Here is a 121,896-nt window from a genome sequence, read left to right on the forward strand (position 1 = left end):
TCTATTAATATTCTCAACTGAACTGCAGTTAACTTTAGTTTCATATTTCACAAGTTTACTTTTTGTTCCTGTTATACTGACTATGTATACTTCAGTCACTGGCAACAGCAGTAAGTGCTGTTTATTCTGTATCGTGTTAAAGAATGTGTTTGAGAGGAGTGATACCTCACTCCCTGAATCTATAAATATGTTAACCTCGGAATTTTCCACTGTCTCTGCTATTATACGTTGTGGGTATTTTGTGTGTAAAATTAACATACTTGTATGGAACAAGACCTCCTAATATATCTCCACGACCTGGGCTCCAGCCCTTGATCCAGGTCGAACAATGTTTTCCTCATTACTACTGATTATGGATTGGTAACTGTAACATGGTACTAAATTCCCATTTTGTGTTTTTAGCTTACTCGGTACAAACTCTTGAGAAGTTACTGGATTTAAATTTGAATGTGGATGTTTCTTTTGATAATTATCCTTACAATTTTTCTTATTGTAGAGGTGTACTTTTGCTAAGTTTGTCTCATGCTTTTTAAAGTTATTCCTGCTACTTCTTTTATAGTTTGAACTTCCACCTTGGTGTAAAGTTTCTTTGCGGTCCTTATTTATTGCATCGAGTGCATCTACATAAGACAACAACTCTTCTATCGTTTTCCAACCATTACATAAGATGTTATTTCTCGCATAGATGGGGAATTGTCTAATTAAAATACGTACCAATCCCTTTTCTTCCAGTGGCTTATCTAAATACTTTGCTCGTATTAAATGTCAATAGAAATATTTCCACATAGTACCCCAGTATTTTTGTAATATTTTGGATCCCATAGATCTGATATCAACTTTTCTTGGGCACTGGCAGACAAGTATTTCTCTTTAAATTTCTTTTGAAAGTCCTCCCAAGAGGAAATGTTCTCAATATTTACCATTCCCCTAGAAGGTACCCCACAGCAAATTCGATTTTCTTAGAATCTTCCTAATTTTTTGGTAACACTTGGTTAAACCTTTACAAGAAATGGGTCGGATGTACATCTCTGTCCAGCTTAAATTTAGGGAATTGTCTAGATAACCCTGAATTAGCCCCCCATTGTAAATCAGTCACCGCTTCACTAGTTAACACCACATCACACATTAGCTGATGTTTCCCTTTATTCTTTTTTATCTTGGACACTCTTGAATCTCTCCACAAGTCGTTTATACCCTTCCTGGTATCACTAAGTTCGGAAGACAGAATAAGCGATACCTTTCTGGAAGTTATTCTCTCGGTAACTTTTCGATCTATAACTTTTTCAAATTGTTCCTCCAAGCTACTTACATTTATGACATCAGAGTTCATTATTTTCTCTTTGAAATTTCTTTCTACATTATGTACTTGTGTACAGACACCTGTAATTTGCAATTGAATAATTGCTATTAATTCATTATTCTTCTCTACACTCTCTTTAAAAGTATTCAGTCCCTGCTTCACAGCATTAAACTTAACATTGCACACATTTTCAAAAGATCTTAACTTTTCATTAATTTCGGATTCCACATTAATACATCTGTCCTCAATGTTAAATTCTAACCTCCTTGATAAATCTTGGAAATTGTCATTCTGTTTATGACTAAAGTCAGTAAACATTTGATTTACATGAATAGTCACAGAATTAGTCAATTCATTCTTTAAATCTATTTTTAAATGTTCTACTCTACTATTTAAGGTGTCCATTTCAGTCTTAAGTGCACCCATGCCTTCACATAGATTACTAAATTCTTTGTTTTGCGAGTTGACTTTAGCATTTAGCAAACCTAGATTTGTCGCTTGACTATTTAGTTTCACTCTGGGCATTTAGAGTTTCCCTCTGAGCATTCAAATCTTCATTCTGGGTATTTAATTGTGAATCTAATGAATTCGACTCTTGAGCATTTAATGCATCACTCTAGGTACTTAACTGAGAATTTACCAAGCCTAATTCTTTCCTTAGAGTCTCATTCTGAGCATTTGATTGCAGACTCTGAGCTTTAATTAAATTTATCAACTCAGCCCAGTCTGGCACTTCTTTACTAACTTTCATAGCCATAGGTGGTTCTTGAGTGTCCTCAACTCGTTGTTGTATACTGCCCATGCTTTTATATACTTTAGCCCTAGTAAGCATTTAAAACTAACTTTAAATACTATAATTACACAATAAATGTTCACTCAACAGTATGTACTACTTTGATCTAAAGTAATGAAGTTCTGTTTCATGCTCACTCAGTGTACAAGTCTCATTGTAGATGGTTAGCGGGTGTAGGGGCAGGTCAGCACCGGTGAACAGCATCTGGTGCCGGAGGTGTCAGATGTAGGTTGGCTTCCGCATCTACATCCACATTTATACTCCGCAAGCCACCCAATGGTGTGTGGCGGAGGGCACTTTACGTGCCACTGTCATTACCTCCCTTTCCTGTTCCAGTCGCGAATGGTTCGCGGGAAGACGACTGTCTGAAAGTCTCCGTGCGCACTCTAACCTCTCTAATTTTACATTCGTGATCTCCTCGGGAGGTATAAGTAGGGGGAAGCAATATATTTGATACCTCATCCAGAAACGCATCCTCTCGAAACCTGGCGAGCACCTCTCTTGCAGAGTCTGTCACTTGAGTTTGTTAAACATCTCCATAATGCTATCACGGTTTCCAAATAACCCTGTGACAAAACGCGCCGCTCTTCTTTGGATCTTCTCTATCTCCTCCGTCAACCTATCTGGTACGGATCCCACGCATCTTTGTCCCTGGGACGTGTGAAAGAGCTGTATACTCCCTGCACTGGATCTTCTTGGTTAAAGTGTTCTACGCATATTTCTTCTTAGATAAATGCGGCGAAATCTTCTTTGCTATTTTATAGTTGTGAATTTTCCATGTCTTCACCATTTTTCATTCAAATTTTGCTTCATTGGATACTTGAACATATTCCAGTGTCTCAGAGTAAATGGTTTGTCGTGTTATGTTTGGTTGCTAGGGCAACACATAACAACTTCTCTAGTTTTTGACTCGAAATTCCAGTTTTCTTGGTCCCTTTCACACAGGTTGCCACGTTCTAATGTTGTTGATGCTGATTTAAAGTTCATGAAGTAGACATACAAACTTCCCACTTCTCTTAATGACTTACTTGACATTCACAGCTGACCTTCTTTGCTAGCTAGCTGGCTGCTGGAAAACCCTCTTGACTACTTCTCCGCAGAATGATCCTAGGTACAGGAATATGTAAGCCTCTCTCTCTACTTGTGAAGTAAGTAGATACACGAACCATGATACATCAACCAACGGTATATTTGAACTCCATAGAGAATAAAATTCTCGCTTTCCACATATGTACACTCCTGGAAATGGAAAAAAGAACACATTGACACAGGTGTGTCAGACCCACCATACTTGCTCCGGACACTGCGAGAGGGCTGTACAAGCAATGATCACACGCACGGCACAGCGGACACACCAGGAACCGCGGTGTTGGCCGTCGAATGGCGCTAGCTGCGCAGCATTTGTGCACCGCCGCCGTCAGTGTCAGCCAGTTTGCCGTGGCATACGGAGCTCCATCGCAGTCTTTAACACTGGTAGCATGCCTCGACGGCGTGGACGTCAACCGTATGTGCAGTTGACGGACTTTGAGCGAGGGCGTATAGTGGGCATGCGGGAGGCCGGGTGGACATACCGCCGAATTGCTCAACACATGGGGCGTGAGGTCTCCACAGTACATCGATGTTGTCGTCAGTGGTCGTCGGAAGGTGTACGTGCCCGTCGACCTGGGACCGGACCGCACCGACGCACGGATGCACGTCAAGACCGTAGGATCCTACGCAGTGCCGTACGGGACCGCACCGCCACTTCCCAGCAAATTAGAGCACAGTAGCTCCTGGGGTATTGGCGAGGAGCATTCGCAACCGTCTCCATGAAGCTGGGCTACGGTCCCGCACACCGTTAGGCCGTCTTCCGCTCACGCCCCAAAATCGTGCAGCCCGCCTCCAGTGGTGTCGCGACAGGCGTGAATGCAGGGACGAATGGAGACGTGTCGTCTTCAGCGATGAGAGTCGCTTCTGCCTTGGTGCCAATGATGGTCGTATGCGTGTTTGGCGCCGTGCAGGTGAGCGCCACAATCAGGACTGCATACGACCGAGGCACACAGGGCCAACACCCGGCATCATGGTGTGGGGAGCAATCTCCTACACTGGCCGTACACCTCTGATGATCGTCGAGGGGACACTGAATAGTGCACGGTACATCCAAACCGTCATCGAACCCATCGTTCTACCATTCCTAGACCGGCAAGGGAACTTGCTGTTCCAACAGGACAATGCACGTCCGCATGTATCCCGTGCCACCCAACGTGCTCTAGAAGGTGTAAGTCAACTACCCTGGCCAGCAAGATCTCCGGATCTGTCCCCCATTGAGCATGTTTGGGACTGGATGAAGCGTCGTCTCACGCGGTCTGCACGTCCAGCACGAACGCTGGTCCAACTGAGGCGCCAGGTGGAAATGGCATGGCAAGCCGTTCCACAGGCCTACATCCAGCATCTCTACGATCATCTCCATGGGAGAATAGCAGCCTGCATTGCTGCGAAAGGTGGATACACACTGTACTAGTGCCGACATTGTGCATGCTCTGTTGCCTGTGTCTATGTGCCTGTGGTTCTGTCAGTGTGATCATGTGATGTATCTGACCCCAGGAATGTGTCAATAAAGTTTCCCCTTCCTGGGACAATGAATTCACGGTGTTCTTATTTCAATTTCCAGGAGTGTATATGACTTACAGTAATTCACTCGCTCCGTACAACGTCAGAAACAAATGTAGTTACATTTATAAAGAGTTGGCTTAAGAACCATGACTCTGCTCTACATGAATCATAAAATAGGTCTTCCCTATAACAAGGCTGGATTAAGAGTCCACAAGATTACTTTTTCAACTGCTCTTCTTTCACATAACAATAGTTAGTGGCACAATAGGCACAGAGCTGCATATAGACTCCATGGTTCTTCCATACACACTCACTAACACATCTGTGGATTGTCCGACAAGTACTTGTCGATGCTGTTCGACCACTCTGTCTACGTTCTTCTCGCGACTGACTTTAAACCTGCACACACAAACACGTAACGCGCAGTGGGTAGGATTCAACCATCCCACACTCATATCTAGAATATCATGTGTTCGAGACAGTAGAAGGCAGAGGTTCTAGAATTTACACAGAAATTCTCAAATCACTACACAATATCAGAACAACTTAGAACTATTGTTGCAAGTCAGATTACAAAAAGAAGGCCTATGGCCACCCATCCTCTTGGGTTGTTGTTGTTGTTGTTGTTGTTGTTGTGGTCTTCAGTCCTGAAACTGGTTTGATGCAGCTCTCCATGCTACTCTAGCCTGTGCAAGCTTCTTCATCTCGCAATATCTACTGCAACCTACGTCCTTCTGAATCTGCTTAGTGTAGTCATCTCTTGGTCTCCCTCTACGATTTTTACCCTCCACGCTGCCTTCCAATACTAAATTGGTGATCCCTTGATGCCTCAGAACATGTCCTACCAACCGATCTCTTCTTCTGGTCAAGTTGTGCCACAAACTTCTCTTCTCCCCAATCCTATTCAATACCTCCTCATTAGTTACGTGATCCACCCACCTAATCTTCAACAATCTTCTGTAATTTCAAAAGCTTCTATTCTCTTCTTGTCCAAACTATTCATTGTCCATGTTTCACTTCCATGCATGGCTACACTCCACACAAATACTTTCAGAAATGACTTCCTGACACTTAAATCTATACTCGATGTTAACAAACTTCTCTTCTTCAGAAACGCTTTCCTTGCCATTGCCAGTCTACATTTTATATCCTCTCTACTTCGACCATCATCAGTTATTTTGCTCCCCAAATAGCAAAACTCCTTTACTACTTTAAGTGTCTCACATCCTAATCTAACTCCCTCAGCATCACCCGACTTAATTCGACTACATTCCATTATCCTCGTTTTGCTTTTGTTGATGGTCATCTTATATCCTCTTGGGTAGGAAAAGAATTTTAGAACCTCACTCCCTAGCAACAAAGACAACTGGCTCTTTATAAGCTGGGCTCATAAGTTGACAGAACAAGGGTTAATCTTGTAGGATGGCGCAACACCAAAAAAACAAAAAACGTTCAGTATGATTGGTCAGAAGACAAAGACTGTTCAACATATGCTTCACTGTCCACTGTGTCCAGCCTACTGCACATGGAGAACCTTCACCAAGTGGCAGAAATATATTGGAAGTGACCTAGTTCTGGACCAAACATTGCAACACCAAAAAAATTATTAATGTAGAGCAATGAAGTCTCAGGAATACATTTGTCTAGATAACAATTTAATCAATTAACATCGCAAGATCACAAGTTAATGCAAGCACGAGATACGTCATTGCAAATGTGAAATGCTAGTACATTAATAACTTGTGCAAATGTCAGAATGTTGACTGTGAGCAAGCATTGTGTTGTACAGGTGCCGAAATGTCAGTTTTTGGGATGGAGCTCCATGGCGCCCATTGCACTTGGTCGGTCAATACAGTAATGGTTTAGATTGGTTGTGGATGATGCTGGAGATGTCATCCAATGATGTATCTTATCTTCTCCATTGGAGACATCCAGTGATCAAGCAGGCCAAGGCAACATGTCAACACTGTACAGTACATTGGGTTACAACAGAGGTATGTGGCCAAGTGTTGTCCTGTTAGAATACTCCCTGTGGAATGCTGTTCATGAATGACAGCACAACAGGTCGAATCATGGCATACAAGTTTGCTGTCAGGGTGTGTGGGACCACCATGAGAGTGCTCCTGCTGTCTTACATAACTGCATCCCAAACCATAATTCCAGATGTAGGTGCAGTGCATCTAGGATGCAGAGACGTCGGTTGCATGCCGTTAACTAGCCTGAGTTTAACCAAAACACAGCTATCAATGGCACCAAGGCAGGTACACATTTAATCAGAAAACACAATAGACCTACACTCTGCCCGCCAATGGACTGGAGCTTGACACCACTTAAGTTGTAAATGGTGGTGGTTTGTAGTCAGTGGAATGGATGCTACAGGGTGTCATGCTCGGAGCTGTACGTGAAGTAACCAGTTTATAACAGTTCATTGTGTCCCTGTGGTGCCAACTGCTGCTCAAATTGTTGCTGCAGATACAGAATGATCTTCCACAGCCATATGCTTAAGACAATAGTCTTCCCCCTCAATAGTGCCACATGGACATCTGGAGCCCTATTTCCTTGCATTCGTGCACTACGTTCCTGCCAAGTCTTTCTGCAATATCGTAGAAGGAACATCCAGCTTCTCGTAGCCCTATTACATGACCTTCATCAAACTCAGTGAGATACTGATAATGGTGTCTCTGTCACCTTATTTGCATTATTTACTAATATCAACTCACGACATCCAGCCTCAAAGGTAACTATTCACTGGTACAAAATCTGAATATAAATCTTACAGATGTAGAAATATGCCTATCAACTGTTGTTTATGTTGCACAGCTTTCTTGGTGTTGCAATTTTTTTTTTCTCAGCATTATGATTTTCTCCTCAACAGATTTTTACCTGTGTGCCTGAGAGATTTGTTATATTTGTGCTTCTGTATGGTAACAATGCAATTATAAGTTCTTGCTTCTTTGTTGGCTTTTGAAATTATCACCTGTATTTATAATGAATCCTCAAATGAACACGTTTCAAACCGCGGTCACTACAATGCAATGTAAGTAAGACTGATACAAGCCCACTGTGCTAAATTCATTGTCTGAAACAAACTGACATTTTGATTGCACGTATTGGGCATACAATTCCAATCCCTAGGTGTTCAGATGGATGGTAAGTTGTCGTGGAAAGCCAATGCTCCGGATCTTGTTCAAAAACTGAGTGCTGCTTCATTTACCATCAGAAAAGTGTCTGCAATCAATAAGTCCAACTCAAAAATTAGTCTACTTTGCTTATTTTCACTCATTTATGTCATACAGCATTGAGTTATGCAGTAATCTTCCCATTCATGAAGGGTACTTTTGGCTCAGAAATGGGCAGTTGGAGCAATATGTAGTGTAAGTTTGTGAAACTTTTGTCAATCCCAGTTCAGCAGTCTGGGAATTCTGACATTGGCCTCCCAATAATATTGTCTTTACAGTCATTCGTTTTAACAATATGAGCTTGTTTCCAAGAATTAGCAACTTTGACACAGTTAATTCTTGGCAGAAATTCAGTCGGCATCTGGATGGTACCTAACTTGACTTGCATGAAGAAAGGTGTAGAGTATTCTGCTGCATCCATTTTTAACAAGCTACCACAATTAAAAACTCTTAACATTAATCATCGTACTGTCAAACTGAAACTGAAGAACTTCCTCCTGGCTCATTCGTTCTATTCTGTCAGGGACCTCCTGGGAAGGAAATTACACTAATTCCTGTGCTATATATATATATATATATATATATATATATATATATATATATATATATATATATATATATATATAATTTTTTTATAACAAACGCTAATCAGCCAGAACCACACACAAGTCACCTCATTCACATAAATTCTCGGGGGGGGGACCAGCTCTGACGCCATGTTCAATCACATCCGTGATGTGTTCGATCAAGTTTAGATCTGGTGAGTTGAGAGGCCAGTACCTCTATTGGAACTTGCCACTGTGTTCCTCACATCACTCTATCACACTCCTGGCCTTATGACATGGCGCATTATCTTGCTGAAAAATGCCACTGCCATTGGGAGACATGATGATCATGAAGGGGTGTACATAGCCTGCAACCAGTATTCCTTGGCGTCATGATGTCCCGCAAGAGCTCCACTTGAACCATGGATGCTCCACGTAAATGTTTCCCAGAGCATAACTCCGTCCCACAATACAAGAGTCCAGGAGCTGTTTCCCTGGAAGATGACACATTTATGCCCTCCCATCAGCATGACGAACAAGGTATCAGGATTCATCACACCATGCAAAGCTCTACCAATGAGCCAACATCTGGCGCTGATGGTCACTTGCCCATATCCATCAAAGTTGCCAGTGTCATGATGGTAACGTTGGGTCATTGGATACGCAGGCTTATCATTAGGAGTGTCTGATGCACTGGGTGTTCAGACACACTTATACTCTGCCCAGCATTTAAGTCTAATGTTAGTACTGCCACATTTCGCCACCTGTCCTGTTTTACCCGTCTGCCCAGCCTACGACATATGACATCTGTAATGAGGGGTGGCCGCCCAACCCCATGACATCTGGACATGGTTTCAACTTGGTTTCACCATGTGTTGAAGACACTCACCACAGCACTCCTCAAACACTCAATAAATAGTGCAGTTTCCGAAATGCTCATGCCGAGCCTCTGGGCTATCACAGTCTGCACTTGGTCAAACTCCGATAGATCATGCGCCTTCCCCATTCTACACAGGGACAGCACGCTCACTGATACTACATGCACCGTGCATGTGTCTGACTAGCAGTCATTCCTATGCAGGTGACACTCCTATCACCTGGATGGGTTTATATCGATACTCTGTCAGTGGTGATAATGTTCTGGCTGATCAGTGTATACTCAGCAGCTTGTTCTCTGAATAGGATTTTTGTAATTTTTTCTATTAACTTTTATGATGTTAATTGCACATACTGACTAATTCCATGACCATGGAGATTTGCTCCTGTGGAACTAGATGTTTAAAATAATTCAAAAAAATAATAACAAAAGTTTCTACCTGGCACTGCAAGGTAAAACGAACACTCTTGAGAACTCCAGGTGTTACTGGCAAATTGCAAGCCTGTTCAGTATTTATAGAATTGTAAAGGAAGCAAAAGAAAGATGAATTTGCAGTTTTTCCCTGTAAGTATGGAGCAGAAGACTTATGTAACTCACTGTTTGATAGCTTGCTTACTTATCAATTGATTTACAGGAGTGCACCAATTTTATTTTTCAGAGAGATTGATGCATTACTACATGTTACATGGGACTTCTAACCAGCACACAGAACAATAATTTCTTAACCAAAAATTGAGTGTTTAGCAATCTAAGACTAATCCATAGCTGCTTTGCCACAAGGCATGGCATATAATCTATGTCTAATGGTGGTGGTAATACAAAAAGTGAAAAACTTTAAAAATCAAGACAACTTCTATGCCATAATAAACAACTATATTTGCATCATGCCAAGTTCAATATTGTTAAGAAGTTTTACTATTTTGATCACTTCTGGCAAATATATAATAGATAACAATGTGATATTTCTTACACAAAATGCCACAAATTGGAACTGAATTAATTCCATTTATATAGTAGAAGCTAAAATGTCATATCTCCAGGTGAAACCATGATTCAAACTTGTACTCCATAAACTCAAAAAAGAGCAATACATTTCTGAAACAGCTCAGCAGATTGTATCGGTATTGTCACAGACTTCATTTCACATTTCATCTAGAGCTTTAAAGTCTTTTTCCTATAATATTTGTATACTTTGACAATGACACTAACAAGCAGCATTGAGGTAAAAGTTTTTAATGACAGAGCATACTGTCTATAAATTTAAATTAAACTTAAAGAACTAGGAGATGGTACATGGACTAGATATTACAGAGTTACACATGAAATTAAGATTGTAATAAGGGCATGTGACTGTAACTACATGAAGCCCACTATTCACTTGATTTTCGTAACATTTTTACAGTGTTATCATTTTAGCCATAGCTTGATAATGAATTTTTTCACAAAACATTGTACTTTCTCTCATTACCAAAAAAACTGCATTACTTCATGCATTATAAATGCAAAACGGATGCATAAGAGCCAGAATATTAAAACAACTGCAAACTGTCACTACATAGCATTTATGGAAGTATTAGTTGTTTAATAACATACTGACAATTTTTTATCTTTGAAGTGATTGCACAACAACATAATGAACATATTCTGAACTGCAACTCCACAAAATATATACAACACATTTCAGGTACACTATATACAACCAAGTTCTTACATGTTTCCACATCAAATATCACAAAATTCATGTATGAGGAATCAATATTGACCATAAACAAATGGACAACCCATACAATATAAAGTAAATTAAATAGCTTCCTATTGTTTAAACAATCAGTGTTGCAAAGAATCTGCAAAGAAATAAAGAAAGATGAAGGCCTGCTACCAAAAGCATTATACTTCTGCATGTCCCTCTATTTTTACAATTTGGCTTTTGTTTAAAAGGTGAAATCACTGAAGCTCTTATGTACTTCTGTACATAATATTTTAATTAACGGCACTGATTTCTCTCTGCCTTATTTACGAAATTTCATTTGGTTTATTTACTGATAGTTGGTAATATTTATACGTTAGCTTTACACTGTACACTTACAGACAATATGCATATCAAAAATAACTATGAAAGAAATATTTGGTGCATTTCTCCCCCTAGCCATTGACTTAATAAGAATTGTACTACATGAGCTAATAAAAGGTAGCTGAGATCACCAAATGCTTCTGATTACATAGTTCATATATGTACACAGTAAATATATGTTCAGTGGTCTATGCATAAGCCAACAACAGTGGACATACGTTGAAAGGAAGAGAAAGATGGCCTACTTCACTTAATCACATTATGTTTTAGTTATGGTCCACAACTGTACCCTTATTAAACGAAGATTATTTAGCGGGCAGTGATCCAGCCACTATTAACAAGGTAATGTAAGATCTGGGTCTCTGGGCCAGAATTTTCACTAGATAAAAAGTCTTCCTTCTTTGCTCCCTTTCTCCCATGTTCCTGTGGATTAAAAACTTCCTTTAAAATTAAATAATTAAATATTGTCAAGTAATTTCAAGAGTCACAACAGAATAGTAACTAACAATACAGAATAAGTTACACATTTTAATAAAATTCTAGCAGCTTTTAACATAACACTTAAAATCTGCAGTATCTTTCAGGTATGTGTTTCTGTTTAGTACAGATTCACTATCACTTAATATTTAATGTGCAAAAGGTACTGTTACATGCAACCTTTTATGCACCTACTATAAAACAAAAAGTTAAAAGCAATTACTGTGCTGAATCATACATTACATTCTTCATCTTTAACTTTAGAACATGCTACACAAACTTCAATTTCCCGTGTATTATGATATGGATAATGAGTTACCATTAAATACAGCAAAAATCACGTCCACATGATTTAAGTACAATATGACGCACAGGAAGGGCAAATTATAGCATGTGTGAATATTAAGTTTTGGAAAATAAATTATTCTTTTTGGAGTCATCAAATCAAAGGATTACTACTATCTGCACTAATGATTTGTTTCACAACTTATGATGGATTTATACTCAAAAAGGGTCATCAGCTACAGTTACAAGTGATGCGTGGAAAGCAAATGAATATACAAGTAAAATTAAAGTTGTTCTCAACCTGAAGGTTGGCATGAACGCCAGTGTTTCGATACACATGATCATACTGATGTCCATATGTCCTTGCCTTCCTCTGGCCTTTCAACTTAGTAAAATCATTGTGAAAGAAGCAATAAATGACTGAAAAAATTCTTGGACCACTTGTGAATTGGACAATGTTGAGCCTTTGGACTTCTAGTCTTGAAACTTGCCCATCAAACCACATATCAATGTTCAAATAATAAATATATACTGCAGATGTCACAGGCCATTAAAGACAGAGTAGACATGTTTCAGATGCCTAAGATTTCAGCAGAAATCATGCATTATTGAAACCGTTTAGTAGGAAAAACAACGACGATGACAGAGCATCTTTTGGTTTACTTCCCTGCTATACTGCTAAATGAACAAGTATTCTGCACAGAAACGATTAATGGAACATGCATCTATATTTGTACTTCACCCCCACCCCCATTTAGCATGAGTTTCCACAGGATGCACTATAGGGCCACCACCACCCCTTTCAGATGGCATTCATTTAAGTTGTGCAGGAACAATAATCTTTGTATAAATTTGAAGATCTCAAATTTTACCAACGAGATTTATTTAAGGTAACAAAACTGTTTCTTGATTTGTACTTACTATTAAAAGTCTGAGAGACTCCTTACAGTATTTTCCACAGACTCTGTTAAATGGTTCTGCTGCACTATCACAGTGAATAAACAAACACATTACTCCATTAATATTCCAGACTGATAAACAAGTCAGACAAGGATTCTTTAAGTTATCCTAGTCCACAGAAAGCTTTGAGCATTATTCTGAAGCATCGGTTTGGACTCCTTGCAGCACTTGATGGTTTGCATTGCAAGTTTACCCACCAAGTTGAACAACCGTATAATAGAACTGGTAATATTGTATTACACAGTATATATTTTGTTCGAATTCCCTTGTCTGTGCCGGTTAAAAGTGTGACTATTAGTTTTATCATTTTCTCTTCTTTATATAGAATGTGTGTTTCAAAGATCAGCTTATTATCCAAACACCCTTCACAAATGAATTATGTTTCTTTAGAGTTTCCCCAATAAATCTGCTATCAGATACTGTGTTCCCCACACTTACAGTTTTATGTAGTTTGACTGTAATTTGTTTTGGATGGAGAGAGTGATGTCTCTATCACAGAGCTTGCACCATTTTGTTTTCTTTTTTTATTACTTCAGTTTAACAGTGCTTGTTACTTTATGCCTTTAGCACAATAGGTAGCATTTTATTCAAGAATGAGTGCAGGGAATGTTTTAGATGCACTGTCCCATTCATTCCCACATGCCCATGTGAGAGGTGCCTCAGTTCAGCAACAGGTGGCTGGCTGCAAGAGAACAGTGGAGTGAGGTGGCCACTGAAATGGGAAAATAAATATCTTCTAGTGTCACTATTAAAGGATACCAAGGTCAGCCCAAACTGTCAATACTTATTGCTTACTGCTGACTAAAGCAAATGACAATAAGAAGCATATCTCTGGCAATCACTTATTTGTTTATTAACTATACCACAGTGATATGCGAACTATTTCAGTATAAACTAAAACCAATGACTCTAATTTCTCACACTAGTTCTTGCCAGCAGGTCCATAATGATAATATTTTCTGATAGTGATGTGTAAGGCAATGAGCAATTCACTGTGCTTGGCAAAGTTATGTTTTTATGTGCTGAATGTTCTTTAAACTCGGGACATAGTGTTATGGTGTTATGCCAGATAAATGATATAATCTTAAAAATTGATCTATGTCTTTCTTATGTTAGTCACCCAAGTTCCTAGTAAAAGCTACATATCTGTTTGTTTTGACATGTAGCCATGCTGAAGAAAGCAACAGAGCTTATGCAGACTGCTAAGTAGTGAGAAGCTTTTTGTAGAGGTGACTGGACAAGAAAGAGCAAGACAGTTCTTTCTCAACCACAACTTCACACTTTTTCACTAGTTCACCCAGCCTAATTCAAGTCACTGATGGATGCATAAAAGCTTATTCCCTTAATTCTAGATAAATTTAGTGTTCCAGATTCCAAAGCACCAGCACTAGTTACCAGAACCATAAAGTACTGTGCGCTTAGTTTAGATTTTTTATACACTCTCATTTGGACGTAAGAAGCAACTGTAGTCTGAACAGCAAAAGAAGTTCCCTGACAGTTAAAGTGACCTTTGTACTCCTGTTTTGTTACATCTACTGTGAGCAGTTCCATAATGCGATTTAAATGTGTGTGTAACTGACGCATATTCATCCACACATATACAGACACAAGCAGACATATTTAAAGGCCTTTAAATATGTCTGCTCGTGTCTGTATGTGTGTGTGTGTGTGTGTGTGTGTGTGTGTGTGTGTGTGTGGGTGGGTGTATACCTATCCTTTTTTCCCCCTCAGGTAAGTCTTTCCGTTCCTGGGATTGGAACGACTCTTTACCCTCTCCCTTAAAACCCACATCCTTATCTTTCCCTCTCCTTCCCTCTTTCCTGACGAAGCAACCGCCGGTTGTGAAAGCTCGAAATTTTGTGTGTGTGTGTGTGTGTGTGTGTGTGTGTGTGTGTTTTAATTGTGCCTATCTACCGGCACTTTCCCGCTTGGTAAGTCATGGAATCTTTGTTTTTAATCTAATTTAAGTGGTCTGATAGATTTTATGTCAGTGTAGCTTGAGGTTTCCAGCTATAGCTGGTATGTATGTTGTTTCAGAAGAATTCAGCTTGTCAGAAAAAAGTGGTGACAGTATTATGGATTATCTATAATCCTAAATCAATGGGTATAAGGATCAACATAGAAATTTATCCCTTGTGGCTATCACATGGGAAATTTCCAATTTCTCTTATAACAGATAGGAACAGTGGCTTTTCACACAAAGACAATTCCATTGTGTAATAAGAGGACTGGCGGAAGTGATTAAAACTGCTCAGAGACACTATACATATAGACCTATCAGCACAGCCTCTTGCACTACCAGACAGGTCATTACTACAAGTTTAACCACTGAAGGGAAATTAAACCAAGTGGAGGTATGAAAGCGAATGGCAATATGCCTCGACATTGTCGAAAGGGTCAATATCAGAATGTGAGTCAGTTGAGTTGAGGTAGAATGACCAATCTGTTATAGATGGCTCATTGTAAATAATTTAGGAGTAAAGGCGGCCACTCACCAAGTTCTAGAAGCATTGAGTCACTGACAGGCACACAAGAAAAATGAAAATTTTGCTGGCTTTTCAATGAATCCTTTAATGAGCTTCAGTCCACAAACATATTGTGTCAGACGCATTCAGCCAGCACACTGTAGAGAGAGAGGAGGGGGGGGGGGGGGGGGGGGAGACTGTGTGTGTGTGTGTGTGTGTGTGTGTGTGTGTGTGTGTGTGTGTGTGTGTGTGTGTGTGTGTGTGTGAGGGGGGGGGGGGGGGCGTGTGTAGAGGCTCACTAAAGGGTTTGTATGAAAACTAGAGAAGTATTCATTCTTTTTTGTGTGACTGCTGACAGATCGATGCTTCTACTATTCAGTGAGTAGCCACCTTCAGTCCTAATCATTTAAACTCTGCCAGAACTTTGCTTGCCATATTTATAGATGACAGTTTGTCTCATATAGAACATGTAGATAAGATAGTGATGTACATATGGAGCTAGTGAATAGATGAGCATCATACACAGTGACAAACTGGTTCTGGATGCTGCAATGCGATCAGGGTATAGAATGATCATCATCTTGTCCACATGACCAAAGCACCATACGTCTTTGTGCACTGTTGAGTACTGCAGTGGACAAAGGGTATGTCTGGTGGCTTTGGGTATCATGCAAACGGAGTGAAACCTACATTCTTATTTATTGAGGGCAATCTGACAGGGATAGAGACCTTTACGGCAGTTCTACAGGATAGAGACCTTTACAGCAGTTCTGCATACCGTATTTCAAATATGATGAGGATTGTAAAAACCAACTTTAAGAAATGGCAGGTACCATTAACTCCAGCCTTGCATGTTCACTTGACAAACCACTTTCACACATGCCTCAAATACAATTAGTAACTTACTCATCACGGACCACCAGCAACCGCAATTGATGCCTGGATGAGACTCTTGAATACAGCATTGAGGGAGATTCCTATAAATGTATTTAGACCCTCACTGATCCCATGTTATGATGTTTAGGGGCTCTGACCACAGCATATGGAGGCTTCCCATCATACTGAATTCTGATATTATCGACAGTTCTCTGAACTTAATTCTATGTTCACTGTCATCTATCTAATATGTTGGTTAGTTGGTTGGTTTAAAAGAGGGAAGGGGAGGGGGGAGGAGGAAGGGACCAAACTGCAAGGTCATCGGTCCCTTGTTCCCAGTAAAATAATTACACAAGGGAAAGCCGGAAAAAAAGGAGACGTACAGCACAATAATAGGAGAATAGAAGAACCAGATGCACGACAGGAGGACAACCAACATTACCATAGACAAAACAGGAAAAGAAAACCAAAGAGAGAAGCAAAAAACTGGTAGAAGGGGTAAAAACAAGAGAGCGGATGACTGTGGCTGACTGGCCACGAGAATAAAAAGGAAAAGCCAGCCACTCTGCGACACATTAAAACATCCACCCTAAAAGCATCAGAGTGGAGAACACAAAGGGGCAACGGACATGCACTAAAACTTATATAGAATGATAAAACCAACTGTCATGTTATAAAAAGTAAAACTAAATTAGCTGATGAGGCATTATTAGCTAAAATAAGGGGAGCTAGTCCGGTAACTGAAGATTCCATCGCAAGGCAGCAAATGAAGGGCAGCTCAGCAAGATATGGGCTACTGTCAGCCGGGCGCTGCACAGACACTGAGGTGGGTCATCACGGCACAGGGGGCAGCCATGTGTCACCCAAGTGTGGCCAATGCAGAGCCGGCAGAGAAACACAGAGTCCCTTCGAGAGCCTGCCTGGAGGATTGCTACACATTCGTAGTCTCCTTAATGACACGCAATTTGTTGTGCATGCTGAGGTTATGCCATTTCTTCTATCAAAGCCGCAAAACCTTGCGGCGTAGTACTGAATGCAGGTCAGTTGCAGAGAAGCAGTTCTCTAGAGAACAGTTTCCGCGGAGTCTGTCGGCAAGTTCGTTGCCTGGGATTCCGACTTGAGCTGGGGGTCCGGACAAACACCACTTAATGACTGGACCGTTTCTGAGCATAGATGGACTCCTGGATGGTTGCTACCGAGGGATGACAAGGTTTATAGCTTGTAGACTGCTCAAGGAGTCAGTACACAGAAAAAACTACTCCTCAGGACATGAACGAACGTGTTCAAGAGCACGAGATATAGCCACCAGCTACGCAGTGAAAACACTGCAGCCATCAGGCAATGAATGATGTGAGCATCAGCCATCGAGCCGTCAATGTAAACACTTCGTGGCCTCGGTACATCTCAAGAATCGAGAGGAAATGGTGGTGGAGATCCTTGGGGTTAACTTAGTCCTTAGGGTCATGTGAAAGGCCCAGGCAAAGCTGGGGCCTAGGCATACACCATGGATCTGTACCTGGATGGACCTCAAGTACAGGTGGTAAAGACAAAACTCTAGTTCGAAAAGAAGGTGTGAGACACGAACTGCAATTGGAAGCCCTGACCTGTGCCGCTGATGCAGGAGATGAACCACCGTGGGTTGGAAAAGTAGACAGTGATTCCAATGCGCAGGAGAACTATGAACATGTGCAATGTCATCGATGTCTCTACTACAGTGAGTGGATCATTATTAAGGTAAAGTTCTGGTTCTGGATGAACAGTGCGACGCCGACAGAAGTGCATAACACACGACTTTGCGGCCAAAAACTGGAAACCATGGGCTAGAGCCCATGACTGTGCCTTGTGGATGGCTTCCTGTAGGCGCCGCTCAGCAACACCAGTACTAGTGGAGCAGTATGAAATGCAGAAGTCGTCTGCATACAGAGAAGGTGAGACCGATGACCCTGTAGCTGCTGCTAGACCATTAATGGCCACTAAAAATAGATACACACTCAATACAGAGCGCTGCGGCGGGACCCCATTCTCCTGGATATGGGGGAACTATGGGAGGCACCAACTTGGACACGGAAAATACGAAGCGACTGTAAATTTTGGATAAAAACCAGGAGCGAGCCTCGGAGACCCGACTCATATAATGTGGCAAGCACATGATGTCACCAGGTGGTGCCATACGCTTTTCGTAAATAAAAAAAAGACAGCAACCAGGTTTTGGTGTCTGGAAAAGGTTGTTCGGATGGCAGACTCGAGGGACACAAGATTATAAGTGGTAGAGCTACCCTGGCGGAAGCCGCCCTGACATGGAGCCAGTAGGCCACATGACTCCAGGACCCAACCCAACCGCTGACACACCATACATTACAGCAGCTTACAAATAATGTTGGTGAGGCTGATGAGCTGATAGCTATCCACATCAAGCGGGTTTCTACCGGGTTTGAGCACCGGGAATGATGGTGCTCTCCCGCCACTATGATCCCTTGTAGCCGCAGAGGGCAGGGGTCTGCACTGCCGTGAACCAGGTTTCCTGGAGGGCCATGCAGAAAGCAGGTGTAAGGCTTAACGGTTGCCACAGCTCAGCCAGGCATTGGAAAAAATCGTCACATTTACACTGGAGGATTACGTCATTGTGAGACTGGGAAGGCATGGAACATTCAATGAGGTAGTTTATATCTCAGGGTCACCTGCTGCCACCGAATTTTTGCCTGAGCAATCTATATCCATTGTGTCTGAGGGTCCAGAGAGATCTAGGTCCTCAGTGGACGCCAGAATCTCCACATCATCCGCAGTCGCAGAGCTTGTAGGTAGTGGTGGTGTGGGTGGCACTGCAATCCCCTTGGCCTTGGAGAACATCATCTTGGATTTCTCTCGCTGCTCCTTGGGTTGACCTGGCTGGGAGGACTTGAAAGATTCAGTATGAGCGCAAAGCTCTATGACCAGCTTCTTTTGGGTTCTTCGGTCACTAGCGGGTGTCATCTTTCCCACAAGCAGAAACCTGAGAATGAAGTGACCCAAGGGACCTCTTCCTAGCGAGAAAAGCCAAAGAATATGTACACTTCTCCGGCTCAGAAGTGGGGACTGATATCCCTGATGGTTGGGGGGAGGGGGGGATGTTGCTCCAGATGTATGTGGTGCGGGAGCAACAGGGAGGGAAGTGGCCCCCACCATCAAGAGGGCAGGTTCTGGTTCTGAGAGGCAACAGAAATGCAAGGAATTGATGAGGTGACAATTGTTCTCATAGCAGCGGCATAAGAGGTGGTCATAGCCACAGGATGTAGGTGCTCAAATTTCCTCTTAGCCACAGTGTAGGTCAGTTAGTCCAGGGTCTTAGATTCAATGATTTTCCTCTCTTTCTGTCAAATGCTGCAGTCTGGCAAGTAAGGTGAATGATGCTCTCCACAGTTGACACAGATGGGAGGCAGGGAACATGGAGTACTGGGATGTGATGGACATCCACAATCTCAATATGTGATGCTAGAAGTACAACAGGAAGACATATGGCCGAACTTCCATCACTTAAAGCACCGCATTGGGGGAGTGTTAGACAATCACTTCGACCTTCTCGGGCAATGTGTCACCCAAGAAGGCCAAGATGAAGGCACCGGTGGCAACCTGATCATCCCTCGGACCCTGAAGGATTCACCGGACGAAATGAACACTTCGCTGCTCTAAACTGGCGTGCAGCTCATTATGAGACTGCGAAAGAAGGTCCCTGTGGAATATAATACTCTGGATCGTATTTAAGCTCTCATGAGGTGCGATGGTAACAGAAACATCCCCCCAACTTGTCACAAGCGAGTAATGCCTGGGACTGGGCAGTGGATGCTGTTTTTATCAAGACCGACCCAGAGCGCATTTTGGACATGCCCTCCACCTCCTCAAACTTGTCCTCCAAATGCTCCACAAAAAACTGAGGCTTCATGGACATGAAAGATTCCTTCAATTCTTGTACATATGAGGTACTGGTGGCAGGAGGAACAAGACTTCTGGTCAGGTGACTACAGGGTTATAAACACAAAATCAAATAGGGGTAATGCAGGAGTAGGTTTAATAATGAATAGGAAAATAGGAATGCGGGTAAGCTACTACAAACAGCATAGTGAACGCATTATTGTGGCCAAGATAGATACGAAGCCCACACCTACTACAGTAGTACAAGTTTATATGCCAACTAGCTCTGCAGATGATGAAGAAATTGAAGAAATGTACGATGAAATAAAAGAAATTATTCAGATAGTGAAGGGAGACAAAAATTTAATAGTAATGGGTGACTGGAATTCGAGTGTAGGAAAAGGGAGAGAAGGAAACATAGTAGGTGAATATGGATTGGGGCTAAGAAATGAAAGAGGAAGCCGCCTAGTAGAATTTTGCACAGAGCACAACTTAATCATAGCTAACACTTGGTTTAAGAATCATGAAAGAAGGTTGTATACGTGGAAGAACCCTGGAGATACTAAAAGGTATCAGATAGATTATATAATGGTAAGACAGAGATTTAGGAACCAGGTTTTAAGCTGTAAGACATTTCCAGGGGCAGATGTGGACTCTGACCACAATCTACTTGTTATGACCTGTAGATTAAAACTGAAGAAACTGCAAAAATGTGGAAAATTAAGGAGATGGGACCTGGATAAACTGAAAGAACCAGAGGTTGTACAGAGTTTCAGGAAGAGCATAAGGGAACAATTGACAGGAATAGGGGAAAGAAATACAGTAGAAGAAGAATGGGTAGCTCTGAGGGATGTAGTAGTGAAGGCAGCAGAGGATAAAGTAGGTACTAAGACGAGGGCTGCTAGAAATCCTTGGGTAACAGAAGAAATATTGAATTTAATTGATGAAAGGAGAAAATATAAAAATGCAGTAAATGAAGCAGGCAAAAAGGAATACAAACGTCTCAAAAATGAGATCGACAGGAAGTGCAAAATGGCTAAACAGCGATGGCTAGAGGACAAATGTAAGGATGTAGAAGCTTATCTCACTAGGGGTAAGATAGATACTGCCTACAGGAAAATTAAAGAGACCTTTGGAGAGAAGAGAACCAAGTGTATGAATATCAAGAGCTCAGATGGCAGCCCAGTTCTAAGCAAATAAGGGAAGGCAGAAAGGTGGAAGGAGTATATAGAAGGTTTATACAAGGGCGATGTACTTGAGGACAATATTATGGAAATGGAAGAGGATGTAGATGAAGACGAAATGGGAGATACGATACTGCGTGAAGAGTTTGACAGAGCACTGAAAGACCTGAGTCGAAACAAGGCCCCCGGAGTAGACAACATTCCATTAGAACTACTGACGGCCTTGGGACAACCAGCCCTGACAAAACTCTACCAGCTGGTGAGCAAGATGTATGAGACAGGCGAAATACCCTCAGACTTCAAGAAGAATATAATAATTTCAATCCCAAAGAAAGCAGGTGCTGACAGATGTGAAAATTACCGAACTATCAGTTTAATAAGCCACGGCTGCAAAATACTAACGCGAATTCTTTACAGACGAATGGAAAAACTGGTAGATGCAGACCTCGGGGAGGATCAGTTTGGATTCCGTCGAAATGTTGGAACACGTGAGGCAATACTGACCTTACGACTTATCTTAGAAGAAAGATTAAGAAAAGGCAAACCTACGTTTCTAGCATTTGTAGACTTAGAGAAAGCTTTTGACAATGTTGACTGGAATACTCTTTTTCAAATTCTAAAGGTGGCAGGGGTAAAATACAGGGAGCGAAAGGCTATTTATAATTTGTACAGAAACCAGATGGCAGTCATAAGAGTCGAGGGGCATGAAAGGGAAGCGGTGGTTGGGAAAGGAGTGAGACAGGGTTGTAGCCTCTCCCCGATGTTATTCAATCTGTATATTGAGCAAGCAGTAAAGGAAACAAAAGAAAAATTCGGGATAGGTATTAAAATTCATGGAGACGAAGTAAAAACTTTGAGGTTCGCCGATGACATTGTAATTCTGTCAGAGACGGCAAAGGACTTGGAAGAGCAGTTGAACGGAATGGACAGTGTCTTGAAAGGAGGATATAAGATGAACATTAACAAAAGCAAAACGAGGATAATGGAATGTAGTCAAATTAAATCGGGTGATGCTGAGGGAATTAGATTAGGAAATGAGACACTTAAAGTAGTAAAAGAGTTTTGCTATTTAGGAAGTAAAATAACTGATGATGGTCGAAGTAGAGAGGATATAAAATGTAGACTGGCAATGGCAAGGAAAGCGTTTCTGAAGAAGAGAAATTTGTTAACATCGAATATAGATTTATGTATCAGGAAGTCGTTTCTGAAAGTATTTGTTTGGAGTGTAGCCATGTATGGAAGTGAAACATGGACGATAACTAGTTTGGACAAGAAGAGAATAGAAGCTTTCGAAATGTGGTGCTACAGAAGAATGCTGAAGATAAGGTGGATAGATCACGTAACTAATGAGGAGGTATTGAATAGGATTGGGGAGAAGAGAAGTTTGTGGCACAACTTGACTAGAAGAAGGGATCGGTTGGTAGGACATGTTTTGAGGCATCAAGGGATCACAAATTTAGCATTGGAGGGCAGCGTGGAGGGTAAAAATCGTAGAGGGATACCGAGAGATGAGTACACTAAGCAGATTCAGAAGGATGTAGGTTGCAGTAGGTACTGGGAGATGAAGCAGCTTGCACAGGATAGAGTAGCATGGAGAGCTGCATCAAACCAGTCTCAGGACTGAAGACAACAACAACATGAGGTACTGGGTCAAGTAAGCTTCACTGCCATCCACAACCTGGAATTCCTCCCACGGTGTAGCCAGCGAGGGGAATGATTTGGGGTTATACTTCTTAGCATTGAAGTTAGACTTTGCCTGCTTAGAGACTGTTGGCGGCAGGCCACCAGCAAGAGATGACGTACTATGATTCATGGCGTGTCATCTGCCCCGATGCCACCAACTCCGACCAGGGGCCCTCCCGACAGGCACCACCCAGCCTCAGCAAGGGCCAACTGGCAGGATGGCCATTACCGGAAGTCCTGAAGCCTCAGGGAGATGGGCATCTACTACATGGCATATGTGTGGAGTTAACAGTGCAGGCATCAGCAGAGCGATCCCTGTGTTGTCAGGGGGCTACAACCGACAGGGTACATGGTGGCCCCACCACAATGGACAAGCTACCATGCTGGATATGAGGTGCTAAGACGTCAATGGTAATCGTTGGCACAGAAAGCCAACACTGCATAGTGCATGGTGGAAAATGCACCCAGGAAGGTGTCCTCACCCAAGAGATGGAGAATGAGCGGGACTGCAATGTGACAATGAGAAAGTGGGCTAAAGATCTCAGTGCACGATTGACACGATGCACCATGTAAGGCACCCTTCTCCAATTGGCTCGCTCTTCGGGAAAATTTAGGAAGATGGAGCTCAAACCTGACGGGGGACCATCACATAAAGGCTGGAATGTGTGAGCCTCCTTTTGGTCGCCTCTTACAACAGGCAGGAATACCTCGGGCCTATTCTAACCCTGGGACCCGCAGGGGAAGCTAATATGTGATGTAAACTTTGTTCCAGTTACCCATGTCTTATATATTGCTCTTCTTCTAGATGCAAGTTTTGGAAGCACAGCAATCACAGTTAAGTGTAGAACATGACTTACAAAAGTGGCTATGTTTGGGGGCAAAAGTACTTTTGAACTGTTTCAGCATGAAAGTTGGAAAGCACTTATGTGCTCACTTCAACACCTACACCCGAAATACAATCTCTAGACAAATGCAATACCTGTGCAGCTTTACAGTACAATACTGACTGTAGTTTGTAATTACTGAATTCTACCTTAAGCACACATGCAGGAACACACACACATACATACATACACCATATTAAGAATTTTTATAACAAAATTAAACTTACACGAAGTAGTAGCGTCTTCCACGTAAGGTATTGGGAAGGCTTCATATTCAATGATGTACACAGCTAAAATATAAAAAACACAACTCTTATTTTTCATATAATCAAACAAAGTGACTAATCAGACAATAAGTAAAATAGTTTTAATGTTAATATGTAACTGCAAGTCTTGCAGCTGATTTCTGCCTACAATTAAAATACAAAGCACTTAAGGCACAATAAAACACAGAAATCTTTAATTTATATTGGGTTTCACTTACAAGACGAAAGGAATAGGAGTGCGTGATTTATGATCATGGAAGGGGGAACAACTACACCAAAACTGAAAGAATACCAACCAGCAAAATATGACAGTATTTAGACCTTGAGGCTTTTGCTCACATTGTACATTTACAGATAATCAAGTTTAAGTCTTAAAGCTCCCATCAACACAGTATCTAAACACATGGAATAGATCAAGCAAGGACTGAAGACAGATGCTGACATTTGATCTTCGGCTAGTCATACAAACTCACAAATAAAGTACTGTAGGCAGCTGAGAAGAAGACCTGCAAGGAGTGAGGCAGGAAGTGGGGAAACGGTGTTTCCCCTTGCTCCTTTCCCTGCCATCTTTAGCCTCATTGTCTTTCACTGTTAGCCATGTACGTTCTCCCATTTTCCTTTACTTTTTTATGTGCAGCACTAGTGAGAAAGTGGAAATTACTAGTGAAATGTGTATGCAGACATCACATCCACATTAAATGGACGAGAAAACCTTGTCATTAACAATGTTTTAACTGAATAAACTGAAATGTGTGTCCAAAGAAATATATTTAAGTTATTGCATATACAACACAAGTATTAATAAATTATTGATACGGGAACTACTGACACCATGTACACAGGAACTGAAAATTAGACTGACATTATTTTTAAATTATCAGTAGGCTGAAAAGGTGACATGCTTTTTTGTGTTTGCATCACAGAAACCTCTTCATGTTAGTCACATTTATAGTGCTGATATAACTGCATTCATAGTAAATGTTTTTAGAACAGACCATACTATCCAGTCTAGCGCATGTCACAATGCACTCCTGACTTAAAGCCGTATTCCTCCAGTGTACATTCTTCTCAGCCACCGACAGTATATGTACAGTACACTTGAATAAGAATCTTGGTACTACACACCTGTATATTCCCACATTGCTGCTATATCAATATAATATACCCAAGAAACATATAACAAGAATATTTTGTTTGGCCTTAGTCACAAAGAATGAAAAAATACATTATGAAATCTCCTATGATCTACTGATCAGCATAAGAGATAGTAGATTTACCAGCAGAACCTCTAACAGTAAGACACAACAAATTGCAAATGTTTTCTGGACATGTTCAACCAGGTAAAGTACTTATATCAACATGTCTATGCGGACAAGGAAAAAAAATTCTCAGATTTTTCCCAGATTTCCCGGTTAAAAATACACTTTCTCCTGGGTGAGTTAAGTGACATTATGGTTCAAATGGCTCTGAGCACTATGGTACTTAACAGCTGTGGACATCAGTCCCCTAGAACTTAGAACTATTTAAACCTAACTAACCTAAGGACATCACACACATCCATGCCCGAGGCAGGATTCGAACCTGTGACCGTAGCAGTCACACGGTTCCGGACTGCGCGCCTAGAGCCGCGAGACCACCACGGCCGGCTAAGTGACATTATACTTTCCCTCGGAACTGTGAAACTTATCAATCCTTTGAATGGTTATGGTTTTATACGCCAGCGTAGAATTTCCCGGCACTTTAAAAAATGATACTCAGGAGAAAAAACATGTTTTGGAAAGATCTTTGATGTGCAGCAACATGTGCACTGCATATTTTTGTATTGCAAAAGTATAAATTCAAATTCCACCGGACACCGCATGTTACTTTCCGCAGCATTGAAATTAAGATTGCAATGCACTTTTGTAAGCCAATTTTAGCCCATGTCACGTGATCTCACCAGCCGATGACAGCAGATATTCAGAGCCTAGGACACATGATGTAGTCAACCAACAGCAACATCACTGTTAAGTAGCGCCAACACACAAACATTAAGAAATTAATCACAGATTCTCGCAAATAGTTCATCTTGTGCAAAAGGAAATTTACTTTGAAAGTAATGCTTTCCAAACCGCCATTCCAAATATTTTCCTGCAACCTGTTAGCAACAGGTTCATTTCAGCAGTTGCCAGAGAGTGCCAGCTACGATAACGTACGAAGGCCATATGTTCATACGTGAAAAACATTCAAAGATCTTACATTACAACATGAAAGAAACAAAACATCAGAGGATACTCCAAGAGTGTCAGAATTTCATGTACCATACTAAATTGCATGATTCGGCTTAAATTGCACATCCGTATGTCCAGACTGCCAATGAAGTAGGCCTCGAGCTGATCTTCAGCTTTTCAGTGTGATTTTCGGGATGTAATTTCTCTTGGAGTACCAGTACTATATTATTTTATGTTGGGTTCTTTATAATGGCATGATGCCATATGTGCTAGATGATGAAAACATGCACCTGAAATGCAGCAAACAGTTGAAACTAGCCAGTAGTGTGTAATTAAACACTTTGTTTCAAATAAATTGACTGCCACAGTGGAAAAGATTAATAGAAGCCAAATTTCTTTAGCAAACCGACAAAAGTAACTTCACTGTTCTGCAAGGCGATTAATGCTTGACTGTTAGAAAGGTGGAAATAAAATAAACTCTGAAACTAATAACTTATTTTAGCCTTCCAAAATTGTGCGAATGTATTTTAATTCAATCAATAGTGCCTGGCCACAGACATCTGTTTTGTTTCCATTTGATTTGAGAGCTGTACACGAAGAGGAAACAGCAAAATCACTAATTGTCAACGTGGGTCATGTGGTGGCTACCCAACTCCCCACTGTAACTCAGACTGCTCTTTGTTGCATCAGATCAGCCCCAGATCTACGATATTTCTGAACTGAAGCTATACTAGATAGTGGCGCACCCCCCCCCCCCCCCCCTCCCCTTGAGCGTTAGTGATAAGACGTCAAAAATGTACAAAAATCAACTTTTCAAATATATGTTCATTTGGTAGTGCACATCTTTCTGAAGAGTCTGATACATAAAACATACATGTTCAAGGAAATGTAAGACATGTTATTTGGGCTTAAGTGTGCCAAAATGAAGTACCACGCCTCTTCACACACCATTCTTCTACCGCATGTCACTATATTTCGCTATGTGGAACTCACAACACATATATTTTGTAATGGATGCCATCAAACTATATTCAGGACAGTGGAAATTAAAATGTCCTGCGGTGCCTCTCCAGGTCCCAGTCGGCCGGTTTGACATCATGCCCTCTTAAAAAAACTCACAATTAATACTGGGTGGGATAAGTTGTAACTGGGAGAACAAGAACTCTTCAGAAAATTAGCAGTCTTTATTGCATATTAGCAAATAATTTGCTGTTTTGTGTGACATAAAATTAAATATAGGATACATAAAACCAGTAAAGATAAGAGACAAGCAAGACAGTACACATTTCTTGAATCCTTAGGTCCTAGTATTTTTTTCTCTCTAATCTTGCTACAGCTTCACATGGTGTGCTTTCCTTTCTATGAAAGAATCTATTACCTAATCAAAATTCATCAAATGTTTTGCTGCATGAAAAATCGAAATGTCATTGTCTACTACTGAAAAAGCTGTTAATACAAATAGTACCCTAGACTGGTGCGGTTTCTTGATCTGATCACATCTATTTCATCACTGTCTGCTAGATAAAAGAAAATAGGCCTTTCTAATAATGGAGCGGTTGTAACACACTGCAAATAAACGAGACTTTAGGCAAAAAAAGGTCATTTTTGTAACACAATAGAACATAACTCATGAAGTACCAATATCAAATGTGTCTACGGCCTACTACAAGCAAAGAGATTTACATTAGGAAACAAGTTTCACATTTCATTCATCCACTCCGTTTTCTCAAGCACAAGATCAAAAAGAAGTAGTACGACATTTTTATATAAATTTGGAATCGTTATATTCTTTCATAATTTGTGTAATGTCCCCGTTTCTTCCCCATTCTCACCATAACAAATAATCTTATCATCACTAATTCTATAACTATTCCTGCCATTTTCAAAACTTATTTTCCAGTTGACTTCAATAACCCTGCCAGAATCACCGGTATAGTTTTCCCACAATTATTCTCTGGTTAGGCATTACAATGTGTTCGTAAAACGCATTTTCCGTGTTATTCTTAGAATAGATCTTAAGCGGCTGCTAGCTGGGGACTGTACAAACTGTCCCTTACTAGTGTAACAACCTGGCTAAAAATTGTCTGTCAAAATTTCATTTTCTTGGATACACCCAAAAGATCTTACGTAATCTTTCTTACCTGTTATTCCTGTTGGTCAATTATTTCCACTCTGGTAGTCTGAATCTGTGGATTTCGCTAGTAATTATAACAACACTGATCATTTGCAAACGCAGTCAACCACATAGACAACAAACAGCGATTGGCATTCATCCGTTCGGCTTTATTCCACTCAGCTCATATAGCCCCATCCCATATTGTCTACAGCAAAGTTCATTTCTACACGCGACAAGGATTCCCCTGACAGAGACATCAAGTACACTATGCACGGATTCAAAAATCAACTTAGATTCATTCAGAAATCAATTTAGAATGTGTTCAAAAATGTTCAAAAACTGACAGTGATGCATTTAAAATCATATGAATAATCAATAGACCAATGTGTGCTAGATGCTAGGTGCTTTGGGCAACAAGGTTTTTTCCCTCAAGAATACGTCCCCCCCCCCCCCCCCCCCCAAGATCCGGGCCCACTGCTCATGCGTGAATCTGACACCTTGGGCGTGCTAGTAAAATTTTTCTAGGTAGCATCTTGCTGCTACTGCTTACACAGACAATGGGCAAATTTCTGTAGCCAGAAGTGGGAGAAGGTACTGCTCATACGCAAATCGACCGCACATCCGCACGAACCCACTCCTAACTGATCAAATAAATCTAATGTAAACAGTTGTGACATCACACTCATGGAGGCAATCTGTTGTCATAAGGCATTACATAGTCTTCCTAAAGCCTCTGACACATTTTGCTGCTGACAGACGCTTGTACAAGCACTGTGTTCTGTTGTTGTACATGGCGCATTTTCTTAGCAATTTAACTTTTATTTCCATTTTTTTCTCCCATTCATGTTTTATTGCTGCAGTATTATTCTGCAGTAGTGGGATACAGTAATAGCCTTTGTTAGAGTATCAGTTTTCACCAGCAAAATTACAAAAAATTACCTGAAAACTAAAACAATGAAAAATTCTCAGAATTCTAAAAAAAATTCCTTGTATTTCCTGGATCAAAAAATTCCCGGATTTTTCCTGGATCTCCCAGTTGTCCCGGGTCGTATACACTCTGTTATATGGACACTGATGTCTGCTGTCACACACATGGTAAGGAAGTGTAAATCATACAACTGTTCACCATACTGACATTTGCATTCTGTTCGAGTCACAGCGTGTATAAAATAACATTTCTGAATTACTACGCACCAACCATATCAATGTACTCACTCGAGGTGTATCACTCCATTAGTAAACAGAGACAATGCACTACTACACTGGTGGACAGCAGTTGCCTACAACTGAAGAGCGTAATACGCCCTCTAACTACTGAAGATCGTAATACGGCCTCCAACGGTTTAAATAATCCTCCTAGGAAAAAATGACATTAGGGAAAAATATTTGTTTTGATGTCCCCTACAACCTCCCAGAGTTTGTCGGTTTAAATACTTTTCACCCTGTATACGTACACCACATCAAGAAGGCTTCAGCCAAAAGTTCAAGTATAGCCACCTTACCATCACACCTGTCTGCAACTCCACATTTCATCTTTATGGTGAACAGCAACCTATCCTTTTCATAATATTGTTGATATATATATGCATATAAGATTTCACAAGATCATAAACTGTATCCTAGATCTTTATTAATTGCCAAAATAAGGACATAAGGTTTTTTTTAATACACAAATTTACATCCTCTAATTCACCAACTATAAATAACATATAAACATTGCAAGACTATGAATTTTTTAAAGATAAGACTGATTCAAAGATGTTGCCAACAAACCCTTGTCTGATGTGTATGTTTTCATGTTCGTGTAAGACATTACTCGAATTTTCAACCAGCAGCTGGTAAAATGTAATGGGGGGAAAAAAGCCGTTATTAAGTAGCAACTTCCCTGCCTGTAGCACAAGATATTCTTCTATCATAAATTATTATACTGAACAAGCATATAAAGATATTTGTGGAGAAAACCAACCAAAAAGGTGCTTTTTCCAAAAAATGTGGCAGAGATCCCAATCCTATTCACAAAATCCAAAGTTGATACTGATCAAAATTTGTTATGAGATCCTGTGTGTGTAATAATTACACAGGAAACAGCACATCAAATGACAATAATACAATAAGAGAGGCATAATAATACTGGAACATAATGAACTGTATCACCACTCTCTTTATATTAGCACCAAGACCTCAGATGGCAAGCCAGCACTCAGAAAGAATAGAAAGCTATATGGGTGGAGGAATGCACAGAACTACTATATGAAGGAAAGAAACTTGATGACAATACTATGGAACGCAAAGAGGAAATGGATGGAGGTGAGAAGTGTGATGTGACACTGCGAGAATAACAAAGGACTGAAAGACTTTGGCTGAAATGAGGTACTTTGAGCCAGTGTTGTTAATATTCTTAGAAGAACCATACCACTGTTTTGGTCTGCAATCTGAAGGCTGGATTGATGCAGCTCATAACGCTAATCTAATCCCACGCAAGTATCTACATTTCTGCAGCTTACATACATTTGAAAATGTTTACCTATATTTGGGCCTTGATCTCCCTCTACAACTTTTACCCCAGCCCCCTCCTGCCACACTTCCCACGGTCACCAAAACTGATGATGCCTCAGGACATGTCCTATCAAACAATCCCTTCTTTTAGTCTGGTTAAGCCATAAATTCCTTTTTTATCCAGTTTGATTCAGTATCTCGTCATTAGTTATTTGATCAGTCTAGTCAATCTTCAGCATTCTTCCGTACACCAAATTTCACAAATTTTTACTTTTTTTCTCATTCACATTTTACTTTCATACAAGGTTACATTCTAGATAAATCTCTTCAGAAAAGACTTCCTAACATTTAAGCTTATATCTGCTGTTAACAAATTTCTCTTTTTCAGAAATATTTCTATTGTTATTAAACTAAAGCCTAGTTTACACAACAACACTAGGTTGCAAGAAACTGGTCTTCTGGCCACTGCGCATGCGTATTTGTGCAACTCATCGGTGAAACTAAACAGTTTTGGCATGTTCCAACTTTAGCGACACTAGTTGCATGAGTTTTGAGGTTATTTGTATCCGTAGAGTGTAGACAAACTGAAATATGAAGTGGGGAACGGAGAATAATGTTCGCTTTTTGGGTATCTATGCTATGCATTGGTGTTTTTGGGATTTCAGTGATGCTGGTTACAAAAATAAGTAACATACTGCTGCTCCTGGGACCATCATGTGCAATCAGAACATAGATAATTTGACAATATCTGAGCTGCAGGGCAAAATCTATTGAATTAGGAGCACATATACAAATGAATTAAGAAAAATTCAAGCAAGTGTAATTTTAGCTGTAGAAATGCTCTTATCTATAAGACTAAAATCCGAGTTGGCCCACTCTTTTTTTCAAGGAATATTGTTGACAGGAGGGAAGACTACGCAAAGCAAGAAGCTACATTCTTCATTCAATATTCATCTATTTAAAATGTCGCAGCAGTGCTCCCCATTCACAAATTTTTGAATTTTGAAATATTGCCATTGCACAGATCTGTCTTCAAGAGAGTAGTTTGCAAACCATTCTCTTCTTAATGCGGCCTGTTTCAAATAATTACTGCTGTTTATGTTAATAATTATTACTGTTAATAATTATTGGTATAAATGAAAAATCGTCATCAACTAAAACCACATCTTATAGCATGCCGAGCATTCTCAATTGTAATGCATGCAATGTGATATGCAATTTCAGTTCTGGCGACAGTGATTCATGCATTACAATATCTTTATTACTTATCGCATAATTAACTCTATTTAGGATAAATGTTAACAGTTCTGGTGCCATTCTAAGATACGTAAAAGAACATCTTAGGTCTTCTATTACAAATTATTTCAGCAAGGATGCTGAGCAACTGAGCTGAAGTCTTTTCTTCATTCAGTCATGAATCGAAACACGTTTCTTATTTTTTTTCTTATGCAGCGATTCCACGCAACAAGCTTTAACTCCATTACAACTACTGCGATCTGCAGCTTCCAAAACTTTCATTTTAGACACGACTCAGGAAACCACAAAACGACGAAACTGAAGTATATATTGGTTTCGCTGTGTCTACAGTCAAATATGAAACCATTTGTGTGCAACTCATTCCACACAAAGAGTGGCGCAACCCAATGCCTTCGTGTAAACTAGGCTTAAGAACTAAACTCCATCCAAACAGGCCTCAGAAGGCCAAATGATATCGAGCAACAGCCATGTCATCCTCAGCCCTTTATGCGTCATTGGATGTGGTCAGCACACTGCTCTCCCTGCCACTGTGTGTTTTTGTGACCAGAGCCACAACTTCTGAATTAAGCAGCTCCTGAATTGTCCTCACGTGGGCTGCGTGCACCCAGCTCACCAACAGCATTGAGCAGATACAGACTTTCACCCATCCAACTGCTAGCCAAGCCCGTCAGCACTTAACTTCAGTGATCTCACAGGAGCTGGCATCACCCCTGCGGAAAGGCTATTGGCTTTTCTTGCCATTGCTGATCTGCATTTTATAACCTCTCTATTTTAGCCATTATTGACTATTTTGCTGTCAGCTTCTACTTTTAGAATATCTTTTCCTAATCTAGCTCCTTCGGCATTGCCATCTTGTAACCTCTTTTCAAGATACAGCTCTGTCTCTGACAGAGTTACAATGCCATTTGCAAACCCCAATGTTTTGATTTCTTCTCTCCAAATAGTGCTTCCCTTTCCAAATTTCTCTTTGGTTACCTTTACTGCTTGCTCAACGTACAGATTGAATAACATCCAGGATAGGCTATAAGCTTGCCTCACTACTTTCTCAGTCACTGCTCAGTCACTCAGTCTCTGAAGTCCTCTATCTCATAACTGCAGTGTGGTTTCTGTAAAAGTGGTGAATTATCTATTACCCCCGTATTTTATACTCTCAATAATACAGTTCAGTCAGCATTGTCAATAGCTTTCTGTAAATCTACAAATGCTATAAATGTAGACTTTTCTTTCTTCAAACTACCTTAACATAGGTGTAGCATTGTCTCGCGTTTCTATGTTCCTCCGGAACTCAAACTGAGTTTCAACAAGATTGGATTCTATCAGTTTCTTACAGTCTTCTGTAAATAATTTGTGTCAGATTTGCAACCATGACTTATAAAATTGATGTTTCAGTACTATTTACATCTGTCAACACCTGCCTTCTCTGAAATTGAATTATTACATTCCTCTTGAAGTCTGAAGATATTTGTCCCATCTCATCTTCCACACCAGATGGAATAGTTTGTCATGGTTGACTCTCCCAAAGATCTCAGTAATTCTGAAGGAATGTTGAACACTCCAGTGGCCTTGTTTCCACATATGTCTTTTATTCCAGGGACTTTGTTTTCACATAGGTTTTTCAATGCTCTGGCAAATTATTCTTGCAATTTGTCGCTTCTCATTTTTACCGACTTCCTCCCTACGGTCTATACAAAAGCAAAATGAAGATAATGGATGTTCAAATGCGTGTGAAATCTTATGGGACTTAACTGCTAAGGTCATCAGTCCCTAAGCTTACGCACTACTTAACCTAAACTATCCTAAGGACAAACACACACACACACACACACACACACACACACACACACACACACACACACACACACACACACACACACAAGCCTGAAGGACGACTCAAACCTCCGCCGGGACCAGCTGCACAGTCCATGACTGCAGCGCCTTAGACTGCTCGGCTAATCCCACGTGGCTACGATAATGGAATAGAGTTGAATTAAATCAGGTGGTGCTGAGGAAATTAAGTTAAGAAATGAGACACTTAAAGTAGTAGATGAGTTTTGCTATTTGGGGAGCAAAATAACTGATGATGGCCGAAGTAAAGAGGATATAAAATGTAGACTGGCAATGGTAACGAAAGCATTTCTGAAGAGGAGAAATTTGTTAACATTGAGTAAAGTCTTTTCTGAAAGTATTTGTATGGAATGTAGCCATGTATGCAAGTGAAACATGGACGATAAATAGTTTAGACAAGAAGAGAATAGAAAAGTTTGAAATGTGGCGTTACAGAAGAATGCTGAAGATTGGATGGTTAGATCACATAACTAGTGAAGAGGTATTAAAAAGAACTGGACAGAAGAGAAATCTGTGGCACAACTTGACTAGAAGAAAGGATCAGTTGGTAGGATTTGTTCTGAGGCTCAAGGGATCACCAAATATGTATTGGAGGGCAGCGTGGAAGATAAAAGTCGTAGAGAGAGACCAAGAGATGGCTACACTTAGCAGATTCAGAAGAATGTCAGTTGCAGAAGGTACTCTTGAGATGAAGAAGCTTGCACAGGATAGAGTAGCATGGAGAGCTTCATCAAACCAGTCTCTGGACTGAAGACCACAACAACAACAACAACAACAACAGCAACAACACTGTCCTCAAGTTTATTTCCCCTATACAAACTTTCTACATATTTCTTCTACCTTTCAGCTTTCTCCTCTTTGCACAGTACTGCCTTGCCATTTGAGCTTTTGATATTCATACACCTGCTTCTATTATCTCCAAAGGTGTCTCTAATTTTCCTAAACATGGCAGCTATCTTTCCCCTTGTCATGCATATTTCTACAACCATGACAAAACTGTTCCACCTGGGTGGCAGCATATTCGACAGATGCAAAATATCCTTAAATTTCAATAAGAATGTAGTAATCCTAAAACAAACTGATCACAGTGAGTACTAATGAAGCACTTGATAAATTGTAATTGTAAAATGCTATTATGAGATATATACACAAAATCAAAATATCTAGAAGAAGCCAACCAGGAAGAAGATCATTTGGGTTCTGGGAAAAAGTAATAATGACCTACAACTTATTTTAGGAACTACAACAGGGTGTATACGTGGACAAGAAAAAAAAAAAAATTCCTGCATTTTTCCCAGATTTCACGGTTAACAATACATTTTCTCCCGAGTGAAAATACACTTTTTCCATGTTAGTGACAGTATACTTTCCATTGGAACTGTAAAACTTATCAATCCTTTGTATACCTAAAAACAAAGTTGATGTGACTTACCAAACAAAAGCACTGGCAGGTCGATAGATACACAAACAAACACAAACATACACACAAAATTCAAGCTTCCGCAACCAACAGTTGCTTCTTCAGGAAAGAGGGGGGAGAGGGAAAGACGAAAGTATGTGGGTTTTAAGGGCCAGAGTAAGGAGTCTTTCCAATCCCGGGAATGGAAAGACTTACCTTAATGGGAAAAAAGGACAGGTATACACTCGCGCACACACACACGCATATCCATCTGCACATACACAGACACAAGCCGACATTTGTAAAGGCAAAGAGTTTGGGCAGAGATGTCAGTCGAGGCAGAAGTACAGAGGCAAAGATGTTGTTGAAAGACAGGTGAGGTATGAGTGGCAGCAACTTGAAATTAGCGGAGGTTGAGGCCTGGTGGATAACGAGAAGAGAGGATAAACTGAAGGGCAAGTTCCCATCTCCGGAGTTCTGACAGGTTGGTGTTAGTGGGAAGTATCCAGATAACCTGGACGGTAACACCATGCCAAGATGTGCTGGCCGTGCACCAAGGCATGTTTAGCAACAGGGTGATCCTCATTACCAACAAACACTGTCTCCCTGTGTCCATTCATGCGAATGGACAGTTAAATCCCAGTCATTCCCACATAGAAAGCTTCACAGTGTAGGCAGGTCAGATGGTAAATCACGTGGGTGCCTTCACAAGTGGCTCTGCCTTTGATCGTGTACACGTTCCGGGTTACAGGACTGGTGTAGGTGGTGGTGGGAGGGTGCATGGGACAGGTTTTACACCGGGGGCGGTTACAAGGGTAGGAGCCAGAGGGTAGGGAAGGTGGTTTGGGGATTTCACAGGGATGAACTAAGAGGTTATGAAGGTTAGGTGGACGGCGGAAAGACACTCTTGGTGGAGTGGGGAGGATTTCGTGAAGGATGGATCTCATTTCAGGGCAGGATTTTAGGAAGTCGTATCCCTGCTGGAGAGCCACATTCAGAGTCTGATCCAGTCCCGGAAAGTATCCTGTCACAAGTGCGGCACTTTTGTGGTTCTTCTGTGGGAGGTTCTGGGTTTGAGGGGATGAGCAAGTGGCTCTGGTTGTTTGCTTCTGTACCAGGTCGGGAGGGTAGTTGCGGGATGCGAAAGCTGTTTTCAGGTTGTTGGTGTAACGGTTCAGGGATTCCTGACTGGAGCAGATCCGTTTGCCACAAGACTTAGGCTGTAGGGAAGGGACCGTTTGATGTGGAATGGGTGGCAGCTGTCATAATGGAGGTACTGTTGCTTGTTGGTGGGTTTGATGTGGACGGACGAGTGAAGCTGGCCATTGGACAGATGGAGGTCAACGTCAAGGAAAGTGGCATGGGATTTGGAGTAGGACCAGGTGAATCTGATGGAACCAAAGGAGTTGAGTTGGAGAGGAAATTCTGGAGTTCTTCTTCTCTGTGAGTGATGTCATCAATAAATCTGTACCAAACTTGGGGTTGGCAGGCCTGGGTAACCAAGAAGGCTTCCTCTAAGCGACCCACGAATAGGTTGGCGTATGAGGGGGGCATGAAGCTGGCTAAGGTAATGAGGAAAGAGGTTTTAGGTAGGGTGGCAGGTGATCAGCGTGAAAGGAAGTGCTCCATCGCAGCGAGGCCCTGGACGTGCGGAATATTTGTGTATAACAAAGTGGCATCAATGGTTACAAGGATGGTTTCCGGGGTAACAGATTGGGTAAGGATTCCAGGCGCCCAAGAAAGTGGTTGGTGTCTTTGATGAAGGATGGGAGACTGCATGTAATGGGTTGAAGGTGTTGATCTACGTAGGCAGAGATACGTTCTGTGGGGGCTTGGTAACCAGCTACAATGGGCGGCCGGGATGATTGGGTTTGTGTATTTTTGGAAGAAGGTAGAAGGTGGGGGTGCGGGGTGTCTGTGGGGTCAGGAGGTTGATGGAGTCAGGTGAAAGGTTTTGTAGGGGGCCAAAGGTTCTGAGGATTCCTTGAAGCTCCGCCTTGGCAAACTTTGTATGTGGTGTTGTCTAAAAGTTGATGCAGTCCCTCAGCCACATACTCCCAACGATCAAGTACCATGGTCGTGGAACCCTTGTCCGCCGGAAGAATGACCATGGATCAGTCAGCCTTCAGATCACGGATAGCTTGAGCTTCAGCAGTGGTGATGTTGGGAGTAGGATTAAGGTTTCTTAGAAGGATTGAGAGGCATGGCTGGAAGGCAGAAATTCCTGGAAGGTTTGGAGAGGGTGATTTTGAGGAAGAGGAGGTGGGTCCCGCTGTGACGGAGGACGGAACTGTCCCAGGCAGGGTTCAATTTGGATAGTGTCTTGGGGAGTTGGATCATTAGGAGTACGATTAGGATCATTTTTCTTCATGGCAAAGTGATATTTCCAGCAGAGACTACGAGTGTAGGACAGTAAATATTTGACGAGGGCTGTTTGGTTGAACCTGGGAGTGGGGCTGAAGGTGAGGCCTTTGGAAAGGACAGAGGTTTCGGATTGGGAGAGAGGTTTGGAGAAAGGTTAACTACTGAATTGGGGTGATGTGGTTCCAGATTGTATTGATTGGAATTTTGAGGTTTTGGAGGGAGTGGAGCTGGAACTGGGAGAGACTGGGTTTGTGTGCAATGAGAGGAGGTTGAGGTTTGCTGGAAAGGTTGTGAAGGGTGATTGAGTTGCCTTTCTGGATGTGGGAAACCAGGAGATTGGATAGTTTTTTGAGGTGGAGGGTGGCATGCTGTTCTAATTTGCGGTTGGCCTGTAGGGGGATGCTCTGAACAGGCGGTGTGGATGTGGGAGAGGAAAGATTGAGGACTTTTATTAAGGATAGGAGTTGACGGGTGTGTTCATTGGCTGCGTTCATGGGTAGGTGAAGGATTAGGTGGGTGAGGGCAATGAATTGTTCAGTTTGGAACTGGTATAGGGACTGATGTAAAGAAGGGTTGCAACCAGAGATGGTAACTTTAAGTGTGAGACCTTTGGGGGTAATGCCAAATGTCAGACAAGCCTGAAAAAATAAAATATGGGAGCGTAATTTGGCTAGGGCGAAGGCATGTTTGCGGAGGGAATGTAAATAAAACTTAATGGGGTCATTGTGGGGGTGTTTTGAGGGTGACATGGTATTAGAACGTGGAAACTGTAACATGAGGCTGAAGTGAAAATAAAAAAAATATATGGGGAGAGATAAAGGTGAACTAGAAAGAAACTGGAGATCTGGTGTGAAAAAAGGCGAAAAAGTGTTGGCTAAAGCTGGGCTGTTGATCCTGTGGTGAACTTGGATTGGTAGACAACGATGTGCATAAAAGTTAGGTGGTTGTGTTGCCACCGAAACACGTTAAAGGGTGGAGAAATTCGGGAAAATTTCGAAAAAACTACTTGTAAATGTATTAAAAGGAGTGGTTTTGTGGTGGCAGATTATGAAAATGAGGTTAACAATTGTCTGACGAAGAAATAATGACGTTAAAACCTGTGGGAAGCGGCTAAAAATGAACAGTGATGTGAGAAAAACGGAAATGGAAATAAAGCGAAAGTTATTAGAACTAACCAAAATGGTTGTTTAATAGGTGAAAGGAACTGTTCGTGAACTAGAAACGGTGGATTTTATAGCAGCGGTAGTGTTGAAAGCGTAAAAAAAATTTTTTGGTTATGGTTTGGAAGTGGGTTATGTATTATTGAGTATATATAGGCGGGATAAAATTGTATAGTAGATTACGGTAAAAAGGAGAAGGTGAATACAAAGTGAAACTACTGGGAAAAACAGAAAGAGAAAATAAGACGACAGAAAAGATTTCGAAATGCAACAGTGACAATAACAAACGGAATTGTTGGGTCCAAATTAATGATGAATGTAATAGAGGGAAAAATTCCATGTGGGAAAAATATATCTAAAAACAAAGTTGAAGTGACTTACCAAACAAAAGCACTGGCAGGTCGATAGATACACAAACAAACACAAACATATAGATATGGTTTTATACAGCAGCGTAGAAAAATTCTCGGCATAAAACTCACGGGGAAGAAACACGTTTTGGAAAGATCTTTGATAAGCAGCAACATGTACGCTGAAATTTTCGTATTACGGAAGTATGAATTCGAATTCCACCAACAGGAAAAGTTAGTAGTTTAAGTTACTATACATAGTGTTGCTACAAGAAAAGCAAAATTTCACGTACAATATTTGTCTCTAAGATTAATAAGCTACGAGAGAAGCTAAGCTTTCACATATAATGTTGATCTGTTTAGCGCATGTTGCACTGTAAGATACATCATACAAATACGCCAGCAAAATTTTTAATACAGACAAAAATCTCTGATCTTCTGGGCTCAAAAATCTACTACATGGCTTGTCATCAAAGAGTTGATTTTTAAATGAGAGCAAACGCTCTGTGATTTATGAAATTCATTGTACATTCACACACATACATTGCATAAAAGAAAATCTACTTTGAAAATAACGCTTTTTGAACCACAATTCATAATATTTTCCCAAGGCCTGTTAGAAAGAGATTCATTTCAGCAATTGCCAGAGAGCGCCAGATAAGAGGCGTCACTGCCCTTGCGCAGCTACGGTGACGTAGCAAGCCAGTATGTTCTTACATGTAAAACATTAAAAGATCTTTCTTACATTATGTCATTAAAAAAAACATCAGAGGATACTCCAAGAGCGCTGGAATTTCGTGAACCATACTAAAATGCATAGTTCGCCTTAAAGCACACATTCGTATGTCCAGATTCCCAATGACATAGGTCTCGACCTGATATTAAGCTTTCCGGTACGGTTTTCAGGACGTACTGTATTATCTCATGTTTGGTTCTTTATTATGGCACAATGTCATAGAAGATAGAAGATGAAAACGTGCACTTGAAATGCAGCAAACAATTAAAAGTAGCCAATAGTAAGGAATTAAACACTTCGTTTCAAATAAATTTACTGCCAGAGGAAATCTTAATAAAGGCCAAATTTCTTTAGCAAACCGACAAAAATAACTTTATTGTTCTGCAAGGCGATTAATGCTTGACTGTCAGAAAGGTGGAAATAAAATAAAATCTGAAACTAGTAACATATTTAAGCCTTCCGTAATTATGTGAATGTATTTTAATTCACTTAACACTGTGATGGGCACAGTTTCTTCGTCAAATAATTACGTCAGCGCGCCGAGCACACAACAGTGGTGCTAGATATGCTTCGAATGTGAGTCACGCGCCAAACTGCATTACTGCGCCGTCATTATATCCACCATAACAGCTGCGACTCACCTGTGCAGTGGACGACTGCACCGAGATGGCACTGCGTACCGCATGCGCCCGGTAATATAAACACATGTAGCCGTACCACTGTCGATGTTTTGATGATTAGAAGCTTTGCTTTACAACTCTGGGTGAATGATGATTTAGTTATTAACATTGCTTTGGTATTAGAATTATTTTATTGTCTCCCAGGTCCGCACAAAGGAAAGAACTAACACCAGGAGACATGAGCGTCTTCTTCTGCAAGCATCTGACAAAGAATATTATGCAGATTTCTCTGACAGCGATGAGGAAGCAGAAATAACAAACTGCAGATCATTACAACGAATCTGAGCAGTTGTGTTGACGGGAATAAAGTGAAAGGAATGCCACATGATGACTGCCATTTTTATATTGGTAAGGACCAAGGAACTTTGTGGATAAATAATCCGTTAGCACTGCCAGGGGAACCAAAACTTAAGAATATAATCAAAGTCCTACCTGGCCCGAAACGCAATGGTAGAGAAGTTAAAACTGAAATTGAAATTTTTCTCAAATTGTTTGATCCCGAGATAATTGATTATGTCATTGCAAACACAAACAAGTACACAAATAAGAAGAGATCGTCTGTGAATTACTCAAGGGCTAGAGATTGCAAAACTACTTCTGCTTCTGAAATAACGGCTCTTTTAGGAGCACTGTTTCTCATTGCTGTACAAAAAGGAGGACGCACAAATGTATTAGAACTGTGGACATCAAATGGAACAGGAATGATTATTCTAAGGACAGCATTTAGCTACAAGCGCTTTCTGTTCTTGCTCCCGTCACTCGGGTTTGACCATACTTCTACAAGAAAAGAAAGACAACTGATAAACTTGCTGCCATCTGCACTCTCCACTCAGCATTTCTGAAAAACTGCAGAAATAACTACAGTCCAGGGGAGTTCACAACCATAGACAAAATGCTTCTCCCATTTCATAGACATTGTGTTTTTGTTCAGTACATGCCCAATAAGCCCGCTAAGTATGGATTGAAGTTGTATGCACTGTGCAATAGCAAGACATTTTATACTTTTAATTTTGAAGTATACTGTGGCAGACAGAATCCTGGACCATATGTTGCATTTAACCAGCCAATGGATATTGGGTAGAGATTGGTTGAGCCAATCAAGGGAACTCACAGGAATGTAACGACGGACAACTACTACAGTAGTTACTCTGTAGTCCAGCATCTTTTAGAAAATGGGCTAACGTTCATTGGAAAGTTGAAAAAGAACAAGGAGGAAATTCCTCCGGAATTTTTGCCCAACAGATCGCAAGAAATTGGAAATTGTCTTATCGAATTTCAAGATGACTTCTGTCTTGTTTCGTGCCAAACAAAAAGGAATAAGGTTGTGCTTTTCCTGTCATCAATGCATGAAACTGCTGAAACAGACACTGCTACAGGCAAGTCTGTTGTAAATTTGGACTACAATGCAACAAAAGGTGGAGTCAATACTGTAGATTATATGTGTACATCCTACTCTACACAAAGGACCACAAGAAGATGGCCCTTAGCATTGTTTTTTCGTTATCTGCATATTGCTGGGATAAATTCCCAGGTCTTGTTTTTTTGCAAACAATCCAGAGAAAAGATTCATAAGAAGAACCTACCTAACAAACCTGGCCTTGGCTCTGACGGACTGAAAGAAAGGGCTCAGCTCTCTACTCTACCACGAGATATTCAAGGAATTCTGTCACCTCATCAATCAATTCCCACCAATCACGATGAGACTGTGAGAAGGTGTGGGAGGTGCCATCTTTGTGGTGGTAAAAAATAAAAAAATAAAAAATAAAATAAAATAAAACTACTGTCACTACTGTCCAATAGCTGCAAAAGATTCGTTTGCAAGCAACATTGCCACAAATGTTGTCACAAATGATTGCAGAGCTTCTCCGGAAAAAGAATGTGTGCGATTCTTTATATGTATTTACTAACTGCCTTATTCTTTATTATAACTACAAAGTTGTTATACATATTACACGTTTTTGTAAAACTTGCTTTAACAATGGTAAACAATCAAATCATATCTGTGGTTATAATTTATTTAGAATTTGTTATTAAAGTAGTGCTTAAGAAATATCCTGGAAACTCTTGTCAGATATTCTGTAAAAATTTTAATTTTCCCATGCACCTTGGATATATGTATACAGATCATATTAAAAGTTGCTGTTAAGAATGATGTTCTAAACAATAAATAATTAATTCCACCAAAAAATAAAAAAACTCCTTTTTTTTACGTATTTAAATGTAGGCGGCACTGAGTGTTGCATGCGCCCGCTGACTCAACAATCTTAAGCGCGCCTGCCGCAGGTTTAATAGCTCCCAGCCACATAAATCCGTCTTGTTTTCATTTGATGTGACAGCAGTAAAGGAAGAGGAAACAGAAATGTAAACACGGGTCACGTGGAGACACAACCCCCCCCCCCCCCCCCCCCCCCACCAAGACTTGTGTGGTTTCTCGATCTGATTATGTCTATTTTGTCACTGTGTGCTGGAAAAAACAAAATAGGCCTTTCTAATATTGTAGCAACTGTGACACATGCAAAATATGCGAGACTGTTTTGGCAATAATGATCATTTTTATAGTATGACAATATAATTCACAAAGTACGGCCTACTCCAATCAAAAAGCTTATGTTTGGAAATAGTTTCACATTTAATTTGTAAGCTCCAACTTCTCATGAACGAGACTGACGAGGATTCCCCTGGCAGAGACATCACATACACTATGCATGCATTCAAAAGTCAACTTATTATTCCTTCAGAAATCAACTTAGAATGTGTTAAAAAATGTTCAAAAACCAGCAGGGGTGCGTTTCAAAACCATATGAATAATCGATACTGACGTGTGCTGGACGCTAGGTGCTTTGTGAAACAATTTTTTTTTCCCCATCAAGAATTTCTCCTCTCCTCCTGAAACTGCCGCCCGGTTCAGATACTCCAGTTTGCAGCCCACCCACTAGATCATTGACTGCTGCGCACGTGTGAATCTGGCAGCTTGGGCGCACCAGTAAAATTTTGCCGGGTACCCCATGAAGGTGGTTGCTGCTACTGTTGCTTACACAGCCAATAGCCACATTTCTGTAGCCAGAAGCGGGAGAAGGTATTACTCATACGCGACTCAACTGCGCGTGTGCATGAGCTCGCTCATAACGGCTTAAATGAATCTAATGTAAACAGTTGTGTCGTCACGCTCATCGGAGGCAATTCGTTGTTATGAAGCATTGCGTAGACTTCCTAAAGCCTTTGACACATTTTGCTGCTGGCAGACGCTTGTACGTGCACTGTGTTATTTTATATGGCACATTTCCTTTGCAATTCAAGTTTTTTTTTTTCCTTTTTCTCTCGTTCATGTTTTGTTTTAATGCCGCAGTATTATTCTGCAGCAGCAGGATACAGTAACGTCCTTTGTCAGAGTGTCAGTTCTTACCAGTCAAAATTACAAAAATTTAACTGAAAACTAAAACAATGAAAAATTCCCAGAATTCTAAAAAATTTCCAGGTTTTTCCCGGATCTCCCTGGTTGTATACATCCTATACAATGACGAAAAGCAAACATGTTTATAGCATTATAGTTCAGAAAAATCATTTGAAAATGTTGACTAGAAAATACTCTTTGAAAGCCTGAAGTAATTAGTGATAAACTACAGAGAATGAAAGGTAATGTACAATTGCAAAGAAAACAGTATGTAGTTATAAGAGTCAAAAGGGAGGTAGCAACTGAAAGAGAGAGGATTTTAGTCTATTGCCTATATTTCAATCTGGAGATTGAGCAAACAGCAAAGGAACTCATACCCCTCCCAAATTTCTACTTAACAAATAAGGAAAGGAAATAAAAAGTTTAAGGTTTCCTGGAGACAGTATTTCTGTGAGACATGTCTAAGGACTTGGAAGATCACTTGAACTGAAGAGATAGTATCCTTAAAAGGGGTTATAAGAGGAACACCAACAAAAGTAAACCAAGGGTAATGGAATGTAATTGAATTAAGCCAGGTGATGCTGAGGAAATTAGATTTGTAAATATAATTATAAAGGTAGTAGATGTGTTGTATTATTGCAGCAGCAGAACAATTGGTGGTGGCAATAGCTTTTTTTTTTTTTTTGGTTTGGAGAAAATGGTAAACAACAAATAGCAATTTAAGTGGCCAGAAATCTAAAAGTATTTGTTTAGATTATATATGATACTTCAAATCCGTCCTTGGAACTACTAAAAATGCATGTTTGGTTATTTTATCAATCTGCGTTTCATTTCACTAATTTAAAAGACCATCAGTGGTCTGAAAACCAAGATATTTACAGTTCTGGTTACAGTTCTAGGTTTAAAAACAATGTATTCCATATCAAACTGAAGTGTTGACTTTTACTTTCTGCAGTTTAATCTGATTTTTGTTCCTAAGATGGAATTTTCCCAGTGTGTTTTTATTTTTTGCATTTATTTTCCTTTAATAAATATCATATGTTACCTAAAAGATGTAAATTTTTATGTATGTACGTATTATACAAGCACATTTTCTTTTGTATGGACGATATCCCCACGGAGGTTAATATCTGTGTAGAATTCGAGGAACAGACAGTTCAAAGAATATGGAAAGAAACAGAAGGTTGATGTGAGATTTTATAAACATTAAATGTATGAAAATGAGGATATCGATGACTAAAGGACTAAAAGTTGGCAATAAAGGTGTATGAAGATGGAGTACAGAACTTCATTCCAAGTGATTAAAACTGCTGAGATTTCGGTGAACAATTTACAAGTATAGAGGAGCTGAAGTATCAGCTACAAATGATTGAAGAAAGTGGCTTTTACTGAATTATGGTGATGAATGATTGATTACTAAACAACGCTTTTGTGAAGACATGGCACATCTAACTGCTTTGTGTGTTTTTATGTTTAACCCCTTGCATTTTTATTATTTTGACAGAAACTTAAAATCTCAAGTACTCAGGCAACTTAACACCGGAAAAAACAAATCCCACTTACATACATTTCAGCACTTATATCTAAAGTGTTCAGTGGCTAGAGAGCATCTGGTACTACATCTGTAGTGTGGCTGTACTGTTTTGACTGAGGTGGTTGCCACGAGATATCGTCTTTACTGTGTGATGCTTTGGATACTCTATAACAAAATGCGCACTTTCAGAGTCTCTCCTGTATTGTTGTTTAGGCAATACTTTCAAATATGGATGGATATAGTGATCTTGAGTTTCACACTGAATTTAGTGCCTCAGAAAGTGAAGAAGAATGTGATGTTACTTTATTAGAGACAAAGTGACGACAGTTTGTCAGTTGAGTGACAAGTGCTTGCCAGTGGCACAAGATAAATGCATCCACCATGCTCCAGCCAGCTCCTATAAGATTTATGTTCACAGGAAACCATTGTAAACTACATAGTTGAACCTCATAGCTACGCAGAGACTAAAAAATTACTTCAAGTTTCAGGATATTTTAGTCACGGTCCAGTGCACAAGTGTACTTGGGATTTTATTATTGGTGATCTGTAACTCATTATTTCTGTATGTAATGTCATTCACTGCAGGAGGATTTTCATTAATAAAAATATATTATTTTTTAGAATGTAATGTGGAAAAATAAATATTTAAGGGATTAATAAATAATCACAGCCTTGCTATTATATGTTGAGCATTGCAATCAAACATGACTGAAAAACAGTGACTATGAATAAATTACAGCTGTTACCCCCAACTGGTTACTCCTTATACTGCACCGAATTTATTTGTACTTTTCAAAAGAGGCTGTTTGATTCAATTCAATTTATTGCCCAAAAGTGTCAATTATACTGTAGTTTACATTCATGGAAAATCAAAAGCATCTCAGTGAAATCAGTAAAGTCAAAATCACTTGGCGTCTTCCACATATGAGGCATGAAACATTTTGAACTAAACAAACTGATGAACTGTGTCACGTGTACATAGCAAGAACCAACACAGTTTAAAGACGTCCGTCTCTTATGCAGAAGAGAGAGAGAGAGAGAGAGAGAGAGAGAGAGAGAGAGAGAGAGAGAGAGAGAGAGAGAGAGAGAGAGAGAGAGAGATAATTATTTATTTAAAAGCAAATTTACTGGCAAAAATGAACTATAGTTGATACATTTATTTGATTAGCACAAGTAACAATCCTAATTAATAAATTGTGCGATACCTTGCAGCTAGCGATGTAAGAAAGAGAAAATGTTTTAGAACAAATAATAAACTAATTATTAGCATGTAGTATTACATTTTTCATTGGCAGAAACTATATATATCTCCTAACCCACAACTTCTTCACTTTTGAAGGCCAGACATACCAACAATAAAAGGGAACAGCCATGGGTACCAGGATGGACCCCCCGTTCGCCAACCTATTTATGGGTCGCTTAGAGGAAGCATTCTTGGTTACCCAAGGCTGCCAACCCAAAGTTTGGTACAGATTTATTGATGACATCTTCATGATCTGGACTCACAGTGAAGAAGAACTCCAGACTTTCCTCTCCAACCTAAACTCCTTTGGTTCCATCAAATTCACCTGGTCCTACTCCAAATCCCATGCCACCTTCCTCGACGTTGACCTCCATTTGTCCAATGGCCAGCTTCACTCGTCCGTCCACATCAAACCCACCAACAAGCAACAGTACCTCCATTATGACAGCTGCCACCCATTCCACATCAAACGGTCCCTTCCCTACAGCCTAAGTCTTGTGGCAAACGGATCTGCTCCAGTCAGGAATCCCTGAACCGTTACACCAACAACCTGAAAACAGCTTTCGCATCCCGCAACTACCCTCCCGACCTGGTACAGAAGCAAACAACCAGAGCCACTTGCTCATCCCCTCAAACCCAGAACCTCCCACAGAAGAACCACAAAAGTGCCGCACTTGTGACAGGATACTTTCCGGGACTGGATCAGACTCTGAATGTGGCTCTCCAGCAGGGATACGACTTCCTAAAATCCTGCCCTGAAATGAGATCCATCCCCACTCCACCAAGAGTGTCTTTCCGCCGTCCACCTAACCTTCATAACCTCTTAGTTCATCCCTGTGAAATCCCCAAACCACCTTCCCTACCCTCTGGCTCCTACCCTTGTGACCACCCCCGGTGTAAGACCCGTCCTATGCACCCTCCCATCACCACCTACTCCAGTCCTGTGATCAGGACGGTGTACACTATCAAAGGCAGAGCCAAGTGTGAAAGTACCCACATGATTTACCAACTGACATGCCTACACTGAGAAGCCTTTTATGTGGGAATGACCAGCAACAAACTGTCCATTCGCATGAAAGGACACAGGCAGACAGTGTTTGTTGGTAATGAGGATCACCCTGTTGCTAAACATGCCTTGGTGCACGGACAGCACATCTTGGCACAGTGTTACACTGTCCGGGTTATCTGGATACTTCCCACTGACACCAACCTATCAGATCTCCGGAGATCGGAACTTGCCCTTCAATATATTTTCGCTTCCTGTGACCCACCATGCCCCAACCTCCGCTAATCTCACGTTGCCGCCGCTCGTACCTCACCTGTCATTCAACAACATCTTTGCCTCTGTACTTCCGCCTCGACTGACATCTCTGCCCAACCTCTTTGCATTTACACATGTTTGCCTGTGTGTGTATATGTGCGGATGGATATGTGTGTGTAAGTCTTTCTGCTCCTGGGATTGGAATGACTCCTTACCCTCTCCCTTAAAACCAACATCCTTTCGTCTTTCCCTCTCCTTCCCTGTTTCCTGATGAAGCAACCGTAGGTTGCGAAAGCTTGAATTTTGTGTGTTTTTTTTTCTCAGTTTCACTCTTTGCCTTTACAAATGTCTGTGTATGTGCGGTTGGATATGTGTGTGTGTGTGTGTGTGTGTGCGCGCGCGAGTGTATACGTATCCGTTTTCCCCCCTAAGGTAAGTCTTTCCGTTCCCGGGATTGGAATGACTCCTTACCCTCTCCCTTAAAACCCACATCCTTTCATCTTTCCCTCTCCTTCCCCCTTTCCTGACAAAGCAACCGCCGGTTGCGAAAGCTCGAATTTTGTGTGTATGTTTGTGTGTGTATCGACTTGCCAGCGCTTTTGTTTGGTAAGTCACATCATCTTTGTTTTTAGATATATTTTCTCCCACGTGGAATGTTTCCCTCTGTAAGTTGATGCGACTTAACAAACAAAAGCGCTGGCAGGTCGATAGATACAAACAAATACAAACATAAACACAAAATTCAAGCTTTCACAACCAATGGTTGCTTCTTCAGAAAAGAGGGAAGGAGAGGGAAAGACGAAATGATGTGGGTTTTAAGGGAGAGGGTAAGGAGTCATTTCAATCCCTGGAGTGGAAAGACTTACCTCAAGGGGGAAAAAAGGACAAGTATACACTCGCACACACACACATATCCATCCGCACATACACAGACACAAGCAGACAATTGTAAAGGCAAAGAGTTTGGGCATATATATTAGAGGGAAACATTCCACGTGGGAAAAATATATCTAAAAACAAAGATGATGTACAAACACAAACATACACACAAAATTCATGCTTTCGCAACCGACGGTTGCTTCATCAGGAAAGAGGGAAGGAGAGGAAAAGACGAAAGGATGTTGGTTTTAAGGGAGAGGGTAAGGAGTCATTCCATTCCCGGGAGCGGAAAGACTTACCTTAGGGGGAAAAAAGGACAGGTATATACTCGCACAAACACACATATCCATCCGCACATATACACACACTAGCAGACATTTTGTGTGTGTGTGTGTGTGTGTGTGTGTGTGTGTGTGTGTCAACATGCCAACACTTTCGTTTGGTAAGTTACATTATCTTTGTAGAGGGAAACATTCCACGTGGGAAAAAATATCTAAAAACAAAGACCAGTTAGTAGTGAGACCAGCTGAAAGCAAGGGGAAACTACAGCTGGGCCATAAAATGTCACATGGTCTAGAGGTTCCCACATGACCATCACAGATTTTGATGAAATTTTGTATGAACCATCACACATGTTCCCAATGAATGTTGGTAAAGTTTCACAATCATTACTTCAATACTTCTGAAAATACAGTCATTTTTCTGACCTCATAGCACAGCTATCAATAGTGCATCCGCAAGTTTTTGCAACTTCGAGACCTACCACCTCTGGCAATAGTGTCTTGAAAGAAATAAAACTTGGCTACTGGGTAAAATGTTTTGCACTCTCTTAAGTAAAATAGCAAAAAGGTTTCCTGAGCAATTTGCAAAAGGATAATGTGAAGTAAAGTCAGCTGGAAAAAGAGACACTAAATTTTTTAAAAAAAGTGAAGTTTAGCTTTTATATGTTCAAAAGGATTTGCAGGATACATCTGAAACTTTCCACATAATAACTTACTAATATAAGGTCTTAGAATACAAAATTTCATCCTCCTATAACTTTCCAATAGTTCATAAACCATGGGCAAAATTGAAGATTTTTATAAAAAACATGCCAAAAATGGTTATTTTTTACAAAAGACTTTTACAAAAGTCTTCCTCAAACTCTTTCAAATCATTTTCATTAAAAAGACCATGTTCTAAACAACCTAAAACACTATATTTCTTTTTGCAATCTGAACATATAAGGCCCTAAGAAACGACAAGGTGGAGGTGCACTGAAAGTGGGACCATATTCCACTGGTACTCAAATCTGACATCTGTTATTACATTCTATAATTGTTTATTATTCTCTGATGCAGGCAATATCAAAAGTCTTGAAGATCAGGAAGTGTCAAGTGCAAATAACTTGGGGAAAAAAATAAGGTAGATGGGGTTGTTCCCTTTGTGAACACTCATGTCGTATTTATATCCTAAGAACTTGTGTTGGTAAGTTATTATATGCACAGTTTCAGGCTTATCCCACAGTTGCTTCTGGAGATATCAAAAGGTGAACCTGAATTTTTTCAGTCAACTTTGCTTTGCCTAGTCGTTCTCTGCTATAACTTCAGAGTGAAACTAGTTATAAACTTCACAACTTAATAGTGTGTTACCAATGGAATGGAAATTAAGGTAGTAAAATTGTTGCACAACAGCTACAGTACACTATACGTATAAACAGTCTGCAGGTTTTACACCATTGTCACATTGTGTAAATTTTGGTGAAGTTCACAGCAGTCTTCCTGGGATTTTTTGGATTGGATTCACGTAATAGAGAACAATTAGTCTATTTTTTAAATTTTTTTTATTTTTTGATTGTGTAATGCTGTTGATGTGCTGCTTTAATTCTGGTACTGTGTGTCAACAAAGTTTGCAGTTAATGTGGAAGATTAGTGTGCACATGAAAAATCATATAAATGTGTTGGTATGTTCTGTAGTGGCTAAACAACTAACGGTTCCTTTTAAAAATGGGAAAACCAGCATCTCCATCGCCATAGTGGCCATGCCCTGTACCTGTGCAACACCAGTCACAGGTGGGTTTCTTTCCCACAGGTTCCCAAACCTGGTAGGGGTTTCTTTACACAGGATTTGAAGGTGCCTATACATTTCTGTAAGTGTCAGAGGTCAGCACTAGAAGAGGTCCTTTTTACTATCCTATGCTAATGATTACTTAAAGCTACTTGATTTTTTTACAGGTTCATTAATTTGCTGGAGAATGTCATGAAGAAAGCTATACTGCTGACCAGATAATGTCATTGATGGGACTGCTTGGAAAGAAATGTTCAGAGGAAAGAACCAAAAAAATTGCACTTTTCAGGTGTGATTACCTCAAACTTTTAGAGACACAAAAAAGAGAAACTTTTTTTATATTAGATTCCTTATTCCATTCCATTTTTATAAAAAGAATTTTGTAGATCTGAATGCTGCAGAGATGTCTAAAAAAAAACTAAAAAGACTATGTACTTGCAGTTTTTCTGACTAATGCTCATTTTCTAGTCACCAAGGCTTAATTTTATCTTCCTTAGAGAGTACTAAGAAATTATAAAAGATACTAAAAGATCTAATTTGAGTACCAGCAGAATATGGGCCCCATTTTCAATGCACCTCCACCTCATTCTTTTTTTATGGTCTTATATGCTCTCATTCCAAAACCAAAAATAGTTTTATAGATGGTTTAGAACACGGTCTTTATAATGAAAACATTTTAAAAGAGTTTGCAGAAGATTTATTTTTGTGAAAGTGTTTAATAAATAAATAAATAAATAAAGCACTATTGATTTCTGTCAGGACATACTTCTTGACATGATTTCCTTAAAATGTTATACTATTTATTTATTTATTTTTTGCAGAATGCACAATGTCAGATTTTTACTTATTCCTGGCCTTTATATGAATTTCCCTCTTCCTTTGACCTGAGATTTTAATTCCCTTAAGTTATCCATAGCTTATCTCTTTCTTTATATGGATAACTTTTTAGGAAAGCAACTTTCAAATACTGACAAAAATTTAATAGGGAATAAACTGGATCTGACATTAGCATCTTTATCTATTTTTTCCTCATCCCATACCATCTCTTCTAACTTACTCTTGAAACACTATTCTGTTCTCATTAAGAAGACACTCTGCTTCCTATGAAACTGTTCCAGGGCTGTATGTTCTGTATTGTTTATTCCCACTGAGTGTGCAACATGGTCAGATAGTCCATTACCAACTGGGTTCACATTAATTGTTTCAGCCTGGGCACTGACTACATAAATCAATCAGTGTCTTATTATCTTGCTGCAAATGAGTTGGAAAACTTACTATTGAAATTAGATTGAAACACCCAAATAATGATCCCAGTTTATTTTTTCTGTCTGTATCTTTTAAGAAGTCAACACTGATGTCCCCACAAACTACTAACTGCTTAAATTAAAGTCATCTCGTTTGTAAGGCTGCACCATATTTCTTCAGACAATTGACATTTTGACCCCTCTGTTGATCTTCTTCAGGATCTTGTAGTGTCCACTGTAGGCCGAGCACCGTAAGAGACCAATGTCGCCTTCTCTTATAATAGGGGTTGTTCCACACTTGTGCAAGAAGTGGGATTATTCGGTAAAAACCTAGGGCTACAATTGGTGGACCAATGTCATTGCTTAGAAAGGGATTTTTCCCTGCACTTATGCTGGAGAAGAGTTATCGGTTACAATTCCTCCTGCTGCTATTGGTGAGCTCAAATTCCAGGCTAGAAATGAAATGGACAGAGCATGAGGGGGAGAATGTTTATCCAAATATTACTGTCCACAGAGGTGGCTTCCAGAAAGTTGTCTGCACTGTGGACAATGGTATTTTGGATAAACATGCCCCCTCTCATGCTCTGCCCATTTCACTTCTAGCCAATGATGTGGGTTCACCAACAGCAGCTGGAGGAATCTTAACCAATAATTCTTCCCCAGCTTAAGTGCAGGGGGAAATCCCTTTCTAACCAATAACGTTGGCCCACCAATGGTAACCACGGCAGTTTTAGCCAATAAACCCGTTCTTCAACACTGGCACAGCAAAATTCCTCTTACTTATTTATTAAGCATATGGCTAATACAGACATCCCACAAGGATGTGACCCATATGGCAAGTAGTTGAGAGTGAGACTGGCATAGGGATTGACTATGACAGTTTGTAGGTTAGATAGGATACAAAATATCATGTCTGTACAGGTGTGAAGGGTTGTGGATAGGATGTCCCATATTTCTGAGCACAGATAGTCAAATTTCTGGCAAACACCGTGCTACAGCTGCTGCAGTCCAGAATGATATCGGGTGATGAGAGGGGTGCTTCCACTGCGGGGGGTTCTTGGAGGTGCTTATATGGTTAGGGGTGTGAGTATATGGCACAGGACATCTTTACAGACTACATTTGGGGGCTAGTGTGTATCTGTGAAGGGCATTGTGAGACCCTCAGCATACCAGGCAAGTGACTTCTCATCACTGCATATACGCCGTCAACATGTACCTTACAAAAGGGAGATTTTTTTTGTGTGTGCACTGTTTGGTTGTTTTGGGGGAGGGGACCAAACAGCGAGGTTATCGCTCCCACAGAATTAGGGAAGGAAGGGGAAGAAAGCTGGATGTGTCCTTTCAAAGGAACCATCTGCACTTGTCTGAATCAGTTTAGGGAAATCATGGAAAACCTAAATCAGAATGGCCAGATGCAGGTTTTGAACCGTCATCCTCCCGAATAAAAGTCCAGTGTGCTAACCCCTGTACCATCTCACTCGATGATGTGGAAGGGATGACAGTCAAAATGTAGACACCATTAACGGTTAGTGGCCTTGACATAGGTGACAGTAAGAAAGAAGTTCTTAGAGAGGTGGAGTTAATGACCCATGAAGTGACCTGTTGGGCTGAGGAGAACTAGGTGAAGTGAAATGGGAGAAAATGTTGACTCTGTGGAGGAATAGGGGTCAAGTGTTTTGGCTCTAAGTCCACATTAATGGATCTAAATCAGACAAGGGATGTGGGGGTTTAGGGGTTTGTTCCAGGCAGACCATATTCAGATTGGCACAGAAGAGTGCTACGTGGGTGCTCATGGCCATGCTGCTGATCTGTGGGTATATCTACCCTTCAAAGAAGAAATAGTTTTGTATGAGGATGTAACTGGGTAATGTATATGGAATGAGCTGGTGGGTATTGAGTAGGAAGTACTTGGGGAGAGAGAGTGTTCGACAGCACCAAGGTCCAGACATGGGGAATGTTGATGTATGAGACAGTGGCATCAACAGTGATGAGTAGGAATTTAGGTGGAAATGGGGTAAGGTCAGTTCTGAGAGTCAGTGAAGGGAGATGTTTATGTCCTTAATATTAGAGGCTAGGCTACAAGCAGTTGGTTGGATATCAACTAGAGTGGAGATTCTTTCAGTGGGAACACAATAACTAGCTACAATTGGGCATCCAGGGTTGTTAGGTTTATGGCTGTTGGGAAGCATAGAGAAACTGGGCATGTGGGGAGTGATTGGGTTGAAGAGGTAGATGAATTCAGGGGAAGAATTGAGAGATGGGCCTACAGATTTGAGTAGGGATTGGAGTTTATGCTGGACAGCTGGGATGGGATCACTATGGCAGGCCTTGTAGATGGAGGAGTCAGACAGCTGGCAGATGTTTTCTGTCAGCTAGTCACTGCAATTCATCATGACATTGGTGGAAGCTTTGTCTCCAGGAAGGATGATTAAATATGGGCCTGTTTTGAGGTTGCAGACAGCTGTTCTTTCTTCCATTGGCAGGTTTGAGTTCTTGTGACGGGACCTGGAGAAGGTTGGTGAGGCCAGTTTGGAAGTAAGGAATTCCTGGAAGATAACCAGGGGCTGATTACATGAGGGGGGAGGGGGGGGGGGGAGAGAAGGGGTTATGTGGTGGTATGAACTAAGAGAGGCAAGGTTCAATGTTGGGATTAGATTTCCTTTCGTTGAAATCACTGGTATCAAAGACAGGTTCCACTGTGGGGATCAGGAGAAAGAAACAGGTCTCTGACGAGTCCAGCATGGTCGAATTTGGGAGTGTGGCTGAAGGTAAGTCCTTTGGATAGGACTGAAAGTTCTGTAGGATTGAGATTTTTGATGGATACGTTGACAACACTAGCTTATTTCGGTTCTCTGTTTAATGGGATGCTGGGTGGGAATTCTGAAGTATGTGGCAGATGGAAAAGGTCATCAAGGCAGGGTGTGAGTGCTATGAGAAGTTGAAATGTGTTTCATTGGTAAGATAGGCACTGAATGGTAGTGGTGCTCTGAGGCAGGAGTAAGATATCAATAAATCTGGTTACTTTTAGAGATAGTGTCTGGAGTGCCCTTTCAGATGTTTTAGGGCAACAGTTTCAATTTGGGGATATGGTGTAGGTGTCTTGAGAGGGAGGAGAGTTGGTTCAGGCATGCCTGCACCCAGGATATTTGCTTTTATAGCATTATACTATACTAAGATTCCACGACTTACGAAGCAGGAAAGCGCCGGTAGACAGGCACAATTAAAAAAAAACACACAAAATTTCTAGCTTTCGCAACCAATGGTTGCTTCTTTAGGAACGAGGGAAGGAGAGGGAAAGACGAAAGGATGTGGGTTTTAAGGGAGAGGGTAAGGAGTCATTCCAATCCCGGGAGCGGAAAGACTTACCTTAGGGGGAAAAAAAGGATAGGTATATACTCGCTCGCGCGCACGCGCACACACACACACACACACACACACACACACACACACACACACACACACACACACACACACATGTATCCATCCATACATATACAGACACAAGCAGACATATTAATATTCCTTATAAATAGCTTTGCCTTTAAATATGTCTGCTTGTGTGTGTGTGTGTGTGTGTGTGTGTGTGTGTGTGTGTGTGTGTGTGTGTGTGTGCGCGCGCGTGAGTATATACCATTGGTTGCGAAAGCTAGAAATTTTGTGTGTGTGTTTGTGTGTTATTTTACTGTGCCTGTCTACCGGCGCTTTCCCGCTTGTTAAGTCTTGGAATCTTTGTTTTAATATATTTTTCCCATGTGGAAGTTTATTTCTATTTTATTTAAGCATTAGATTGATGAAGTATAGGGAGGTAGCATCCAGAGAAGAGAATTTTTATGGTTAGAGAGTAGGGGACAGGGGGGGGGGGGGGAGTGGAGGGGGGGGGGGAGATGGATTTCATGCGAGATCGGGTTTTAACTAGGGATAGTAATGATTTTCTGAACTGGCACAGGTAGATGGAGCAGGATTCCATTGTGGATGGGATGTTGGAAGCAGGAAAAAGTGAAAGTTTAAAACAAATGTAGGAAATGGACAGATGTTAGATAGTAGTACAGGGAACTCATTGGCTCCAGAATACCACATTCCTATCCTGTACACCTGCTGCCTCACTTTCCCCATATCTATCTCGCTCATCTGCTGCCTCCTTCCAAGGCATTAAGCGCTATTTCCCAAACCTCCCTCCCACTCGCACAACAACAACTCACTAAAATCTACCTACCTAACTGATATCCCAGGATAGTGAATTCAGCTGGCACAGTGTAGGTGTGTGTGTGTGTGTGTGTGTGTGTGTGTGTGTGTGTGTGTGTGTGTGTGTGTGCGCGCGCGCGCGCGTGTTTTTCTTTTTCTTTTTCAGGCATAAGTGCCCATGTTATAGCCTTAGAACACTAATACAAAAAATAAGATAAAAGCAGTTGCACATTATGCCCAATCAATGGAAGGAAAGAGAGCTAAGACCAAGGACTTCCTCTTTGAGAGAGGTCCACGAAATACGCCGTAAAGACAGCGGAGGTCACGAACAAAAATTAAATGTCCTTTGCCATATTGCTGATTAATTTCCTTATGACGCATGAAGCCAAGGCAGTGGAGAGTTCACACCAACCGGGAGCCTGGCCAGTAGCATGCAGTTAAGCTGCTGGAGTAGGAGTAAAAAGCGAACTCCAGGAGGTAACAGAGAAGAAGGGCACACTACATACTGGCAGTCAAGGGAGTCATCAAAAAGGGAGGCATAGGATGGTTAGCCAGGCATGACAGACTGTCACATGCATCCATTGGGGAGAACATAATGCTCGTATGACAGTAGTACTTCAACAACTTCTGCATGGAGACTCTCAACCATGCTAGTACACAAGGTATCAGTGGCCAATGGATTCCACAATGGTGAATTGTATTAAGAAGGCGTAAGATGGACAGATGTGCAGATAAATGAACGAAACACCAATAGTCTAGTTTCGAATGGACAAGGGATCCACACTCCAGGAAGTACTGCTTAGGTCACGTAGGACACTGAGGAACTGGGTACAGCATGTGGCCAGGTAAGACATGTGGGAGAACAAAGAAAGTTTTCTATCGAGCACGAGTCCCAGGAATTTCGTAGTTTCAGCAAATGAAAGGGCAACAGGCCCAAGATGTAAAGATGGAGCAAGAAACCCACTGCACTGCCAGAAATTCATACAAACAGTTTTGTCGATGGAAAAGCAAAAGCCATTATTGATGCTCCACAAATATGGATGGTCAAGATACCACTGAAGAAGCCGCTCAAGGAGACAAGTCCGTGGAGAACAGCAATAGATGACAAAGCCATTGACAAAAAGGGAGCTGAAGATGCATGGTGGGAGACATGCCATGATAGGATTAATGGCTACAGCAAAGAATACGAACTCTGGAGAGAGTCTTGAGGTACCCTATTCTCCTGGATAAAGGTATCCAACAAAGTAGAGCCCACACATACCTTGAAAACCCTATCTTTTAAAAACTGCTGAAGGAAATGAGGCAGGCAGCCTTTGAAGTCCCACATGTAGAGAGGAGGAGGATATCAATGCTCCAGCAGGTGTTATAAGCTTTCTCCAAATCGAAAAACACAGCCACAGTCTGGTCTTTCCACAGAAAACCATTTACGACTTGGGTGGACAAAGTGACAAGGTGATCAACTACAGAATGGCGAGCTCGAAATCCACAGTGTGAAGAGGTTGGTAGAGCGCGAGATCCAAGCCACAGTACCAGCTGCCCATGAATCATATGTTCCACCGACTTGGAAACACAGCTGGTGAGAGAAAAGTGTCAGTAGCTAAAAGGAAGGTGGTTGTCCTTACCAGGATTAGGTATGGGTATGGCAGTGGCTTCACGCCAGTATCTGGGAAATATGCCATCTGCCCAAATGTGATTGCATGTATGAAAGAGAAACTGCTTGCCCACAAGAGAAATGTGCTGAAACATCTGAATGCAAACATTATCCAGACCTGGGATAGACGATCAGGATGAAGTGAGAGGATGATCCAGCTCCCTCATAGTAAAGACGGCATTGCAGCATTCAAAATTCTGAAAGGAGGAGGGTATCGCCTGAGCCGCCTCCACTCATTTCCAAGGAAGGAAGCTGTGGTGATAGTGGGCAGAACTAAAAATCTCCGCAAAATAGTGGCCAAAGGTTTTGGAGATAGCAATACGGTCCACAATGACATCATCTGCTACAATCAGGCCAGAAATTGGGGAATGGACCTTGTCCCGAGACAGCCGACGGAGGTTGCCCCACACGATGGAAGAGGGAATAAATCTGTCGAAAGAACTAGTAAATAAAACCCAGCTATCTCTTGTTATCCCAAAGAATGCAATGACACTGCACAGGCAACTGTTTATAACGAGTACAGTTCATCATGGTATTATGACAGTTAAAAACATGGAGAGCATGTCTTTAAATGCAAATTGCATCATGGCATGTGTCATTCCATCAGGGTACTGGGACATGGCATGGTAAAGATTAAGTGTGAGGTATGGAACGTTCTGCAGCGGTAAGGAGAATGTTGTTATGGTGCTCTACCTTGTCATCACAGCAGGGGAATTGTTGTAAGTCAAAGGTTGCTGGGGAGGAGTAAAGCCTCCAGTCAGCCTTAGAAAGCTGCCAACTGGGTTTACACATGGGTGGGGTAGGAGTCAGCAAATGGATAGCGTATGGGAAATGGTCTCTAAGTACATGTTACAGAGAATGAACCTCTGGAGATGACAGGCAAGCTGAACAGTGCAGAACAAGAGGTCTAAATGGGCACAGGTGTGCATTGAGTCTGAAGGAACATAAGTGCTCCAGTGTTAAGACAGATGAGGTTGAGTTGATTGAGAAGGTCAGCCAAGAGAGAACTTCTCAGACAGGTTATGGGAGAGCCCCAAAAGGGATGGTGAGCAATAAACTAACTGAGCAACAAAAAGGAGTGAGGGAGCTGCCCAACAGACTGGAGACAGTCTGCCCTGGCGACACCGGATGACAGAGGGATATAGACATTGCAAAGAGAAAAAGTGAATCAAGGAAGGGTAATGCAGACTGCAACAGCTTGCAACCGAGTGTTCAGTGAGATGGTTTGGCTATGGATATAAATCCGGATGAGTCCACCCTCAGGGAGAAGATCAAAGAGGACTGCAAGACAATGCGGGAGGTCAAAGCTCTTGTGAGGACCCAATTTTGTTTCTTGGAGGCAGAAATCAAGCGGACATTGCGATTTCAAGAGCAGCTGTAATTCCTCCTTGTTTGATCTGATGTTGTGAATGTTCCACTGGAGAAGAGTCATAACAGGGAATGGGAAGGAGAGAGCATATGAAGAGTAGGCACCTTGGCGGCCAGTGAGTGCCACCGTTCAAAGATGTTGGTTGGCTGGAAGGACGTAAGAAGTCCTTTCCAGCTTGCCGGTTGTGTAGCAGGTGATTTTGCCACCGGGGACAAAGATTTGGTGGCTTGTTGCTCAGCTGTAGGAGAAGGAGATGGGGATGGGGATGCTACCATGATACTGGGCAATTTTACAACCGCAGTGCTGAATTAGAGGTTGCAAGTCTGTGTGGCCCTGTCCTTTTTGGACCGAGGCATAGCAAGATAGGTACTGTAAGTGCCGGATGGTAAGATGCTGCGCTTTCAAGAAGCCAACAAATTGCAAGTGACAGGGTGAAGTACTTTTCCTTCGCACAGATTTCCTAGACCGTCCGCTCATTGAAATACACGGGACAGTCTAGTATGAGACATCACAATTGATGCAGCAGGGAGACAGGCAATCACCCTCAAGAGCATCCCTACACAAGTTCCACATTTGGTCATGTTTTGAAAGGACAAGCAAAGGTGGTTGTAAGGTTGACATTGGCAGCAATGCATCAGGTTTGGAATATAAGGTTGGAGCATGATGACTTTGTAGCCTGCTTTGATCTTCGGTGGAAGCACTACTCGATAAAGTGTGAGAAAAAGAGTGTGTGGGCAATAGGGTTGCATCAACATTTTTCATTACTCCATGGACTGCAGTGACGTCCTGATCAGACAGGTAAGTTTGGATTTCTACGTAAGTTTGGATTTCTCCCTCAGTCAGCCGTCAAGCATCTGAGTGCAAACAACACCATGCAAAGAATTTGGCATTGGTGGTCATCAACACAAACAGGAGAGCCATGGAGGAGAGAAGCTGTAAGCAGCTATTGGGTTTGAAAATCACAATTGGTCTTCAGAAGCAAAGTCCCAACACATAAACAAGAGCATGATTTCACAGGGCTCACAACTGCAACACCTTTGTGAATAATAAACAAGATTAACCATAGCATAGGACTAACCTCCTCCAGTTTGTGATATCACAATGAACCGAAGTGCAGCCAGGAAAGTCTTTGAATCTTTAGCCTCGTTCCATTTCATTTAGTAACATGGAGACTGAGATGATGATGATGATGATGATGATGACTGGCTCATTACAAAAAAATCCCCCATGATTGCCAGAAGCTCCAATGGTGCACTCCTTCCAACTGGTGGGATGCATTAGGGTACGGGGCAGGGGCAGGGGCAGCCACAAGTGCCTGTCAGGTGAACCCTACCCGTCGACCTGAGGTTGGAAATTACGCGTTACCCAGTCGCCTGTTCCACGGCAAATGCATGGGCCAGCCTTCAGGAGCGCACAGGGAGGAAGAAGAGGCAAAGACATACCACAAATGCCAAAGCAGAGGAAGGGTAGGAGAGAGAGAAAAAAAAAAAAAAAAACAGATGAAGGACTGTTCCAACTGCTGGGCTATTGAAACTAACACATTCTCACAAATATCTCAGACTTGTTCCGCAAGGGAGGGAAAAGAATAGCAGGAGGAGAGATATGCAGCACATAAAGGGAAGAGGCACTGCAAAGGCACATTTATTTTCACTCCAAAAGAATATTTCCCCGTACATAAACTTTCTTCACTGTTTGGAAAGGTACATCCCAATAACACTCTTGTACAGCACTGTTAGAAAATAAAGACTATAACATCAAAAAGGTTTCTAACATGCTTCACAAGAGACTGTTTCTCCAAGTAAAGTACAGCTTATCTGCTCAAAACATATAATATTCAGAAGTCTATATTTGTTTCTCATTTTTCTATCAGAAAATATTACTATTTGATGTATAAGCACCTCAACTGTTATATCATTAAGTAATTCACAGTCTATTCGAGAATTTACAGACAATGTCATGTTCATTTGCATACTACGACAACTGTCACATCTCTGATAGCATTTTGAATGTTACCAAAAATTATATGTAGTCTTCAGTTTCATTGCTTCATGAACATTGGTTCTAGGAAGATTTTAACACCACTATACTATCTCAATTACCGGAGTGTGGTAATTGTACATAAAAATAACATTATGTGCATTTCTACATACGGAGTTGACATTGTTACTGTATTGTTAAAAGCATAAATTTGGGAACATTATGATCTCAAAGCATAAGAGAATGTAATCAAAGTAACAGCAGCAGTAACAAAGGCTAGATAGATAGGTCTGTATTACCTTAACTTCATGAGGTGTCAGGAGATGGTACTCTGGCAGGGTGGAGATCTCCTCTGGTGTCATCGTCTCCACCCCATCTCCACTGCTATCGTGGCTGGGACTTCTGCTGCTTCTGCAGGTGGACCTTTCTTCGATAGAAGATGAGCCGTCGTCGTTTCTTTCTCTAATAAATAATTTATGTATCCCATTTAAGTCACATGTCTCTCTACGGTGAAAACATGACAATGACATAATAAATCAGCAACCTAAAACAAAATGCAAATATTGGTGCCTACACTCAATATATAACTAGATATGATATTAAACTGTTTTTCGTCCTCTGTGTCATTTTGGATTCATATTAATATGAAGAGAACATCTGTACCAGTGATGGGACATATTCTGCATGTTAAACGAATATGACACTACTGAATTATTACTGATAACACAAAACTGCAAAACCTAATGCACAACAGTTTATATATAATGTTAATTGAATCCCTGAAACAATAGGTTTCATACCTGTGCAACAAGTTGCTGCTCAGTAGAAGCAAAAATAAAGACAACAACAACAATAATAATAATAACAATAATAAATCTGTGATATCATATAGACTGGTTTATTGTTAATGAAGAAACTGCCATTTTTTCTGAGTATATTATCATAACCAGAATCATTATTAGACTTTCAATATTTTTTTATACAAGTACCTTCATCAAAGTTTACAGTGGTGACATGTTTTATACAATAATCAATTATGAACACAGAAAAGAAAACACAAAATAACTAGCTTATTAAAGAACTAAATTATACTCTTATCACTTAAGAAAAACACGTTATAATTATTAGTTTCTAGGAATTAATTGCAATTTAGCTAAGTTTGTACTATGTTCTTATATTTGTTTAGTGCCACTATACCAGCTGTAGGAGGTAATTTATTGAAAAAAATTATGCATTAAGTGCTTGTAGTCATTATGGACTACAGCAAGTCTTGCGGAAGGCAAATCCAACAAGTGACTGTGTACATGCACATCATAACTCATGTTGAATTTTTCCAAATTTTCTCTAGTAGAGATTAAAAATTTATATATATACAGGCTGGGCACTGTCAGAATGCCAAGACATTTAAACAAGTTTCTACTGGGCTCTCTGCCAAGAACAGGGCATTGGGCATTTCTCTTTTTTATTGGAAGTATCATGGTATCTCATATTTACATATAAAAGCTGTAAACCAGGTTGTTCCAATACTGCCCTATGGGGCCAGGGCAGACACAAATGCCCACCAGCTCATTCATGGACAGGTGCAGGTAGGCTACTTGCCAGATGGCCCTATTGCATGCATTCTGCACATGTGTGACCTACTTGGGCACCTCTGCCCAGCTGCTCTTAGTCAGTGCAATAAAACTGCAGAATCAAGCGAGGTGCCGCAGTGGTTAGCACACTGGACTTGCATTCAGGACGATGACGGTTAACACCCGCGTCCAGCTGTCCTGATTTAGGTAGTCCATAATTTCTCTAAATCGCTTTACGCAAATACCGGGATGGTCCCTTTGACAGAGCACAGCCAATTTCCTTCTCTTTCCTACACTAATTCAATGGGACCACTGACCTCTCTGTTTGGTCCCCTTCCCAAAATCAACCAACCAACCAACAACTGCAAATGCTATGGCCTGATGCAAAACTGCCTGTCTGTCAACTGTTTGCCCCTCTGCCTTTTGTAACCAATTGCTTGAATAAGATTTGAATAAATGGCATGATTTATCTTCCATGCCCTAGGAGTCCAACTTGTAAATAATCATATTGTATGAGACTGAGTCAGATCCTTTGCTTAAATCAATAAATGTTCCAAACACAGTATCCTTGTTTCATACCCTTCATAAACACTCTTCACCAAAGTTCCAACTGCTTCTACAGTTGACTGGTGACACCTGAATCTGAACTGCTTTTCACTTAAAATTCCATTGTTTTCAAAATAGCTGTACATCTTTCTACGCATGCAATATTCTATTATCATAAATATGATTAGTACCTTTGAAATTGAGTGTTTTATCACCTTTTGTATACATAGACAAAGTAACTGTGAGTTTAAGACTTTTAAGGAAATTTCATCACTGAATACTCTGACAGTGAGAGAAGTGATATTTTGTTTCCTTTGTTATACTCTTTATGATGGAATTACTGAACGTAAATTGTCTTTTGTTTTAGAATTGGTTAGTTTGTTTGTGAATGTAATTTAATGTGATTAGGGCCCAAGTAAATTTCTCACATCTTGTCTGTTTCGCATGAGTGACCCAGGCTTCTACATCTAAGGCTGAATTATTATGTGGAGTGATGGTACTGCCACTATTTACAAAACATTTTTTGAAAGTATCACAGTCAACAAGGATACAGATTTCTTTATCAAAATTAATAATTTCCCTTTTAATAACACTCCAGGCTGCATTGCACTTATATTTAGAATTTAAATATAGTCATCATTTGCACTGCACTTCACAATTTTGATTTGGAATCTATACAGTTTTTACATGTTTTTATGTACTTATCCTTGTCCCGACCACTTTTATGTGACCTACTTTTCACAATGATTAGTAGGGTCCTGAGTTTCTTAAGTTGTAATGAGTACCATTTGTTTTCATGATATTGCACATAACTGGTGAATGAAGTTCAGCCCTTTACTGCTTTATACTAAAGATATGTGTAACTACAATGAGCATTCATGTGGCTGTCATAATGAAAATTATTGCATAGCTAACTGGATGATTTGATAATGAGCATAAACTTGAAACTAATCTGTCAAATAATAAAGGAAATTGTTATTTAATAGTTCTCTGCAACTTGCGTAATTTCGTTAGGCAGAATATTTGCTGATGTCATGCCTTCCAGAATTCTGGAAGTCAGACAACTTTTTGATTGTCCCCCTGTACTTATAAATGTAGATTACTGCACATACAAGAACTGTATCATAAAAACTTGCTAATCCTTTGCAACAAATTTCAAACATAATGCCTGAAAGTAAAAACAAACTTTTAACAAAGGCAGTCTCATAGAATTCAGAGAAGATTTCCTCACAAATGGAGCAGGTAATGTTTGAAAAGACTTCTGTGAGAATTTGCACCATTACCATTAATCACCTACGTTTATGTGAAGCAGATGGAACACTAGTGACTGATTCACCAAAAGAAAGTCTGCCTTAAAAAAAGTAACAGTAGATGTACTTTGAAATCAGAGAAGAAATTCCTGAAACTCAATACATTGTTAGCCGAGTTCCAGGAATCTGTACAACAGGACTGGAAAAAACCACTGCATAATAAATACAACTGCAAAAGAAGTACAGCAAGGTGGGTCTGAACTACTGCAAAAATTCTTCCACTTTGTTGCTGCCTAAAAACATATTTTGCAGATCTCCTAAACTGATAAAAATTGACGTACCACATGACAGTTATACAATGCTAGTTTAAGGAAATAGGCAACTGTAAAATAGACGTGGGGCTGAAGAGGATGTACCAGAATAAATAAAGCCTCAACAGACATTGAGAGCACCTGGGGCTGAGGATCAACATACCATATGACTTTCTATATAAAAAAAACACACTAAACAATGAGTTTAAGAGTCCTGATGATGTTTGTACTGGCTCCCTCACAACTTCTTTCTTCTTTTTAATGTTGTTAGGGAAATCTCACACAAAACCTTCATTTATGTGATGAGCACATATTTTTTAGCTTAATTGTGTACTTTCTAAATGTGTGTAGTATTCTCACTGGATGATTATGCAACATGCATCTGATTTTCTCCAATGAATTATTTAATGCTACAGCTAAAATGTGAATGGTGTATGCATTTAGTAAGAGCAACTTTAACAGTGCAAAATTTATAACTATCCCAAGTGTAATTAAGTCTTGACTTTTGGAACGTGTACACACTCTCATGTGAAGATGATGCGAGGAAGTCAGAGCATACAACATAAGGCTCTTATTTGCAATGCACAATGTTGAAGTAAATAAAGTGCTCTTTCCAAAAGTGAATTTTAAATCACAGTAAAACCACTGATTAGTAATAAATCAAATTTGAGGTCTAAATATGGACAGATTACTGTAATTCTTCCATCAGTGAGGTATGTTATGGTCTCGGTATTCAGTAATTTAGTACAAAGAAAAATTCTAGAGTTAATAAGAAGACTATATATCTAATCCATCACACACACACACAACTACAATATCTAAAGACATATTACACACACATATTTCAAAGCATTTCAAAACACGTACTGATGCGTGGCAAGACACAATCCTCCTGCCTTTTTTGTATAGATCATAGACAAAACTACAGAGAATATGAAAAAGAAATAAATGATTACACACAGTAAATTATTGATGCAAAAATCAAGGTGAATTGCTAGCTTTGAAAAAATGCTTTATCTAGTGATCTCGTAAGCATTTATACATTAAGAATAAAAGTAGAGAAACTATAGAGCAGCTGCAATATTAATGACTAAAGCGGATGACTACATATAGTACAAGAAAACCTATTACATTGAAAATTTATGTCAGAATTGCAGGAAATCTCTGCTTGAGATGGTGTATATAATGATTTCGCACTTATCCATTTTCTCTACCTTAGTTCCCCATCAGGGTTGGATGGCGCAAAGAATTTATGATGAGCCATAGCATTCCAAGTGACACAGACAATAATATGGACTAAAACAAAAGAAAATAGTGATGTTACAAGAAAGTTATCCCACTAGCAGTTTTGTATGCATCAGAAGCCATAGCCATTATTGGTCAAACTGATTTTGCACCAAATAACAAGAATGGAAAATTCTTAGGTAAATGTATGGTTTCACACAACAAAGTGAAATTTGACTCAATGGAAAACTAGCACCTGCATATATATCCCACAAGTCACCAGATGGTACCACTACTAGTCATTTCTTTCCTGTTCCACTCGCAAATAGAGCAGCAGAAAAAACGACTATTCGCACGCCTTCGTCAGAGCCCTACTTTCTCTATCTTTATGGTCCTAATGTAAAATGGATGTCGGCGGCAGCAGAATCATTCTGCAGTTAGCTTCATAACTGGTTGTATAAATGTCCTCAATAGTGTCCCACGAAAAGAACATCGTTTTCTCTCCAGGGATTCCCATTTGAGTTCACAAAGCATTTCCATAATGCTCAAATGTTAATTGAACCTACTGATAACAAATGTAGCAGCCCAGTTCTGAATTACTTCATTGTCTTCTTTTAATCCTACCTGTTGGCAATCCCACACTTGAGCAGTGTTCGAGAAAGGGTCACTTTAGAGTTCTATGCATAGGCTCCTTGACAGATTAATCACACTTTCCTAAAATTGTCCCAATAAATCGAAGCCGACTGACTATTCACCTTATGTGCTACCACCCTTTTGTGTTTTTTCTACTTAATATCACTTTGCAAATCTTACGCCTAAATATTTAATTACTGTGACTGTCAAGCACCAGCCTACTAATGCTGTATTTGAACATTATGGGATATTTGCCCTACTCATCTCCATTAACTTACATTTTTACACATTTAGAGCAAGGTGCCATTCATCACACCAACTAGAAATTTTGTAAGTCATATAGTATACCCCTACAATTACTCAACAATGACACCTTCTGGTACACCACAGTACATCAGCACCCAGCCAGAGATTGGTGCTCATGCCGTCCGTCTGATCATTTATGTACACTGAGAATAAAGGTAGTCCTATCACACTTCCTTGCAGATCTCTGCACCCAAATCAACAATTCAGTATACACAAGATTCTTCAGTTTCAATGGACATATTTGCATACTAAGACTCACCATTTAACATGATCATTTCAAAGACAGTGAAGATTAACTGATCAGAAGAGACCGATGAAAGAAGGTCTACAAAATATAAACATCACAAGTGACATACTAAGAAAAGGAGGCGCATTTGAAACATTAGTAACTGATTAAGATTTCATTAAGAGACTTCAAAAGAAAACTTGTGAAAAACTGTAAGAATAAAGAAACAACACAATGAATTCATTACAATATTTTCTGTACATAAGAATGCAAAATACAAAATGTCCATTGACAATCTGATATGCCACATTTAAAATAGGAATTTTAAGAAAAAGAGTTAAAATAGCTGAAATAAAATAATTAAAGAAACACTGTGCTGCAAACGATTACCCTTCCCTTTTCATGATTCCTTTAACTTTGGTAGAGTTTTAATAAAACTAAAAAATGTACCATTAATACAAGTACAAAATTATAGTATACAAATCAATAATGACTTATCTCAAAAACACAATGGTTTGAAAAAATATATAATTGTATGCTTACCTTTTTCTTGATTGCGATGAGAGGATGGACCCACTGCTGCCCTAGGTAAAAGGCAAACTGATACAATCAAAATATTTACCATTGATATAACTCAATTATGTAAGTCTACAAGTCAACACACTCAGCTCTCTGCTTGAACAATACACAAGTATCCTTAACAGGACAGATCTTTCCCCTAGCAGTTGTTAAGAATTATGAAACAGTATTTTTCATGTAAATCATACCAGATTTTAGAAATAAAGATGTGTGTGTAAGGGGTGATCAAAAAGTTTCCATCTGAGGGGATTGCTGCAGCGTATATGCAATAAGCAACCCCAATACATCGACGTTTACCCAAGGGATTAACGTGGCATGCGCGTCTTCCCAAAGTGCATGTGGTAAATGCGGAAACGAACTATGGCGACGTTATTATGAAATGCATCCAAACAAGACCAACATGCTATAATTCTTTTCTTGGCTGCCGGAGGACAAAAAAGAATAGACATCCATCGGAGAATGAAGAGTATGTACAAGGCAGCATGTCTGTCGAAAACTTCTGTTGTGGGTTAGTGTGCCAAGTTCTGTGCTGCTCGCGATTCGACACAAGATGCTGGTTAATCTAAGATGCCAGCCTCATCCATTATGGCCTAAAAGTATGAAGTTCATGATGCCCTATAGTCCTCTCTCCCCCTGTGTGTTTATCATGCCCTTGGTCCCTTAAAAATGACTTGTCAGATGAAGATAAGCTGCAGGTAGTTCTGGGCTGCTTCATGCAGTAGGACCTGGTGTTTTACCAAATGGGTACTTTCAACCTGGTGCGTTGGTTGAGTGACTGCCTCGAAGGTCACAACAATTGTGCCTGATTGGCATACTGATTCTGGACTGCAACCAGAAATGGAAACTTTTTGAGTGTTCCTTATATAACAGCAAAATTATAATCAGTTGGGAGATAGTGTATAATTCAAAAAACAATTCACGTTGTCAAGAGTGGAAAAATTATAGATCCAACAAAATACACAGCATTTTTAAAATTTTTACAACTGGAAAACTTTCCATTGAAAATGCTGCAGAAGCTTCTTTGTTGCCCCTGCAGTATGCAGCTGAGAATGTGTGATTGCTAAGTTATGTGGGGTTGCATGAAATCAGGCAAAATTTCTCAGCAGACACACACAGCTGTCAGGAGAGACTATTTTCTAGGCGTCTTTACATGCTCGCTGTGTGCTCATAATTGAAAAGAATACTACAGACACTGCCCCACACATCTGTGCAAAGCTTCATTGGAATGTCACTGTGCTTTCCATTTCATGGCCAATCGAACCTTACTTTCTGAATTACCCTCGTATATCTACGAGGGTCACTCCAAAAGAAATGCACACTATTTTTGTAAAAATACAGTTTTTATTCTGATGTGTGAAAGTTTTACAGTGTACAGATACACTCTTCCCACTTGTTTTCAAACTTAGTTCAACCTGTTCCCATGAGTGGCGCCCTCACAGCATGCCTTCAAGATGGCTACTACACTTGACGTTCATCAGAAGCAACATACTGTCACAGAATTCCTGTGCTGTGAAAACATCCACAAGAGGTTGAAAAAGGTGTATGGAGATGCTGCTGTCTATTGCAGCACAGTTAGTCGGCGGGCAAGCAGGATATGGGATGAAAGTGGGCACGACAATATTGAGGATTGTCCTTGCAGAAGCAGGCCTCACACTGCACTCACTCCAGAAAATGTGCAGAGAGTTAACAAATTGGTGACTGCTGACAGACACACATGTGACAATAATGAAGAAACTTCAAGCTCGACTGAGTCGTGTTCAACCACATCAGCAAAAGCAGGATGTTTTTCAGTTGCACGACAATGCACGGCCACATGCCAGTCAAAAAACCATGGAAGCGATCACAAAACTCGGATGGACAACACTGAAACAGCCTTATAGTCCTGACCTGGCTCCATGTGACTATTATTTCTTTGGGAAACTGACTCTCTTCGTGGAACTAGGTTTGAAGATGACGACTCCCTTGTGCACGCTGCCAAACAGTGGCTCCAACAGGTTGGTCCAGAATTTTACCGTGCGGGTACAAAGGCACTGGTTCGAAGATGGCATAAGGCAGTTGAGAGGGATGGAAATTATATGGAGAAATGAAAATATTGTTCCCAAAGGATGTATCTACACAGTGTAAAACTTTTAAACATGTAGAATAAAAGATGGATTTAAAAAAAAAAAAGTGTGCATTTCTTTTGGAATGACCCTCGTATATATAAAACAATGCACAGTATTACCAAAATGGTAATACAAAAATTCATATTAAGTTTACATATAAAGAAATTTTACAACTGTAAACATGAATATAAATGCTATCAGTCATGTAAAAAAAATATGCATCAGGATAGAAATAATACAATGAAAAAGTTAACTGTTTCACAACTATCAAGCACCATAACAAGTTTCAGTTGTATTTACACCAAATTTGGAAATTCACTAGGCAAAAATCTGTACAAGAAACAAGAACACATCTGAAATGTGACTGCCTGGTTCAGATTTAACTTTGACATACTGACTTCTTCGATTAATCAGACACATTGTATCTGAAAGTAAATAAGTACAGAAATAAAGTCCGTGACATGCTTACAGATCGTTTTTCCTTCCACTCCTCAAACTGTAGACGTTGCTGCTCAAAATGTGTGCACTCTTCATGCTGAGTTAAGCCATTGCGTCGGTACCTCATCAGCTCGCTGATGCGTAGTCTAAGTTCTCTCTCCCTCTGAAGGTTGTGTAGGAAGTGCTCATGTTCTTGAGCAGTATGAAACTGAGTGAAAACCCTCATACGATCCTGGAATTCCCTAGAACAATTTGACACTTTACATCAATCTATATGAAGATACACTGAATTTTAGAACATAACAATTGTACACACATTATGGGTACCATCTATCTAGCTGCCTACAACTGTATTGTCTTATATCTGTGCAGATAATCGCAAGGCATTAAAATGTATAAATTCAGATAGCTAAATGCTGCCATTTATCATTACAGTTTCACGTTACATCTATTTAGTGTTCACAGAATGTTACCACGCCCAAGAGAATCATTAATTATGTCTTAGCGAGGAATTAGGTTGGTTGAATGGTTGGTTGGTTGGATAGTCGGATCGAAGGGACCAGACTGCTAGGACCAGCGGTTCTCTTTTCCAAAACCTTCGAACACACACAAAGAATAAAAACAAACAAGAGACAATACAGGACAAGAAAGACTCAGAGACCAGACAAAAGGAATTAAAATCACACAGAGTGTGACAGTGGTTGGCCGACCATAGAGACGAAAAAGGAAAAGCCAACCACCAAGAAACACACTAGAAAACTCAGTCTCGTAGGCCAAAGGCCAGACCCAACCCAAAATAAAGACAAACACTTAGACCAAGTGATAAAAGCCCCCTCCACGAATAAAACGCAAAACTAAGCCTGCCATGGCAGTGTCCTCCATTAAAAGTGCAGGGAGTGTATCAGGCAGCGCAAACGTCTGCCTGAGCGCAGTTAAAAGGGGACAGGCCAACAAAATGTGGACCACCGTCAAAGCAGATCCGCAGCGACATTGAGGTTGGTCCTCACGGCACAGTAAGTAGCTGTGCATCATCCGGGTGTGCCCAATGCGCAGCCTGCAGAGGACAACAGACACCTTGGGAGAGCCCCACAAGGAGGAGCACCATGCACTGGTAGCCTCCTTGATGACCCGAAGTTTGTTGGGTGAAGGCAGGGAGCGCCATTCTTCACCCCAGGTGCGAAGTAACTTCTGCCGCGAAACGGATCTGAGGTCATTCTCCAAAAGACCAATCGATAAGGCTGGTGCACCGCCAGCCAGCTTGGCCAGCATGTCAACATGTTCATTTCCTGGGATGCCGACATGACCCGGTGTCCACACAATGACCAAAGAGCGGCCGCAACGGGGAAGATTATGGAGCAACTCCTGGATAGCCATCACCAGACGAGAGCAAGGGAAACACTGGTCGATAGCTCATAAACCGCTCAAGGAGTTGCAACAGATAACAAATGACTCACCTGAGCAGGAGTGGATATACTCTAGGGCACAAAAGATTTTGACCAGCTCAGCAGTGAAAATGCTGCAGCCAGTCGGTAATGAGTGTTGTTCGTAATGGTCCCCTAGAGTGAGAGCATAACAGACACGACCAGCAACCATCGAACCATTAGTGTAAACAACACCAGAGACCTGACACATGGCAAGGGTAGAAAGAAAGCAGCGGCGGAAGGCCTCAGGAGGGACTGAGTCCTTCGGGTCCTGTGCCAATTCGAGCCAAAGGCATGGGCGGGACACACACCATGGGGGTGTACGCAGAGGGGCCCGATAAGGAGGTGGAAGAGGGAAAACCTCAAGCCAGAGAAAAGCTCTCTGACGTGGACCACGATCATACAGCTCGACCGGGGCTGACTTTCTGGGAGATAGACGACTGATTGAGGGAACAGGAGGTGATAATTAGGATGCCCGGGCAAGCTACAAACGTGTGAAGCATAAGCAACCAGTAAACGTTGGCGCCGTAACCGCAACGGAGGGACACCTGCCTCTACAAGTATGCTATTCACAGGGCTGGTTGGGAATGCTCCAGTGGCAAGTCAGATCCCGCTGTGAAGGATGGGGTCAGCATCTGCAAAGCAGAAGGGGATGCTGAACCCTAAGTCAGGCTCCCATAATCCAGACAGGACTGAATTAACGCCTGGTAGAGCTGTAAGAGGGTAGATCGCTCAGCTCCCCAGCTGATGTGGCTCAAGCATCGCAGAGCATTAAGATGCCGCCAACACATCTGTTTAAGCTACCGAATGTGAGGGAGCCAAGTCAACCAGGCATCAAAAACCACACCCAAAAACCGATGGGTCTCCACCACAGCAAGAGGTCTGCTGTCAAGATAAAGCCGTGGCTTAGGGTGAACAATGCGTCGCCGGCAGAAGTGCATAACGCAGGTCTTGGCAGCCGAAAACTGGAAGCCTTGAACTACAGCCCAAGATTGCGCCTTGCGGATAGTGCCCTGCAGCTGATGTTCAGCAGCTGCAATGCCAATGGAGCTATAGTAGAGGCAGAAGTCATCAGCATACAAGCATGCTGACACACACGTTCCCACCGCCGCAGCGAGTCCATTAATTGCAATTAAAAACAGGCAGACACTTAAGACAGATCCCTGTAGTACCCCATTCTCCTGAACTCATGGGGAACTATGGGATGCCGCAACTTGCACGTGGACAGAAAATTTCGGTATGAATATCAGCAGCCGACCCCGAAGGCCCCAACCATGAAACCTAGAGAGGATGTGATGTCGCCATGTCGTATCATATGCCTTCCGCATGTCAAAAAAGACAGCGACGAGGTGCTGACGGCAAGCAAAGGCCATACGGATGGCAGACTCCAGGCTCACCAGATTATCGGCGACTGAGTGGCTCTTATGGAACCCACCCTGAGACAGGGACAGAAGAACCCAAGACTCGAGTACCCAACTCAGCTGCCGGCTCACCATGCATTCGAGCAACTTGCAAAGAATGTTGGTGAGGCTAATGGGGCAGTAGCTGTCCACCTCCAGTGGGTTCTTGCCAGGTTTTAGAATGGGGATGACGATGCTTTCCCGCCATTACGACAGGAACTCAGCCTCAACCCATATATGGTTATGAAGGTCTAGGAGGCATCGCTGGCAGTCTGCCGAGAGGTGTTTGAGCATCTGACAGTGGATGCGATCTGGGCCAGGAGCCGTATCAGGGCAAACGGCTAGGGCACTTTGGAATTCCCACTCACTGAACGGAACATTGTAGGATGCAGGGTGGCACGTGTGAAATGAAAGGCTCCGACGTTCCAACCGCACTTTCAGGGTCGGAAGGCCAGTGGGTAATTTGCAGAAGCAGAACTCAGAGCAAAATGCTCTGCCAAGCGGTTTGCAATTATGTCGGAGTCAGTACAAACTGCTCAATTCAGTGAGAGCGCAGGGATGCTGACAGGGGTCCAATAGCCATAGTGGTGCCTAATCTTGGCCCAAAGCTGCAATGGAGAGATACGGAGGCCAATGGTGGACACATACCTTTCCCAGCACTCCTGTTTTGGTTTTCTTAATGAATGTGCTTCCAGTCATAAGCATTGTACTTTACTGGTGACCTGCTTTCAGATTTGGGCTCAACTGCGGTTACAACATGTCACTTTTTGGTGGAGACGCCAGTTACTTCGAAAAAAATACATCACCTTGGTTCCAAGTAGGCAACATGGAAGCTGATGCCAACATGAACAAGAGCCAATGGATTGGAAACCAGCACTAAGTCAACTACACATCGGGCCCCATCAGAGTTTTTGAGGGACACTGGTCAGGACTCTATGAAATGGTTGAAAAGATCCAACCAAGTCACCAAATACAACAGGTGGGATGACATTATGTGTTTGGCAAATCTGAACTTTTTCTTGGACAGCACAGCCCAGCAGTAGTTTGAAAACAAGGAAAAGATGCTCGTCAGCTGGGACAAATTCTTGGCCGAACTGGAGGAAATGTTTGGCAACAGCCAGCAACAATTGAAGAAAAGTGCCCAAAAATCATGGACAAATTACATTTGTACATTTTGACCCCATGCTGCATTATAAATCCGAATATGACAGAAGCCAACAAAATGTCACACTTGATGAAAGGAGTTGCAGATGACATTTACCAAAGACTTCTAGCAAAGGATGTCACAACAAAGAGGGATTCATCAGGTGGTGTCAGTGCATAATGGAAATGCAAGTCCACCAACAGAAGTATGACTGACTCCCGAATGTGGTCCATACGATAGATGTGGAAGACCACCATGACCTCGCCTCTATCATAAACCAGGTAGTAAGGAAAGAGATACATAAATTTATGGCAGCCAAAACTGTCACACTGAGTAAGCAAGAGATAGCAGCTGTGAATGTTATGCCCGCATGTCAGGAAGTAATAGAAAAAACAGAGGAAGAAGTGTGCTGATTTTTAGCACCAATCTTCATTACCCATTGAGTGCATCAGGTAGAATGGACTCTGTCATCTATGACCTATGTCACATAACAACTCAGCACTCGACCAATGCACTCAATGCAACCAGCTACTCCACCAAGCATAATACTCAGCAGAAGCCGGACATTTGGAAGAGAAATAAAATGGTACATTTACACTGTGAATGCACTGGAAATGTTGTGTGCTACTATTGAGAAAGAAGATGAGCGATCACAACAGTTCTATTCACGTCAATCAACAGCACATGATTATACGCAACCTGTGGGATAAAGCCCATTCACATACCCCAAGGTTGTTCCCCAACACACTGCAGCTGTTTCCTGTCACCACACACAGATACAAAGGTGTATCAAATATAAACAGGGTTTTATTTTTTATTTAAATTCATTTATTGAAAAAGTCAAGGCAATTATAATTTATTTTTCCACACAGTCTCCTGCTTTGAAACTGCATTTTTTCCAGGATATGGGCAGCTTTTTGATGCTCTTATCATAAAAAGAACTGGGTTGTGTCACCAGCCAGTTGTGCACGAAGTCTTCCACACTCTCATCATTTTCAAATTGTCGCCCTCCTAGCGCTTCTTTAAACGGTCCGAATAAATGGAAATTACAAGGCAATAAGTCTGGGCTGTAAGGAGGATGATCAAGTGCAGTCCAGCGCATTTCCTGTAGCTTGAGAGACAGTTAGAGCTGTAGTATGGGGTCGCGCACTGTCGTGGGGGAGGATGACCTGTCGAATCGACTGGTCACATCTTTTGCAGCGATATGCAACTCTCGTCTTGTTCAACAGTTCACAGTAGTAAGCAGCATTGGTAGTGCACCACTCATGCAAAAAATCAATCAGCAAAACACCTTGCTGATTGAAAAAAAATGTTGAAAGAACCTTGCCAGCTGACAGTAGTCTTGGCTTTCACCGGTGCTGCTTCCACTTTCCTCCGCCACTCCTTACTGGCTTGTTTGGATTCTGGAGTGTAGTGGTGAACCCATCTTCCGTCGCAGGTAACGATCCGACTCAAAAACGCATCACCTTCTTCCGCAAACCCTGCTGTAAGCCTCTGACAGACCTCCAAACATCTCAACTTCAGATTTTAGATCAAAAGTTTAGGGACCCAGCTGGAACACACTTTACGGAACTGTAGGTCATTTGTGATGTTTTATTGGCAGCTCCCATAACTGATTCCGTCTTTTTGTGCAATTTCTGATACTATGGCCCATCAATCATCGTCAGTAATGTCTTTAATTGCAGAAATGTTTTTGTCTGCAATGCTGGTCCGAGGATGGCAATCGTGTTGCTGATTTTCCACACATTCTTATCCTCCCCTGAACTTTTTATGCCAGGCAAACACGCGCATCCTTGATAATGTTTTATCACCAAACTGTGCAGTCAATCTTTGGCAAATTTCTGTTTACTCCTTCACGAGCAAGAAACTTGATAATTATGTGTTGCGCAATGGAGGGTGGGCACCTGTTGCTCAGGCATCATGAATGTTACTGACGAAATGAAGGGAAATATCTAACAGCATGCTCTCCTCACTTCTAATAGTCCCGCCTAAGCATAACAGAAGCACGGAGCCAGTCCTACCAACTGTTGTTGTTCAGGAACAAAAATCCCATTTACATTTGATCCCCCCCCTCGTACCAACAATCATCTAGCTGTCGAATGCAGGAAAACTAAGTAAGGCAACCATCTATGGAGATGAGGCCACCACAGATGAAAATCTCTATGGCCAACAGTTGCCTAGGTGTTAGGAAATCTCATCGAGGGGCAACCTGTCCAGGTGCTAGTTGCCTCATGGTCTCATTGCAGACATTTTAGATCATCTAAGCCACCTGACAACCACATTGAAGTGTATTCCAACTGCAGGCCTCCACATGAATCTAAGAAAGTGCATCTTGATTGACCACAAAATAAAAATCTTGCAGCATCCAGTTAATGGTGATGGAGCATTTCCCAATCCAGAGAAAATTAGAGCAGTCACAAATTTTCTGATTCCTCAGCATATTTGTCATATAAGAAGTTTTCTCAGAATGTGCTCGTACTATCAGCTATTAACAAAGGGCTCTTTTACAAATGCATATGTATTGAAAGAAATACTGAAGAAATGGCAAATTTTCCTGGAATGAGGTGCAAGTAAGTTCTTTCCTTGTTCTTAAGAAAGTACTAACAGCTCCAGTCCTAGCAACATATGATGAGAATGCCAAGACAGAACTTCAGACAGACACTAGAGGTTATGGATAGCTGCAGTTTTGTAGAAATTCAAGAAGTCTAGGATGAATTACTCTACAACCAGGAGAAAATGCCTGGCAGTTGTTAGATCCATCAACAAGTTCTGGTTGTATTTATTTGGCAAATCACTCACTGTTGTGACAGATCACCATTCTCTATGCTAATTATCTAGCACGAAGTACCAATCGAGTCACCTGGTGAGATAGGCACCGAGACTTCAGGAATACCCAGTTGATTGAAACATGGGCCGCTATTACCTTCAAGCCATCTGATACCAGTTCCAACAGTAGCAGCACTATTCCACGAGACCGGACTGAACTTCTTAGGGAGGTTCCTGAAGCTAACAAATGGGAATTGATGGATAATAGTCTGCACTGACTACCTCATCTGCTACACTGCCACCTAAGCTGTACCAAATGCTGACACTCGAGAAATTGCAAGGTCCCTAGTAGAATAACCAGTGTGATGACCTCTGATGGTGTAAAAGTTCTTCAGTCAAGACTAGTCTCACAGGTAAGTTCACATTGCAATATTACCAGCAGAATAACAAATGCTTTGCTAAGACACTGGCAGATATGCCCTCAATGTAAGTTAATGATTAACATGGAGATTGGGGTAAAATACTGACAGTAATGAGAGTTCCCTAGAACACAGAGAAGCAAGATACTATACACTTCACTCTGTTCTTTCTGCTCCACAGTCACAAGGCCAAAATGACAGCAGAAACATTGTTCCCATTTCAACCAGATGTTAATAACGCAACTACATGAGACTTGTCATTATCGGGATTGAAGAATCAAGACAGTTGGCTTGACACGCACTCTGGACACATGGGAGAAGCATCAAGAGCACTATAAAGCCAATCACCAGCCGGTGAGACTCAGCATAGGAGACTTGATATGGATTTTTACACTTGTGAGGAAATGCGAAATATCAGGAAAGTTACTAACACACTACTCTAGATGATTATGACACTGCATCACGAACACAAAAGTGGGGAGATGTCATCCATGGCCTCCATGCGAAGCCCTGTTACAGTCCTGGGGCACAAATCAGTGATGGGGACTTCTCGCTCAAGGAAACTTAAGGCCTGCTCAACAAACATGAAGTTTTGACAGAGGGTCTGCCTTCAATGCTCATCATAGTGAAGAGCACATGACAAGATGACAAGGCTGTGAAATACTGTCAGCACAGCCATTGATAACATCTAGATCAAGGAGGCTATAGTTGATTCTTATGAGAAGGTCTGAAGATCTCTCCAGGAGAGAGAGCAATGTCACAAGTTGTGGTGCATGCAATGTGGCGTAGCAGTTAGTATCGCTGGATAGCATACTGCAGGTCAGCATGTCACACCAAACCAACAGCAATTATTTGTCAGTCAGTATTTATAATTTATGGAAGTGTCTCAAAAGTCCTTATGTTAGTACAGTCTGGAATATTCGATGTTTCTATAAACAGCAGAACTCTCCATCCACTTCAGTTCGGTTTCTTTCTATCTGTATGTTGGCTTTGTAGTAAATGTGCCTTCAGTTCTAAGTGTTGTACCCTATTTATGACCCTGATTTTGGATTTGGATTACTTTGGTCACAATGTGACAGTGATTACTGCTATTCACATGCTACACATAGGTACCAAATCTTACCTTTCCTCTTTAGAAAGCTTCTTCCGTTGCACTGGTCTGTCTTTCCTGTTGGAAGCAAAGAACTGTGAAACTAACTGATAGTCTCTCACCAATCTCTTCCGTCTCGCCCTTTCACGAAGGTGTCTTGTGTACATGTCAACCTGGGCCAGTTTCAGCGCTGAAAAATTATAACAATGACATCAGTATATTCCTATTCATGACACAACATTAGAACAAAACTTGATTTTGGTTAAATAAATGAATCAGCATTTGTTTTACACTAAGTGTTCGTTCAGCAAGCAATATGCCATCAGAGTGCGAAAGCATATGTATATTCAAGTGCTTAGAACTGATTAAAATAAAATATTTTTTCATAGTCTAATTCATGCCTTAAAAAAAGAAAAAAAGGAGCCGTCTTAACATTTTTGAGAAACTTACCAATGTCCAATTCTTCATCTTCAATGTTGTTTACAAACAATGATGACACCAATGATTCTGCTCCATTGTCATATTCCTAAATAAAAGTAATGTCATGAGCCAAAATATAAGGAATAAGAATATTCAAGCACAATAAAGTGCCATAGAGTAAGACAAAGAGTATAAAAGAGCCATAAGGTACTGTTACTGATTGGCACAGAACTGTATACCAGAAAATGCTACACAAATGAGAAACACAAATATCTACTATTGTGAACAAGAAAAATGGCAGCATTGGTCATAAGAGTTTTGAACCAGTAATATCGTAAACTTGCTGGAAATGTAATTCTGTATACCATGACCACACACACTTTTTGCATATGTGATCAGAGGATGTAGAATGATGTTTCCAGAATTTTAGCATTTGACAGAGTGTACAGGCCTCATGCTGCCTTGTATTCACTGGGCTGTATGACATGTCCCAGGAAGGTTGTCAGATATTATGCTTTTTAATACATGACAGGACCATATATCTGCCTTGAATATTTTTATTGTGCATGAAGAGGGCAATTTATTTTTGCAGATGTTTTATCATTTATATCCATAATATGCTAATCAACATTTATCAGACAATGTGAAGATGTCTTGAAGTAGGTGAAACATGCATCACTGTGAATAAGTAAATAGTAATTTCAACATTGCAACCAAGACTGTTATCTTCTACTTGTTTTTGATCAAGATACAAAGTTTCAATTTCCGAGGAAAAATGTTAGTGGAAGAAGAAATATCACTGGTTTGGATGGTTTCCAGAAGGATACTGTCTGTCATATTGTACTGGAATTTTACAACTGTGGCATGTAACCCATTCAGCAAAAGATAGCAGATGTCTTACATGACAAGATTCTGTTGGCATGATTTAGAAATCATTTGGATTCAAATACAGAAAATGAAATAATGAAAGATGTGTTCTGGTGGAGAAATTTAATATTGCAACAGCTTGTGCAACTTTTCTGAATAAAATGCACAACACTGGGATAGAAAATCAGTCAGACAATTATTTATCTTAATGATACCCAACTCATACAAAACTATCCCAAGAAGCATATTTGGCAGGATGCAAAGGGCAATGTGACTTGAAAAATGCTAAAGAAAAGTCATCAGAATACAGCTATATCAAAAATGCAAAGCTAATATTTACATTCAGAAATGTAGCAATTATCATGAGAAGATGAATAGTGACATTTCAAATCACTGATTTACTGCACAGTTGAGAGGAGGGTTGTGTCATCAACATGGATAATGACTAATTCAAACACAAGGATGAAAGAAACATTTGAACTTTGGAAGCTATACAAAAGTGGATATGTTGGAGAAGTCACATGCCACAAGCCCGTTCAAAACCAGGCCAACTTCTACTACAACCCAGCTGAAAATAAGGTCACATCTAAAAGTACATGTTCAGAATTAAATGAGTGTAGAATTTACATGAGGAAGCCACTGACAATATTACTGTGGGAAGCTGGGTTAAGTGCATAGGCCACAATAGAAATTTTCAAGAAAACAACTTTCTGAAGGTAAGTGCCTAACCCAATTTATTAGAAACTACTATCTTTGCTTCAAATGAGTCTTTGGACCCTGAATTCTAAGTTACACTTTGTTTTTCATACTAGGACATGTAAAAACTGTTCCTGTCTTCTTCCGCTTTCCTTTTTCCTCCCAACAATATAGCAATAGACAGCCTAACAGCCACAAGGTATACATGGCCTCTGCTGGCATTTGTGTTGCTTTTATTTGCTGGAAGCAGGGGACTAAATTTTCTAATTTATACACATGTCGAAACTAGCAGGCAGATATAATTGTCTTTTGTGTTCTTCGTAGAATATTTTATACATTATGAATGAAACTCACACAACACTAGTGTAATATTCTACAACATTCAACAGATATTTAATATTTAAATGTCCACGTCATCAAAACTGAATTGCTTTATAAATAATGAGTAAAATTGTATTTTATTTATTATATTTCACAAAAATGTACATTATATATAAAAATGTTCAAAAATTGAGTTACAACTGCTATTTCACTACAGTGTTTTCAAATATTTTCGCGACATATGGTTCCACAGCTACAATAAATTGTTTAAAAGAAGTCACTGTCAACTTCTGCCTGTAATTTTTGTATTGTAATGTGCTCTCCATTGATTACGGTAAACATGTCAGTTTCAAGTGAGTGCCTTGTAATGCACTGTGCATGGCCATTTCTTACATGTACAGACATCTTTGTTGACACCATTATTAAATGGCAAAGTCTGCTGGATTTGGCTAGACAACTCGAAGGCCATTTCTGATGAATGATGTCAAAAATGAGAACCCAGGTAGGGGCAAGAGAAAAGAGAAGGGCGTACCTCCAATACTTGCCTGCCCCCCCCCCCCCCCCCCTCACGTTGCCCCCAAACTGCCAATTTAGCTGTTCCACAATAGTTTTTGCCAGTCTCATTTCTGTAGCTGCATTCTTCATGTTTCTAATTAAGTCCATGTTAAGAACACTTTAGAAGAACATACCCTCTCAAAATCATCTCGCTGTGGCATATATCCAAGCTGTGTTGCCTCTTCTGGAGTAATATCCATTGGCGGCAGCTGTGCTGTCAGTGTAGGAGAAAGTGGATCAGAATTTGTGCATGTCTGATCAGTCAGTTTCGATTTTGAACTCTGTGCAGGAGGCCATGTTAAACGACCGATGCTTCCCTCTATGAAGCGTGATATGTATTCTTCCTTGGCTTCTGCAATTAGATGTGCTTTTGTTAATTTCCAATACATGATAAAAAAATTAACCATGGAATCAAATTATAGAAATGCAATATCACTTATAAAGTACTATATGAAAACCAAAGAGTAATCAGTGAAGCCTTTAAACAAACATGCATGACAAAATGCAATTGTAATGAACAAAGAGTTGCTTGTTTTATAGGGAAGTACCAAAAAATCAACAGCAACTGGAATCAGACAAAGGAAATAATTCTTTGTTTTAATGTATTGAAAAATTCTCCTCCATAAACCCTCACACGTGCTCAAGCATTCCTGGTCAATAAATTACCTTCACTTGTACGAGTCTCTATATGTCTGCTTATATCTTCCCAGTTTCCAAAGCCATACTGTTCAATGGCATTCAATAAATGCAGTTCTTCACGAGCTGACCATCCACCTCGTCCAAGACCAACTCCAATTGCACCCGAATCCTAAGAAAGAGTAACATACAATATTCAATAACTGACTCAGCAAAGTCTTTAACACTGAAAAGGGGATTCTTTAATAAGCTTTCCCCCCCCCCCCCCCCCCTCTATACTTTCGTTCCTGATGCAGTATGTAGTGCCACAAATAGCTCAGGTTTCTGAGTCTACCTCCATACAAGGTATTAAATCAAGAATCCACATGAAAAATGTAGCTCTGCATCATATGACACAATACGAATTAAATATTATGGGAGTAATATCATGTGAAAGAGAAAATGTACTCGGCAAGTCATTTTGTAAGAGAGCTAGGATCAGGATCCCCCTGCAAGAATTTGGTGAGCACATGAAAAATACACTACCATGTTATTTGGATGACATCACAAGTTCAACATTCAGAGCAGTACAGACAGAGGGTACTAACATTATAAACATCAAACCCGCCACATTTGTCTTTATACACAGTATTGCTCACAAAATGCCTTATCATAGCATTACACACATCTCTATACCAAAGAGATACATCATACCACACCACAAAGCAACACTCCCAGTTTTAATCAGGCAAAATTTGTACATCTGAATGACTATCAGCTACTCATTTTACCTGTTTCATTTGCATCACCCACCACAGAAATCTTACGAATTATCATAGAAAAGACGGAGCAGTCGAGGATAGCACCAGCAGATATTGATAAATCTAGTACTGACAATACATTCAAAATGAAAGCAGAACTTAATAAAAATATTTGCAAGATAAGAGCAACATCAAGAACAACATGAAAAACCTAGAACAATTAAAGCTGATCTTACAGACACATCAGCCGTTTTTATTTATTTCATTTTTCGTTTTTATACATTGGATGCACCAAATTTGAAACACAAAATAAAACAAAGGTGGCAGCAATCCATAAGGCGGAAAAACAAAAGAAAGAGAATTAAATATGAGAGGGGCACAAGAAACAGACTTAAGGTCAACAAAAATGAAGAGAAAATAAATAAGAGAGCAGAAATAGGTACAGACGAGGAAGGAGGGGGACAAGGGACATAGAGCACATATGATAGTGCAAAATTTAAATAGAAAAGGGAAAGTAGAAATCTTAGCAGGAGAAATAGGAGCATTTAGCTGGACAAAAACAACACACGTGGAGGTCACAGCAAGTGTTAGAGAGAGCCAGTACCCAACTTCTGAATTCAAAAGAACTGTTAAGAATGGCAAATCAAATTACCTCTAAGTTATGAATAGCATGCCAAAGATGATTTTTCCAAAGCATATGATAGTATTTGCAAATTCTCACTTTATGTTGATACTCATTGTGCAGAATGTCCTTTCAGGTATGCTGCCAGATTGTCATGTCTTCTTGGGACATTACTCCACCATCAAGTCCTCCATCACACACTGGGTTAGCCTCTCCTCCCTTCAATTCACTGACTAACCCTACCATTCTCTTCATCACAGCAACACAAAGGGAGGGGATAATCAGAATATATAAACGGGAGTATTAGTTTCATTTGACAACACAGTACGTCAAGGAGCATTTCATGGTGACCAGTTATGTTGCCAGAACATTGTGCAAGAAAGATATGACATCTTGGCTACATATTCAAAAGAACAGTATGCAGGACAGTAAGTGTGACCTCATTTGGTCTGCAGTGTTGGCACAATTTAATCATGCAAGTGAATATGTGCATTTTTCTTAGTCCATTAGGTCTGCCACACACTTCACACTGTTTTGCAAAGTATACATGTAGATACAGCTAGCCCTGATAAATGACACCCAGAAGCTCAGTAATGATTTCAGTATTGTTTGCATGCCAGTCAACTATTATTTATACTGCATTTAGCACTTTCCAGTATCATATTAATGGTCCTTATAAATAGCTTTGCCTTTAAATATGTCTGTGTGTGTGTGTGTGTGTGTGTGTGTGTGTGTGTGTGTGTGTGTGTGTGTGTGTGTGTGTGTGCGTGTGCGCGCGCGCGCGCGCGCGCGCGCGCGTGCGCGTGTGTGTGTGCTAGTATATACCTATCCTTTTTTCCCCCTAAGGTAAGTTTGTCCGCTCCCGGGATTGGAATGACTCCTTACCCTCTCCCTTAAAACCCACATCCTTTCGTCTTTCCCTCTCCTTCCCTCTTTCCTGAAGAAGCAACCGTTGGTTGCTAAAGCTAGAAATTTTGTGTGTTATTTTATTGTGCCTGTCTACCGGCGCTTTCCCGCTTGGTAAGTCTTGGAATCTTTGTTTTTAATATATTTTTCCCATGTGGAAGTTTCTTTCTGTTTTATTTACATCAATAAGATATAATATATATATATTTTGCTTCCTGAAATGGGAATAGTATTTGATTTCTCCACCATTTAACATCTCGTGCAAAGGCCTTCAACTTCACTGTTTATCTATATTTCGTAAGGTACTAAGTCTATGAGGTGGGCAAAAAAGCTCTCATTTTCTGCCACCTCCTCCCAGTGAACGTAGGCAACATTTCAATAACTTGATTCTACAGAATGCACCTTTATAGCCTACATTTGCAGGAGGATGAACCGATTTAATATTTCCAAATAAAATACAAAGCATTAATGCACAGTCATATGAAATGGGTGAAGATAGTTTTGAGCATCTCATTCATTTGTCTGAGTTATTTCAGAGAACATAATATACGTTCATGATTTGCAGGGGCAATTAAACCAGGCAATCAAATTGGCACAGGGCAAGACATTTTGAGAAACAGCAAAAGCAACTGCTGGCTTTGTAGTAGCATTAAAGCAGGTGAAAGACAGTCAAAGAGAAGAGTATTGTATATTCAATGACACAATGAAGCTAAGAACATTGGTTCCATTAACAGATTTAGTTAACAAGATACAACATTAGACAGTGAATAATGGAAGACTTTAGAATCTATTTGATGGTGCACCTGCATTGGAGAACATCCAATTCTTTTGTCATACAACTGATTCAGCATAAACACACTATAAATTCAACACAGATCACAAACAAATGCTACTGCATGTCACATATTCAAAGAGCACTGGTGGAACAAATAATTGTACAACTGACTGCCACAATCACAAAACTGAGAGATCCTGTAAATCCACTGATGTCTCCATTAATATTTATTGTCAGGAAGAAAACAGCTTCTCTATAATCGAGGTTTTCTTTTTGCATCAATTATCAAACTCTGAATGTAGTCATTAAACTGGACATCAAACCCATACCAAACTCAGAGGAAACAATGCATTGTTTCAAATGATGTAAATTATTTCAGAAGTCATTAAACTGCACATTAAACCCACAGCAAACTTGGAGGAAATTGTGGATTACTACAAATAATGTAATTTTTTTCAGTAAGTGGTCTCCATGTGGTTATCATCAACTAAGAGTATAGTCTGACAGCCAGGCTAAAGCTTCATTTGTTTTTGCAAGAGGAGTGTATTAATATCTTTAGACCTGTTCATATAGTAGTACCGTGTGCAGTAAACTAGACCAAGATCAAATTTGCAGTGAGCTGGGAGACCACCAGCCAGCCTGAGTGTGGTTTCCCATGCTCATATAGGCAAATGCTGTGCTGGCCTCCAAATTTCACCTCAGAATACAATATGCAAACAGATTATGACAACACACAGAACAAAGACTACACAATTCACATAAAGATGACACACACAGCTTCCTTCCCTTATGTTACCTTGATAACTGTGGCATCAATAAGAGATCCAGCCACAAAGTTAAATAATAAAATAAAATTTGCCAAATCCTGAAAACGCAGACCCCTTACTAGATGGGATAAATGCTATCCAAAAGATGAAATATGTTTAGCATCTTCCTATACAATGTGTCAGGCACCTTTCAGTGCCTGGAGCTTCAGTTGCAACCAAATATAGGCACTTGTGTACCTTAACACCAATCACTGAAGCACAACCATGGCAGGAGGAATCCAGCGATTAATGTATCTTGTACCAGTGAGGAAGATCTTTACCCCATTAACAGGACAGGATGAAGTAAAGGTCTGAAATTCTATTACTGGCTTATCTTTATTCACCCAGGGATAATCTCAAAATGATGTACGATTTGTCAAGGTAATACAATGCTAATCAATAGGCCAAAACATAACACACAACATACATAATATGCTTTAAAGGGATAGAACAGGTGGCCTACAGGGGTAGGACAGGTAATCAGCCGTGGCCTAGATTAAGGAACCGTCCCAGAATGTGCCACGATGATCCAGCAAACCTACGGAAAGCCCAAATCAGAATGGCTGGGCAGAGCAGCTCCATCCTCTAAAATATGAGGTCAGCATCCTAACAGCTGAACATTCTCATTTGGTAGCCAACATTACTGTAAAATTCTGAAGTCTGTAGTTACAAAAACCAAAAAATGTGTGCAAAAAATAAAAAATAGAGTTCAAAAATAATTAGGAACAGTATTCAACAAGAAACTACAAAAAACAGCAGTGTTAATGATAGTGTTGAACGAAGAGCAAGCCAGTGTTCTCCTGCAATGCTTAATGGCAGCTAAAACAAAATGTGCTACATGGCTTAGGCTGCTGTACCCAATGGAACAGCCTTGTGACTGCAGTTGGCTTGTAGGCTTTCTACTGATGGCAGTCAATATGATGGAAGCTTGTATTCATTGTCATGATTTCTGATGGTAGGCACTTCCATTATCTCAATTCCCTTTCATATCTTTGCCTTTAAGGCAAGTGCTACCTAACAAATATGCCAGATTCCTATAATTGTATGGGCACTTCACACTCATTGGGATGTTCTACCACTGCCGAATTCCTACACTGGCTAAGCCTTACATATCACTCAACTCTGTCAGATGTCAGTTAATAGGTCACTTCGTCTCCACAGTTTGTACTAGTCTGCACTTACACATATTTCATAGACTCCAGGGTTATTCCATATAAATGTGAGCCACTATTTCAAAATTAGTTTCCCACAGAAATGTTTCTTCTTAATGTAACAGTATTCGAAACATGTTAGGCTACATGGAAATGTTGTTGTTGTTGTTGTCTTCAGTCCAGAGACTAGTTTGATGCAGCTCTCCATGATACTCTATCCTGTGCAAGCTTCAACTCCCAGTACCTACTGCAACCTACACCCAACTGAATCTGTTTAGTGTATTCATCTCTTGGTCTCCCTCTACGATTTTTACCCTCCATGCTTCCCTCCAATACTAAACTGATGATCCCTTGATGCCTCAGAATATGTCCTACCAACTGCTCCCTTCTACTAGCCAAATTGTGCCACAAATTTCACTTCTCCCCAGTTCTATTCAATACCTCCTCGTTAGTTATGTGATCTACCCATCTAATCTTCAGCATTCTTTTGTAGCACCACATTTCAAAAGCTTCTATTCTCTTCTTGTCTAAACTATTTATCGGCCACGTTCCACTTCGATACATGGCTACACCCCATACAAATACTTTCCTGACACTTAAATCTATACTCGATGTTAACAAATTTCTCTTCTTCAGAAACGCTTCCGTTGCCATTGCCAGTCTACATTTTATATTCTCTCTACTTCAACCATCATCAGTTATTTTGCTCCCCAAATAGCAAAACTCCTTTACTACTTTAAGTGTCTCATTTCCTAATCTAATTCCCTCAGCATCACTTGATTTAATTCGACTACATTCCATGATCCTTGTTTTGCTTTTGTTGATGTTCATCTGATATTCCCCTTTCAAGACACTGTCCATTCCGTTCAACTGCTCTTACAGGTCCTTTGATGTGCCTGACAGAATTACAATGTCATTGGCGAACCTCAATGTTTTTATTTCTTCTCCATGGATTTTAAATTGTACTCTGAATTTTTCTTTTGTTTCCTTTACTGCTAGCTCAATATACAGATCGAATAACATTGGGGATAGGCTACAACCCTGACTCACTCCCTTCCTAACCACTGCTTCCCTTTCATGCCCCCTGACTCTCATAACTGCCATCTGGTTTCTGTACAAATTGTAAATAGCCTTTCGCTCCCTGTATTTTACCCCTGCCACCTTCAGAATTTGAAAGAGTATTCCAGTCAACATTGTCAAAAGCTTTCTCTAAGTCTACAAATGCTAGAAACATAGGTTTACCTTTCCTTAACCTATTTTCTAAGATAAGTCGTAGGGTCAGTATTGCCTCAAGTGTTCCAACGTTTCTACGGAATCCAAACTGATCTTCCCCGAGGTCTGCTTCTACCAGTTTTTCCATTCATCTGTAAAGAATTTGTGTTAGTATTTTGCAGCTGTGACTTATTAAACTGATAGTTCAGTACTTTTCACATCTGTCAACACCGGCTTTGTTGGGGATTGGAATTATTATATTCTTACTGATGTCTGAGGGAATTTCGCCTGCCTCACACATCTTGCTCACCAGATGGTAGAGTTTTGTCAGGACTGGCTCTCCCAAGGCTGTCAGTAGCGCTAATGGAATGTTGTCTACTCCCAGGGCCTTGTTTTGACTTAGGTCTTTCAGTGCTCTGTCGAACTCTTCATGCAGTATCATATCTCCCATTTCATCTTCATCTACATCCTCTTCCATTTCCATAATATTGTCCTCAAGAACATTGCCCCTGTATAGACCCTCTATATACTCCTTCCACCTTTCTGCTTTCCCTTCTTTGCTTAGAACTGTATTTCCATCTGAGCTCCTGGTATTCATAAAAGTGGTACTATTTTGTCCAAAGGTCTCATTAATTTTCCTGTAGGCAGTATCTATCTTACCCCTAGTGAGATGAGCCTCTACATCCTTACATTTGTCCTCTAGCCATCCCTGCTTAGCCATTTTACACTTCCTGTCGATCTCATTTTTGAGACGTTTGTATTCCTTTTTGCCTGCTTCATTTACTGCATTTTTATATTAACTCCATTCATCAATTAAATTCAATATTTGTTCTGTTACCCAAGGATTTCTACTAGCCCTAGCCTTTTTACCTACTTGATCCTTTGCTGCCTTCACTGTTTCATCTCTCAAAGCTGCTTATTATTCTTCTACTGCAATTTAATCTACGGTTCATAACCAATAGATTGTGGTCAGAGTCCACATCTTCCACATCTGCCCCTGGAAATGTCTTACAATTTAAAACCTGGTTCCTAAATCTCTGTCTTACCATTATATAATCTATCTGAAACTTTCCAGTATCTCCAGGCTTCTTCCATGTATAAAACCTTCTTTCATGATTCTTGAACCAAGTGTTAGCTAAGATTAAGTTATGCTCTGTGCAAAATTCTACCAGGTGGCTTCCTCTTTCATTCCTTAGCCCCATTCCATATTCACCTACTACATTTCCTTCCCTTCAATTCCTACTATCAAATTCCAGTCACCCATGACTATTAAATTTTCATCTCCCTTCACTATCTGAATAATTTCTTTTATCTCATCATACATTTCATCAATCTGTTCGTCATCTGCGGAGCTAGTTGGCATATAAACTTGTACTACTGTGGTAGGTGTGAGCTTCGTATCTATCTTGGCCACAACAATACGTTCACTATGCTGTTTGTAGTAGCTTACCCGCATTCCTATTTTTTATTCATTATTAAACATACTCCTGCATTACCCCTATGGAAATACAGTCTTTGAAAATAAAAATATACATGATGGAAGTTTAAAATTCCTGTAGTTAGTTATAAAACTTACAATCATTAATGATGTCTTTTTCAAATACAGCTGAAGTGAAGTTGAGAAAAGAAAGTTATGGGCATGATACTATACATCTGTTAATAATGTGAATGTAAACATTTTTATTCAAAGTCTAGTGGACAGTGCATTGTGGACAGTGAGACTGAATGGAAGAATGATAAGGGAAGATTCAGAAAGTTGAAGATTCATTGTATATGCACACAGAGAGGCAGTAGATGTTTGAAAGAAATTGAAAAGCAGTTAATAGCTTTCAAAACTGACTGATATATTATAAAAAATGTAAACCTAACATTCTGAAGACTCGAGAAAAATGTTAAAAATGAAACAGCTGTTCTTCAGTTATACTGCTGCTTCTCAGGTTGGTGTACAGAGTGCATGTGCACATCAACAAGTCACTCCCTTCACTGCTGTAGCTTGATTTGATGATAACAGTACTGAGAAGTTTCGTACATATCAGCAAAAACTTAACTCACAACAAGCACAGTGCGTGGGTTTTTATGAAGAACATAATTAAGATCCTTCAATAAGAGTTTCGCATTATGGAACGTATTCAGATCTTATCTGATGGCTTTGTTGGAGCAATTAGGAAATGTTTTTAATTTGACATATTCTCTACAAGATTTTGGTGCCACAAACAAAACTTCCTGAAGCGATTTAGGGAAATCACGGAAAACCTAAATCAGGATGGCCGGAGACGGGATTGAACCGTCGTCCTCCCGAATGCGAGTCCAGTGTGCTAACACACACACAGAATTTCTAGCTTTCACAACCGACGGTTGCTCCTTCAGGAAAGAGGAAAGGAGAGGGAAAGACGAAAGGATGTGGGTTTTAAGGGAGAGGGTAAGGAGTCATTCCAATCCCAGGAGCGGAAAGACTTACCTTAGGGGGAAAAAAGGACAGGTGTACACTCGCGCGCGCTTTGTTTTTAATATATTTTTCCTATGTGGAAGTTTCTTTCTATTTTATTTACATCATTAATTACAAATTTCTGTAGTTGTACATACAAGTTTGGATGTAGCTGTATCGCGTTGATGTGCTAGTGGATATTGTGTGGTGTGACTCCTGTAGTTGATAGTACAATTGGTGTAATGTCAACTTGATCCTGATGCCACATGTCCTTGACTTCCTCAGTCAGTTGAATGTATTTCTCAATTTTTTATCCTGTTTTCTGCTGTATATTTGTTGTATTGGGTATCGATATTTCGATTAGTTGTGTTAATTTCTTCTTTTTATTGGTGAGTATGATGTCAGGTTTGTTATGTGTTGTTGTTTTATCTGTTATAATGGTTCTGTTCCAGTATAATTTGTATTCATCATTCTTCAGTACATTTTGTGGTGCATACTTGTATGTGGTAATGGTGGTTAGTGTTTAACGTTCCGTCGACAACGAGGTCATTAGAGACGGAGTGCAAGCTCGGGTTAGGGAAGGATAGGGAAGGAAATCGGCCGTGTCCTTTCAAAGGAACCATCCCGGCATTTGCCTGAAGCGATTTAGGGAAATCACAGAAAACCTAAATCAGGATGGCCGGAGACGGGATTGAACCGTTGTCCTCCCGAATGAGAGTCCAGTGTGCTAACCACTGCACCACCTTGCTCGGTATATGTGGGAATGTGTTGTTTTATTAGTTTAAGCTGTTGATGTATTATTTTTGCTACATTGTCATGTCTTCTGGGGTATTCTGTATTTGCTAGTATTGTACATCTGCTTGTGATGTGATCTACCATTTCTATTTGTTGTTTGCAAAGTCTGCATTTATCTGTTGTGGTATTGGGATATTAATATGCTTGTTGTAATATCTGGTATTTATTGTTTGATCCTGTATTGCAATCGTGAATCCTTCTGTCTCACTGTATATATTGCCTTTTCTTAGCCATGTGTTGGATGCGTCTTGATCGATGTGTGGCTGTGTTAGATGATATGGGTGCTTGCCATGTAGTGTTTTCTTTTTCCAATTTACTTTCTTTGTACCTGTTGATGTTATATGATCTAAAGGGTTGTAGAAGTGTTTATGAAATTGCAGTGGTGTAGCCAATGTAATTATATGAGTGATTGCTTTGTGTATTTTGCTAGTTTCTGCTCGTTCTATAAAGAATTTTCTTAAATTGTCTTACCTGTCCATGATGTAGGTTTTTTATGTTGATAAATCCCCTACCTTCTTCCTTTCTGCTTAATGTGAATCTTTCTGTTGCTGAATGTATGTGATGCATTCTGTATTTGTGGCATTGTGATCGTGTAAGTGTATTGAGTGCTTCTAGGTCTGTGTTACTCCATTTCACTACTCCATATGAGTAGGTCAATATTGGTATAGCATAAGTATTTATAGCTTTTGTCTTGTTTCTTACTGTCAATTCTGTTTTCAGTATTTTTGTTAGTCTTTGTCTGTATTTTTCGTTTAGTTCTTATCTATTCCTATTTTTTTGTCTATAGCCTTGATATTTATAGGTATCTGTTTTTTCAATTGCTTCTATGCAGTCGCTGTGGTTATCCAATATGTAATCATCTTGTTTAGTATGTTTTCCCTTGACTATGCTATTTTTCTTACATTTGTCTGTTCTGAAAGCCCTATTTATATCATTGCTGAATACTTCTGTTATCTTTAGCAATTGGTTGAGTTGTTGCTGCCAGTAGTATTAGATCATCCATGTATAGCGAATGTGTGATTTTGTGTTGGTATGTTCCAGTAATATTGTATCCATAATTTGTATTATTTAGCATGTTGGATAGTGGGTTCAGAGCAAGGCAGAACCAGAAAGGACTTAATGAGTCTCCTTGGTATATTCCACACTTAACCTGTATTGGCTGTGATGTGATATTATTTGAATTTGTTTGGATATTAAGTGTGGTTTTCCAATTTTTCATCACTATGTTTAGGAACTGTATCAATTTAGGCTCTACTTTGTATATTTCAATATTTGTAGTAACCATGAGTGGGGTACACTATCAAAAGCTTTTTGGTAATCAATGTATGCGTAGTGTAGTGACCTCTTTGTTTAGTTTTAGCTTGATATGTCACCTCTGCATCTATTATCAGTTGCTCTTTACATCCTCATGCTCCTTTGCAACAGCCTTTTTGTTCTTCGCTTATAATTTTGTTCTGTGTTGTATCTGTGTCAATCATTAGACAGATATTATTATTATTATTATTATTATTATTATTAAATATTCAGATATAAGTTAGTAATTCCTACCCACAACGTTTTACATGTTACAATAACAGAAATTGTTCAAAAGAATAGGAGTTGTCACGCAGAAACTTTTTCAGCTCTTTTCCACATTTTACTTTGCTGGAGATTTTATATTTCTGGATAAGTTATCAAGAATGTTAATAGCATTGTAAAGGATGTCATTTTTCCTTCCGGTGTTGTAATTGTGTAATTGTGTTACATAACTATTCCTTTTGAACAACAGAGGATTACAAACAACAAACTTCATGGGAGGTTAAATACATTGTGAAGCGGTAGTCACAACACCCGACTCATTAAGAGCAATGAAGACTTTCTTCTTCAAGCTGACTTACTCCAGAACATTATTCCGTATGACATTACAGAATGAAAATATGCAAAATATATCAACTAACTGATTTGTCTCTCCCCAAGATTTGCAACAAGTTTAGGCGCAAATGTAACCAGACTAAACAATGGAAACTCCAGGTTGGAATCCCAACAATATTAGGAAAAGGACAGATTTCTTCTCACCTTAACGATGACCCACTGAGTTGCACACAGGCACAAAGAACAGCCTGTTACATATTATAGCTTTTGGCCAAAGCCTTCTTCAGCAAAGGAAACACATTCGAGCACAAATGACTGCTATCACCGGCAGCTCTCACTGGAATGTAGCTGTCACGTGAATTGCAATCCGGAGTGGGGCAGGCAAGGGGGAGGGATAGGTGGATACAGCTGGGGGGAGAGGAGTGCTGTGTGGTGGGGTATGCAGAGACTAGATCGCAGGCTGATGAGACTGCCAATGACTGTGGGGGACATGAAGAGGGAGGAAGTGACAGGACAAGGGTGGTGGAAACTATTGGGTGGACAGTATGGGTCAGTGTGTTACTGTACGCTGAGGATGGGATAATTTCGGGAGTGGAGAATGTGTTGCAAAGATAACTCCCATTTGGGTAGTTCAGAAAAGCTGGTGGTGGAGAGGGGGGGGGGGGATACATATGGCTCCAGGTGTGAAGCAGGCACTGAAACCAAACATGTTACATTCAGCTGTTTGTTGTACCACATGGTGGTCTACCTTGCTCTTGGACAGAGTTTGGCAGTGGCCATTTATCTTGGCGGACAGCTGGTTGGTAGTCATACCAACATATAAAGCTGTGCAGTGGTTGCAGCAGAGCTGGAATACGAAATAGCTGCTTTTACAGGTGGCCCTGGCTTTGATGGGGCTAAGGTAAGCCAGTGACAGGACTGGAATAAGAAGAGCTGGATGAGTGGATTGGGCAGGTCTTGTACTTGGGCCTTCCACAGGGGTTTATTGATCCCCGTGGAAAAGGGTTGGAATTGGGAGTGGCACAGGGATGGACAAGGATGTTGCAAAGGTTGGGTGGGCAATGGAACACCATTTTAGAAGAGTGGGAAGGATCTTCTGTACGATGTCATTTCAGGACTCGGCAGCCCAAGACCGTGGTCATGTGTGTGCGAGTTGTGCTTGCATGAATGTGTGTGTGTGTGTGTGTGTGTGTGTGTGTGTGTGTGTGTGTGTGTGTCATCTACTGAGAAGGAAGTCTTTTGGCTGAAAGCTCACTTGTGTAGCAATCTTTTTGTTGTGTCTGTCTGCAACTCAACATCTCCACTATAGTTCCTGTCTTCTTTACTGATAAGGCTTTGACCGAAAGATACAATGTGTAACAATCTTTTCATTGTGCCTGTCTTCAACTTGATGGGTCATCCCTACAGTGAGTAGCAATCTGTATTTTTCCTAATATTTTGCCTGAACTAAGAAGTTGTTTTAGGAGTCCCAAAATGTGCTTTTCCAGTTTTAAATTCTCGCCATTATAGACATCTAAGAATTCTGAAGTTCCCCACCCTCTTTATTTCCTCACCATGTGTTACACTTATCATTGGTGTAGTATGTCTAAATGTGCAGAACTGAACACATTACACCCTTTTAAAATTGATAACAAGACTATCTGCAGAAAATCAGACAATGATACTTCTATGAATGTTGTTTACAATTTCTTAAGTTGCTGTATGTATGCTAGGATTGAATACAATACTAGTATCAACTAATTCTGCATGCTGTATATAAGACAGAAGATTGTTAAAATATATGAGGAACAATAACAGGCCTAAGATTGAGCATTTGGGAATCCCATATGAGATTTCTCCTCACTCGAGATAATGCCCATAAACTATATTTGTTGAATTACCAAGTACAACAGTCTACATTCTTTTGGTTAGATATGAAATTACCCATTGGTTGGTTATATCATCAGTCCAATAACACAAACAGTATATGTAGGAGAATATTTTGCTTCGCACTGTCAAATGACTTTGATAGGTCGCACAATGTACCAACTGGTTCTATTTTGTTATTTTAATGTTTGTAAAATCTAGTGAGTGAACACGTAAAAGGAATTCTCATTAGAGCCAAACTGTGATTTGCTGAGGACATTACTGTTGCTCAGGTGAGACACTATTCTATAATACATCACGTTCTCAAAAATTTTGGAAAATGACATCAGTAGTGAAACAGGTCAGTAGTTACTGACATCTCTCCTATCACCTTCTTCAAAGAGACATTTAACAATGGCATATTTTAGATAAGACAGGGCTTATTGTATGGAAAGAATTTTTAGTATGGATTGGAAACACCATCAAATCCATGTCCTGTATTTCGAAAGTGCTGAGAAACCATTGATTTTTCCAGCTGACTACTCCACGTTCGACATTGGTGTTCATTGCAGCTACGTTTAACGGCGGGGAGGTTTGACCACTAAAGAATTTTGCACACTATAGAGGAATTTTTAGAACACTTTCACATCTCTTTAAAAAGATGTAAATAAAAATAAATAAAATTAGACAAATAATAAAAAAATCTGCATGTTTTTCCCACAAAGTTAATATTAACTAACGAAACTGTAAGAACTGCATGAAATTTCGTGCAAGAAAATTTCTAATCACTGACTGGGTTTGCTGCTGTTTGATTTTGTGTAACACATGCTGCTTGAAATTTATTACTGTCCTTAGATGGCATAGCTCTGTATATGTCTATGTGGGTACGTGTAGACAGTACATGAACATACTGATGTCTTCATCTGAGCCAACTACTTTTCAAACTGTAACACTAATATCTGGACTACATGTGCACTCATTTATCTTATCTGTCCATTACTCAGATAATAATGTACACAAAAAAAGTTTACAAATTTAATGGCATCAAAAAATTTTACTGCACTACACAATTTCACAACAATGTGAGAAAGTTGTTTTGGTGAATGTCTCTCCAGTTGACAAGTTACTACGTAACGTACTCAAATCATCTTATGACGACTTGGTAAAAAGTCAAAACCAGAAATGGTGTGATCTGAAGTTGAAATAAAAATAAAAAAGGAAGCACACAAAAGACATGGTCACATGTCAATGTATACATAAATGCCATCAGCAGGTATGTAAATGATTAAGACTTTCAATTATCTATGAGATGTAGAATGGTCAGCAGATCACTTTAGTGTTGTCCATGTTTTGCATTATTACCAGGCCTAGTACAGTACATAAGGGTCGTGGAGACAATCAGATGATGAGTGATCATTGTGAAGGATACTGAGGGTGCTGTATCCTCATATCACACAAGTGCAATCAGCACCAGAGTTTGGAAGGGGCCTTATTTTGGATCTTCATTTGGCTGGCTGGTCAAATCATGCAGTATCCAGATACGTAGGGCATTCGGATGTGTGACTGCATGGAAACATGAGGGCACGCATACATGTCAAGGTTCCAGTAGATCACCAAAAGGGACGATTGCCATATTGTTTGCCAAGCATACAGTAACCCCTTCGCAACAGTATCTACCATTCAAGAACTAGTAACAGACTTTCTGCAACATTGTGTGTCATCTCACACCACTGGCTGGCTACTAGCGGGTGAATGGTGTTGGATTGTTTAGGGATGAATACCGGTTCTGAACCATAGTAGATGATCCTCATCAGTGAGTATTACGGTGACCTGGGCAAAGGTCCCACTCATCCAATGTTTTGGAAAGGCACAGTGGTTATATTTTTGTTAGTGTGGGAAGCCTTTGGGTATGACTTCATTCACTGCTAGCAGCGACTGAGGGAACTCTGATGGCGCAATGCTGCATAACAGACATCCTGCATCCTCATTTGTTACCTCTCATGCAACAGTGTCTTGTTGACAATGTCCATCACACAAGACACGTGTCAATGAGATGTCTGCATGATGCTATGGTAATCTCAAGGCCCATAAGATCCCCAGACCTGTCCCTGATAGAACATGTGACTCCAGCTTGGATGTCTACTCCATCCTTGTGTCAGTGCCCAGGATATCAAGGACCAGTTAGAAAGTTGTGGGTCAATTTGCCTCAGAAGCTACAATGGCTTTATGACAGCCTTCCCAACTGAATCAGTCCATGCATCCACATCACAGTGTGTGCAACATAACACTGACAAAAAGAGGACTCATACTGCCAAGTTCTTCGTAAATATGACTTGATTTTGTTAACGCTAGAATAATATCACATACCCGTTCAGTATCTGAAGTTTTATTTCATTTTCTTTACCTCTTCTGGGTGCTTCACTTTTCTGTCAGGCAGTGTAAATAGTAAGCAAAATTTTACATGATGGTTATGGTGTTTTCCTAAGGCAGTATGTCTAATCTCTGTAGGCCTATTGTCATGTACTAAAAGATTTAATGGTAAAGCACTGGACATGGGGAACTATCAACTTCACTGAAGACTAAAGGTCACACACAGAACACGCAAATCAGTCTAGTGAACAAAGCCAACCATCGGAATAACAACTTAAGTGTGATATCATATGTTAGGTAATTGGCATAAGCAGTGTTTCTGTTTATGTGTCTCAATTCAAATACTGTACTAGTTCTTTAACAAAATGTCATAGTTAATATGGGTGATAGCATAGATCGTGTTGTGTACCAGACCCATATAGGACTGGTGGAGGTGGAGAGTGCATTGATCATCACAATATTACTTTCTGTTTTGCATTTTCTCAATAGTGGTTTTGGTAACAGACTGCTCTGTGGTGTAGCCAGAGCTCTTGGTTATTTTGCAATGTAACAGGTCTGGTTTGGGTATCAGTTGACAAAACACACACACACACACACACACACACACACACACACACACACACACACACACACACACATATATATATATATAGTGTTGGGTGCTCACACCTCATCAGAAACTGCAGAAGTTAGAGACTTACCCACTCCGTAAAGTGAGATAGGCGATAATCTGTGACAGATCTGAAAACAGATTACAAAGCTGGTGCAGGTAAGTGTTTTGGAGTACACCATTTAGTCACATTGTTGAACATGGGGCTCAGCAGCAAATGACCCCTACATGTTCTCATGCTGACCCAATGAAATTTCAAATTACAACTGCATTGGGTACAGGATCTTCAGGTTTGATTGTGGATCACTGTAAATGTGTCACCTAGTCACATGAACATTGTTTCTTGGTAGTCCAGGTTGATGGTCGTTTCTAGTTATGTCACCACCCAGTGACAGGCTACTAAAAACATGTACCGTGCAGCATACGAGGTGTGACAATAAAGTAATGAGACTGATTTGCTTTGCAAGGTGTGGCAACCCTGCAGGCTTGCATAGGTACAATATCATTGACCTTGGTCTATAAGCTGCTTCTAATCCAAGCTGCACATCGACGCAACTGCTCAGTCATGAGTTGTGCTGTAATAAGTTGGCATGTGTTTGTGTCTTTCGTCAAGGAAATGGAACTGCATAATATTGGGTAACGGTATGCCATTTCTTTTTGCATTAAATTGGGTAAAAATGAGATGACAACTTATGGTAAGTGTCAGAAGGCTTTTGGAGAGGAAGTTATGTCAAGTGGTCAAGTTTTTCGTTGGCATAAAATGTTTAGTGAAGGCAGAACGAATGTTGAAGATGAAGACTGCAGCTGATGACCATCAACCTCATGGACGGATGTCAACTTGGTCCAGGTGTGTGAACTCTTACGATCTGGTCGAAGATTATCCGTGAAAATGATTGCAGAAGAACTAAACATCAATCAAAAAACAGTTTGTCTAACAATAACTGAATATCTTGGTATGAGAAAGATTTGTGCAAAAATCTCACACCACAACAGCGAGAATCATGGAAAAATGTGGCAGCCGATCTGTTAGAGCAAATGGAAATCAATTTAGGATTGTTGAGCTGTGTTATCATTGGTGATGAAAGTTGGTTTATTCAGTACGATCCAGAGACAAAACGTCAAAGTTTGCAATGGTGTTTATAGGGCTCACCCAGACCAGAAAAAGCTTGCATGTGAAAGTCAAAAGTGAAATGCATGCTTGTGTGAATCTATGATTCCAAGGGAATTGTTCATAACGAGGGGGGGGGGTCCTCCTGGACGAACAGTTAACCAATTTTACTGCAAAGAAATTTTAGAAAGACTTCGTACAAGAGTTCTTTGTGTCCGTGCCAACATTGCTGATAATTGGATTCTGCATCACGATAATGCGCCATCCCATACTGTTCTGTCAGTACAGCAATTTTTAACCTCAAAACAAATTTCAGTACTATCACAGCCACCTCACTAGATATTGCTCCATGCAACTTTTTTCTATTTCCAAGAGTCAAAACGGGAGTCTAGGGACACCAGTTTCAAACAACACAAGATGTCCAAAAAGCTGTGACGAGGGTCTTTGAGGATATTACAGGAAATTAGTTCCAGAAATGTTACCATCAATCGCAGAAGCACTAGAAAAAGTGCGTGCAATCAGAAGGGAACTACTTTGAAGGAGATTACACTAGATTTGACTAAAACAGTACGCAATTTTTTTTTTTTTTTTTTTCACATCAGTCTCATTACTTTATTGTCGCACCTTGTATGCCTTGCAACTGGGGCAGTATTATGCTATGGGGGACATTTACTTGCACTTCCACAGAACCTGTGGTAGTAATCGAAGGGGGCATGACAGCTGTGGACTACTAAACTTACTTGCAGGCTAACTGCATCCCTTCATATTGATGTTCTTCCCAGTGACAAATGGCATCTTCCAGCACGGTCGATACCTGTCTGTGCCACAAGGCCAGAATCTTGCTAAAGTGGCTTGAGGAGCATTACAGTAAACACATGCTGTCACTTTGGACATCAAATTCGCCTGAACCCGAAGGAACATCTAATTATCCATTGCTAGCACTGTGCTCATTATCCACCAACCACAATTTAAGGTATTGCATGATGTGTGTAGGTGTGTGTACATTCTGTAGTAGTTATTATGTAAATGGCAAAAACCTCTTTTTTCCCACTGTGGTCTAATATTTTCAAGTTTCAAGGAATTAATAATGACACTCCCATTAACCACACCATTAGTTTGTCATTTTTGTTTTGCTAATGTTTTTGTGTTATTAGTGACCTCAATCACTGATTATTTGTTAAAGCTCATAGCACCACCATGTTAATGATGTCATTGGCCTGTGTGCACAATACTAGATTTTTTACTACTCCTACGTAAAGTTAATAGGGAAAAGACGACAGCATGAAGTTCAGGGGAAATAATAATAATAATCAGTATGATGATGCACTGTATCATCCATCCAACAAGCCAGTACCAAAAAGTCTAGCACTTAATCATTACACAGAGACAAGTAAATAAACGTACTTTTATCTTTTGTTGCTATTTACTAGTTGGTTGTAATTGTGTTTAAATACAATACCGAGTACTGTGACTAACATGGCAAGCTAACGCGTGCTTTTTTTGCGTTAATTTTACACCTGTTTCCACTTGTATCATTAAGTGGTGTCAATGCCACAAACATAAAACTAAATCAAAATACTAAAAAATAATCACAAGTATACTCAGGAACACACGTTTTATTTGCATTCAGAACGAATGCAACATTATTAAAAAGAAAATGCAGCACTGATTTCAAAACGATATCAGCGTAGTAGTCCTAAAATAAATTCGAACTTTGTGGATGCAAACTAACTGGCAAATAAGGAATTTAATGATACGCCAAGGTTATTCCTTACCTTCATCGTTTTCAATCAAGACAACAGTATCTAATAGTTTACATGTTTGCCTCTGCAATACAACTTAAGAAATGTGATATCTCTCAACATTAAAAACATTTACACAAATAAACTCTCCTAATTACAACAAAATAAAACAACAATTTGTGGCAACAAGAAACAGAGTCTACTTATTTACCAGGATGATGAATCATCTTTTAATTCCGTATGCCCTGTAAAATGTTTCATTTTTATCCTTAATAACCAACGACGCATAAACAATAATTGTACTTACCATGAACTGGTAGGCATGATCATTCCGATGCTGACCAATCTCTCCTCCAGCAGAAAAGCACTAAAACATAACAAATAAAACATGTTTCATAAATGTCACGACGAATTACAAATTTACCGCCCATTAGCATCCCCACCACAATCACGTGACGTACAGCGCCCTACCTGTAGGCACAAATCGAAATCAGGGCATTCTGCACACTTTATTCTTAGTCCCGTGATATCTTCCTGGCAATATGTGCAGTTATATTTTGCAAATAAATCTGAAAGACAAAATATAAAAGCGTTAGTAAATGTATTCGAAGAGATTATGTAGGTAACAGCATAAAATACGCCAACCCATTCACAACACCAAACACTTACCCGCCATGTTAGTTCTCTTATGACGTCAGCTACCAAACATCATCAAACCAAAACATGCTGGAAATCATTAAACCAGCCTTCCCAAATTTCATACATATTAGTGCAAAACACTTTTAGCAGTTACCAGTAAAATTATACAAACAGAAATCTGATCATAGCTATTAGGAAACATAGCTCTCTCAGACTACTCAACAACTTCCCAGTAGTCACCACATATCCGCCATTATGCCAATACATCTGAATTAAGAAAATAGTAGAGGTATCTTGTCTAAACAGCTTCAGCTTTTAAATAAGCAGTATTACAATAAAATACAATTTGCCACTGCCAGTTAATTCTCCATGTAACTTTTTAACTCAAACTGAACATTTAACTGTGAAAGAAGATACATGTACCTCGTTACACGTTTCTAATATCTTTGATCTTGATAAGGTAAGGGAGTAAAAAGAAGGATAGCCGATAATCTACCGAATAAAGTTACTGAGTGTCCGTTTGGTGTGGGTTGTTGCTCTTAAATAACGGAGATAATGAATTCGGCTAAGGTATATAACTTATGTTTTCAAATATTCGTTGAGTGAAAAATTGCGATATACGATTTTATTGGCAATTTTGTTTCTCTCAGAGGGCGGTTCAGCTGCTGCAGCTAAGTTCACGGCAATTATCGACATCACAGCTGACGAGGAAAGCCACAACCGGCGCTCCGTTAGATAATGTGCATCCAGGATACAAAAAGCTGAAGGCGAAACAGGAAAAATTTCAGGTAAGATAGTGGGAAATGGAAATAAAGGAGAAAGCTATTTGCTTTAGCGATGCATTTTGGACGGTAATAACTGTGCCATGTTTCTTTTGTTAAAAGTGTTGCCGTTTTTAAATCACTGGTGGATAGCACTGCAACAAATGTAACATTAAGAAGACTCGCATATTGAGATGATCGCAACACTGTGCAAAAGGATGTGACACTCTGTTTGCCATGTAGCAGTTTTAAGTTTAGTTGAGTGTCCCATAAGTGTCAGCCCGAAGGTATAACTTTGCCTCTCCTGTACATAATTGAGGCTGGCCATTGACATCACCAACTATTGGTTGTTATTCAGTAGAATGCTGTCATCATTCCAGCAAGTAATTACGGTATTTTTTTTTTTTTTTTCCCTAGAACACCCCATATAGAATTTCCTTGTGGTGTGTCACGATGTGCAGACACATTAGTGTATTTACCTAACTTGCGGGATCTCATGTCTTTGTTGGCTGATTTTTGACCTGGTGGAAAAATATGAAGCTACTCAGAGGATCAGGTAACCAGGCTCCAATAAAATTTCGGTTCTATAACAAATGCCCTGCAAGACTGGCCCATCATTTTCCATATTTGTCAATAATCCCACAGGCTGTGATCAGTCTTATGAGACTGGAGAAGAACTCGGTCCACTATTATTTATAAGGAAAGTAAAGTAACAAATGCACAGAATTACTGGCACCAATGCTTAATGTCACTCTGTTGAGTAGATCTTTGGCCATATCATAAACTCGGTTGTCTCATTTACACTTTTGCTGTATACAGAATGCTCAGTTGTAGGATCATATCCACTTGCTCTTCATGTCTACCTATTGTTCTGAAAGCTACATTCTCCTAATCAGTTGAAATACCTTTTTCAGATAACATAAGTCTACAAACTTATCGATTTCCTTTACCACTCAGGTGAAGGATAAAGATATTATCTGCTGCAGTGGATTCAGAAAACTTGTGTGAAAATGAAATGTTAGTATGAGGAAGATTGATGATGTTCTGGAAGACTTACGTATTCTCAAATTGCTCGTTTCTGTGCTAAAGACATGCAGCCGGAGAATGAATTTTGACAATTTCAGAGGCTTTTCGACCATATTTTCTGAAAATTTGGATATAAGGGATCTGTGATATCCATTGATTGACATCACAGAGCAGTTGTATTTTGTTTAATTCTGTACCCCGTTTTGTTTGTATCTCTCTTTCACTGAGAATGTGTGAAAGGCAATGCAAATGTGGATCCATCCCCTCACAGTACATGCTGCTGACAACAGTAAAGGCACCTTACTCTTTTGAGCTTTCAGTCAGCACTGCTCTGTCTTGACTTTGGTTTTAGTTTCACAGAATTCGATGGAAGAATGGCACAACAGTGTAATGATCCTTGTAGACCGTGCAGGTCTCTTATGCTAAAATAAATCCTAAGAGGTGGGGGGGGGGGACAGTACACCATAAAGGAATATTACCTGAATATTACGGACATTGGTAAATGTGATGTACATTCACGGATAAAGAAATGATTAAAATTACAGAAAATGGAATGAATTATTATTTTATTATTATAATTTTTACTTGGAAAATATCCCTAAAATATCTCCAGAATTTCAGTGGCGCTCGGGTTCACACTGTATGCCCTCAACAGCCAGTGCCATGATGACATGAATGGCTAAAGGGACAAAAAATGAGCAGTAATTTGTTTGACGTGTATTGTTCTACACTTTCCATCTCAAGTAAAATATTCAGTTCAGACGCATTCTATCTAAGGTAATGGTTAGTTCAACCCCCCATCCCCCCTGCCTTAGGAGGCCCACCTACAGGTCCGGGAGTTCAAATAGGCCTGAGGTATTCCTGCCTGTCATAAGAGGCAACTAAACGGAGTCTCTCACATTTTGTCCTTGATGTGATGGTCCCCTGGTGGGTTTGCTCTCCATCTTCCTAAATTTTCCCGAAGAGCGAGCCAGTTGGCGAAGGGTGCCTTAGGTGGTGCATTGTGTCCATCGTGCATTAAGATCTTTACCCCACTTTCTCGCCATCGCATTGCAGTCCCGCGCATTCTCCATCTCTTGAGTGAGGAAACCTTCCTGGGTGCATTTTCCACCATGCACTACGCAGTGTCACTTTCTGGGCCGCGATGACCCTGTACTTGTTAGCACCTTATATCCAGCATGCTAGCCAGTCCGTTGTGGTGGGACCGCCATGTGCCCTGTTGATTGTAGCACCCTGACAACACAGGGATTGCTCTTCTGATGCCTGCACCATTAACTCTCCACACATGGCATGGAGTAGATGCCCATCTCCCTGAGGCATCGGGACTCCCGGCAGTGACCATCCCGCCAGGCAGCTCTTGCTGAAGCTAGGTGCTGCCCGTTGGGAGACCCCTGGTCGGAGTGGGTGGCATCAGGGGGATAACACGCCACGAAGTGTAGTACATCATCCCTTGCTGGTGGTCCACCGCCAGCAGGCTCTAAGCGAGCTAAGTCTAACTTCAGTGCTAAGAAATATGACCCCAAATCGTTCCCCTCGCTGGCCACACCATGCCAGGACGGCTTGTACAAGAGTTGATGGAATCTTTCATGTCCATGAAGCCTCAGTTTTTTGTGGAGCATTTGGAGGACAAGTTTGGGGAGGTGGAGGGCTTGTCCAAAATGCGCTCTGGGTCAGCCTTGATCATAACAGCATCCTCTGCCAAGTCCCGGGCATTACTCGCTTGAGACAAGTCGGGGGATGTTTCTGTTACCATCACACCCCATAAGAGCTCAAATATGGTCCCAGGGTATTATATTCCACAAGGACCTTCTTTTGCTGTCTGATGATGAGCTGCACACCAGTTTAGAGCAGTGTGGTGTTCATTTCATCCATCGGGGCCCGAGGGATAATCAGGTTGCCACCAGTGCCTTCATCTTGGCCTTCGAGGGTGACGCATTGGCAGAGGTGGTCAAGGTGAGTGTCCACCGCTGTGATGTCAAGCCATATATCCCTCCCCCAATGTGGTGCTTTAAGTGCTGGAAGTTTGGCCATATGTCTTCCCACTGTGCTTCCAGCGTCACATCGAGATTGTGGATGTCCATCACATTCCAGTACTCCGTGTGCCCTGCCTCTCATCTGTGTCAACTGTGGAGAGCATCATTCAACTTGCTCGCCAGATTGCAGGATTTTAAAGAAAGAGAAGAAAATCATGCGATATTAGACATTGGACTAACTGACCTACACTGAGGCTAAGAGGAAATTTGAGCACCTACATCCTGTGGCTATGACCTCCTAATATGCCGCCGCTACAAGAACAGTTGTTGCCCCATCAGTTCCTCACTTTACTGTCGCCTCACAGAATCAGAAGGCTCTAACTCCCCCCTTGGTTGGGGGGGGGGGGGGGGAGAGATCACTCCCTTCCTGTTAGCTCCTACACAAGCTACTTCAGGAGCAACCCCCCCCCCTCAACCATCGGGGGGTATCAGTCCAGGCTTCTGAGCCGGAGAAGTGTAAGTCTTCTTCAGCTCCTCTAGCTTGGAAGGGTTCACTTGGGTCACTCCATTCCCAGGTTTCTGCATGTGGCGGGAAAGATGGCACCCACCAGTGGCTAAAGAGCCCAAAAGAATCTGGTTGTAGAACTTCATGTTCATCCTGAGTCAGACTGAATCAGAGAAATCCAAAAAGAAGGTCCCCAAGACCAAGGGAATTGCGGTGGCACACACACACACACACCACCGCTACCTATAGGCTCTGTGTCTGCACATGAGATGGATATTCTGGTGTCCGCTGAGAACATGGGTCTCTTTGGACCCTCCAACACAATGGATATAGACTGCTCAGGCAAAAATTTGGTGGCAGCACTTGCCCCTGAGGTGTAAACTACCTCATTGAATGTTCCATGTCTCCCAGTCTCACAATGATGTCATCTTTCAGTGGAATTGCAGCAGTTTCTTCCACCGCCTGGCTGAGCTACGGCAACTGTTCAGCCTCACACCTTTTTTCTGCATTGCCCTCCAGGAAACCTGGTTCCCAGCAATGCGGACCCCTGCCCTCCTTAGCTATAAAGGATACTACAGGAACTGCCCCCACACATTTCAGTGTGGCTCATGATAGTTACTCGGCCATTGATTTATCAATTTTCGGCCCAGGACTTCTCCCATCTATCCACTGGAGAGCACATGATGACCTGTGTGGTTGTGAACACTTCTCCATCTTCCTGTCACTGCCCCAGCATCAGGCCCATGGACGCCTGCCTAGATGGGCTTTAAACAAGGTTGACTGGGAAACCTTTATCTCTGCTGTCACTGCTGACTCTCCCCCACATGGTCATATCAGTGTGATGGTTGAGCAGGTGACTGCAACAATCATTTCTTTAGGGTACCCCCGGCGAAAGGCAGTTCCTTGGTGGTCGTCGAAAGTCAATGAAGCAATTAAGGAGTGTCGGCGAGCTCTACAGTGTTATAAGTGGCACCCTTCCATGGAGCACCTCATAGCCTTTAAATGTCTCCGTGCCCACCTTTGCCAACTTATCAGATGACTGAAGCAGGAGTGTTGGGAGATAAATGTCTAAACCATTGGGTGCCATACGTCACCTTCCCAAGTCTGGGCAAAGATCAGACATGTTTTCAGTTACCAGACTCCTACAGATGTTCCCAGTGTTAACATAAATAGAGTGTTATCTGCCGACACACACGCGATTTCCGAGCAGTTTGCCAAGCACTTTGCCGTGTGTCAGAGAATTACTCCCCAGCCTTTCGCATTCTCAAACGGCGGCTGGAAGGGGAAGTCCTTTCGTTCACTACACGCCACAGTGAATCCTGTAACACCCCATTTACAGAGTGGGAGCTCCTCAGTGCTCTTGCACATTGCCCTGACACAGCTCCTTGGCCAGATCGGATCCAGTCACATGACTAAACATCTCTCATCTGACTACAAGCGACATCTCATCATTTTCAACTGGATCTGGTGCGATGGCATCTTTCCATCACGGTGGTGGGAGAGCACCATCATTCCAGTGCTCAAACCCAGTATAAAAACCTCCTTGATGTGGGTAGCTATCAGCCCATCAGCCTCACCAACATTATTTGTAAGCTGCTGGAATGAATGGTGTGTCGGCAGTTGGGTTGGCTCCTGGGCTCACGAGGCCTACTGGCTCCACGTCAGGGCGGCTTCCGCCAGGGTTGCTCTACCACTGATCATGTTGTCCCTAGAGTCTGCCATCCAAACAGCCTTTTCCAGATGCCAACATCTGGTTGCCGTCTCTTTTTATCTACGAAAGGCATATGTCGTCAAGTGATGTCATATGCCTTGCCACATGATACGAGTGGGGTCTGAGGCCCGCTCCCGATTTTTATCCAAAATATCCAGGAGAACGGGGTCCCACAGGGCTCTGTATTGAGTCTCTCTCTATTTTTAGTGGCTGTTGATGGTCTAGCAGCAGCTGTAGGGCCGTCCGTCTCGCCTTCTCTGTAGGCAGACAACGTCTGCATTTCGTATTGCTCCACCAGTACTGCTGTTGCCAAGTGGTGCCTACAGGGAGCCATCCACAAGGTACAGTTGTCGGTTCTAGCCCATGGTTTCCAGTTTTCAGCCGCAAAGTCACATGTTATGCACTTCTGTCAGCGTCATACCGTTCATCCTGAACCAGAAATTTACCTTAAGGGCGATCCACTCACTCTAGTGGAGACATATCGATTCTTAGGACTGGTTTTTGACGCCCGATTGGCTTGTCTTCCTCACACACGTCAGCTTAAATGGAAGTGCTGGCAGCACCTCAATGCCCTCTGCTGCCTGAGCAACACCAACTGAGTTGCGGAACGCTCTATGTTGCTGCAACTCTACAGAGTCCTGTTCAGTCCCGCCTCCACTATGGGAGTCTGGTTTATGGTTCGGCGGCACCCTCAGCGTTGCGTTTACTTGACTCAGTGCACCACGGTGGGGTTCGCCTAGAGACAGGAGAGCTTAGCCTGAGTCCGGTGACCAGTGTCCTTGTGGAGACTGGAGTCCCTCCATTGCAGGTTAGGCATGCACAACTGCTGGCCTGTTACGTTGCACAGGTTTGTAGTTCTCCTGCGCATCCGAATCACCATCTCCTTTTCCCACCCACAGCAGTTTCTCGTGCATCGGCGGGCCCAGGGCGGGGCTTCCAATTGCAGTTTGCGTCAGATCCCTTCTTTCTGAACTGTAGTCCTTGCCTTTATCGCCTATACTTGTGGCCCATTCATGTACACCTCCATGCTGTACACCTAGGCTCTGCATTGGCCACGCTTGGGTGACACACAGCTACCTCATGCGCCGTGATGACCTACCTCAGTGTCGGTGCGGCGCCTGGTTGACAGTAGCCCATATCTTAGTGGGCTGTCCTCCTTTGGCTGCCCTGCGAGGGACTCTTCAGTTGTCGGAGTCGTTGCCCTTAATTTTAGCTGACAACGCCTCATTGGCTAATTTAGTTTTACGTTTTATACGTGATGGTGGGTTTTATGATTCCATATAAGTTTTAGAGCATGTCCTTTGTCCCTTTGTGTTATCCACTCTAATGCTTTTAGGGTGGATGTTTTAATGTGTCGCAGAGTGGCTGGCCTTTCCTTTTTATTCTCGTGGCCGGCCGGCCAGTCAGTCATATGCTCTCTTGTTTTTACCCCTTCTACCAGTTTCTTGCTTCTCTCTATGGTTTTCTTATCCTGTTTTGTCAATGGTAGTGTTGGTTGTCCTCCTGTCAGTCTTCTGGTTCTTCTATTCTCCTATTATTGTGCTACATGTCTCCTTTCTTTTCATCTTTCCCTTGTGTAATTATTTTACCGGGAACAACGGACCGATGACCTCGCAGTTTGGTCCCTTCCCCTCCCACTTTTATTTACAAGTCCAGTAACAATTCCTCCTTTTAGCATTTGAATATCCATCTTTAGCAAGTGCTTTCCCATCTGTATCCACATAGAGGCAAATCGAGCCTCAAGGCAAATCGGCCAGATTAATTCTCAGAAGAGCAAATGGGATGCTATGTGGTCAAGTGACTGCCATCAATACACAGAAAGTCTTCAGGACTTGGTGGCTCGCACTGAAAGCTTGTCCTAAAACAATATTTAAATGTCTGTACCCCATAGTCCTCGCATCAGTTGTCCTGCTCCATTGTCTAAATGTTTACCTGCTGCTCCACACCTGGACGGTAGCCATCTACCCAGGTTCCAGGCACTAATGATGATGACAGCTAGCATTGTCCTAGATTCCCCTCCCCCAGTTACCTTGTGGGTGAAATAACATGTCTTGGCCTTCACTAAAGTATCACCACCTGGTAGATCAATTTCCCAAAAAATTGTTAACTTCAGTTGTTATCTACCTGCACGATTGCAATACTGAGAAAGAAGGTTCGTCTCGTGGATGGGAGTGATAGGAGGCGAGAAAGAGTTGCAGCGCCAGTTTCTAAGTGTGGGTGGTGCAAAACTTGCCCATCTGTTGCTTGAATGTGCGTACGAAGCATTCGGCTTCTCTGTTGGACTGCGAGTGAAACAGAGCACTTGTTACATGTCCATTGTCTGACACAATTGCTTCTGGCAAACCTTCGATGCAAAATATGGAGGACAACACTTGAATGGTGCTACATGATCTGCTGTTCATAGGCACCGCAGATGGGAACTTGCTAAAAGAGTATGCCCCAATGAGTGCAGGACCATTTTGGAACAAAGTCAGTGTACACTCATTGCCATGGCGATTAAGTCTTGGGCCAATCTGCGAATGTCCATTGCAGAGCAGATTGTTCTCCGCATATGCGCGACAGTGTGACATCATCTGTAGAAAGTGGGCGTCCATGCCCTGCCAAGTAAAATGCCGTTGTGATAACTGTTTAGTACGTCCAATTCACCCATGTTCTTGGTGGAGCAGTTGGAACACATCCCTTAGCAACATTTTTGGAATAAGCACTCGGGATTGTCCATAGTCATTTTGAACTAGAATCGCACCCTGTTGAACTGAAAGGCTACGAAGATGTGCAAAATATCGGCGCTCAGTTGAGCTCTGTATACTATTCAATGACTGAGGCCAAGACATGCGATATATTGCAACAAAATCTTGATATGGGTCTGCTTCCATGACCTGTGCTATTTTTCTGTAATGCAAGGGAAAAGTTTCCAGTAATTCAGAGTCCTGCCCATTGATTGGCAACAAGATGTGGCAGGTGCCTCAAAATCAGGGTCTGGGCCAAACAAAAGATGAGATAGGGTGTATGCAATGCCATGCTTTGCTGTAGGTCTGTACACTATTTCATACTGATACTATGAAAGCAACAAAGTCCAGCATTGCAAATTTTCAACTGTGCATGCAGGAACCAGCTTTGACAAATGAAACAAGGACTGCAAAGCCTTGGGATCTGTCGCTAAATAGAACTTGCAACCATTCATAGTGATGGAATTTTGCCACACGATACACAGTAGTGAGAGCCTGTTTTTCTCTTTGAGAATAATTGCACTGAGTTTAACAACTTTGAGGCAAAAGCAATAGGTCTGTCTTGTGTACCAATTCTGTGTGAAAGCACGATGACGATTCCATAGGCAGAAGCATTGACTCGTAAAACTACTGGCCAGGCAGGGTCAAAATGCAATGAACACCTGACACGAAGCAAAGCGTCTTTGAATTTCTGAAATGCATCATCACAGTATTTAGTCCACACAAGGCGCATTTTTGCAACCCAAGCGATGCAATGGAGGCGTGATCTGGGTAGCATTTGGTATGAACCGAATGTAGTGTGTCATCTTGCCTAGTACTGACTGCAGTTCAGACACATTGCGAGGAACAGGCAGGTCACAGATTGCAAGCAAATGAGATTGGAGGTGGTGCACACCCTGACCGTTTATCACATGACCTAAGTTTGAAAAAAAAGTCAACTTTTTGAGACGACAGTTGAGTCCTGCTTCTGACAACACTTGAAAGAGTATGCAAATTTGCAACGTATTCCTCTGGTGTACAACCTGAGACTACAATATTGTCAAGGTAGTTTGAACAAATGGCACTTTTGCAGTCAGCTGTACCAAGTAACATTGAAAAATGGCAGGTGTGGAAGCACTGCTGAAGGGCAAACACAAATACTTGAACAGTCCCAAGTGTGTATTTACAGCAAATACTTTCTGTGATTCTTCATCCAGTGGAATTTTGCAAATCTGTCTTAGAAATGTAACATCCTCCACCAAGCCTGAGCATGAGTGGCATGTCAGGCACACAGTGTATCACAGTTCCCTTGCCTACTATTAAATTACAATTAATGCAAAGTGTTAAACATTAGTGGGAAGAACTATGTTTAGAAGTGGTGGACATGAAACTGTTCAGTGCTAACACTCGTCCAGCTGTGGTGTGCCTCGTGAGAACCACTAAAAGAAAAAAAGTAATTTAATAAAAACTTAAAATTATACGCTCCCTTATATTCTCGCCCTGCAAGAGAGCACACCAGGGCCCAGTAGTGCTGATGCACAGTGTTTGATATGCCACATTTTTTACTTTCTCCGTTTGTGTAAAGAAAACTGATTAAGCCTATATTTTAGATGACAGACAGACAAATGTGAGAGTTTTCAAATTTTGTGTAAAACCCGGTTGTCTTCATTTTTCTGCATTGGCTAGTTGGTTGCTTTTATCTTACCCTTTATATAGATACTTTTGTATTGTAACGCAAATGTATTTTAATTTGGCATGTTATGATGTAAATGAACGAGAGATGATGATTGAGGGGAGGGAGGGTGGGGGGGAGGTGTGACATGGTTGTGACATTTAGCTAAGGTAAAATAGTATCCGTTTTGAAACTATATATAAAGTGTGCAATCCTGTTGAATAAAGCGTGCTATAAAATAACAATTCAGTAAAGACAACATTGGAAAAAGAATGCAGCATCTGCATATAAAGTTGCAAGAACGTTGCTGTTGCTCTTACATGGTCCATTTGATGGGGTCATCAGAAGAAAGTGTTACCTCTCAATTTAACAATGATTAGTCTGATAACATTATCTGTTGCATGTTCAAATGCTCAAAGAACTGATGACACTTAATTCCATGTGTGTCATTAGAAAGAACAGTCTCCAAAACAAATTTATATATGATTATTTTATGTGTGTCTTGTCTTGAATTTAACCAAGCATATAATGTGCAACAACTTTAGGAACAGACTCATGTGGGTTAGCTCTTCCTTCTGCTGACCCATCATTTGTAGTTGAAATGAAAATTGGATGAGTGATACTTGGAATGATTCTCGCAGTTTAAATTTTAGTACTAACAAATTCAGTGTTCCAAATGCACGTATAGACACGCAGGAGGCTGACTTGTGAAAGGAGAACAGTTTGTTCTAAAAAAGAACAAGTGTTATTAAACATTAACAAAATGTAATATCAGTTTACATGCACTCTTTGTGATCAAGTTATCTAGACACCAAATTCTGTGGAACTGTAGATAATGTATGTAAACCAGACTTTGTGTTCATTAGAATGCTGTTATTGTGAATAGTAATGCAGGTGCCAGCAACAAATAACTGGGATTGCAGATCATTAAGTCCTACTGCAAGAAACCACTTAGGGTTAAGATGCCATAAAAGTATTACCATGACTGCAAACATCTCTGGTATGTACTTAGCAGACTTTAGAGGTATGTATAGTCGAATGTCTGCAGATACCCTGAATTACCATTCATTACAAAGAATGATATATGGTCACTTTTCTAGAGCCATATATTTTGAGTAAAGCATAAATTCCTGTTACTGCCATTTATGTTCTGGATTTAGTTGTTGTTGCCTGTGTGTGGAATGGAGGATTTGTTTCAACTGCAAAAGTATGCTGCAGTCTGATACATCATGTTGTAGCTCATTACCATGGTCCAGATGCTAGAATCAGAACCAGTAGTGACAGTACAAAAAGCAATGCTCATCTTATGGTATGGAAAGACTTGGTAAAATGTGATATTTGACCTGCCCTAGGTATCTGAGCTGTTGGAATTTTCAACATGACTTGCAGTTGTGTGATATGAATACCTAGGCTTACGCAGGCCCACGGTGTGATCCCTACAACACACTATAAAGTGCTCATTCTGTTTTTTAACATGCTAAGCATTTTGTGTTTTGATTTATTTCCAAACAATTTGAAATTTTATGTAATATGGTGTTAAGCAGGGGTGGCTAGAGGACAAATGTAAGGATGTAGAGGCATATATCACTAGGGGTAAGATAGATACTGCCTACAGGAAAATTAGAGACCTTTGAGGAAAAGAGAACCAATTGCATGAATATAAAGAGCTCAGATGGAAACCTAGTTCTAAGCAAAGAAGGGAAAGCAGAAAGGTGGAAGGAGTATATAGAGGGTCTATACAGGGGCAATGTTATTGAGGACAATATTATGGAAATGGAAGAGGATGTAGATGAAGATGATATGGGAGATATGATATTGTGTGAAGAGTTTGACAGAATACTGATTGACCTGAGTCGAAACAAGGCCCTTAGAGTAGACGACATTCCATAGAACTACTGACAACCTTGGGAGAGCCAGTCCTGACAAAACTCTACCATCTGGTGAGCAAGATATGAGACAGGCGAAATACCTTCAGACTTCAAGAAGAATATAATAATTCCAATCCCAAAGGAAGCAGGTGTTGAGATGTGAAAATTACAAAATATCATTTTAATAAGTCACGGCTTCAAAATACTAATGCGAGATGAATGGAAAACTGGTAGAAGCCGACCTCTGGGAAGATCAGTTTGGATTCTGTAAAAATATTGGTACATGTGATGCAATACTGACCCTACGACTTATCTTAGAAAATAGATTAAGGAAAGGCAAACCTACATTTCTAGCATTTGTATACTTAGAGAAAGCTTTTGACAATGTTGACTGGAATACTCTCTTTCAAATTCTGAAGGTGGAAGGGGTAAAATACAGGGAGCGAAATGCTATTTACAATTTGTACAGAAAGCAGATGGCAGTTCTAAGAGCCGAGGGGCACGAAAGGGAAGCAGTGGTTGGGAAGGGAGTGAGACAGGGTTGTAGCCTCTCCCTGATGTTGCTCAATCTGTACATTGAGCAAGCAGTAAAGGAAACAAAAGAAAAATTTGGAGTAGGTATTAAAATTCATGGAGAAGAAATAAAAACATTGAAGTTTGCCGATTGCATTATAATTCTGTCAGAGATGGCAAAGGACTGGGAAGAACAGTTTAACAGAATGGACTGTGTCTTGAAAGGAGGATATAAGATGAACATCAACAAAAGCAAAACAAGGATAATGGAATGTAGTCGAATTAAGTCGGGTGATGCTGATGGAATTAGATTAGGAAATGAGGCACTCAAAGTAGTAAAGGAGTTTTGCTATTTGGGGAGTAAAACAACTGATGATGGTCGTAGTAGAGAGGATATAAATGTACACCGGCAATAGCAAGGAAAGCGTTTCTGAAGAAGAGAAATTTGTTAACATTGAGTATTGATTTAAGTGTCAGGAAGTCTTTTCTGAAATTATTTGTATGGAGTGTAGCCATGTATGGAAGTGAAACATGGACGATAAATAGTTTGGACAAGAAGAGAATAGAAGCTTTCAAAATGTGGTGCTACAGAAGAATGCTGAAGATTAGATGGGTAGATCACATAACTAATGAGGAGGTATTGAATAGGATTGGGGAGAAGAGAAGTTTGTGGCACAACTTGACTAGAAGAAGGGATCGGTTGGTAGGACATATTCTGAGGCATCAAGGGATCACCAATTTAGTATTGGAGGGCAGCGTGGAGGGTAAAATCGTAGAGGGAGACAGAGAGATGAAAACATTAAGCAGATTCAGAAGGATGTAGATTGCAGTAGGTACTGAGAGATGAAGAAGCTTGCACAGGATACAGTAGCATGGAGAGCTGCATCAAACCAGTCTCTGGACTGAAGATCATAACAACAACATGACACCATTAATAATTTGATTTGAAGAATTTGTTTGGGGAAACTAAAATTTATTCTCTCTCTCTCTCTCTCTCTCTCTCTCTCTCTCTCTCTCTCTCTCTCTCTCTCTCTCTCTCTCTCTCTCTCTCTGTGTGTGTGTGTGTGTGTGTGTGTGTGTGTGTGTGTGTGTGTGTGTGTGTGTGTGTGTGTGTGTGGAAAAAAGGTAGAGCAACATATGAAAATGTGAAACAATAAATGTTTTTTGCCAGCTAACATGTTCATTAAATGGATTTTTACATAAGAATAATTGCCACTGGCTGAACTCCTGCATGCATGCAAAACAATTGTATACCTTGGGGGCATAACTGTACACAGTTGGTTGAGTATGCTCTTTAGCAGGACTCATTGGACCAAAGTGCCTACTATACCACATGAGCCGTTTGGATCCTCCCATCCAGCACCATTTTCCCAGAACTCCAGAGGTGGAAGTTTCTTCTCCAGCATATTGCATTCCACCAGCTTCCTATGCTTAATCTCTGTTAACCCCTGACTTCTTTCCCTTACATATTTCTTCATTGGTAGTACTTCCTTATTTACTGAACTTCCATCAGCTTGTTTGTTAGTTTCCTCCTCTATTTTCATGTTTACCGTAACCTATTCTGTCACCTCCCTCATTATATTCGTCTTGACTTCAGCTCACTACAGAGGGAAGGGGAGGGGGGGTTGTCCCTTTTAACTTAGGGTTGCAGACACATCTCCTCCTTCCATCCTCCCAATCATATCCCTCTTTTCTCAGTGAGATAGGAACTAACATTTCTGGAAGCTAGGGATAGTCCTTGCCCTTTAAATGTGTCCATCATCAGTAATGTAATTTTAATAGTTTTACAAATCTAATCATTAACACACTAGTTGACACCTCAGAAATTGCACTTTATTGGAGCATCAAAATCTCTCAATGGATACTTCCTTTTACAACAAAAAAAACATCTGAAGCTAAACTAGTCTTTCTTTCTGGTTCCCAGTGTGGCTCCCCACATTAGGGGTTGAAGTCATAATAATAGGGAACCACTAATTTAGTGAGAGATTGAGAATAGTGAGGGATTTGAACTCCAAATGTTGCCTTAGGAGTTGCTGAAATTGTCAGTATAGAATCTAGGTCATGAACTGGTGTTTAAAATCATAAAATATTAGACATGCTATCAGAGCTTAGAACAATTTGATCATTACATCTAAAGGCAGCTTATGTCCATTTCATTCCCCATAGCAAAGTAAATAGTTACTGCCACACTTGTAGAATTGGCTGGCCCACAACTCATTATCTAGTTAATCTCAAAAATATTAAATGGGAGGCAATGACACTTTGATAGGAGACCAGTCTAGCAAATGCATCTGATTTTCCTTCAGCCACAAATTCCCTTCACTTGATTGGCAGATACAGTTAATATGAAATTAGACTTTTGCTTTCTGGGGAGCTTGCAAATTAAAATTATAGTCATAAACACCCACATTCAGTTTGCTGCCAATCAAAACACCGATCATCATTACTCCTCCACTACATTCACTACAGCCCACCATTTGTCAGACATCTCTGAGGTCCACACTCAACAGAGCGACATGAAATGTCTGAAGAAGTGTGTGTGGACTTGGAAGTGTTACTTGCCGTTCAGGCAAATGACATTTCACTCCTAGTATAGTACAAAGAAAGATGATTGTGACAGAATAACGTTAAGTAGGGAGTAAGTTGGAAAACATATAGTGTAAGTGGGTGTTTGTTTTTGTATGTGCAGATGTTAAAGAGTAGGTGTGGAGTATGAGAAGATAGCAAGGTGTGATGACAAACTGCTTCACCTGCTATGGGCAGAGGCTTTTACCTTTTCTTGTTGTGGCTTGGCAGTGGTTTGACCATTAGAGAGCAACCACAATCTCCAACAATAAAACAAGACTAGATGGTTTTGTGGAAGATGAAATATATTGTAATCTTGAATGTCATGTTGAGCCATAGAGGTGCATGTAGTATCAAAGTTGTGTTCTACTATAATTCAGATGCCACTGTAATGATTTGTACACCCATTCAAGCAAATACATATTTGTAAAAGGAAAGTAGTGGACATGCTTTTATGTGAGATGAGTAGAAGTTGTGAAGAAGTTGGCCTTTCTTTGCCTTCACATGTGATTTCAGAGGCAGTGATTAGCAGGACCTCTACTTCAAGAGAATCAACTAAGGTGACTGGATTAAAAGAAAAAGGTAAATATACCTGATGTTATGTTGGTTGATAAATCTCGTGAAATGTTCTGGCTCAACTTCAGCTAGCCTACAAGGAATGAGCCAGCAGCTACATTTGTCAGGTGTCTCTGGGGTCCACACTCAATAGAGAGATAGTGACTGAAGAAGAAGAAGAAGAAGAAGAAGAAATGAGGTGTGTGTGTAATTGCACTTGGTTATGTAGTTCGTATGATTACAGTCTGTTCACTGTAGTGTCTGGAAGGTTTTAGATGCTTGGTATTTGTCAAAGAAGCAGTGGAGGATGTGAAAAGTTTGAGTGGAAACAGGCGTACATGTGGAGAGTAAGGCAGAATATTGGTGGAGGCAAATATAGGTTCGTTTCAGTGATAGAGAGTGATACGTACTGATCTCAAACATCAAAAGTGTATGTATGAAACTCAACATTGTGTAGAAGTGAAATATGAGCCGTGGAAAGCTCATTAACTACTTTACTGTAACAGAATGATGTCAGTTTTGACTGAAAGTAAAAGACGCAATACTAAATAAGTGAAGAAATGTATGAGGAAACTTTATGATCTTTAAAAGTCCTGCAGAGATAAGGGATATTTGGTGCAGTATGCATGCTTGGTGAAAAATTAGGATGATATAAGAAGAATTGGATATAAAGAGACTCGTAAAATACCTGGTGTCCCAGAAGATAAGTCAGGAATATGCCTTGAGATATGATAGTGCTTTTCATTGGCACGTAAAGTTGAAAGATTGATTTCTAAAAAATTCTGTACAACCAAGCCAGTAATTATTACCCAACTCCGAAACAAGGCATATAGCATATGTTCAAAATTGGTGCAATATGAGGTACACATCCTTTAAGATAATATCATTCATTCGTTTAATTTTAACAGTTTAGATACTACTATGTAAAGCTCTGAATAAGAGCACCCAAAATTGCTAAAGAAAATGCATGAGAGGTACTAACATTGGCTAGTGAGTAGAATGTAGGTGATTGAGTTTGAAGGCCCCTTGTTATCAGGATGTGTTGTATGCATGTAAAATGAGTTGTGTTCGAGGAGTTTCTAAACAAGGGGATCATACCTAAACATATTACGAATTTGGCCCTAATTTCATGGTATAAGCAGGATGTGGCTGTAAATGAAAATGACAGAAGTGGGAACTCCAGATGACCAAGGGTTAAAAAGTCATTTTTGTGAACCATTTATGTTAGCATAATTTCTAAACTCTTTTGCTTTACTTACACAGCAAAAAATCGAAGTAATACTCAATATTATCTGTTTATTAATATTTTCATTAAAGGCAAGAAAACTAAAGGCAAATAAATATCTGAGAAAGGATTTTACACAATACAGTCCACAAGGACTCTGCAAAAACTTTGCAAGAAGAAATTATAATTAAATTGTACAATCCCTTCCTGAAAAGATATTTGCAATCGTACACTTTCCTACACCTTTCCTTTTCATGGCTTTTATGAAAACATCAATAAATGCAGTGTCATCCCCCCTCCCCCTTGGCCTTCTGGAGCTTCCATTTCTGTCACTTTCATTTCTGGCCAAGACCTGCACATAACATGAACGTGAATTAAATCAGTGATGAGTGGTTGCAGTTCCTTTGCGAAGGTTAACTCTTAACTGTGAAATCTACTGTAGCATATTGCTCATTATTCTGAACCGTAACAGCATGAATTGCCATGCTTCTCACTGAAGAATTACTTGTGATCAACTTAAATTTCTTTGTTGTCTACCTAGTGATCTACTCAATAGGCATAACCAATGCTGGAATCCCTTTTTGTTTTCCAAGGAGACCATCCTCAGAAAAGTTTTGTGTATAGTTTCCTGTACATAATAAAAAAATTATAAATTGTGTTTGGAATCACAATTGCTGTGAAATGCATTAATAATGTTGTATATGTTTGACACAACAATAATAATGATGATAATGATAATGATAAAGTTACCAGAAAAACTGTCCCACTAGTGTTGTTCATATGGCCGTAATCTCTTAGTATCTGGCATGACATGGTACTGTTGCTTCCAATTTCGGAACAAGAGAGCAAGCAAATAAATATAGCAGATTTGTTGAGTGGTAGTCCTTGCTTCCAGTTCATACAATTCATAAAAATGCCACCTGATCTAGACATTGTCTTCAGACACTGTCATAAGTTACAATTATTTGGTATGTTTTTTAGTTTACTTGTACTTGCCAGTAATGTTCAGTTGAACCCACCTGCCCACAGTAATCCACAAATAGAACATTGTAGATAGTGTCTTAGCAACATGTGTAATGAAACTATTGAGTGCAAGTACTGGGAATATTTGCACAAATTAGAAGATAAGAAAAACATGAAAAAGTATGAAGAGTAAGATTTGCATAGCATGTGCTTGGATTATATAAAGTAAACACTCTCTTCTTTGGTTTCTTTTTCCAGATTAATGATGGCCTTCCCGTTTTTCTCAAAGGTGGAATTGTGGACAAAGTACTGTACCATGCAACATTGGGACTTTGTGCTGTTGGACTTGGCATGACCTTCAAATTTTATTATGATATGGCAGTGCCTAGAAAGTAGATGTATTAGTTCTTTGTGTAAATGGGAGAGGTAGTTAGTGCAGGGAGATTCTCATTTCTGTAAGTTATTGCAGGTGACTGTATAAATCTGTAAATTGCATTTAATAAATACTTTACAGTGAATTGTTACAAAGATTATTAACATTGTTTATTTTCTGTTTATTCCTAATTTTAATGTCATATCTTAAATAAATCTCATTGCTTGTTAAAAGTGCATTAATGTGATTGTTTCTGTTAACTGGCAACTGAGATGCAGACTTTGAACTTCACATCAGTCCAGCGTACAGTTTTAAATCTGTATGACTGTAATGACTTAATATGTTTCTGTTTTATGTATATGTAACAATTGAGCAAAGAGAAGAAACATCATCTGAGATAAAACTGATGTAACTACTTCTATCTTACTTCCACCACCAAATACAAAACTGATGGTGTGAAGGAAGTTTGAAGATATAACTGTTAGTTGGAAACTTTTTGTTGATGATAAACCTTATAACCATAGAGTATTTCTGTACATTGACAAAAACAAGAAAGAGAAAAGGATTTCGCAGTTTTTACTGATAAGAGTATGAAAGAAAAGAAAACCTCTGCTACTTGGTGGAGGCATGAAAGAGGTGAAAGCCAGCTGTTGTAGGAAGAATCAGGTAGCAAGCACTATTTTGTTAATTTCAAGTCAATGGCATGTTTTAACAAAGTAGTGGAGATTATAGGGTCTCGTCCTCGCACAACATATGGCTACATGACCATGCAGATTGATGGTGCTGCATCTCGTGCTTCAAACCCTACACAACAATAGTTGTAATTATTCCTGTTGATCACATTTCCTCCCCCATTCTCATGTATTTTCATGTTTTATTTTCTACACCCACCCTTGCCATACTAACTTGTGAATCTTGACCAAACCAATCCCTCCCATTTTCCCTTATCCCAACACGGACATATTCCTTTTCTCTTGCATTCTTTGTATTTGTAAATTTTTACATACTTGCGTGTACTTTTGTGTGTCTGTATCTATTTTTACGTGTCTTTGCTGTTAATTGTCTTCTCTCACAACTACCCAAACCTTCATTTGTCCAATTCTGCGTCATTCCCATCTCCCCAAGGCCATCCCAACCACAAAGGACCCCTGCTCCTTCTTTTAGCACTAGTTTAGAAAAGTACCCCTTTCCCTGGCTAAAACCCAGTCCCACATCTATTCCTTAAATGCTGTCAAAACCATGGAACCC

General features: G+C 40.6%; 2 protein-coding genes across 4 annotated transcripts; one reads left to right on the forward strand and one right to left on the reverse strand.

The window, feature by feature from the left end:
- Positions 1-10,137: 10,137 nt before the first annotated feature.
- On the reverse strand, positions 10,138-102,567 carry LOC126267397 (transcriptional adapter 2B-like). Of its 3 annotated transcripts, XM_049972599.1 has the most exons (12): positions 102,264-102,567; positions 102,066-102,163; positions 101,902-101,961; positions 82,667-82,808; positions 82,135-82,352; positions 79,592-79,667; positions 79,175-79,331; positions 70,933-71,143; positions 68,323-68,363; positions 62,012-62,174; positions 24,284-24,346; positions 10,138-11,780 (listed from the first exon to the last, which is right to left on the reverse strand). In XM_049972599.1, exons 1-12 carry the CDS (start codon positions 102,268-102,270, stop codon positions 11,667-11,669), a joined length of 1,350 nt encoding a protein of 449 aa, XP_049828556.1. In that variant the 5' UTR covers positions 102,271-102,567; the 3' UTR covers positions 10,138-11,666. The 3 variants fall into 3 exon arrangements, with proteins under 3 accessions (XP_049828556.1, XP_049828558.1, XP_049828557.1); XM_049972601.1 differs by lacking the exons at positions 10,138-11,780; positions 24,284-24,346 and having other exon boundaries at positions 68,323-68,358; XM_049972600.1 differs by lacking the exons at positions 10,138-11,780; positions 24,284-24,346 and having other exon boundaries at positions 62,018-62,174; positions 68,323-68,379.
- A 108-nt stretch (positions 102,568-102,675) lies between these two features.
- On the forward strand, positions 102,676-120,808 carry LOC126267399 (cytochrome c oxidase subunit 7A, mitochondrial-like). The gene is made up of 3 exons (XM_049972606.1): positions 102,676-102,803; positions 102,884-103,021; positions 120,534-120,808. Exons 1-3 carry the CDS (start codon positions 102,789-102,791, stop codon positions 120,669-120,671), a joined length of 291 nt encoding a protein of 96 aa, XP_049828563.1. The 5' UTR covers positions 102,676-102,788; the 3' UTR covers positions 120,672-120,808.
- The last annotated feature ends 1,088 nt before the right edge of the window (positions 120,809-121,896 follow it).

This window comes from Schistocerca gregaria, chromosome 4 (genome assembly GCF_023897955.1).
Source record: "Schistocerca gregaria isolate iqSchGreg1 chromosome 4, iqSchGreg1.2, whole genome shotgun sequence".
NCBI classification, from domain to species: domain Eukaryota; kingdom Metazoa; phylum Arthropoda; class Insecta; order Orthoptera; family Acrididae; genus Schistocerca; species Schistocerca gregaria.

Bases quoted from the DNA above. Each gene is read 5' to 3' on its own strand.
- LOC126267397 (XM_049972599.1), bottom strand. The intron at 82,353-82,666 runs GTAATTTATTGA...ATCTAATTGCAG, and splicing joins AGAGACTCGTACAAGTGAAG to AAGCCAAGGAAGAATACATA. The intron at 62,175-68,322 runs GTAAGCATACAA...ATTATTTATTAG, and splicing joins TCATCGCAATCAAGAAAAAG to AGAAAGAAACGACGACGGCT.
- LOC126267399 (XM_049972606.1), top strand. The intron at 103,022-120,533 runs GTAAGATAGTGG...TTCTTTTTCCAG, and splicing joins CGAAACAGGAAAAATTTCAG to ATTAATGATGGCCTTCCCGT.